General features: G+C 51.5%; 4 protein-coding genes, 1 long non-coding RNA gene and 1 pseudogene across 7 annotated transcripts in view; 4 read left to right on the top strand and 2 right to left on the bottom strand.

Moving 5' to 3' along the window:
* Nucleotides 1-9,273: 9,273 nt before the first annotated feature.
* FAM3B (FAM3 metabolism regulating signaling molecule B) lies at nt 9,274-43,962 on the top strand. The gene is made up of 8 exons (XM_040621892.1): nt 9,274-9,539; nt 15,919-16,062; nt 24,514-24,637; nt 34,215-34,273; nt 35,223-35,273; nt 36,286-36,373; nt 37,498-37,630; nt 43,840-43,962. Exons 1-8 carry the CDS (start codon nt 9,521-9,523, stop codon nt 43,927-43,929), a joined length of 708 nt encoding a protein of 235 aa, XP_040477826.1. The 5' UTR covers nt 9,274-9,520; the 3' UTR covers nt 43,930-43,962.
* Nucleotides 40,264-41,507, top strand: LOC121100436 (annotated as a pseudogene).
* A 5,263-nt stretch (nt 43,963-49,225) lies between the features above and the next one.
* LOC103680726 (interferon-induced GTP-binding protein Mx2) lies at nt 49,226-78,857 on the top strand. The gene is made up of 14 exons (XM_008710207.2): nt 49,226-49,347; nt 55,962-56,276; nt 56,822-57,014; nt 58,639-58,776; nt 60,907-61,061; nt 63,021-63,159; nt 66,869-67,067; nt 69,942-70,020; nt 71,992-72,114; nt 72,440-72,581; nt 73,420-73,578; nt 74,040-74,116; nt 75,356-75,610; nt 76,939-78,857. Exons 2-14 carry the CDS (start codon nt 56,028-56,030, stop codon nt 77,167-77,169), a joined length of 2,139 nt encoding a protein of 712 aa, XP_008708429.1. The 5' UTR covers nt 49,226-49,347; nt 55,962-56,027; the 3' UTR covers nt 77,170-78,857.
* A 345-nt stretch (nt 78,858-79,202) lies between these two features.
* On the bottom strand, nt 79,203-83,413 carry LOC103680725. Its single transcript, XR_573162.2, has 3 exons — nt 83,253-83,413; nt 82,404-82,649; nt 79,203-79,847 (listed from the first exon to the last, which is right to left on the bottom strand). It is a non-coding gene; the product is annotated as an uncharacterized LOC103680725 (long non-coding RNA).
* Nucleotides 83,414-87,425: 4,012 nt separating this feature from the next.
* Nucleotides 87,426-117,915, top strand: LOC103680723 (interferon-induced GTP-binding protein Mx1). Of its 2 annotated transcripts, XM_040621890.1 has the most exons (15): nt 87,426-87,506; nt 90,719-90,798; nt 91,899-92,015; nt 96,241-96,433; nt 97,504-97,641; nt 100,127-100,281; nt 100,957-101,095; nt 101,622-101,820; nt 103,100-103,178; nt 104,516-104,638; nt 104,978-105,119; nt 108,262-108,420; nt 110,726-110,802; nt 112,206-112,454; nt 117,241-117,915. In XM_040621890.1, exons 3-15 carry the CDS (start codon nt 91,917-91,919, stop codon nt 117,469-117,471), a joined length of 1,983 nt encoding a protein of 660 aa, XP_040477824.1. In that variant the 5' UTR covers nt 87,426-87,506; nt 90,719-90,798; nt 91,899-91,916; the 3' UTR covers nt 117,472-117,915. The 2 variants fall into 2 exon arrangements, with proteins under 2 accessions (XP_040477824.1, XP_040477825.1); XM_040621891.1 differs by lacking the exons at nt 87,426-87,506; nt 90,719-90,798 and adding an exon at nt 93,067-93,391.
* A 5,743-nt stretch (nt 117,916-123,658) lies between these two features.
* The window catches only part of TMPRSS2 (transmembrane serine protease 2), a 24,037-nt gene continuing 7,439 nt past the window's right edge, over nt 123,659-140,256 (bottom strand). Inside the window, exons 4-13 of one of the 2 annotated variants that reach the window (XM_040621677.1) lie at nt 139,980-140,099; nt 136,530-136,656; nt 135,302-135,412; nt 132,587-132,630; nt 130,726-130,897; nt 129,350-129,525; nt 128,214-128,309; nt 125,699-125,841; nt 125,183-125,335; nt 123,659-123,822 (exon numbers count right to left, since the gene is read on the bottom strand). In XM_040621677.1, the coding sequence (XP_040477611.1) occupies nt 123,811-123,822; nt 125,183-125,335; nt 125,699-125,841; nt 128,214-128,309; nt 129,350-129,525; nt 130,726-130,897; nt 132,587-132,630; nt 135,302-135,412; nt 136,530-136,656; nt 139,980-140,099 (1,154 nt within the window). In that variant the 3' untranslated portion in view covers nt 123,659-123,810. Of the gene's footprint in view, nt 123,823-124,609; nt 125,336-125,698; nt 125,842-128,213; nt 128,310-129,349; nt 129,526-130,725; nt 130,898-132,586; nt 132,631-135,301; nt 135,413-136,529; nt 136,657-139,979; nt 140,100-140,256 lie in introns of those variants that run through there. The other variant, XM_040621676.1, reaches the window with a different exon arrangement.

Here is a 140,256-nt window from a genome sequence, read left to right as displayed (position 1 = left end):
AGATGAACACTTCCTCCCCCAAGGTTGGAAGAGCTCAGAAGGGTCAGCCCTTCCACTGTCCTATGACCTTCCAAGGAGGCCTCCCAGGACATGGAGAGCCTTTACTTTCCTTGTCGTTGGTCAGCTGGCCAGGATTCTGAACAGCTTCACCCCCCAACTCAGCAGAGTCTCTGGCTGCCTCAGAGCCTTATAGGATAAAGTGCAGAGTGTACAAATAATGAAATGTCTCAGGGCCTGCTAGCTTCAGGCTGTCTGCGCCAGTACATTCCATATATTCATTTAATCTCAGCAGTTCTAAAGATGTTATAATACCGTTTAATTAGCACCCCCCAAAATGAACTACTTAGGTATAAATCTAACAAAATATGTACAAGATCTATATGAGAACTACAAAATGCTGTTGAACAAAATCAAAGAAAAACTAACGTGGGAGAGAGATTCCATGTTAATGGATGGGGAGACTCAATATGGTCAAGACATCAGTTCTTCCCAACTCTGTAGATTCAGTGCAATCCCAGTCAAAATCCCAGCAAGTTATTTTGTGGATATTGACAGACCGATTCTAAGGTTTACATGGAGAGGCAAAAGACCGAGAATAGCCAACACAGTATTGAAGGAGAATAAAGTTGCAAGACTAATATTACCCAACTTGAAGACTTAACTACAAAGTTACAGTGAGCCAGATAGCATGGTATTGGTGTCAGAAGAGAAAAATCGATCAATGGAACAGAAGAAAGAGCTCAGTAATAGACCCACATAAATATAGTTAACTGATCTTTGACAAAGGAGAAAGGCAGTACAATGAAACAAAGATAGTCTTTTCAACAAATGGTCTTGGAGAAATAGAACATCCACATGCAAAAAACGAATCTAGAAACAGGCCTTACACCTTTTACCAGATTAACTCAAAACTGACCCCAGGCATAAATGTAAAATGCAAAACTATAAAGCTCCTAGAAGATAACATAAGAGAAGACCTACATGACCTTGGGTGTGGTGATGACCTTTTAAATACAACATGAAAGGTATGGTCCTAAAAGAAATCATTGATAAGCTGGGCTTCATTTAAAGTTAAAAATGGCTGTTCTCCAAAAGAAAGTGTCAAGAGAATGAAAAGACAAGACATATTGATAAGGAACTGTTGCCCACAATAAACAAAGAACTCTTAAAACAACAATAAGAAAACAAACAACTAATTTTAAGATGGACCAAAGGCTTTTAACAGACACTTCACCAAAGAAGATATATAGATGTCAGATAAGTGGATGGAGAATTCAAGTTAGCAGCCAGGTCATTCTGCAGATCCAAGTAGACCGAACTTAGGAGTCATGACTGTAGAATATGGCCATTAGGAGTCCCCAGTTGTCCTGTCGCTGTGATTTCAGTGAGCAGATACACTCAAGGAGAACATCTGCTTGGACTCCCGTGGAATCCTTTGGAATCCTTGCTCGCTAACTGATGGCCTTTGTGACAGTCGATGCTTCACCTCACCATCCGTAAGACAGTTAATGGCTTCCCTTTAGGCTGTTGTGAGGGCAGAAAAAGATCTCTCAGTATGGCCTCCAGAACAGAGCATGTCCCATGCTGGGGACTCTGTGGCCATGAGCCATGACAGTGGAATCCCAAGTTCGTGTGTAAGGTGTAAATGCAAAGATCACTAAGAAATATCTGAGCAGGAGATGAGGGAGAGAAAACAGAGTATAAAATCCAGACATCAAAACAAGTACACATGGGCTTTCATATGACAAAGGGGCAATTCAGTCAATGCTGGGAAGTGATCCTTCCACAAATGGTGAGCCACTGGCTAGCCAGCTGAAGAAACTAAGTTTGGATCTCCATCAAAATCTTGTATTGAGGGATCAAAAGTTTTAAGTAAGAAATGAGAACCTAAGAGCTTGTGGGTGGCTCAGTCAGTTAAGCATCTGTCTTTGGCTCAGGTCATGATCCGGGATTGAGCCCCACGTTGGACACCCTGCTCAGTGGGGAGCCTTCTTCTCCCTCTCCCTCTGCCTGCCCCTCCCCTTGCTTGTGCATGCACACGTGCTCTCTCTCAGTGTCAAATAAATAAACAAAATCTTTAAAAGATAACTTAAAAAGAGAGAAATGAACCTTTAGAGAAGGGGAGTAAGGCCTTTCTAAGCAAGACAAAACTCAAGCTGCAAAAAGAAAAATCATAATTTTTTTAATTGCACAAGGGGAAAAAACCCATACTCAAAAACGGGAAAAATTTGTTATTACCTATGATAAAGGACTAATTAATACAGAATCGTAACAGCTGTCATATACAATTTAGAATTGCATAGCAATGTGTATAGTGTCCGTATAGTGTAAAGGGGGGGGCTTTATACCATATTTAGGTGTGTAAGAGTGTCGCCTCCATCCTCAGCTCCTTGTTATTTTGGTTGCTTTGCATTTGAGTATGTTTTAAGGGGAGACCCATTTTAAATGGCCCTGCTTTCCCAAGTAAATAAGTCAGGTGAAAATCAAGAGGAATAAACATTATCCTAGAAAGCCCTTAAGATGACACGACCATGCACAAGCGTTGCTAGAGCATGTCAGTGAGTGCAAGAGCCATCCAGGTGTGTTTTGGCAAACTTCTTTCAAAATTACAGATAATGAAATCTCAGCAGTTCCACTTCCAGGAATTTGTTCCATTTATTATTATTTTTTAAAGATTTTATTTATTTATTTGACAGAGAGAGAGAGAGACAGCTAGCAAGAGAGGTACCACAAGCAGGGGGAGCGGGAGAGGAAGAAGCAGGCTCCCAGCAGAGGAGCCCGATGTGGGACTCAATCCCAGAACACCAGGATCACGCCCTGAGCCAAAGGCAAACGCCAAATGACTGAGCCACCCAGGCGCCCCTATTTATTATTTTAAAGTAGGCTCTGTGCCCCGTGTGGGGCTTGAACTCACAACCCCGAGATCAAGAGTCATGTGCTCCACCGACTGAGCCAGCCAGGCACCCCAACACTGAGTATGTGTTGTTGTTGTTGTTTTAATTCATTTCACATAAGTGAAACGTTCTATGTGAAAGATACCTGTCACAGTGTTAGTCCTAACAAGAAGTGGAAAAGAATCAAATATCTGTAGTAAGGAGCTTGCTAGATAAATCATGGTCCATGAACACTGTCAGATCCTCTGCAGCTGTTGAAAGAATATGGAAGTGCTCTGTCTATGCAAGTGACAGACTCTCCAGGATACCTTGACAAGCAAGATGTGGGGCAGGGTGAGAGTATGGGCCAATTTGTTAAAGCATGCGTGTGTTGCAGGGGCTAGTCTCATTTGGTTGGGTATGTATGAAGAAATTCTGGAAAGACACCCAAGAAATCAGTAATTCTGGTTTTCTATTAGGTAAAGAGGATATGGGGATAAGAAGGTGATTATTGCAATATACCTTTTAGTAAACTTTTTTAAAAATTGGACTATATAAATGTATTATCTAGTCAACAAATTATTTCTTACGGCTACTACAAATTAAAAAGAAAAAGACTAACAACTTAAGAGAAAAATGGGCAATTTATATGACTAGACTATAGTTCCTGAAAAAGAAATACGCAGAAACCACAAATGGCCTTTAAACCAATGAAAATACGCCCAAGCAATCACTTTAACGAAAGAAGCAGTTAGAATAATACTAAGACTTTCCCCCCAGCCACAGATAAGCATAGATCAAGCTGTTGGATGACATGATGCGTTAGGAATTGTATGGACACATAAGCGTTCTCCTGTGCTGCTGGCGGCTGTGCGAACCGCTGTAATTTCTGTGGAAATACCTATTAAATCCAGAGTTCGCAAACCCTCTGACTCAGTAATTCACTTCCAGGTGTTTATTTTAAATCCATCTCAATATTTATGTCAAGGTGGATGCACGAAGGTATTCATTGCAGCATTTTTAGTGCAAAAGATGACAACCAAAAATTCCCTCTACGCCTATCTTAAAAATATGTTCATCCAACAGTAAAAGCCTGGGTGTGTTTAGTAGAGATTCAACAATTCTATGCGATACCGTTAGTGCTCACCACAGCTAGTTACCATCTGTCACCAAGCAAGTTATTACAGTATTAAACTGTACCTTTCATCCCTGTGACTTACCTATTTTACAAGTAGAAATTTGTGCCTCTTCGTCCCCTTCACCTAATTCCCCCATCCCTCCACCCCCAAGCCCCTCTGGCAACCACCAGTTTGTTCTCTGTATTTATGAGTCCGTTTCTGTTTTTGTTCATTTTGTTTTTTAGATTCCATGTAGATGTGAAATCATATGGGATTTGGTTTTCTCTAACTTCACAGAGCATAAATACTTTCTAAGTCCATCTGTGTTGTCACAGATGTCGAGATCTCAATCTTCGTTATAGCTGAGTGTATTCTATTGTACACACTTACACCACATCTTCTTTATCCATTCCTCTACCCATCAACGCTTAGGTTGCTTCCGTATCTCGTAGTGCGTATTTACTTAAAAAACGTTTAAAGTAATGTGGCTTTGTAGTATGCTCAGTCAAATGCAGCAGTGTTTTTGCTTTTATGTGTTTCCTTCTAGCCTTCTTATTTGCATAAATGTCCACTTTTTCCCTGCTTTTTCACTTAACATGCATTTCATGTATGTTTCCCATGTATATTATAAGCAATATATAATCTTTTTAAAAAGATTTATTTATTTATTTATTTTAGAGGGAGAGAGAGTGTGTGTGCATGAGCGAACACAAGTGCAAGGGCAGAGGGAGAGAGAGAATCCTCAAGCAGGCTCCCTGCTCAGCTTGATCCCGGGACCCTGAGATCGTGACCTGAGCTGAAATCAAGAGTCGGACACTCAACAAACTGAGCCACCCAGGTGCCCCAGTAATGTATCATCTTGATAACAATCATTTTAAGTTCCTGAGTAGAGGTTCAAGTGTTTGAACAGTAATCCATTTAAGTAGTTATTCTGCCTTTTATTAACCTCATGGATGGCTTTACATTTTTCACTATTAATATACATAACATTTCCTCTTTAGAAAAAAAAATATTCCCTAGTATAGATCAGAAGTGGAAATTATGTCTTTTTTTTTTTTTAAGATTTTATTTATTTATTTGACAGAGATAGAGACAGCCAGCGAGAGAGGGAACACAAGCAGGGGGAGTGGGAGAGGAAGAAGCAGGCTCATAGCTGAAGAGCCTGATGTGGGACTCGATCCCATAACGCCGGGATCACGCCCTGAGCCGAAGGCAGGCACTTAACCGCTGTGCCACCCAGGTGCCCCATGTCTTTTTTTTTTTAAGATTTTATTTATTTATTTGTTTGAGAGAGAGGGAGAGAGGGAGAGGGAGTAGGGAGAGGGGCAAAGAGAGAGGGAGAAGCAGACTCCCCGCTGAGCAGGGAGCCCAATCCCGGCTCCATCCCTATCCCAGGACTCAGGGATCATGACTGAGCCAAAGGCAGCCGCTTAACTGACTGAGCCACCCAGCTGCCCTGTCTTTTTTTATTTTTAAATAATGGGAGCTGCTAGGGGGAATTTGAGTAGCCATGTTTGTTATAAACCTGCTGAGAATGGGAAATGGGGTTGGGATGCAGGCGATGAGAACAAAATCAAAACAAACCCTAACTTAACCAAGGAAGTAAAAACTTTATACACTGAAAACTATAAAACATTGCTGAAAGAAATTAAGAAAGTGACCAATAAATGAAAAGACATCTGATGTTTGTGGATTGTGAGGTTTAATATTGTTAAGCTATCAATACCACCGAAAGCAATCTACAGATTCAACGCAAACCCTATCAAAATCTCAATGATGTTTTATTGGACAAATAGAAAAATCCAACCTAGGGGCACCTGGGTGGCTCAGTCGGTTAAGCATCTGCCTTCAGTTCAAGTCATGATCTCAGGGTCCTGGGATCGAGCCCCATGTCAGGCTCCCTGCTGAGCAGGGAGTCTGCTTCTCTCTCACCCCCTGCCCCTCCCCCCACTCATTTTCTCTCTCTCTCTCAAATAAATAGAATCTTTTAAAAAAAGAATAGAAAAGAAAAATCCAACCTAAAATTCCTGTGGAATCCAAAGGGACTCTGAACACCAAACTAATCTTGAAAAAATTGGAAGGCTCAAATTTCCTGATTTTGAAACTTCTCATAAAGCTACAGTGATCAAGTGGTACTGGCATAAAGACAGATTCTGTATATATCCATGAAATATACCAGAGAGTGCAAAAAGAAACCCTTGCATAGATGGTCAAATGATCTTTAACATGGGTGCCGAGACCATTCAATGGGGAACAGGTGGTCTCTTCAACATATGGTGTTGGGAAAACTGGACATTCACATCAAAAGAAGGTAGTTAGGTTCTTCCCTAACACCATCTACAAAAACTAACTCAAAACGGGTCAAGGACCTTAATGTAGGTCCTAAAAACTGTAAAACTAACAGGAAACGGGAGGAAAACCTCATAACACTGGATTTGGTAATGATTTCTTAGATATGATACCAAAAGCACAAGCAACAACAACAACAAAAATAGATAAATCATACCATATCAAATTAAAAACTGTGCATCGTAGGACACAATAACAGAGTGAAAAAACAACGTATGGAATCAGGGAATATATTTGCAAATGATATGTCTGATAAGGGATTAATATCCAGAATATTTAAAGAGCCCAAACAAAGCAACAACAATGAAACCGGACTATGAAATGTGCAAAGAACTGGAACAGACATTTCTCCAGAGATGATATACAGATGCCCGACAAGCACAGGTAATTCTCAACATCATTAAGCATTAGAGAAATGCAAATCAGACCACAGTGAGGTACCCACTGGGACGGCCACTACTTAAAAATTTAAAGAGCAAAACAAAACGTGTTGGTGAGGATGTGGAGAAACTGGGATACTTGTACACTGTTATTAGGAATATAAAATGGGGCAGCCACTGTGGGGAACTGCATGGTGTTTCCTTAAAAACTTCAAAATAGAATGCCCATATGATCCAGCCATCTCATTTCTGGGTATGCACCCAAAATAATTGAAAACAGGGTCTTGAAGAGATGTACATCCATGTTCATAGTAGCATTATTCACACTAGTCAAGAGGTGGAAATAACCCAAGTGTTCATCAACAAATAAATGGATAAACAAAATGTGGAATAAACATATGATGGAATATTATACAGCCTTTAAAAAGAATGAAATCTGTCATATGCTACAACATGGATACACCCTGGAGACGTGATACTCAGTGAAATAAGCTAATGATAAAAAGACAAATAGTGTATGTTCCACTTCAGTGAAGGTTCTTTCTTTTCCTTTCTTTCTTTCTCTCTCCCTTCCTTCCTTCCTTCCTTCCTTCCTTCCTTCCTTCCTTCCTTCCTTTCTTTCTTTCTTTCTCTCTCTCTCTCTCTTTCTCTCTCTCTCTTTCTTTCTTTCTTTCTTTCTCTCTCTCTCTCTCTTTCTTTCTCTTTCTTTCTTTCTTTCTTTCTTTCTTTCTTTCTTTCTTTCTAGGTATATTTATTTGAGAGACAGTGAGCAGGAGAGAGCATGAGCAGGGGCAGAGGGAGAAGAAGCAGACTCCTTGCTGAGCAGGGAGCCAAATGTGGGGCTCTTCCCAGCACCCTGGGATCATGACCTGAGCCGAAATCAAGAGTCGGACACTCAAGCAACTGAGCCACTCAGGCGCCCCTTGGGAGAAGCTTCTAAAGTATCTAAAGTCATAGAAACAAAGTAGGATGGTGGTTTCCAAGAGCTGGGGCTGGGGGAAGGGGAGTTGCTATTAATGAGGACAGAGTTTCAGTTTTGTAAGACAAAAGGTCTTAAGTTCCGTTGCACAACAATGTGAATATACTTAACACTACTGAACTGTGGACTTAAATGTAATTTTTTTAAATGTAAATTTTTAAATTTGGACAAGATAGTAAATTTTATGTTATGCATTTTTTTTTTTTACCACAATCGAAAAGAAAATGAAAACAGAACAGGACATAAAAGCCCACTCTCGAAAATCAGGTGAGCTAGACAAAGGTGAGACTCTTGGTCAATGAAACCAAGATCCACTTCAATGCACTGATGTACTTGCTTAGCGTAACTGTGAGGAACAGCTGGAGAGTGGCTTCGGAGGGCTGCTGTAGAGCAAGGGGGCGTCCAGACTGAAGTGTGCCCTGCTCAGGCTATGGGTACAGTTCTCAAGTCCTGGGAACTGTGGAGACCCTGTCTTCTGATCTCCCTGATTCAGAGACAGTCGGGGGAGGAGTGACCTGGAAGAGTAAAGCCGAACTGTCCACAGGGCATGTGTCCCCAGGCTCCCTGGATGGGGCCACACAGGAGCTCCTTAGGAGGCAAAGACGATGGTGGAGGAGGGTCATGGTAAAGCTCCTTCTGACAACCCACAGGATGATGGGTACCGTGGGACTAGGGGAGGGGACTCCGTGTTACATTGTTGAGGCTTCTGGGCTTTTCAGGAGAGGAGAAACAGGAACAGAGCAGAACTGTGGAGCCCGCTGTTCTGGGAGTGGGAGTGGGTCTTCTGTAGAACCCTGCCAACCTGGAACACTATTTCTACAAAGGTGACCAACTGCCCTTGGAGCCTTAACTTGCCCTTGGCAGCCTGAGGTGGCTATGACTACTTTGTATTCCAAAGAGCTATAAAAACCTGATGGATGTGTGGGATTAAGTCTACAGAGAGCAGCTGGGGCGTCTTCCGGGAAGCTTTCTTCAAACACCTGCCAGACTCCCACCCTAGCAGCCCTGGCCTCCGTGTGAACAAAAGGACCTGCAGACCTGTGACCCTGACCATAGGATTGGGGGCACTGTCCTTGCCCCTTTTCCCCAAATCAAGCCCCGAAATAAAGGAGGAAACAAGAGGTCAGGACCTTGCTGGGCTGTGCAAAGCACAGCTGGCAGCAGGACTGTCCTGAAGGAAGCAAGGAGCCCTATGACCTTGGCCCAGGGGCATTGACCTCCAACTTGGAGCTTGCTAGGACTCCGCTTTGATGTTTAAAAGGCTCAGGGCATGCTTATCTTTGTAGCCATTTTTCCTCTTATGAGACATTAAATTGGCTGAAGCTGCAAACTGTTAAGGGACACAGTGTCCCTGGTGCCTGGGTGGCTCAGTCAGTTGTAAGCATCTGCCTTCTGCTCAGGTCATGATCCCAGGGTCCTGGGATTCCTGCTAAGCGGGGAGCTTTCTCTCTCTCTGCCGCTCCCCCTGCTTGTGCTCTCTCTCTCAAATAAATCTTTAAAAAAAGGGGGAGGGGGCTACACGGTGTAGTGCTCATTACTCTTGGCCCCCTGTTGGCGGGGCGGAAGGAGCATCCCTCCTGGGCTGCAGGCCCAGAGCTCGTGGGCGCCGCCCCGCGCACCTGCCTGGCCCACACCTGACAGAGTTGAAGGCACCTGCCCGGCCAGCACCCGCCGGGGCCGCAGCGGCCCGCACTTCCCGTCAGGCCCCGTCTGCCCGCCCTTTGCGCTCCTTCCCCGCCGCGGCCCCTTCGAGGGTGCGTCTCTGTCGCCGCCCGACCCCTGCGAGGCTCGCTCGGGTAGCCCGAGAGCTGCACCTGGAAGATGCGCCCGGGGACTGCGGGTGAGTGCGACTCTCACTGCAGGAGGAGGGATAGGGGACTCGGGAGGGGGAGAGCCACCCCCTCGCCCTTCCTGGGAGCCCCCCCCGCGCCCCGCGAGCCCGAGGGCGGGGCGGGTGCTGGGGCCGGGTCTTCCCATAGCCCTGCGATCAGAAATGCGGAAAGCAGCTCGGGCAGGGGCCAATTCGCTGGGTCTGCCAAGCAGGTAGTCCTACACCATCTCCCGGCTCCGTGAGTCTGATGCTTTGCCTGGAAAGTAGGTTCCAGGTGAGCGCAGGCAGCGCTGGACCCGACGAGCTCTGGGAGGAGGGGGCCTCCGTCCGGGGCGGGCGAGGGGGGGCGGGGGTAGGACATGAGCCTGCTGGGATGGCCCTGACCTCCTGCGCTGTCAGCTGTCCGCAAAGGGCTGCGAGCTGCGGAGTGCATGCGCTTGTGGGCTCCACCTGGGGCTGCTCTGGCAGAAGTCAGGGGTCACTAACCACAGGTCCAACTGACCAGCCCAGGAAGTTATGAAAAGTGAGGGACAGTGAGGCAGCCTTTTTAAGTCGGGGGGGGGGGTTGTGAGTGGATGGGAGGTGGGGACGGATTAATGTGGAATGCCCCATTGATGCTGACTATAAAATTTCTGCTAGCGTCTCTTTATAAGGCTGTTTTTATGTTTTCCAAATATCAAATTACTTGAGACTGCAGAAGGCTTGGAAAAAAATAGGAAAAAGGGAAGAAGAAACAAAAGTGATCCCACCAGTCATGTCTGCCTTCCTGATGCCTGCCTCGCTTTATAGGGTGCTCTGGGGTTCCGGGTTAACCTCCCCACCTTTGTTCTTCCTGATTGGGTTTGCTGTTCCCTCCCTATAATCTGAGAAATCTGGATCCTTCCTGGAGCAAGGCAGTATACCTTGCGCAAAAATGGGAAGTACAGAAATGGAAAGTTCTCTAGGCTCCTTTAGTGGCCCCTCCCCCTCCCTGGAGGGCTGCTTGGCTGCCCAGCGGCCCTGGGGATCGTAGACTAAACCATTCTCTTTTGTTGGGGCACACCATTCCAGCTGTGTGGTCACACTCCAGAAAGTTCTCAACACCAACTTTGCAGCTTCATTCCCAACGTTTGGAAAGACAGATTTTAAGATTTTTCTTTATTGTGTGAAATAGTCATGTTCTCTACAAAACTGTTTATGAACAGCAGTGTTTTTGGTAACTTGTGTGGATTATAGGGTAAATGGGTGGAAATATATCTCTCTTTTTTGGGGAGAAAACATCTCCCTTGGGGCACTACTTTCATGATAGCTATTTTGGAAGATTTTTTCCCCCATGTTTCTATATTCTTCTAACATTTTGCTGGTTACTTGGTGGAAAATGCTGCATATTCTTAGACTGCTTTCCCCTACCGACACCTATCTCACACTTGGCCCTTGTGAGTGGTTCATGGCCCATGTGGTCCTTTTGCATAAAACTTTGACATAACGTCAGATCTGTATTTATGAGGACGTGTGTGGTTAAGAGAGAGTCACCTGCAGAAGCTCAGAACCATGTTACTTTGGATTTTGCGAGCTTGGGATTTGGCAGTATTCTCGGAAGCAACATTTTCCTGGATACTTCAGTCAAGCCCTGGGTCTGTCCCAGGTAGAAAGTTCACAGGCGGGACATTCGGATGGAATGGATGATGTAAGTTAAGCTGCCACCACGCTTCACCTGGTAGCGGTCGTCCTAACTCCTCCAAGGTGCTGGTGTGTGACACTTCCGAGGCAGGTTACCTTCCCAGCCTACTGTGAGGTTCGGGTGTGACATCTCCCAGTCTTTCTGCCAAAAAGCCTCGGTCAACAGGACAGTGACAACAGTGGACACTGAGGCCGGCAGAACCTGCAGCCATAAAGCAGCCGAGTCCCAAGGAGGATGGGTAGGGCTCAGCCCCCCTCAGCCCTCTCTCACTCCCCCCTCCCCAAGACAAGAGGGACAGGTGTGGCCTCCTCCAGGGCGAGGGGATTTTGGTTCATGCTGGCAGGACTGCTAGTGACAAACAGCTTCCTCCTCCTACTTCCTTTTGAAGGAGATCCCACCAAACAAAGCATGTTCGTAGGGGTTCAGAGTTGCCTTCTTCAGGGTCCCTGGGTTGGAGGGGTAGGTGGTACCCTGAGAGCCGCTTACCTGTAGCCTGGTAGTGCATGTTGGTTTTAGGACTGCTGTCTTCTCTAGCATAAGTGAAGGGTCTGGGACCAACCTGACCCCAAGAATCTGAGGGTGGGGATGAGGGTAGGACACACACACCACGGCACACAAGACGAGTGGGGTCCCTGAAGAGGGATTTCACTGCCTCCCCAGCTGTGCTTGGAGCTGGCCTTTGCTCCAACCCTCACATGTGACACCTGCTGGTCGGAAGCACGTAGGAGGACACGTCCGTCAGCTGCCACTGGTGGCTTTATTCCTTTACAAGAAAAGGCCAGATCCTGGTTACAGGATCTGTCCTTCTGGATCACAGAAGTTTCCTGAACTCAGTATATTTCTTCCCCATCCTTACCTCCCCTTGGAAGCTGCTGGACCCCCTCCCACTCAGGCCAGCGAGCCGTCTTAGCTGAGGTCTGGCTCCCACCTTTCCCAAATGAGTCCTCACCTGTGCCCCGCTGGGGCGCGGGCTTCTTCTCTGCCGCCCAGGGTCTGAGCCTATTGGGGCAAACTGCTTCTTGCACCACCTGGTGCGCACTGATGCAGGTATCCAGCCCCAAGCCTGGCTGGGCCCCAGCTTGTCTGGGTGTTGTCCAGGCTCCCAGGCCTGCTGTCCCCTGGCGGCCAGGTATTTTGGTGACTGTAAGGCCTGTACATTGGCTGTTGGACTAGTTCACCACTGGCGTGGGCCACCAAACTCTCGTGGTGGACTGGTCCCAGTCTGTGCTGCCTGATCTGCCCTCTCGCCTGGAGGTGGTTCTGGCTCTAGGTCTTGGCTTCTCTCCGCCAACCCCAGGGACCAGCTGCCCCCAGCCAGAACGTCACTGGCTCACCCCTCCCCTGAAACATGGATACTTTATAGCCTTCCCGGGAGCGCTGGAAAGTGTCCAGGGTTGGGAGCTTACTGCCACAGTTTAGAGTTGTGCCTCCAAGCGCTTGGGCTGTTCAGTCAGTCCTCATCGTCCTCCCTGTCACTTCCGTTCATATGTCCTTGTTCAGCTGGGGACAGAATCATGTCTCCCTTCTGTGTAGCTGCCCCTTACACCTGTGGGAGGTAGCATTGTGTTCTGTTTCAGTGTCCTCCAAGCTAAACAGCACCTCTGCTCAAAGACCTCACACGAGACGTGGTGACTAGAAGGTCCCGTGAAGAGTCTCTGGTTTGCCAACTGTCTTCTTTAAATATGACACTTGGACAAAATAGTCAGCTGTGATCTGACACACACAGGACACAGTGGACTACTGTTGCCTTTGAACCTGACACTTCATGCTGACTCCGTTTCCAGCAGTCATTCCACACTTGGTGTGCATCCAACAGAATTTTCTGGAACCTCTGTGACCCATGTTCTGTCTTGGTGTGTGGGCACAGCCCTGGAGGGGGAAGAGCCTCGGTGTGCAATGCCAACAAGGCATGTGAAGGGCTGATGTGAGGGTGCATGGCAGGCTGCACTGAGGTAGGGAGAGCTGTGGAGGGAGAACAAGAAGGCCGGAGGTCATGGAGGAGAGCGCCGCATAGGCAGAGGGACAGACTCACACAAACGTACGTGGCAGGACAGGGCCAAGGCTCTGGTAGATTGGTGTGACCCAGCACAGAGCAAACAGGAGTTAACAGGAACAGAGTCAGCCACGCCTGTGGCTCTCAGTTTGTTTCCTGTGGCTGGTTTTCTCAGTTTTGAGGTGTCTTTTCAGCCTTGCAAACTGCAGTGGCCACCCTGTTCCACCCCTGCATAACCTAATAACTTTAGGGACCAGATGGTTTCGAAAACAGAAGAACATCATGGATGTGGAAGCGCACACTTGAAAAAGACCAACTTGTTGCAGTGAAACCCACGAGTCCCACCTCATTCCATCAGTGCCACCCCCTGAGCTCACGAGCCGCCACCAGGCACCAGCGCACAGGCCCAAGGACACATGCCCTGAGGACCGTCCACAGATCCAGAGCACAGGCCCAGCGAGGAAGCTTCTGGGTGGAAGACTGGGAGGGCCCCAGCCTGGGAGTCCTGGGCCTCTGCCCTTGGGGTCACAGTGCATCACCGTGCTCCCACATCCGTGTGTTCACTACCGGGAAGGCACCCTGCCTCAAGCTTCTAGAGTCCAGAGTTCTTGGGTCTTATTATGTCATTGGTTACACAGTCGGCTCAGGCTCCCCTTCATCTTCTCCTGGAGGTCCCAGGCAGGGCCGAAAGTGCGGGCCCTCCGATCACATGGCCAGCCCCTCCCTTAAAGCTACCTATGGACCTGAGGACACTCCACCACCCCCAACACCTCATGAGCATAGACTCCGATGTGGTCGAAAGGAGTCCCTTATGAATAACAGCAGACACTCCTAACATATAGGAGATACCAAGGGTTTTAGGCTCTCCATGCCAGGAATTGGAACAAAGCTAAGACACAGTCTTTATTACATCCCCTCTGATAAGTCCACATGGTGTCTGGGGCAAAGGGGGGTGTGGAGTTTTTACTCACTGCCAGCGAGAGGGAAGAGTGATGCTGATGGTGGCCTGGAGAGGGGGAGGCAGGAGAGATGAAGAAAAGTCTATGGAGGTGAGATTTATGGTGTTAGTAAACCCAACAGGACTGGCCAATGGATTCTGTCAGGGCTGGGAGGGGAAGTATGAGATAAAGGAAGAATCCCGGGTATCTGGCACCTGACCCCATCCATCCACTGAGATGGGCCAGATGTGGGTCAGGAGCAGATCTGGGGAGAATGAAGGGTTTTCCTCTGGGACATCTCAGGGTGCTGACAGCAGGTTGGCAATTGGGCACCCCTGTCGGGACCTCAGAGGATTGTCTGGGCGGGCTAATCCTGGGATCTGGAGGAGAGGCCCAGGCTGTGCCCTGGGAGGGAAAGCCAGCAGAGAAGGTCAGGACGTGCCCACAAAGTGGGAGCCCCGTCAGGCGTGTGGGTGTCATCCAGGGAGGACATGCACAGGGGTGCCTGTCATCCGGGGGCGGGGCGCTGGCAGCATGGAGGACTTGGAGGCCTTGACCAGCACAGCTGCACTGAGCCATGGGGTGGGAGGGGAGGCCTGGAGGCTGTGGGAGGGGATGGTTATTTCCAGGTGCTCAGCCCAAGTGGGTACAGGAGTGAGGCAGCCACAGGACATTGTGCGGTCAGGTGGGAGATCCCTCTCCTCCCCTCCCTTCTCTTTCCTCCCTCTCCTTTCTCCTCTCCTCCTCCCTCCTATCTTTCCTTTTCTTAGTTCTTAGGACTGGACCTATTAACACATTTAAATGGTGACAGAGAAGTTCCTGCATTGTGGCACTTTTGGTGATCCTGAACAGAGTCCCGATCTTTGAGATATTTAGGGGGTAAAATCAGAAAGGGCTGGTGGCAGGTTGTCTGTGAAGGGACTCCCTGTCCCGCTGTCCCCTAGGCCTCCTGTGACCTAGGAATGGGTAATGGCTTTTCCTTAAAAATTGGAAGGAAGATGCCAGAGCCAATCAACCAGAAAGATTACTTCCGGGGATTTTCTGCTTCTGCAAAACTTGGGTTTCCCTGCAAGCTGGTCTGTGATGATAATGACAGGTTTGGTGGCTTTTCCCAGGGTCACAGGGCCCCTTTGCATGTTCACAGGGCGACAGGTGCTATTCTCAGCATAAACAAAACAGTCCCTGCCCTCTAGACTGCAGTCTGCTTCTGAAAGCCTCCTCACAAAGAAATGAGCCACTTTGGTCTTTTTAGGCCTTTGTCAGGCATGTTGGGTCATGAGGCCACTCATGAATCACTGATGTTAGCATCTGAGCAAGCTCTAAAACTCAGACCAACAGCAAATATAAAAACTTGGCATAGGGGCGCCTAGGTAGCGCAGTCGTTAAGTGGCTGCCTTCGGCTCAGGGTGTGATCCCGGCGATCTGGGATCGAGCCCCACATCAGGCTCTTCTGCGTGGAGCCTGCTTCTTCCTCTCCCACTCCCCCTGCTTGTGTTCCCTCTCTCGCTGGCTATCTCTCTCTCTGTCAAATAAATAAATAAAATCTTTAAAAAAAAAACTTGGCATAGAAAACATTCATCTCCTGTTTCTATTATCTGCACTGTAGCCTCAGATGCTTAGTCTTAGCAACGTCAACTAAGTCATCGTGGCTTCATTACAGCAGCTGTGGGCCTTTACCCACCTGCCACTTCCCCAGGACGAACTTCTCAGAGTGCCCTGCAGACGCTGATGTGGGAAGTGGGGTTAGGATGGCGCCTGTACCCTGGGCATCCACAGTGGTGACTTGTCTGTCCCCAGGCACTTTGAAGACCGCGTTCTTCTTCTTCGCCTCCATATGCGCCTGGTATTCCGGGTACCTGCTCGCAGAGCTCATTCCAGAGGTATCCCTGACCAGTGCTGTTTACAGCATCCGGAGCATCTCCGAGAAGCCCCTCCTCAAGGGTGAGTACCACAGCTCAGTGCGCTGGGGAGGGCCGGGTCTGGCCTCAGCTCTGCCTCCGCTGGCCATTTTTTGTTGATGATGATGTTGATGATGGTGGTGGTGATCACGAAAGTGAGGGGGGGGGGACCGGGGGGGGGCAATACCTGCCCCTTCAGTTCCCACACCTTTCCAAGGTAGATACCCCTGCTCATCCCCGTGTGAGACCCCAAGGCAAATTATGATGTTAGGAAAGCAAAGAAACTTCATTTCCAAGGTGTGTTAAATAAAAATATGCATTTGGAATACAACTTAGTTTGGGAATGAAGTGAAATCACAAAATCTTCATCAGACTCTCCATTGGAAAACAGGGGGGACACTCAAGGAGTAATCTGTACCCTTTTTGGAAGTCTTGTTATAAATAGGCATGCTGGCATATTTTTAATCCAGAAATAAATTCTAGAAAATTCGTTTGCACGAATATAGAGAACTGAGTGACGATTTTAAAAATTTGTAAAAGCTGGGGGAGGAGGGCGCCTGGCTGGCTCGGTCGGTAGAGCATGTGACTCTTGATCTTGGGGTTGAAAGTTCGAGCCCCACGTTGGGTATAGAGATGACTTACAGAGAAAATCTTTAAAAAAATTAAACACTTAAAAAATTTACAAAAGTGATTCCTTTTCAGATTAATTACCTTTTATGACCCCCCAAAACCCGACAATTTCTAGGAATCAACTCTGACTGACTTTTTATTTTTCAATTTTTTTAAAAGAATTTATTTATTTATCTGGAGAGAGAGCTTGAGCGGGGGGAGGGGCAGAGGGAAAGAGAGAATCTCAAGCAGACTCAGCACTGAGCATGGAGCCTGACGTGGGGCTTGATCTCACGATCCTGAGACCTTGAACTGAGCCAAAACCGAGTGGGGCGCTGAACCAACTGTTCTACCAAGGGTCCCGTTGGTGTTTAATTTTTAATAAAGTTTCCGCAGTGCATATGCTTGCCTTCGGGTGGACGGGGAGGAGGCCCAGTGCTGAGGCAGAGCTCTGCATGTGAGGGTGTGGGGGACACCCTCAAGGCTTTCTCATTTTCCCTGTTGTCACATGAAATGCAAAGTCTGCCCGGGACATGGGTTTGCTTCTAGGACCTGCCTCTGGTGCCAGTCCTTTCAGACGGGCTCATTTCCCCCTTCTGAAGCACTATTGATTATTGGAAACCCACAAAACGCAGGAGTGGGGTGGAGGGGTTGCTGCAGCTGGCATGAGGGCTGTGTCCTGGCTCCCGCTGGCTTGGGCCCCACGTTGGAGGGATACAGGGTGTCCTGGGCGTCTGGTAGGCTCCGAGTTTGGGGGTTGAGCCCGGTGACTGACGGGCAGGCCGGTGGTCATGTGGATGAGAGGGTGGAAGGGACTGCGTTGGCCTTGGGGCCCGGCGGGCTTTGTGGCACGGCTCACTCTGTGACATTATCAGGCCCCCAAGGGGTGGTCTCAGCGCAAGCACAGGTGCCCTTTGGTTTGGCCTGATGCTGCCTCAGCAAGTGCCTGGGCCCCTCTGCACGCCTGCATTCCTCCGTGCTCGTGGGGTACCCAGGGAGGTGGTGATCCTGGCTTTGGACCGTGTTTAAGGATGAGCGTAGCTCCTGCCATCAACATGGGAACCTGTTACTCTTGGCTCAGTGGAGTGACTCTGACACCCTCCCGGGAGTGTTTGTTCTAAACATCCTCAGTGACCCCTCATGTCTGGTCCGATCTGAAGCAAAGGAAGGAGCATGTTGACGTGTGAGATCAGTGCTGGGCATGGAGAGAAAGGGTCTGAGAAACCAGAGGCACATACCGAGCCCCTCCTCCTGTGGCCGAGGCCGCCTGCACCGAGCTCACCAGCACTCGGCCCTGTCGCACCCCCCTCCCGCCATCTTGGGCTTTCACTCTAATCCATGGGTTGCTTTTCCACTTCATAAACTATTCTCTTATATGTTTTTTTTTTTTTAAGATTTTATTTATTTATTTATTTGTCAGAGAGAGAGAGAGCACAAGCGGGGGAGCGGCAGGCAGAGGGAGAAGCGGACTCTCCGCTGAGCAGCGACTTGATACCAGAACTCTGGGATCATGACCTGAGCCGAAGGCAGACGCCTAACCAACTGAGCCACCCAGGGGTCGCTACACTATTCCCTTAAAATGACCCAACTCCCTGTGAAGCTTTGAGGCCCTGCAATCCTGGCTTTGGGTTTTCTGAAGTTAATTCTTACCCCGTGAGTCCATGCTCCCCTGGGTTCATACCATTCTCGTGTTGCATGCTGCCCCCCCCCCACCATGCTGATGAAATCATAAATCTGAGCTCATCCCAAGTCCTCCCGAATTTCACTGGTTTTCTAGACCTGGCCCCTCTCTTCCTTCTCTGGACACTTAGCTGTTGTTGGGAGTCCATGCTCCCACCACTCTGGGTGGCCCTATTCCTCATACTGAATGAGAGGACTTCACATCAGTCTGGCTCCTTTGTGAAAGAGGCTTGCTCACCCAGAAGGACAGAGCACCCCATGGCTCCCTCTCTCCCCGTAGGCCTCAGTGTCCCTCCACCCTTCCTCCCCACCAGCATGCTCTAAGGCTGCTCTGGTTTTATTTTCTCCTGCCCCTTCTCCCCATTTTCCACACCAATCCCCCCAACCCGTCTGAGGTGTTTAATGACATCCTTCTGTTTGAATACCTCATCGCAGAACCAGCTGTCCTATTTTGCGGACATATAGTTTGGTGCCAAAAGGTGCTAACCTCTCAGCTGGGGGCCAGTGACCATTTCAGGGCAGGCTGCAGCTGTGAACACCAGACCTTTGTCCCCGTGCCCCACTCCCTCTTCTGTAGATCTGCCATTTGTGCCTTGCCCATTTTCTGTGGGGTGGTTCTGTTCTTCTCGTTGATTTCCAAGGAGTTTTTTATATACGTCTGAAGCCGTCAATGCCTGTTCCCCACATGGCACACATCACAGTCGGCGATGATCTGTCCTAGCGTACTTTCTGTCTCTTGCACTCACCATCTGAGAGCTACTCTATTCACTGCTGTCCCTGTAGAGCTGAGGATGGCATGTGGTGTTGAGCAAGTGCTGTGTCGATTAGTGTCTGTGTAATGAGAATTTGTGCGTTCGTGGACAGGTGCATCTGGTTGGAAGCCACATACGCCCCCACACACAGCTTGCAACCCCAGGCCTCAAAGGTGGGTTTCAGGAGAGAGTAAGTAGAAGGAGAATCCTGTTGAAATTTTCTCCCGTGTACTTCAGATGTGAGGTCATCGAATCATTTTCTTAGACACTCTGGTGAGACGGAACCAAGCTAACCAAATCAGCCTTGCTGAGCCACCTTCCTAGATTCTTAGCCAAGATGGAATTAGCTGACAACCGCTAAATGGCTGCTGTCGCAAGAAAAACCCGGAAAAACTTCTTTAAATTCTAATTCTGCCACTAACAAGGTGTCATTGCCTTCGAGATCCCTCCTCTGTCATGGAAGGGCCATTGCCAGTGTCGCTATGGCTGAGGCTCTTTCTGGTTCCAGTATGAACCGTCCCTGGCAGGGCGCTGCGTCCTCTGGAGAACCACAGTAGCTGGTAGGGCCTTAGCGATCTCACCTGGCTCCCATTTCCACGCCCCCACAGCAAGGGCACAGAAGAAGCAATGCCACTGTCTCTGGGGAGATATGGGGACAGAGGTCCAGGGAAGGTGATACGGCGCCACCCCCACACAGTCTCTCCGTGGGGCTCAGCATCCTTCCACGTCCGCACCCCCGAGCCGGGCGAAGTGGCACGCTGATAATCTGTCCCACTTCGCCGCCCTCAGGGCACCCACAGAATCATCACTGACTGTCGGAGAGACTCTTCAAGTGCCTTCCGGGCTCTTATATCTGTGAACTGGACTTTAATCTCATCTAGAACAATAAGGCGAGTTGACATGGCTAAAATGTGGCCAAACGCTCGGCCCGGTAGCACCCTTCTTATTTGCCTGGCATGTGCAGCAGGACCACATTTCTGGAATCACCTTCCTCATTTAAAGGGGTGAGTGTAGTCATGGTTCCCAAATCAGGAAGTATTTCAGAAAGACAGATTCCTGGACCTCGGTCCAGGAAATTAAAAATCTATGGGTTCAATGTGGAGCCTAAGAACCTATATTTGTTTGTTTTAATGAATGTAAGGATAAGAAATAAGGTAAGACTTCCCTCAGCAAGAGAATGATTTCTGAGACTGAAATTCACAGCAGGATGCCCGCCGTGTTGGACGTTGAGGATCAGGGCACCGGGTCTTACTTAAACCAACAGGCAGGCTTTTCAGGAGACAGGGAAGCAGGCTGCTGACCTGCAGGCCCGCGCTTCCTCCTGGCAGGGCATCAGCTCCCCCGTATTCACGTGGGCTCTACCATTCAATCTTTGGGGAAGGAATTTCAGAAAAAGCGCCGAGGACCTTGATGTAGCACGGTATCTGGTACTTAACACGTATTTTGGGAACAAATATCTATGAATTAGGGAGTGAATCTGGTGGGGAACGTGGTGGGGAAGAGGTGGGGTTTGGAAAGAGTTCTGTCTTCTGAGAAGATGTGTCTACACCTCCACACCCCAACCCCGAATAAAGAATATGATCATCTTTCTTTGTTCCCATAATGACATTTTGTGCTTCCAGGGAATGGGTAGAAGTTAAGTAAGCCTTTTTGAAATGCCACACAGACTACCCAGCCGTTCCCAGGTGCTGTGAGAAAATACCGCCTCCATGTCATCCCTGGTCACTAGAGCCACATTGTCCTTAGAGAATCGGATGAAAATCAAGTGCCTCCAGGGGCGCCTGGGTGGCACAGTTGTTAAGCATCTGCCTTTGGCTCAGCGCGTGATCCCGGCATTATGGGATCGAGCCCCACATCAGGCTCCTCCGCTGGGAGCCCACTTCTTCCTCTCCCACTCCCCCTGCTTGTGATCCCTCTCTCGCTGGCTGTCTCTCTCTGTCAAATAAATAAATAAAATCTTTAAAAAAAAAAATCAAGTGCCTCCCTTGTGGAAAATGCACCTGTGCATACCCACATGAACGGCACCCGCATTTTGCCGGGGCCTCTGAGTGGCAGGGCCGCAGGTTTAGAAGACCTGCCCTTGGCTCTACTGGCGAGTCATGGGGTCCTGCTTCCAGCCCACCCCAGCGCCCAGGGATGCTGGCTGCCATGTGGACAGCAAGGCCCTTGCCTGGTCATGCTGCTGACCCCACGGGATGAGGAGGTGAGGGGAGATCATCCATATGGGCCTCCCTGGGCCTCACCCCAGGGATGGCCACACTGGGAAACTCCAGCATCAGGCCTTCGGGTGGATGTCTGGAGGTAAGAAGGTGGGAGGGATGGGCAGGCCGAGTCTTGTCCAGTACTGTGCTTGCTCTGCTGGGCTGGTCACCTTGTTCCTGTCCCTGAGACCCAGCCGGTGGAGCAGAGGGGCCACCAGCAGGAGGGAGAATAGGAAATAACTCAGGCTGGGACCCAGCCCACACTGCCCCACTACTCCCTTTGTTTCCTCCCAACCTGCTTCACCCAGGTCCCTCTCCCACGTAGAGTCCTCGCTCCTGGCTTTAAAACAAAACAAAATACCTTTTCCTGTTACCCTCGCCACTTTGTATTAATCTGCAGTCGTCTGTCTCTAAATTACCATATCATGTGGGGGTCAGGAGGTACAGTGCGCCCTCACGGCCTTATCTCTTAAGATCCATTGGGTACATGGCGGGCCATCCGCCTCTGCCAGTCAACGCGTCACCCCTGTCAGCATGCCCAGCACATTCAGGACAGACGTAGGTCCTTTTCATCATTAGGTTGAGAGGATCGTGTAGCCAGTGCAGCCCTACAGTCTGTGATGATGGCAAAAGGACCTGCCAACAATGTCCTCCTCCGAGAGCGGAGGGTGGGTTCCGGGACTCGTGTTCCATTTGTGCGGGAAACAACAGGGTCCATGCAGAAGAGAGCAAGTCTGTGTGCTTGTTAAAGGGACAGTGTTACCTACACTAAGGCAATGAAGGTGGCAGGTAGAATAAATGTGGATCCATCCCACTCTAGGAGTATTCACTCTGGGGGCACCTCGGTGACTCAGTCAGTTAAGCGACTGACTCTTGATTTCAGCTCAGGTCATGACCTCAGGGTCCTGGGAGTGAGCCCCGCATCAGGCTCAGAGACTGCTTCTCTTCCTCTTCCTCTGCTCCTCCCCTTGTTTGCACACACATGCTCCCCCCCTCTCTCAAATAATGAGTCAATTAAAAAAAAAAGTATTCACTGTAGATTAGCTGTATACACAGGATACCTGCAAGTCAGGAAGCAGGGCATATCTACTTTTTTTTTTTAATTTTATTTGAGAGAGAGAACATGTGCACAAGTAGGGAGAGCTGCAGGTAGAGGCAGAGGGAGAAGCAGGCTCCCCCCCCCCCAAGCAGGGAGCCCAATGCCGGGCTCGATCCCAGGACCCCGGGAGCATGACCTCAGCCAAAGGCAGACGCCCAACCAACTGAGCCACCCAGGCACCCCAGGACATATCTACTTTTAAACAGTATGTTACATTTTCAAATATTATGCTCGACGTGTTTTTAGGTAAATTACCTCTACATTTAAAGTAATGGGTATTATTATTAAGTCTTTTTTAAAAAGAGATGAAATAAATATATTATAGGGCTCCAAATCCAGAGACACTGAGAATATGCTGTGTATGTAGCACTTTTTCATGTTCATGGTTGGACCCCTCGCTTTAAATTTAGGTATCTGGAGATTGAGAAAAAACATACTGAATATATTACTTGAAAATTTATGTAAGTAACATACTGCTTAAATATGTTTAATCTATGTTTGCCAACTTTGCAGATGCCCTCTGTATGCATAGAAAAGTCTGGAAGAAAATATGCCAAAAAGTAAAACAGTTAAGATTCTTTAGAGTGAAAATATGTAGGATTTTTTCCTTTTTTTGCTTTTCTATTACTTCTAATTTTCTTCTGCAGAAATTAAATAAAGAAAAGGAAAATCCCATGGGCCTTTCTTGTTTAAAAAAATAGACTAATAGGAAGAAAAATTGGTAAAGGTGGACCAGAGCTGCAGCCATAGGGGTTCAGAAAGCCTCACCGTCCCTCACAGCTTTTGCATGGGGCTCAAGCTGGGGACAGGGTTCAGAGTCTCTGACATCGGGAGATTGCTCTTCCTTTGGGGGGCAGATGTCCACTTAGTCGGTCAACAAACACTGGGGCAGCTGCGTGTACCACACACCACCTTGGGGCTGGGAGTAGAGTGGAGAGGAAGCAGCTACCATCCCTGCCTTCTTGGGGCAAGGGAACCATAGGATAGTAGAGAGCTGAGTGCCAAGAAAAAGAAAACGGCAGCACGGGAGGTCAGCCTTGGGGGCGGGGCAGGTGAGGAGGAAAGGGGTGAGGTGAAGGGTGTGAAGGGGTGCATGCTCCCGGAGAGCTCTGTGTGCTCCCAGAGAGCTCTGTGTTCCGTACCCCTACCTGGGGCCCCGAAGCTGGGTGCACACTGGCTTCCCCGAGCTCACCTAGAAGCTCTGCCCCATCCTGCTCAGCGGGGCGGCACGCTGGGCCTTCACGGTGCTTGTACGCACCCCGGCTCCCCCCAGCAGGGCCTTCCAGGCCTCACCACTCGGCCAGCTGTATGTCACAGCCGTGTGTCCTACAGCAGAGAAGTGCAGCTCACGTCTCCATCAGACTGGACAGGCGAGAACACTGCCTGAGTTTTCGCACGGGGGACTTGGGATTTAAACCTGAACTGAGCCCCCATGGCGGGTTGTGTGGACAGCGACAGACAGCCGCCCTAGCTTGAGGTGAGCAAGGACGCGCACGTGGTGGCGACGGCCACAAAGCACCCAGCAGACAGAGGGGGAGCCTCGGGCAGGTCCCCAGTCCTCCCCGGTTGCTGAGCCCTGTAGTGGAGGGATGCTGGGGAGACCTCTCCCTGGTCTGCCGGCACTGACCGCATAGCACCCCCACAGAAAAGCCCAGTGCGTCAGGCTCAAGTGAGAGGAAAGGGGTCAGCCATGGCCAGAGTGGGGGTCTGGGGTGTGTGTGTGTGTTTCAAGGTGTATAAATGCAGAAGCCGGATAGATGTTCCACACATGGCTGTTTCTTTGTTCGCCAGCAGTCTCAGACCCAAGGGAGCTTTCTTTAATTGTGATACAAAACGCACATTGCATCCCGAGAACGACAGGGAGGTGACCAGCCCTGGGCAGGGGCTCCTACCCCTTCTGAAGTGGTGATGGCCACTCCACATCCCCTCCCTTTTGCATATTTGTTATTGTAAGACAAATGCAGATGAAATCAACTGTATCTGTAGGGGAATTTCTGACCTTGCTGCCGAGAAGTTGGTGACCCCTTCTCTGCTCCATGAGGGACTTGCCAGTGTGAAGTCCCGGGATAGAAGGCCTGTCGTTCACGGTCGGGCCACGGCTCATCTGATAAATCCTCTCATGATGCTAACTCTTATCCTCTTGTTTGCTGCAGCCCCAGCCCCTAAAAGGCAGAAATGTGACCACTGGACCCCGTGCCCCTTGAACACCTATGCCTACCGCTTGCTCAGCGGGGGTGGCAAGGACAAGTATGCCAAAATCTGCTTTGAAGATGAGCTGTAAGTACCCATAATAAAAGCGTAGCTGTCCCGCTCGGTTCTTTCCCTTCTCTGGGGTTGGCCAGGCACCAGTCTGCCCTCGGGAGGGAAAGGCAGGGCCCTGACTCCGGGCACAGGCTGGGAGCCTCAGGTAGGACTGAGCGTGCCCCTCCACCTTCCCTGGGGGAGGACAAGCTGCCTCCCGTGACTGGGTGTGTCCCTGTGTGGAACTTTCCTTTGACTGCAGGTGGAACAAGTATTTTGTGCTTTTCTTTGAACATGTGGCATGGCCCTTCCAAGTCACGGAAACACCAAAATTCAGCAGACTCAGTTTTGCTTCCATTTTATTTTATGAGCCTCACCGTCAGGGATTAGAGCAGGTGCGGTTCCTCTTGGCAGCCCACACCTCCTTGTTCCAGGTCTGTGTGACTGCCTGACCCACGATAGCCTAAATAAATCCCGGCTCCTGGAACTGCCCTGGCCTAGTGTTTGCGTCTGCTTGGGCGGCCGTGCCAAAGCGCCGCAGACCGGATACTCAAACAACAGACGTTTATTCTCTCAGTCTGGAGGCTGGCTGCCCAAGGTCAAGATTGGGTGGGGTTGGTTCCCTCTGAGGGCCGTGAGGGAGAGTCTGTCCCAGGCCCTCTCCTGCGCTTGTAAAGGGCTGTCTTCTCCCTGTGTGCTCACATGGTCTTCCCTCTGTGCGTGTCTGTGTTCTAATTCCCCCTTTAAAAAGGACACCAGTCATAAGGATTAGAGCCGACCCTAAGGACCTCATTTTCACTTAGTCACCTCTTTAAAGGCCTTGCCTCCAAATAAGGTCACGTTCTGGGGAACTAGGGGTTAGGACTTCACATACGGATTTTGAGAGACCATAGTTCAATCCGTACCACCTGGCCTGAGGATGCTTAGGCCATATAGTAATTACTACAAAGGAGAGAGAGTGTGGGCTGTTCCCAACACTGGACACTGGGAGGAAGTCTTTCCCCAAACTGGGTGCACCTTCCTTTCTTGTTGTCGGCTGGGTCACTGCGGTAGCCCTCGGCCCTTGCTGCCTGTCCCTCTCTGCCACTGTTAGTTCGTTTGTCCCTGTGCTTACCTTGTCCTCCCAAGGAGCGTGCGGCAGGCACATGGGGGCATGAGCCGCGTTGGGCTCAGCTTCCCCTCCTTGCATGGTCCCAACACAACCCCAGTCCGTATTGGGGGCTGAATGGAAACCACACTCCTCTCTGCAGGTCCATTGCTTACCAAAGGCCTACTTCACTCAGCCAGGGAGTTTATCGATAGACTTTCCTCCACACGAACCCCTGGGTGGGGCACTCAGTGGGCCAGGAATGACAAGAAGCATGGCTCTGGTGCAGCAGGAGCTTACATCACAGTTCGGGGTTCTCCACCTCAGCCCCACTGATGTTGTGCACTGGCGACTCTGTGTCGTGGGGGCATGCTGGACAATGTGGGTGTAGCCGTGTCCCAGGCGTCCTCCCGCTGGATACCATGGGCCACCCCGTCCAGCTGTGACAACCACACATGTCTCTGGACACTGCCACGTATCTCCTGGGTAGCCAAATCACTCCCTTCGCCACCAAGAACTGTAACACTTGGAGAAAACAAACAGATTTTCCAGACATCTGTGGTGAATGCTATAGGTAATTTTGTGTGGGGCCATGGAGTTTCAGAGGTGAGTGTACCATTGAATGGGATTGTCAGTGAGGTCCGTGGATGAGATGAGGTGGGGATTTGGCTTGAAAACTGAGTAGGATCCCAAGGCAAAAAAGCGGGGAGACCTGGGAGCAGGTGGGGACAGTGGGATGGGGGTGCTCATTGAGAATCACGTCACCAGAAAGGGAGTTGCTCTAAGTCAGACCCCAGAGCCCAGGGTTTCCACTGCTCCACGGTGCCCAAAGCCTTCCCCTGACCATGTCAGAGCAACAGCTTCATGCTTACCTAGTGCAGACTAACACACATATACGTCAGCTTTGTGTGACTTCCTGCGAGGTATACCATTTGTCATCCCCACAATACAGACAAGCAAATGGATTCACAGACAGATTCAGGAACTCGCCCCTCTTCACACAGCTAGTTAGTGGCAGAGCCAGGATTCCGCCCTGGCATCCATGTATGTGCTGGGTAGACCGACTTGAATCAGGTTGTCCAATGGAACAGCTAACTGTAGGAATATGTGGGACCCAAGTGTAGCTTGCCTGCTTTCAAACAGTATTGCAGGATGGTTTTCAGAGTACAGTGTGGTATAAAGCAGGATAGACTCAAGTAAAAGCAGGTTAAAAGGAACAGAGGAGTGAACATGAGCAGAGACCCAAGGAGAGTCACTCGCTTGGCTTAGCATTGTGTTTTGTTGTAATCGACTCACGGAACAAGAAATGATGGGTTGTGGTGACCTCATCATCTTATAAAAAAAAAGATATGTTTATGTAGCAAGACAAGAAGTTTTCGGCCACTTGTTTCCTTTGTACAATCAGCCCACCCTGGGGACAGCCATCTCTGACTCTCTTTCCTTCCTTCCCCATCTCCATGTACCAGGCTTATGCTCACACTTCTTGGTTTTCCCGTGTTAGGCATTACCTGTGGACCGGTCACTTGGTAGGTGAGCAGTCTTCCACCATTGACACTCCTGTCTTCTTCCTCACCATGGTCCTGATTCAGTTATCGTACTAACTATGCCTTCCCCCACAACTAACCACCACAATACATAAAGCTCCTTAAAAATAACAGGGGGTTACAGCTCAAAAGAACCACAAGGCTAAACCCAATTTTATTTTATTTTATTTTTTTTTTTTTTTTTAAAGATTTTATTTATTTATTCGACAGAGATAGAGACAGCCAGCGAGAGAGGGAACACAAGCAGGGGGAGTGGGAGAGGAAGAAGCAGGCTCATAGCGGAGGAGCCTGATGTGGGGCTCGATCCCAGAACGCCGGGATCACGCCCTGAGCCGAAGGCAGACGCTTAACCGCTGTGCCACCCAGGCGCCCCTAAACCCAATTTTAAAAAGAGTCTCTAGGATACTCAAGACACAAGGGAGAAATTGTAGTCTTTGACACCTACAACCACAGCAAATAACAAACACAGCTCACTCCTAGCCAGGTAAACATAAAGATTCAATGTGAAGTTTTATTTACCTCTGTTCCTTTTAACTGGCATACCATGTTTGGCTTTCAACAAAAATAACAAGGCATATTAAAGGCAAACAGCATAGTTTGAAGAGATAGGGCAAACATTAGAACTTAACTCAAATATGGCAGAGATTTTGCAATTAGCAGACCAGGAATTTGAAACAATAATGATTAATATGCCTAGAAAAGGTGGGCAGAATACAAGAACAGATGAGTAATGCAAGCAGAGAGATGAAAACCCTCAGAAAGAATCAAAAGGAAATAGTGGAAATTGAAAAGACTAACAGAAATGGAGAACACCTTTCATGGGCTCATCAGTAGACCAGATACAACCAAGGGAAGGATCAGTGAGCTTGAGGATATGTCAATAGAAATTCCCAAACCAGAAGAGGAAGAAAAGGGGAAAAAAGACAAAAAACAAAACAAAAAAACAGAACAGAATATCCAAGAAAAGTGAGACAATATTTGAAGTAGTGTTGCTGAAATTTTTCCAAAATTATTGACAGACACCAAACCACAGATCCAGGGAGCTTAATGCTACTAAGTAAGATAAATACCCCAAAATCTACACCTAAGTATGTTATGATCAGAGGATCAAAGGCAAGGAGAAAATCTTTAAGAAGCCAGAGGCAAACAAACCAAAAAACAAAACAAACAAACAAACAAAAAAACCCCACCTTACCTCTAAAGGAGGAAGGATAAGAATTGCAATGGGCTTTTCTCCGGAAACCATACAAACAAGAAGAAAATGGGATGAAATATTTACAGTATTGAAAGCAAAGGGTTGTACCTGTTACATTCCCATCAGTGTATGAGAATTGATCCACCATCATACTCACCAACACTTGTATGGTCAGTCTTTATAATCTTGGGCATCCTAATAGGGGTGCAGTGGTATCTGACTGAGGTTTTAATTTGCATTTTTCTAATAACTAATGATGGTACACCTCTTTTTATGTGTTTATTTGCTATCTGTATCTCCTACTTGATAAAGTACCTATTTAAATCTGTGGTCCACTTTTCATTTGGTTGTTTTCTTACTACTGACTTTGCGATTTCTTTATATATGCTGCATAACATCCTTCATCAAATACATGATTTGCAAATATTTTCTACCAGTTTGTGGCTTGTCTTTTTCTTCCCTTAACTGTGTTTATCAAAGAGCAGAAATTCCTAGTTTTAACACAGTCCAGTTTACCAGTTTTTTGTTTTAGGATCATATTTTTTGTGTCATATCTAGATCTTTTTTGTCCAGCCCAAGGTCACAGAAATTTTCTTCTATGTTTTCTTCCAGAAATTTGAAATAGTTTTAGATTTTTCATTTCATATACTGTGAGATACCCATTTGGGGTTAATTTTTGTATATGGTGTGAAATATGGATTGAAGTCATTTTTTAATATGGATATCCAATTGTTCTAGCACCATTTATTCAAAATACTGTCTTACTCTAGTGAATTTTCTTTGCACCATTGGCAAAAATCCAGTGACCATACATGTGTGTATCTAATTCTGGATTCTCTGTTCTCTTCCATTTATCTGTCTTTTCACTATCTACAATGTCTTGATAAATGTAGCTCCATATGAATTTTAGAGTCAGCTTATAAATTTCAACACAAAAACCTGTTGGCTTTTGATTGGGATTGCACTGGAACTGTAGATCAATTTGGGGAAAATTGACATCTTAGCGATATGGAATCTTTTACTCAACAAACACAGTTAGCTCTCCATTTACTTAAATTTTCTCTAACTTGATTCAGAGATGTTTTTATGGTATTCAGTGTACACATCTTACATCTCTTTTTCTGTATTTATCTCTAAGTATTTAATTTTTGATGCTGTAGTGTATTTTTTAAAATTTTAATTTTAAATTAATTAATTTTAATTTTAATTTCCACCTGTTCATTGCTAGTATATAGAAATAGAATTGATTTTTTATAATGACCTTATATCCCACAGCCTTGCTAAACTCACTTATTTGTTCTAGTAGTTTTATTTTCTACATAGATGATAATGTCAGCTAACTGCCCCCCATCCCCAATAAAAGGCAGTTTTACCACTTTCTAATCTGCATGCTTTTGATTTCTTTTTCTTGCCTGATTGCACTGGATGGAACCTCCGTTACAATGCTGAATGGAGTGATGAGAGTAGACATCATTGCCTTTTTCCTTGTCTTGGAGAGAAAGCATTCCATCATTCATCACTAAATATGTTAACTAGGGATTTTCCATAGAAGCCCTTTATCAGGTTGAAGAAATTCCTTCTATTTCAAGGTTTCTGAGAGTTTTTAATCAATGATGGATATTGGATTTTGTCAGATTTTTTTCTGCATCTCTTGAGGTGATTATATGGTTTGTCTTTTTTAGTCTGCTAATATGGTGAATTACATTTTTGAATGTTAAACCAACCTTGCATTTTTGAGATAGATTCCATTTGCTTGTGATATATTATCCTTTTTATGTATTATTGAATCCAATTTGCTAAAATTTTGTCAAGAATTTTTGTATCCATGTTCATGAGGGATATTGGTCTGTGGTTTTCTTGTTATTTTTTTCTCTGGTTTCAGTATCAGGGTGGAATGTGTTGGTGAGTATTCTCTTCAGTACTCTGGGAGAGTTTGTAAAGAATTGGTATTATTTATTTAAGGCTTTGGTGCAATTCCCCAGTGAAGTCTTCTGGCCTAAATTTTTCTTTGTTAGAAGATTTTTAACTACGAATTCCACTTTCTTTTATAAATACAGAGCTACTCAAGTTATCTGTTTCTTCTTGAGTGAGCCACATTATTTTGGGGTGCATAAAGGCAATTTTCCTTTATGCTACACACAGTACTCTGAGTGCATTTGTACTCTGGTCATCAAATGTGTGGTAGTTTTTCCCCACATCAAGCAATTATCTGCAACACCAGCTGTGGGGGGGGGGCGGTAAATCTACATTTTAATTCAATTCTGATATATCTACTTGAAGATGGCCTCAGACCCCACTGGTTAAGGGCTTAGTCTCACAAGACATTCCCCCCACCACCCCAACTTCAGATGCCAATCACAAGTCCCAGATTGTCACTATACTTCTGATGGACTGCTTATAAATCAGAGTTCCCATGCCCCCCTCCTTGGGTTTGGTTTTTTGCTAGAATGGCTCACAGAACTCAGAGCAACACATTTACCAGTTTGTTATCAAAAGAATATGGTAAGGGATACAGATATATACATAACTATACTCACATGTAAGTGTACTCATATATATATATATAACACATACCATGAATATATTAATTATACATACACAATTTGCTTATTTTTGATGTAAAAACGAACACTGGAAGGATAAATCAGAAACTAAAATAAATTAATGGAGATGGGAACAGGGGATGAGAAGAACAAAGTGGAATGTATACAGAAGATTTCTTTGGGTATGACTTTATTCTGTACACATAATGGTAATTTTTGAATCATGTGAATGTATTGCATATTCAAAAATGAAATAAAATGCAAAGAAAAACAAAGGAACTCTAGAATTGACAACAAGCTGAAAGAAGTCCACCCATACATCAAATGTGTAATTTAATCCCATGATCGTTGACGTGCATGTGCATATATTTCAGTTAGGTATTGTTTTGGGGATTACACAACTACCCTCAACTTCCGTTATCTCCTAGAGGGACTTATAAGACTCAGTAATGCTAATATTTACAGATAAAGTTTATTACAGCAAAAGATACAGTACAAGAGCTTCTGTATGGTCTGCTGGTGGTGAATTGTCTCCGTTTACGTTTCTCTGAAATACCTTTATTTCATCGTCATTGCTGAAAGATATTTTTCCAGGTTGTGTTTCAGCCCATTCAGATACTGTTCCATTGTCTCTGGCGTCCATTGTTTCTCTTGAGAGTCAGCCAACCACTGAATTGCTGGTAGGATGAAAGTATAACTGCCTTTTTCCCCCTTTCCAATTCTCTTTAAGATTTTTCCCTTGTCTTTGGTTTTCAGCACTTGTACCCTGCTGTGTCTGTTTATTGCTTTATCTTCTTTGGGGTTCATTGTGCTTCTTAAATACGTACAAATCAAAGTCCTTCATCACATTGAACAGATTCTCTGCCATTGCATCTTCTGCCCCATTTACCGTCTCCTGATCATCTGAGACCCCTAACAAATAAATGTCAGATCTTATCATTATATTCTCTATAGCTTTCAGTCTGTTTTGCATTTTCCATTGTATCTTTCTGTCTTTCATTGTAGACAGCTGTTTTCCTCTGAGCTGTCGCTCAGTTCACCAGATCTGTGCCAGATCTGCTGCAAAACCCCTCCGTTACCTACCGACTGTGGTGGTTACATTAATTTAGATTTACAGCTTCATTTTCTACTTCTCCTAGTCTTCATTTTTTGGGTAGTTTCTAGTTTGAAATGTTTAGTTTTTATTTATTGCTTTCATTAGCATAGTAAGTATAGTTATTTTGAAATCTTTTGGATAATCTATTTGGAGCCCTTATGAGTCTGTCACTCTTATCTATTATTTTCTGCTGGTTTCACTGACACTTGTTTGTGTTGGCATCTCTCCTTAGGTGCCAGGTGACATTTGATAGTGTGATAGACCATGCATTTGAGAAATTGTGGGGTTTTGTAAAAGATTTTATTTACTTGCGGGAGACATAGAGCACGAGCAGGGGTAGCGGCAGAGGGAGAAGCAGACTCCCCACTGAGCAGGGAGCCTGACGCGGGGCTCCATCCCAGGACCCTGGAATCCTGACCTGAGCCAAAGGCAGATGCTTAACCAACGAGCCACCCAGGTGCATTTTTTTAAATTGAAGTATTAGATGGTATCTTCTTTTTCTGAGGATTTTTGCTTGCTTATACCATGGACTTGGAATCATTAACAGAATAGAATGATCTGAATAAATGTTAAGAACTGAGATTTTGGGGGACCCACCCAGTTGACTTAAAATTTGGCTGCGGTTTTTCAAGATATGATCTATTTCTGGTTCATTCTTATTTTTAAGATTCAACCATTTTTGACCCCAACCCAAATAAGATTGGAGGATTTAACATGGCCTTCCCTTTGGTGGGTATTGGCTTCCAACTTTTGCTCCCTCGCCTCACCTCTTGTGCTTGTTAAAAGTGCTACTCATCTTCTTTGACACTTTTTCTGGAATTAGCAAATGCTCCTGAGGCAAAGTCGCTTTACTTGCTGGGCTCACCCACTTGAAACTTAGTGTTCCCCCACATCCTGGCTTCAGAGCTCTTTATTTCCTTCTCCAGTATAGTGAAGTAGATACTCTTTAAATCCCATTTTTAGATTTTTCTCTATGAGAGGTTAGGTTCAGATTTCCCCAAAATTCCATTATTATAAATGGAAGGTTCTTATTTTCTTTCGAGATATTATAGAATATTCTCTAAAATTGTCAAAAAGCTACTCTTCCAAAAAGGACTTAGACTAGAAAGCCCCCAGGGGAGTTTAGATAAACTTGTCAGGAGCAGAATATTACAGTGCTGTATTCACTATTCCCAAGCATGGGAAAAGGAGGAAAACTTTCAAATTCTTTTTGTGATGCTAGCATATCGCTGACTCTGAAACTTGACAGAACGGGGACACCTGGGTGGCTCAGTAGCTTAAGCGTCTGCCTTTGACTCAGGTCATGATCCTGGCATCCTGGGATTGAGCCCCACATCAGGCTCCCTGTTCAGTGGGGAGTCTGTTTTTCCCTCTGCCCTTCCCCCCTACTCGTGATCTCTCTCTCTTCTTCTCTCTCTCTCAAATAAGTAAATAAAATCTTAAAAAAAAAAAAACTTGGAAGAGGGTGCACACACACACACACACACAATTCTAGGATCTTCAGTAATAAATACCATCTCCAGGAAAGTCAGTCTCCTTACTGGTTTTAGGGCACAATTCATTTGAAGTTGGCATTTCCCATTCTTCAATTTTAAAGTGAAAATTAAGTGAAGTAGTAGAAAGTATTTATTTGAGGAGGTAAGCTGGGTTACATTTTGTGGCTGCATAAAAGGGTGGCCAAGAGTCTAGCAAAGCCTCCGTCAGTACAAGGAAAGAGGGTGTATACGTGGGTAGCGGACTCGGGTCACCAGCTGATCCACCTCTTACGACTTCCTGTCTGTAAGATGGAAAAATGAGTGCTCAGGAGGTGGTTGAGGGTTCAGTGAGAAAGTGTGTGTAAAAAGCCTGTGCTCAGCAAATCCTAATTTTCCTCTCCCTGGCCATTTGTCTGGATTGTAGGATTAAGGGTAATTTCCAGGTTCCCTGAGGGACTGATCGTATAGAACCTTGGGGGTGGGTGTGTGTGGAGCGGGGATCGGGGTGACTTTCAAGGGAGCTGAGCTAAGTTCCGTGCGTATCTTCGAGGAAATGGTAAGCACCAGTGGTTGGGGCAGTGGTTCTGCGAAGAGAAGAGCTTATGGAACAGGGAGCCCTACTCATTGCTTAGTAAGAAAGGGGTTCTTTGACTGACTCTTATTTACATTTCAGGCTCATGGGAGAAAAGACTAGAAATGTTGGAAGAGGAATAAATATTGCCATTGTCAATTGTGAGTTATTGAATGTTTTCTTTCAAACTTCTCTAAAAGTTCCACGATTGGATTTTCAAAGATATCTTGGGCGTTTGATGATTTTTGCAAATGATCTAGTCTAGGCTTATATTTTAATGTATTTTAAAATTATTTGATTATTTTATAATATCTCACTTTACAGATTATTTGTGGTCCCTGAAAAAAAAAAAAAAAAGGTCAGGGGACTCCTGGCTGTCTCAGAGGCACATGCAACTCTTGATCTTAGGGTTGTGAGTTCGAGCCCTACATTGGGTGTACAGATTACTAAAAACAAATAAACTTTAAAAACAAAAAAAGTCAAATATAAATAGGCTTTTAAAAAAAACAAAAAAGTACCAGCAAAAGGCAGGGTTCAAATCAGATGAGCAGGCTGTGGGGGCACAGACCATCCTGGGGTCGCTCTCGGATTCCTGGTGACCCTGCAGAGGGCGACACCAGCAGCCAGGTCCCACCTCTGTGAGAAAAGGCCACTATGCCTCAGGGAGAGCAAAGCTTGGGCTCCTCTTAGACCTGGCGAAGACATCCTGTCACAGTTGCCACTGGGGACCCATGACCATGAGACCTGTCAGAGGTTTGGGGAAAGGGTTCTGTGCGCCACGCCTCAGAGCACGCGTAGCGCGCTGTCCCCTGACCGCGGGGCTGTGGGAACCAGAGACAGGACGCACCCACTCCGAGAATCCCGTTGGAAAACCTAAAGTATGAAGCAGAGGGGGCCGAGGTGGGCACGCCGGTATTCCTGTGGGAGACACAGGGGCAGCAGGAAAGAGCAGAGGGTCCAACTAGCTGGAAGCCGGCGGGAGGGAAGTTCTGAGCAGCTGACCAGCGGGCTTCCCCGACAGAGGAGCACGCTCTTTTGAGCACCAGGGTGCCACAGATGTACCCTGGGTCCAGTGAACCTTCCTTCAAAATCCATTTCTTTTATTTTCAGATATGACTGGGAAAGTGATAGCAACACGGCATTTTGATATGTTCGAAGGTGGTAAGAAAACTCTTCTCCTATGAAAATAAATTAGAAGCATGAAGATAAAAAGACACATAAAAAAGTGTCAAATATTATTTTGTCTACTAAAAAAGTTGCCAGAAGCTCATAGGAGTATTCTAGAACAGTCTTACACAAGCCCTCCTTGTCTCTAATTGAGTTCGTGTGATCAAGTTTGAAGGCGTTATCTAGAGAATGTCTTCTCTGGTCACACTTGTCCTGGACCTTTTCTCTTTGTTCCTTCATCAGATAATGAGAAAGAGAAAACATTTTTTAAATCAAATATACGTAAAATAATGTGATCAGCATCCAGCCCTGAACATCATCATTGTTCCCGTCCCGTTCACGGTGCCCCCTGCGCTCAGCGCACACGTCCCTGGACGCACGGAGCATGTCCTCCTTCCGTGGTCTCTCCAGTCTGGGCGCTGGGCTTGCACGCACAGGTCAGTCAGGATATAGCAGCTCCTTTTATTTTTATGGAACAGTGAGAATTATTAAGAACAGGGCTTTATAAGATAACAGAATAATACATGTCTGGACGTGCTTGACGGGAACTGAGCATTTTTAGTCTGTAATAAAGGTAAGCATCGCTATAAATGCCCCAGTGGGACATAACGGGGGTTGAGGTTAGCCTCCCTTTTGTTGCCGTGAGCCACAGGCACGTCTCTTAGCAAAGACTTGGCGTGCTCAGTCCGCTCTGCGTGTCTGATTTCTCGCCCCCATTCCACACGTTAGTGTCCTGGGACCACTCTGCTGTGGTCATTGCAGAGAATGCCCCGCCTGTGCTGGCCACATTGTCGCTGGCCTCGAGTTAGGTTCACAGAATCGTCATGATCTGCTCGTGCCCCTCACCTCTGCGGGCCCCACCGTGGAGCCCAGCGGCCGTTCGCTACTGGAGATGAACTCCAGAAATCAGAGGATTGAGAGCGGACACAGCAGCTAAGCGCAGAGGAGGCAGCATCCAGGGCAAGTGAACAAGAAGACCCTAACACCGATTTGCCTTGACCCACAGATAACTCTGGACCGATGACGAAGTTTATTCAGAGCGCACCTCCAAAGTCCCTGCTCTTCATGGTGACCCAAGATGACGGCGCGAGCAGGTGAGCGTGGACGGATTTGTCACCGCGGGGGGACAGGGGGAAGCCAGCTGGGGGGAGCGCCAGGCCTGTCAGGGCCTTAAGGACCATCCTCTAGGGAAGAATGCAAATCCAAGGAGCAAGATGCTCTCTTAAGGAGAAGAAACAGGAGCCCAGGACAAAGCAGACTGTGTTTCTAAAAACCCTAGTAGCCAGCGGAGTGCATAGGTCCTAGCAGCTAAGAACTTTCTCAGGTAGCAAGACAGCCGCCACTGACCATAATCAGGACAGAGAAGCTAAACCCAGCGTGGGACTTACAGAAATAGGAGAGGAAACTGAGAAAAATTCTCTGTATGAATAGCAATCGAATGAAAAGGACACACACACACACACACACACACACACACACACACACAACTTCCTGTAGGGAGAAGTTGATCTCACTCCTGTGCTGCTTGAAAGTTTGCTCTTCTGAGTAAACACGTGTGTGTTCGTGGCCAAACTTCCAAGAACCTCAGAGTGCTTCTGTGCCCTTACGTTTTAAGGTGGCTCCTGACCATAGCATTCCCCAAATTTATTTGGCCTCAGATCCTATTTTTAATAGCACATCTTACCAGACGAAGTTATTTGATACACACTTGGAAAAATTCTGATTTAACTCAGGAAAATCTGAGCTCCTTGTTTTTTCTTTTCCTTTCTGCCCTCCTTCCTTTCCTTACTCTATATTGCCCGCTTTTACAATGGTAGCATTGTTCTAGATTTTTGTTTTCTTTTTTGATACTGACCTTTCTGAAAATGAAGGGGACCATTTCAGCGTGTCATCTTCAAGCAACTTCTGTCTGTCTTCTTTGTGGTCAGTGAACAGGAGGGGCAGTAAAGCCCAAAAATTATGTTGGCTGAATGTGAGGATGTCATTGGATCCCAAGACACAGGGCTTTTGAGAATTGAGAATTAGAACTGTGCCCAGACCTGAGGCTTAGAGTCCCTGATGTCATCAGGTGTTTAACTAGGAATTTGACAGCCTCCCGCTGTCACCCCAGGAGGACGTGGTTGCTTTAGAAGCCTCTTTCCTAGGACCGCCGTGGGTGTGACACACCGGAGCCCCCGCCTACCTGCGACATTCACACGCCCTCCCCCTCTCCCCCCAGGCTGAAGGAGGACGCCAAGAAGGTCATAGAAGCACTTGGAAGTAAACAAATCAGGAACATTCGGTTCAGATCCAGCTGGGTATTTCTTACAGCAAAAGGCTTCGAACTTCCGGCAGAAATTCAGAGAGAAAATGTGAGTGCTTTTTAAACGTGGCTTCCCACAAGGGGTTAGTGTAGGACGCCCTGTGATTTGAAAGGTTGTGTGTCGGTGATGACTCCCTGCCTCCAAGACATTCCTGCGTGAAGTGCGCACCACCCAGGGCCCCGCGGAGCCAGCTGCTCGGGTTTGAGCCCTCACTTCTCTCATGGTAATGTGCCTGGGATTCTGCATTCCTGAGTCCCGGGCGGATCACAGTAGGTGCCTGTTACGTCATTATAAGGAAACTAGTCCATCACAAGGGGCTTGTAGACCTTGCCCATTACATCAGGAAAAGTCACTCGACTGAAGTTCACATTTCCCAAATCTCTAAAAGTAGAAGATTCTTAATGGGCTCTTGGTGCTGCCTTTCCATCGTGGGGCAGCCAACACAGGCTGTGGCAAGCCTCTCGGTACCTTGCCTCTGTTCAGAGACTGGTAACAGTGCTGGGTAACGGGGCTCACCCGGCCTGTGCGTGCAGCCGCCAGACACACACCAGATTAACACAGCCCGCGCTGTTGCCGCAGCTTGGTGCATGATCCATTACAAGTCCCCCCGTCCTGTCCTCTTCATGGAAGAATGGTAAAGAGCAAGAGACGAATTAACTTGGTCGCCTGTGAAATTCCAGCTGAGCATTGGCAAATATCGGAGTCACAGGCTGGCCCCTCTGGGGCGGAGACACGGCTCTTTAGGGGACAGGACAGCTCCCAGAGAGGAAAGATCAGCAGCACAGCCATGGAGAGAAGTCACCCACTCTTCCCAGGAGAAGGGCTTCCTCTCCAGGAGCCAGAAACTCAAAGGACGCAGAGACTGGATGTCTCCAGTCCATGCAAGAGGCTGCTTCGGACTTCAGGCTGGGACACCTGGTCCAGGTCCCCTCCTGGTGCCGTGTGGTGTGGTTATGGGTCTGGGAAGGGAGACAGACAGAAACAGACAGCAGCTGGGCCTTATTGGCAGGACCACCCTTGCTGGGGAAGGGGGCTGGGGGAGGTGGGACGTCAGTGTGGCCACACAAGCAGGTAACCCGCAACCAGCTCCCAGGGGAGGCCTCATGGCTTCTCTGATGCCCCCCCCCCCCACTGCAGCACCCTGGAGGCTCAGAAATGAGGGTTATTTTAGCATGCATCTGAAAAAACCCATTTCCCCTTGTAACTCTCATGTGCTTTTGCGGATAGGAAGCCAGTCATGCGGAACATGTTTGGAGCATTTACCCAGTGCCCTAGCATAGACTTCTCAGTACTAATGATTCCGTCTGGACACCCAGTGTACAGTTGAGGTCTCAGGGACTTGTCCTAACGAGAGGCATTCCCCGGGCTCTGCGTGGTGGCACTGTCCGGGCCGCACGGTGTAGTGTGGTAAGCCAGGCACAGCTGGGGAGGGGGCTGGACGTCCACTGTCAGATTTGCCAGGGGCCACGTGTGATCCCACGCAAACCACTTGACCCCTGTGGGCCTCAGTCTGCTGCTCTGGGCAATGACATGAAAGCTAGATAGCTCCAGGGCCCAGCGCTCTGATGTAGAGGTGCACCCCCCCACCCAGGGCCTTCATCAGGCTGACTCCGCGTAGTAATGCGGCATCACCTCTCCTCCACCCTTGTACGATCAGTAGCAGTCTGGCCTCTGAAGGATCTCCGGCTTTATCCATTCAGCGCTGTGGTCTCGGAAAGTTACTCAACCTCTCTGTGCCTCAGAATCCTCTCTCGCAAGGAAGGAATAAAGACCATACCTATCACAGAGGGTCCCTGAAGATGAAATGAGAGTAGCACGCAGGGCCCAGCAGGGAACTGAGCAGGGTTCTGGAATCCAGAGCAACTTCCTGAAGCTTCGCCTACCCCTTCCCAACAGTCCACACCCAGCTTGCCATTCCCAGCCCGAGAGTCTCCTTAAAACACACTGATGCTGGCCGTACACAGGCCACCTGAGCCAACATCGCAGGGTGGGTCCTGGCTGGTGATTCTGCCGCACAGGAAGGGTTGGACCCAGTGCCCTGAGGGAGGTCCCAATGCCCTGTGCACATCTCAGCTTCCCCCAGGATCACCTTCCGGCCTGCCCCTTCTCCAGCTGTGTTACCCTGTGCCCTCATCCCCCGTCCCCTCCCCCAGCTCCCTCAGCGTCCCCCCATCTGCCCCAGGTCAGGGACCCAGCCAGAGTGCAAGCCGGGCCCTGTACAAGTGCTGCCCTCATCCCACCGTGCCCTCTGGTGCCCTAGTGTGTCCACGGTATCAAAAAAGCCTGGAGTGAGGCTTGAATCCCTTTTTACTCAGTGTTAACATCTCAACAAACAGGTTCCCTATTAATGTTCAGCTAAGACATTTAAAATAAAACCTCGGTTGAATTGCAAAGTAGCCGTGGCCCTTGCTTCCCTATCTTCTTTATAAGAGAGAGTTTCTGGGAGGAGAGGAATCAAGGACAGAGTGGGTGTCCGAACACTGCCCTGAGTTTAGAGAACCAGTGTGTTTTGGAGCAGGGGCTCTGAGGGCATTTCAGGAAAATGCCTGTCTCGCCTACACCTGTGGGTTGAAGGCTGTCATCCCAGTTGCTACAAGAGCACAAGGACAAGACCTGAATGCAGGGAGCGGTTTCAGTGGAAGCTTTCAGTGGCTTGGGGGCACGAAAGGGGGTTTGCTCAGATGCTGGTGAGGCCTGAGCTGGAGGGGGCCAGCGCCTCAGGACGGTCTCACCCAGAGCTCGAGTCAAGTACTATGGGAGGAATCATTATGCCTTCCCATTCTGGGTATGCAGACTTGCTGTGTGGACTTCCCCAGGGGTGGTGTGCGGCCACGTGGGGCGGGCCTCCTGGGCCCCGGCTGGTCCCCAGCCACTATCACCTTCATCCCACTGCTGTTCCCAGAGCTGGCTTCCCAGGCACAGCCCACAGGTCATTCCCACGTTCAGAAGCCTTCACCAGCCCCACTCACCCACCAAACTGAATTGTAAGATGTAAGAGACTTGCTTTTTTCCACACTCCCCAGGGAGGGGTCCATACGGCGTTGCTCCGTGTTCCCCTCCTAACTTAAAGGGAGACGGTCACCATGTCCGGAGCCCCTGATGCCTGCAAGTGAAGGGGGGGGTGTCCTCGAGTCCTTGCAGCAGGAACCCACTTGGGTGGCACCAGCCTGGGCTTCCAAACGGAGCAATACATCTACAGAAGGAAAAGTGATGGTGTCTACATCATGAATCTGAAGAGAACCTGGGAGAAGCTTCGGTTGGCAGCTCGTGTCATTGCTGTCTTTGAAAACCCGGCTGATGTCAGCGCCCTGTCATCCAGGAATCCCGGCTAGCGCGCGGGGCCGAGTGTGCTATTCCTGGCCGCCTCCCTCCCGGAGCCCTCACTAACCAGGTCCAGGCAGCCTTCCGGGAGCCCAGACTCTGGTGGTTACCGATCCCAGGGCTGACCACCAGCCTGTCACAGAGACGTCTTACGTTCACCTGCCCACCCTCCCTCTGGGCAGCACAGACTCTCCCCTGCACTGCGTGGACATCGCCATCCCTTGCAACAACAACAGAGCTCACTCAGGGGGTCTGATGTGAGGGCTGCTGGCCCGGGATGTTCTGTGCGTGCATGGCACCATTTCCTGGGAGCACCCACGGGAGGTCGTGCCTGGTCTCTGCTTCCACAGAGATTGTGACGAGATTGCAGAGGTCGAGCAGGCCACTGCGGAAGAGGCCGTGACCAGGGAGGAATTTCACAGTGGACTGCTCCAGCTCCTGACTGAGTTCACTGCTGCTCAGCCTGAAGCCACAGACTCATGGAAGGCAAGCAGGTGCGCTCTGTGCCTCCCTCCTGAAGACGCGGCCGGCCACGGAAGACTGGTCTGCAGCTCCCACTGCTTGGGCCACTGAATGGGTAGGAGCAACCACTGAGTGGTCTTAAGCTGCTCTTCCACAAAGGCAAACAGAATGGAGATAAGGTTGATGGAAAATAAACAGTTTCTAAAAAAAATAATAAGTAAAAATAAAATGTAAGAGACTTTAAGACTGATTCCAGTTTTATAAAGGAGGAGGAATCTGAGATCCACAAACGAAGAAATAAAGGATAGAAGTCAGACACAGCGTAACCTAGGTTTGGACTTGGACACTGTCACCCTGAGTTTGCGACCCGAGGACTGTGATGTCATGTGCCTGAGCCTCCTTGTCTTCACGCTGAACTGTGGGTGGTCAGCCTGCCGTGCTTGGTGTACTCAGCACAGGGTCATCATTAGTATCACCTCCAGCATGGTCTCCATCTTGGTCCCTGGTGATCTGGAACCAGACCTAAGACCCTTGTCTTTGCAGCCGAGCCAGTCCCTCCTACTCTTATTTCCAAGCTGCATAGGCTCCACATGGTGGCGAAGCCACTCCCACTGCACTCTGCTCTCCTCCACACATCACAGAGCTTTCCCATGCGGGGCCTTTGGGGAATGAGTCATGTTTTCAACAAGTGTCACTGAGACAACTGGATATCCACATGCTGAAGAATAAATATGGACCCCTACCTCACGCCATATACAAAAATTCAGTCAAATTGGGGTCAAATAACTAGATATAAGAGCTAGAACTACTAAACTCGCAGAAGAAAACAGAGGCATGTCTTTGTGACCTTGGGTTAGACAGTGATTTCTTTGATATGACACCAAAAGCACAAACAACAGAAGAAAGCACAAATACCATCCAGAAAGTGAAAAGGTAACCCACAGAATGGGAGAAAATGTATGCAAATGAAGGACTTGTATCCAGAATATATAAAGAACTCTTACAACTCAATAATAAAAAGATAACCCAATTTTAACATGGGCAAAGGATCTGACTAGGCAGTTTTTCAAAGATATACAGATGGCCAATAAGCACATGAAAATATGCTTATCATTAGCCATTAGGAAAATGCAAATCAAAACCCCAGCGAGATACCACCTCACACTAACTAGGGCGGCTGTAATACACAAGACATAGTTAGAAGTGTGGACGAGGAAATGGAGAAATTAGAACCCTCATACACTGCTGGAGGAGATGTGATATACAGCTGCTTTGGGAAGCACTCTGGCAATTCCTCAAAAAGTTAGACATACAGTTACCAGATAACCCAGCAGTCCTACTCATAAATGTCTACCTGAGAGAATGAAAACGTATGTTCACCCAAACACTTGTACCTGAATGTGCATAGCAATATTATCCATAAGAGCCAAAAAATAGAAAACAACCCAAATGTCTGATTAATGGATTAAAAATGTATAATCAAATATGGTATCGCCATTGGCTGGATATTATGCAGCTACGTGAAGAGATGACATGCCGACCCACGCTACAGCACCGTGAACCTTCAAAATGGGCTAAGTGAAGAAAACCAAACACACAGAAAACACATATTGTATGATTCCGTTTATATGAAATTTCCAGAACAGGCAAAACCCCTGGAGACAGAAAGTAGATGAGTGGCTGCCTAGGGCTGTGGACAGTGGGGAGTGACTGCTGACGTGTGTGCTGCTTGTTCAGGTGGTGAGAATGTTCTAAAACTGTGGTGATGGTGGCATATCTTTGTGAAAACACTAAAAACCATTGAGTTGTGTACTTTAAATGGGTAAATGTTCTAGTATGTGGATTACATCTTCGTAAAGCTGTTATAGAAAAAGGAATGAAAACTAGAATTCCGCAGTCCATAGCAAGTAAGTCATCCTTCTTCTGTGCCAGGTTAAGATGCTCTGTTATCTGTGAAAGAATCAAAGGTACGAGGGACTAAAGCCCAACCAGTATGAACACACGTTTGCTGAGGAAGGGACTCTACAGTTTCCCTGAAAAACAATACAGCCCTGCGCCCAGAAAATTGAAAATTAAACATGTGAGCTCTGCCATCCAGTATGGCGGCTGCTAGCCAAATCTGCATTGACATTGACATTGACATTTATTTAATAAAGTAGATTTTAAAATTCAGTTCATCCGTCACAGTAGCCACATTTTAAGTACGCACGAATCCGACGTGGCTAGTGGCTACTGGACGGCATAGATGACAGAACATCGGCGTCATTGAAGAAAGTGCTAGAGCTTCATTAACACCTGGTTCAAATATTATTAAGAAACGCGCTGAGAAAAAAAATCAGGTGCCCAGAGTAAGTTAGAGCAAATCCCGTTCTAGGAAGCGATTCTCTTTCTATGACTTTGCTCATAACTGACACATTAGTTACTTGTTGAGTAGATTAGTGGATAAATAAAATTCTTTTCTTTTCTTCACACAGATCAACCACTCTGAGAGTGCAAGGAACAGGTACTCCGGCTGGCCTGCCGAGGTGCAGATAGAAGGCTGCATACCGAAGCAACCAAGCTAACGTCGCACGGCCTTAATAAACGTGTGATGTGTAGACCGTTGCGGTGTGGACTGGCCCAAGACTCTTAGCCAACAGTCACTATTTGATGACTATTTGAGGTTTGTCTTCAAGTGAGCAGCATTTGCTGGTTGTATCCAATCTTGGTACACAGACCGTTTATGCCGGAATTTCTCTAAGTGAAGGCATTCGTGAGCTGGAAGACTGGAATGGATGGGAATGGTGAGGGAAGGAAGGGATGCGGCCTGGAACGGAGAGGCTGGGGGAAGCAAACTCTGCTTGTCGGGGCGCGGAGCTGCCGTAGGATGGTACCTACGCGTGAGCCCTGTGTGGCCCAGGCAGCTCTGCAGAGACACAGCCTCTCTTGTGTTAGCACCAAGCACACCCTCCTTTCAGGCCGTCCTCTCCTAGGACACTGAGCACGGTAGGAGGGCTTGGCAACGCTGCCTCGGTCCACTCCCACTGAGCCCTGGGGGTCCGTGAACTTACTCATTCACCCCACAAATCTGGGCGCACCTGCCTTCTGGCACTGGCATCACGGTAGTGGAGGAGGCCCAGGCAGACGTGGGGGTGTCACACCATGGGGCAGGCTGGAGGAGCCCCAGCAGGTCCAGTAGGCTCTGCTCTTGGGAGGACAGCTAGTTACCCCACTTGCCAGGAGACACATCGTTAGATCCAAGTGTCCACGATACCCACGCTTGGTGAAGGATGTCTGACCACGCATCTGATTTGGGGTTCAGGAAGTCACGCCATGGCCAAGCGCCCATTCTGACACCCTTCCCGAGCCTGGCTCCGAAGTCAGGTTGGAGTCTTGCCTCCCAGAGCGTCTAGCGTTTCATGTGGAAGGTGGAGGAGCTGGGATGGGTGAACGCATTCAAGTATCTGTATCAGTAGGACTCCTATCAAACACCCAGCAGCCCCTGGCCCCTTGAGTTTCAGCACCCTCAAAGTGTCAAACCACCCCAGTCTTCGTGGCTGACAATGGTACCGATTTCTCCTCGTATCACATGTGAGTCGCAGGTTGGCCAGGGCTTGGCCGCCGGGTGCTGGGAGCCAGGCCAGAGGAGGGTCCCCGTAGGCATGGAAGCCAGAAGGAGCAGAAATCCCAGATGCCCCCAGAGCACCTGGCAGGACACATGTGAGCCCCACGTCCTTGCATCCTGTTGCCCGGAGGTATCGGGGTATCAGCCGTGCAGGGACAGGCAGGGGTGAGTAGTTGTGAGCGGGCATACACCGACCCTGCAGGCCAGGCAGGGCTCTGGCCCTGGGAAGAGCTGGCACCTGCCGGCCCGCTGCCTCGCTCAGTAGCCCCTCGGGGAGCCAGGGCCCCTCTCTGCAGAGGAGTCTGCAAACCCCTGGGTAGGACTGTGGTTCACGCCCCGTTATGGACTAAATTATGTCCCCGCAAAATTAGATCCTAACCCCTGGGACCTCGGAATGTGACTGTATTTGAAAATAGGGTCACTATGGGTGTAGCATGTTAGGAGGAGTAGGGTGGACTGTGAGCCAGGGTCACCGTGTCCTTATGCAAAGGGGGACATGGACACAGAGCATAGAGGCAGAGGTCCGGGGGATGCTTCCACAAGCCAGGAGGCCCCAAAGACACCAGCAAACCCCTAGAAGCCTGGGAAGAGGCTAGAACAGAGCCCCCTTGCGCCCGTGAAGGAAGCGCAGGCCGGCCAGCGCCTTGGACTTCTGGCCTCTGGAGTGAGGGGAGTCAGTGTCTGCTGTGTAAGCCGCCCGGTCTGCGGGGTCTGTATGGCCGCCCCAGGGATATGGGTACAGTTCCCTTTGGGTTCTGAACTCTGGCACCCACAGACATTTCTGTACTGAAGGAAGAAGGGAGCGTGTTTGTGCTCTGGCTGGAGTGACTCCATTTTCAGAGCCCCTTGGATCTTAGTTCACTGTCAGGGATGAAGCCTCAGGGCCTCCTGGCCAAGCACGTCCCAGAATCCTGTCCCGGGATGGGAGGCTCCTGCCCCTGCCCCCGCCACCGCCACAGCACTGGGACCCCTCGGCCTCTGCTGGCGCCTGCGGCGGCCCTCACAGGTACGTCCCCACCTGAGGCACAGACCCCTGGATCATCCGTGTCGTGTTTGCTGCCTCCAGGGGCCACTGAGCGTGGACGTGTCCCAGGCTCCCAGGCGCCAGCTCTGGGGACAGCCCCATGTCTGTTCTCACGGTGCCACCTGCCGACGCTCAGCTGCCAGGCTGATCGCCCGCCAAACACAGAGCTTCCTGAGAACGCCCTTCTCAGCCGCGACTTTGGCCATATTCCCTTCATCAGGCTTATGTCTTCTCCCCAAACTCTCATTTTATTCCATTAAATAGTGTGGCCGTCACCGGAATGGCTTCCAGAACATTAGCGCATTAGAGAATCAGGCCCGGGTCACTGCTGTGGGTTAGGCCCCACTGCCGCATTTTCGTTCGGCAGCTCTTGCTGAAGGGTCCTGAAGGCATCCGCTCCGCAGCCTGCAAGGGCGAGTTCCCGGCCGGGAGCAATACCAGCAGTGGGACAGCTGTGCTGCCACCCCGCAGAGCCCCGGGTCCCCCACCAGCCGCCTCGCTGTGTCCTCCCCTTACTGGGAGGCCCCTCTGGCCTCCTGTGCGGGGGGGCGGGGGTTCAGGGGTCCTGGGTTCTGGACCGACCAGGAGACATGGGGACGAGGCAGCTGGAGAGTGTAAGGGTGGTCAGTGGGGTGGTGGGCAGACCGGGGGCGGCGGGGGGGGGGGATGGCTGGAGCTCAGAGGACCCGTACATGCTGTAAGGCAGGTGCATGTCCTCCCGCACCTGTCCAGACCCTCTGAACGCACGTCACCGGGAGTGTGCTTGACGCGAACTGGGGACTCTGGGTGATGACGCGTCAGTGTAGGTTTGTGGACTGGGACAAAGGTACCACTCCGGTGGGGATGCCCATCGTGGGGGAGGCTGTGCGCGTGCGGGGGCTGCGGGAAATGGGAAATGTCTGTAACTTCCTCTCCATTTTGCTTTGAACCTACAACTGCTGTAAAAAATAGTTTAGTAAAAAAAAAAAAAAAGGAAAGGCTGCCAATGACACAGAGGTGGGCAACCAGCCCTGAGCATCCTAGTGGCCCAGCCCCCATCCCCAGGGCAGAGCAGGGGTGGGCCCTCCCCGGAGGAGGGCAGACCCTGCCCCTCCCTGTGGCAGGTTCAACAGCAGCAGCGGAGTCTAGAAGTAGCTGCCCCTTCCAGGGAGGACACCAGGGCCTCAAGCCTCTGCCTCCCTGAAGGGGGGAGCTTCCCTCCCACCCCCCACTCCCACCTTCCATTACCAAGATCCCTCGGACTTGGAACACCACAAAACTGAGAACGGAGCTTGTTCCTGATGGAGAACAGGTGTCGCCAGCTGGGATGCTCCAGCGCCTTAGAAGACTCTGTCCCACCCAGCTCACACACTGGCACTGGCCAGCCTGGGGCCGGTGCCCTGGGGACAGCACCATGCTTGAGGGCTGACAGGACGTCCCATGTGCCCAGCCCACCTGCTGTGGGCCCTCTGCTACTCCTTGCGCCCATCCTGGGATGAGGGCACCATTGTTACCCCCGCTGGAGAGATGGGGCCCCGAGAGTGAAAAGGTAGTGGGCTCTGACCTCACAGTGCGTCCTACTATGTGCCCCACTGAGACACACATCCCTCGAACCCCTGCCGGTCCTCGGGACTCCGCGGATCCCTCCGTCTCATTTATCTGAGTAGTTTGCATGGTCTCATTGGCACAGTTGAGAATGCCACCTTGGAAGGACAGGGCCATTGGAGGGTGGGTGCACGTTGGCTCCAGGGGCTGCGACCCTTTGAACACACTGGCTGCCATTCCACAGAGGCTTGGCAGGCCAGGTAGGGGTGCAGCCTTATCCCTTCACCCCCCTGGAGCTGAGCAGAGAGCAACATGACAGCTGGCCCTGCACTTTGATGAGCATGCCCCCCCCCCGGCCCGCTGGTGGGTGGTGACCCCGTCCCGGCAGCTCCCTCCTGGAGAGGCCACTGGGATGAGGGTCATGTTGGAGGGGATGCTCTCTGGATGGCAGATGGAGGCCCCCAGCTGCTCTTGCTGCCCCCACGTAAGATAGAGCCACTCTGTCCGGCTTTTCCAGGGCCTTCACTGAGCCTTTCCTGCAGCTGTAGACACGGCCCGGGACTATTCGAAAAGACATGGGTGGTGAAGCAGAAAAGCATCGTACTGCGAATGAGCTGCCCAGCTCCCTGCCTGCCGCTCTGGAGGAAAGGGCTCAGCGCACACATCTTGAAGACTATCTCCCCAAGACCTGCCAAGGCCAGGGTTCTAAAAACATTTTTTAAGCCTTTAAATTCTTTCTTTAAAGGAAAACCTGCCCACAGGGGCAGTAAGTAAAATGAATGAGCAAAGAAGTGCTTGGGATTTTTTTTTTCCATGAGTCATATACAATGTTAGTTTCGATTTTGGGGAGGATCAGCCTGAGGCCTGCTTCCTTTTTCTTGTGCAGCCCTGGCAGCCTGGGGGCACCTGGGGTTCCCCGATAGCTGTGCTCTGGTGATAGGCATAGCTGACTCTTCCACTGAGTCACAGAACAGGGGACCTGCAGGACTTCTGGGCACATGGCTGCACCTTTACAGGGGACATAACCGAGGACCAGAAGGTCAGCCGGTTCCGGGCTGAGCTCCCAGCTGGGAGGCCCTGCAGTCTGGCCTCTGCCCCCTTCCTATCCTGGAGGAGAGCTCTCCCAGGGCCGGGACCCACCAGGAGCGCGAGGGTGTGCACTCAACAAATGGGTTATTGAGGGAAGCTGCGGACTTCCCTCCTTTGGGTCTGCAGTGCTTGACATGGGGAGAGCATGACAATGGTCAGGTGTGGTTCAGGCATGCTGCAGCGGGACATCTCAGAGCGTTCGAATCACAGACCTGCGGGCATGGCGGTGTGGGAGCCACCCGTGAGGGGCTAAGTTAATCAGAATGAAACCGAGTAAGACGGTCACGTCCTCAGGCTCACTAGCCTCATTCCAGAGGCTCCGGAGCCACGTTGGCGCCCCTCTGTATTGGACAGAAAAGAACAGAACATTCCCATCATCGAGGAGTTTCCTCTAGGACCGTGCTGCTCTAAGTCACTGGATCTCCAAGTGTGGCCACCAGCCCCCCCTGAGAAGTCATCCTCTGCAATGCAGATTCTCGGGCCCCACCCGGGCCCCGGGCAGCAGCCCCCGTGTGTGCCCCAGCCCTCCAGGACAATCTGGCTGCAGCTGGAGGCTGAGGACCCCTGTGTCAGTCACGGGAGGAGGGAGGAGAGTGCTGCTGCTTCACTTTCATTTCCGTGGCCGGTTATTTGGTTTCATTTCTGTCAGTGCCGCTCAGGGGAAGTGAGTCCCACAGCATATAAGAGGGACGCGAAGAAGGATGGGATGAGTCTCCTGGTGCGCACTGCCAAGGCACAGAGGTAAGAGTGGCCCCAGGCAGCCGTGGGGGAGGGGATGCGTCACCGCGTCTCTCTGCAGCAGACGTGCCTTTTCAAAGGATTTCCTTGGAAACTGGCTTGTGCCAGAAGGCAGGAGACAGACAAGTTTCTGAAGCTGCTCCCTGTTAGAGTTGGGAAGCCCTGGGTTGGCACCGGTCCCCTGCACGCCCAGGGTGCATTCTAGAGGGGGTGGCTGGTCTGGAGCACAGGGCAGCCCCCCCATTCTGAAGCTGACCAAAAGCCCTGTGCCCAAAAAGGGGTGGCTTCTGGGACGCCTCGCTCAGCATCCGTGGTGCACACATGTCTGGGGGTGGGGTGGGAGCTTTGCGCCCCCGTGATCTTGTGAATTATAACAGGATACATCAACTGTCGTCACCTGCTGTATATTACATCATGGCCATGGTTAGTAATGTAGTCAATAACGCTGTATTGCATGTTTAAAATTTGTTTAGAAAGTAGATTTTAAAAGCCCTTATCAGAAGAAAAATGTAACCATGTATCAAGACAGATGTTGACTAGATTTATTGCACTGATCATTTTGCAATCCATACAAACAGCAGGAAAAAAAATATATATCTAAAATTTGATCTTCATCCTGTTCCTGGCTCCAAGCTCCTAAAACCGTTGGGATTTCCCAAACGGAGAGAGCATTGTCTTTTGTTATGTTAATAAGGTGACTTTGGAAAGCATCCTGGGGTAGGGCTGGCCAATGATTAGTGTTGGAACTTTCCTGCCCCCCTGACCTCCAGGGAGGGAAAGCAGCTGGAGGTTGAAGCAATCTCCACTGGCCTTTACTTCATCCATTGTGTCTGTGCGATGAAACCACCATAAAAACCCAGAAGGAGAGGGTCTGGAGGGCTTCCAGGCTGGTGAGCACAGGGGACTGTGGGGAGAGTGGACCCTGGAGGGCACGGGCACTCCACCCCCTTCCCCAGACCTCGCCCTGGGCATCTCTTCCGTCTGGCTGTTCCTGAGTTAGATTCTTTTTTTTTTTTTCTTTTTAAGATTTTATTTATTTATTTGACAGAAAAACAGCCAGCGAGAGAGGGAACACCAGCAGGGGGAGTGGGAGAGGAAGAAGCAGGCTCATAGCGGAGGAGCCTGATGTGGGGCTCTATCCCAGAATGCTGGGATCATGCCCTGAGCCGAAGGCAGAGGCTTAACCGCTGTGCCACCCAGGCGCCCCCCTGAGTTAGATTGTTTTATAATAAACCAGTAATCTAATGAGTTCTCTGAGATCCAGGAGCCGCTCAAGCAAATTATTCGAACCCCAGCCGGTGGTTGGGACCTCCGATCTGTAGCCAGCAGGTCAGAAGCAGGTGGCGGTGCGCACGGAGCGGTCTGCCAGGACCCAGCCCTTAGCCTGCGGCATCGGACGCTATGTTGGGGTAGATTGTGAAAGAACTGTTAATTGCCGGGTGGTGTGGAAGAAAACCCACACATTGGAACTGCTGTCAGACGTCGAGCCCCAAAGCCTGGTCTCTGGGCTTCAGGCGCCTTCCTGTTTGTGGCTTTGGTGGCACAGGGCCACCTCAGCAGCGCGCTCGAAGGATAGGGCACCTGCCAGGATTTGCCACTCCCTGCTGTAGCCCACAGGGTAGTATGGCGCCTTCGAAGTGTTACTTGGAGAGAGACACTGAGGCCAGGTCCTCCCAGCAGAGCGGCTTTTTCAGGGAACAGATTAGTATGAACCACGGAGTGTTTGTGTCTCACAGCCACCGACACAAAGTACCACGCGCTCAGTGCCTTAAACAGTGGAAGCTCGTCTTCTCGGAGCGCTGGAGGCGGGAGGTCTGAGATCCAGGTGTCAGCAGCGCTGGGTCCTTCCCCGACTGTGGAGGGGGGGTGCTTCCTCGCCTTTTCCAGCTTCTGGTCGTTGCCAGCAAACCTGGCATTATTTGGGGAACATCTCAGGGAGCTGTGGTGGTTCCCTGGGTCGTGCCAGCAGTAGGAAGAAGGAATCCCGGCCACAGGGTCACCCACGACACAGAAGAAATTCCAGCAGGTTTTCCAGGGTGGAGGTTGGGCTCCTCCCTGCTCACACAGAGCCCTGGGGTTCGGCCAAGGACGGAGGGGAAGTTTAGATGTGCATCTGTGAGTAATAACACCTCTTTTCTCTTTCCTGGAAACTGTGATGAAATCTCAGTGAACTGGATTTTTGTCATTGGAGTCTGCTTTCAGGAGAACACAATGTCTTGATTAGCATGAAAGGAAGCAAACTATCCCCACAGGTCTGTCTGCGTGGTCGTGCAGACTTGGCCCGATCGCTGCAATTTTAGAATAACCTTGAAGGCACAGCAAGATGCCAGGTCCAAGGAGGACAAATTATAAAGGGACTGAAGCGTTCTCCCCTCTGCAGGCGGAGCCTGTGTGGCTGTGGAGCTCCTCGCAGAACCAGCCCTGGGCAGGGGCAGGAGGCGAGGTGGGGGGAGCGGGGGGGGACAATGGGCGCAGGGCGCTGGGGGCCAGGCCCTCCCACCTACTGAGCCTCCCCTGGGGCATGGCAGAGAGAGAGAGAGAGAGAGAGAGAGAGAGGGAGGAAAGTCCAAACACAGTAGAATCAAAAGCAGGAGGAACAGATCCTGGGGGAGCAAGGGGCTGGTGTTCAAGATTGAGATCCCAAATCCATCAGCCCTCTGTGAAGTGCTTTCTTTTCTTTTTTTTTTAAGATTTATTTTATTTTATTTATTTCAGAGAGAGAGCATGAGTAGGGGGCAGAGGGCGGGGAGCAGGGGGCAGAGGGGGACACGGGGGGCGGGGAGGGGGAGATGGGGAGGGGGCAGGGGCCATTGGTGGGGTTGTGGGGGGAATGGGGGGTGGAGAGGCAGTAGGGGGAGGAAAGGGGCAGAGGGAGAAGTAGGCTCCTCACCCAGCAGGAAGCCTGCCACAGCGCTCAATCCCAGGACCCCCGGATTATGACCTGAGCCGAAGGCAGACGCTTAATCGAGCCCCCCAGGTGCCCCTGTGACATGTTTTCAAAATGTGAATAATTTCACTGTTCCCTCATTGTCAAAATAATCCACTGTTGGAATCCCGAGTCTGTTGCTTTCGAGGCAGGGATGGTACCCCAGCTGTTCAGCCTGTCTGAATTTTGCTTCCCATGTCCGATAAACACAGGATGCTGTAAATGAGATCATATGGCTCCCGGGACCGCAGGGCACACGAACAGCATCAGGGACCCTTTCCCGCCCAGCCCATCTGTCTGTCCATTTCTCCCACCACCCCCTCCCTACTCCTTCCTCACCTCTCCGGGCACACGTAGCCTCACCCTGCCTCGGTATCCCCCGGTCTGGGTTCAATCTCATAGTGGAGATTCCCAAACTTTCTATGTCTGGGGTGCCCTGAGTGTCTCCGTGATTCATTGGTGGTGCCCCCTTTTGGGGGAGCAAGAACTCCTGCCCCTTTAACGTCCTTGTAGCTGGACTAAGAATCATGTCTCCGTGAGACAGATCAATAGGAGAAAATCTAATTTAACAGCGTGTGTACAAGGAATCCACAGGCATGGACATTCCAGAAGGTCAGGCGACAGTGGGCACACATGGCATCCTGAACAAAGGAGAAGGGCGGGGGGTCGGGGACTTCGGAGGGAAGGGACGCACTTCACGGGGCGACAAGAGCAGCTGTTTGCTGATTAGATGGTTGCCCCAACATATAGATAAAACGTATCTCTGCTGAGCACCCTTATTCTGGAAAGACCCCAGTTTGGATTCTTCTGTGGAGTGCAGGGAGGGGCACAGTTTCTTCTGAGCCGCAGGGTCTCAGTTGCCTTCAGCCCAAGATAATCCACGAGCCAAAGTGGTGCATTCTTGGGGAGAAGGGGGAGTCTAACCCCTTCACCCCTGACCAATAGCCTATCCATCAATTGTTGCTGTGAGGTCCAAAAACTCAGCAACAGGAGGTTGTGTGGTGTCCAACAGGTGTCTCTGTGAACCCCTGAGAAATTTTAAATACACCACAAATCCCCCTGCAAGTTTGCTGAGGTTCCTCAGGGTGCCCTGACACACAGTTTGGGAACCATCGCCTGACGATTCTGGGTAATGCCTTTTCTTCACCTGCATGTCACTCAGAGGCTTACCTGTGATGTAGGTAGCCTCGTCGCAACTTCAGGGTGCCTTCAACAGGGGGGGCACTGTCTCCGTGAACCCAGCAGCAAGGCAGTCCTGATGGGATGAGGTCAGTTTCTCGGGTCCCTCTCCCCCGGCTGCTCTAGGACTGGGTGGACGGTGGACAGAGGCTGTGGGGGGCGGTGTGGGGACTGAGCTCAGGCTACCCTTCTGAGCTTGTGCTGTCTGTGGCCTGGGCTTTCTGACTCGTCCTCGGGTCCAGCCACACCCCTGCTCTGTCCCGTGCTGAGAAGGAGACAAGCAAAATCGTCCATCCAATGAGGATTCCCTGGAAGTGATCAAGGATGCAGGCAGAGGCCCAGGGACGATGCAAAACAACTCCCTCCCTTCCCCATCCACTGTCCCTCAGTCCAGAAGACACCTCCTTCAGGGGCAGGGGGCCCTCACCTCTGGTCTGCCTCCTTCTGTGCGCGGCCGCGGTCTTCCCTGCGTCCCACCCTTTACGTACCCTTGGGGCTCCTTCTTCCTCTGGTTGCTGGCTCAGCCCCTGTAAGCGGATTCCAGCCTGTTGCCCCTGCAGGGTCTAGTTGGGAGTGGGGCCCGGCAGGGTCCCTCTCTGGTGCTTTCAGTCCCGATGAGAGGGAAGGAAGGAAGGAAGGAAACCTTTTCTGGGGGCAGCCCCGGTGATCCCGGCGCAGGACCAGCCATCTTTCCCCTGCCCGTGCTTCTCCCCCGACACGCTCCTCCTGTCCCTCCTGTCTGCTCCTGTCCTGTGCGCCACCCTTTATGGTCCCCATCTTTTCAAAGACAGTTCTGTGCTCCTGACTTGATTGGATCCTGCTGCCCCATCCTGCCGCGTGCGAATCCCAAGAGCAGGTGTTTCTCCACGCTCACTTCCCGGGGCGCCTCTGTAGCACCTCCATGTCTGCGGCTGCGACCCCTCCTCCCAGGGTCCGTGAGCTCCCATCAGGAAAGGCAGAGAATGTGTGGACCCCTAAAGACCATCTCTCTCATGCACTGCTGTAAATTGCTTGTAAAACAGTTACCCGAAATTGGGTTCGCCTCTTGTTGGCGGTCGCGAGCCAAAGGGCATAACCAACCAAGCCCAGGAATAGGACAGGGAAGGTGGTACTTGGAACAACCAAAGAAGAACACCGGGTGTATTTCCCAAAGTTGGGCCTCCTCAAACCACAGAACCGGGAAAGGTTTATGCTAAGCGCGCGTGCACATTCATGACGGGGCTTGTGCAGTGGCAATCACAGCGTGGGCTTGGGGCAAAAGCCATCTTAAGTGACAGAGTCCAGGTCCCCAGTGATGGAAGCCACAGGGCCAGCCAGGGCGACACCATCAGTTCTCTGGGTCCAGTTGGTCTGGAATCTGCGAGCTCACAGGGTTTAGATCTTGCAATGATAACTCAAGAGCGTGTTGGCCCGGGGTGCCTGGGGGGCTCTGTAGTTGGAGCCTGAGACTCCTGGTCTCAGTGTTGTGAGTTCGAGCCCCACGCTGGGTGTAGAGATTACTTAAAAATAAAATATTAAAAAAAAATGTGTTAGGCCAATCTTTACTTTTGAACCAGGCCTGGGAGTTTCATCACTGATTGATTGTCCCTGATACCATCAGGCTATCTCCTGGTCCGATGGTGGCTGTTCGTTCTTACATTCTTTTCTTCCCCTAAAGTCCTTAACTACGGGGCTCTGTTCTTCTGCAATTTTGACATATCCCAGGAGGTTCTGCAAGAAATGTGCTTTGGGCAAGTAGTGCTGGTCAGGCACAGATCCCCGGATGGCCAGGTCCCACAATGACCCTTCTTATGTCAAGAAAGCTGTATCTCATCGTTCTTTTCCTGGGGACCCCTAATTCTGCTTGCAAAATCTTTTTTTTTTTTTTTGAAGATTTTATTTATTTATTTGACAGAAAGAAACACAGCCAATGAGAGAGGGAACACAAGCAGGAGGAGTGGGAGAGGAAGAAGCAGGCTCCCAGCAGAGCAGGGAGCCCAAAGCAGGGCTCGATCCCAGGACCCTGGGATCAGGCCCCGGGCCAAAGGCAGACGCTTAACGACTGAGCCACCCAGGCACCCCCTTTGCTTGCAAAATCTTAAAACAAGAATAAGGCCTGATAAGACTCTGGGGATGGGAGCCAAGGAGCATGGCAAGGCCCATGACCCTACGACTCCCCATGATTCTCTTGCAAGCCTCCTTGCCGCCAAGGAGGAAGGGTGCACAGACTGATTGTGTCCTTTGCTCTTTGACAAAAGGGAGCCCTTGACTCACCGGGAGAGCAAACTCCTCCAGCTCGGCGCTCTGAGAAGTAATTTATTGTGTGTTTCTATCATGGAGGTTAATGTAACTAACACAATTTCCTTATTTAAGGAGATTAAATAAGCCAGCAGATTTGTTCTCGAGGTCTCCCCCAGGTCTGCATGCAGGGGTGAATGGTGTGGGGTTGGGCAAGGAGGGACTGGCAAAGGTCCGGCCTGGGAGGGGACTGCCCAGGGACAGTGGGCCACTCTGCCATCCTGTGTCTTTGCAGAGCTTGTTAAGAAGACGAAGTGCTGAGCATCGGAGAGCACTGCCACCAGTTCTGACTCAGTGACTAATGTCGAAGCCACAAGGGTCTTGGCCATACCAGAAGCGGAAAATGTTTCTTCCTCAACAGCAACCAAAAAAAGAACTGAATTTCTTCCAGCAACAGCCACCGCCATCTGGTGAGGGAGCAGGACACATGATGTATCCCCCAAACCATCAGGTCAGAGGGCTGGATACCGTTTCCCTCACCAAGGAGTTCTTCTCGCTGGCACTGAACCCTCAGCAGCCAGAAGGAAGCAGGGGCCAACAGAGGGCAAAGGTAAGTCATGCAGAGGGATTTCAGGAAGGGTGCGTTCCAGCTGCTGGCCAGAGGTGAGCTCCCCAATCAAGGCCATAAACCCACAAGTCTGGTCCAATCCCACCAGCAAAGCCGGTGCCCCATGGTTTCCCAGGCACCTCCAGCAAGCCCCTGGGACGCACCCAATCTTGGGGGCAGCAAGCCTGGGACTTCTCTTCCACGTGCTGGGGTCTCCCTCCCTCCCGGGGGAGATTTCCTGCAGCTGCTATGGTCACTGCCGCCATTGGTAACCCACCCCACTCCCCATACCACCCCTCCTCGGTGCCCAGGGCCTGGCTCCTTTCCTCCCTCTGGCCGGGAACTCCTACCCCTGCGTGCTTTCTCCCTGCTCAGTGAGGCGCCTCCCCAGCCACCTAGCCCCACATCAGCAGAAGCAAAGCCTCTGAAGGAAGAGAGCGTGAGGACCTCCCTGAGGCCCTCCCACCTCCTGTCTGCGCCCCAACATCAGTGGCGTCACACGTTCTGCCCCAAATTCCCGATGATGATGGGAATCCTGCCTCTTCCAGGGCCTCGAGCTCAGCCTGGCTAGCCAGTACGAGGAGAAGGTGCGCCCCTGCCTCGACCTCATCGACTCCCTGCGGGCGCTGGGCGTGGAGCAGGACCTGGCCCTGCCCGCCATCGCCGTCATTGGGGACCAGAGCTCGGGCAAGAGCTCGGTGCTGGAGGCTCTGTCAGGCGTCGCCCTCCCCAGAGGCAGCGGTAAGGACCCTGGCCCAGCTTCGCTGCACAACCAGCTGGGCTGCCCGTGGGCCGCAAAGCATCCCTGGGGGGCCAGGGCTTCAGAGGCAGGCCCTAGAAGGCTTAAGTCTGCCGTGTGTGGCCTGGGCTGGCAGGTGGCGGGGGGGAGGGTCCCCCACGGCCCTCAGGTTTCTGACCCCCTTTCACATCAGTAGCTCTCGTTGGGCCTGGGTCAGTTGAGGCCAGAGGACCTTGCATGTTTTTCTAGCAGTCTCTGTTAAGAGCGCAGAAACCTTTCTTTAATCACATTGAATTTCTAAGTCTCAGGGGACGTGTGGAAAATTTTCTCAATGTTTGGAAAAGTGATTAGCCAGGATCATAGTGTGATAAGACACACTGTTTTCCTTTAAAATATATATATTAAATGTGTGTAGAGTTAAGAGGCTGCTATACGTTTGTGATTGAATAAAATAAAGGAAAGGGGGAAGGGAAGAGACGGGGCGCCCTCCAGGCCAGGTTGGGGGAGGCTGCGTCTGGGTCCCTCCCCCTGCTCCCTGTCCTGCCAGTGCTGCCGTAGCCCAGACCCGACTGCACCCCAGGGGTTGGGGGCCACCCATACCGGCTCAGCTGGGCTGCCCCCAGGCACAGAGGAGGTTATGGGGACCCCAGAGGGCTGCCCAGGTCCTGCACAGCCCCCGCCAGCAGCTGCCACACCAGGCACCCCGGCCTGCACCCTATCCCGGCCCCTGGCAGCCCAGTCCTAGACTCCAGGGTGTCCTGTGAAGTCCCGGTCAGCCCTGCCGGGCACCTGGCGCAGGAGGGAGGAAGGGTCTGGAGCAGTCGCTTGTCTGCTCTGCCCTGGGCCCCGCGTTCTGGGGAGAGGTGCAGCATGGTGGAGGGTCTGGGTGCCAGTGGCATACTTGTGACTCTGGGCCTGTCCCCAGGCTGGGCGAGGAGATGATGCTGCCCTCATAGGGCCAGCAATAGAGAGGACACGTGTAGTGCTCGGGGCTTCGAAACAGGAGCGCCCAGCCCCAAGAAGCTCAGGGCAGTTCCAGGCTTTCTGAGCTCTGGCTGCGCAAACCGCACCGAAAGAATGCCCTTGAACCCCCTCCCTAGGATGTCCCGACTCTTGCCCTGCCTCTAGCTGCCTTCTCCCCACACCCTCCACCCCCAAGTGTGAGGGGCTGGGAGGGGGTGGGACAGATCTCACCGCTCCACACGTCCATCTGACCTCTGCCGTCTGCGGCCACCTGGACAAAGGCCAGTCCCACGGCCAAAGCCGGAGGTGGGACTCCAGCCCAGGTGTCCCGGGGAGCCCTCAGACACGCAGAGCCTCAGTTCGGGCTGGTGTGGCTTCCAGAGCAGCACGGCGGGGACAGTGGCCATGGTCGGCCTGGAGGCTCAGTGACCACAAAGCACAGGGCCCTGGGCGGGGGAAGCTGCCAAAGCCTCTGTCCTCGGACCTGTGCCCTTTTGTGCCTGCCCAGTCCGGGCCTTCATCGCTACCCAGTCCTGGAGAGGGACCGAAATTTCAGACAAGGACTCTGGGGACTCTGGGGCAGCTCCATAGAGGGGCGAGGGGAAAGGCACCTGCGAACCCTCCTTTTCAAGGGAACTTAGGATGTTTGGGGCGCTGTCTCAGGAATCGTGACCAGGTGCCCGCTGGTGTTGAAGCTGAAGAGGCAGCGGCACGAGTGCGCGTGGAGGGGGCGGCTCAGCTACCGCAAGACGGACCTCCCGCTCCAGGACCCCTCCCAGGTGGAGAAGGAGATCCTCAAAGGTAAGAGGCCCCGGGTTCCTGCCGGTGCGGCTCGGGGGGCCGCTCCCCTCCCCATCCTGGCTCCTTCTCTGCCTCCTGCTCGTCGGGCCTCTTCCTCCCAGGCTCTTCGTGTGCCTGTCCTCCTGCTCTCACACTGTCCCCTCCTCCGGGAAGTGCCCCTCGCAGGACCCCCTGCCGTCCCGGTCACCGCTGTCCTGAGCCCCTGCTCTGCAGATTATTAAAGCAGATTTGGGACGTGGGGGGCTCCATGTGACTGATAACAAACACAGCCTCTCTCTGTGACTTCCCGGGTGCAGCTCCCTGAGAACCTCGTGTCTGCAGGCCTCAAATGGATCAGCAGAGGGGTCTCTTCCAGAATGGAGAAGTCTCGCCCCCAGTTCTTGTGCTCACCCCTGATGACCACCCCAGCAGGCTGCTGGAGAGAGAAGGGTCCTCCAGCCCTGATGCTCCAGGACTCGCTTTCTGTTCCATGGTGGCTCCGTGGCTAATTCCAAGAGAAGGAGGAGGAGGAGGAAGGGAGGTGTTGAGGGGAGAGTCCACCCTTGGGGACAAGGCCAGGTGATAGGGGAGCATCGTCCTTATGTCTCCATGCTTCCCCTTGAGCCGGTGACCAGCGGCCTCTGTGTCCTTGTCCTTGGCATGTGTGTCCCACGATGTTTGCCGTCGGTACCTCCCCTCCCCCTCCCGCTCCCCCAGACCATCCAAGCTTCCTCTCCTTTTCGGATTCCCTAGGCCATCCGGCCCCTGGCCCCTCAGGGTGGCACCTGGTCTGCAGCAGCGACTCTGTCTGGGGGCTCGTTGGCCCTGCAGAGTCTCAGGGAGACACCCCAGACCTGCGCAGTCGGCATTCGGGCTTGAACCAGGCTCCACGATGGGTCCTCTGCGCTCAGAGTGCAAGACACCATGTGCCGAGCAGGGCCAGCTACGTGACTCGGGGGCTCAGCGCAAAGTCAGGCTCCCAGACTCCACCCCCCATTCAGAATGACTCAGAATTTCAAGACTGTGAAAGCAGATTAGTAAACCGGAGTAGGGGGGGCCTCCGAACATGGGGCTCCCTGTGACAGCTCGGGCCCCACGTGCACATAGGCATGAGACATCTTAGTTGGTCCGTGTTCTGGTTGTGACATGAACAGCCTGTGGGAGGACTGTTTTTTTCCAGCTCGCCTACAGGGGTGCTCCCAGGAAGGGGCGAGATCCCCTTGGCATGTGTGGTGGCCCCTGCCTGCCTGAGGGCATCTGGACATCACTGTGGGTGACAGGCAAGCCAGGAGAACGTGCAGCAGGGAGCTGGGCATGATGGTGGAAGTGGGTGTGTGGGGGGGTACTCTCTCAGCTCTGCCGCACGACCTCCGTCTGGCCGGGAGATTTGCTCTGTGGAGCTCTCGTGCCCACATCCCCATGCCTGTCCTCCCTCCCCACGCCAGTCTTAGCTTGCGGATGTGATGGGAGCTCCCGTCTGTGGCACGGAGGGGCTGTCTTTATTGACACTTGGTTTTCGTGACAACTGTGTGCACCTTCCGACTTCTGACCCAGAGCCTGTCAGTCCTTTGGCCACCCTCCAGGAGGACGGAAACCGTCCTGCCGCACCAGCAGAGCTCGAGTCCAGCTCAAAAAGAAACATTTCTTCTGTCTTTGAACCTGTCACTTGGGTGGGGGTACTTGGTGTTCTTGGGACAGGCCGGCGTGTCCCCCAGAGTGAGTCACGCGAAAGAGAGCAGGTGGTGGTCACTGTGTCATTATTGCTGGTCATACACTGTCACTTCCACCATGTCTGTCTTTAGACAGAAGTCCCTACGTCCAGCCCCGGCGCAGGGGTTCACCTTTTGGAGGGAAGAGTGTGGAAGAATTTGGGGAGGTATTTGAAGACACTACAACACTCACTAGAAAATGTTAAAAAAGCATAAAAAGAACAGAACCCATCGTAACCCCATTGTGAGCATGTGGTGTTTCCCTCCAGGCTTTCGGAAGGTCTGTGTGTTCAACAGAACCCTGAGTGGCCTCAGAGACCACTCATCAGGCCTCTGTGATGTGTTTCCTAAACACAGGGGCTCTCAGAGGCTCTTACAACTGCTTTTCCTTGGATGGGTCATTAATCTGGACTCTGGGTTTCCCCTCTCTCGTCCTCTACAGCCCAGAACACCATAGCTGGGAACGGACTTAGCATCAGCCATGAGCTCATCAGTCTGGAGATCACCTCCCCTGAGGTCCCGGATCTGACCCTCATTGACCTCCCCGGCATCACCAGGGTGCCTGTGGGAAACCAGCCCCAGGACATCGGATTGCAGGTGAGCTTTCCTGGAACTTGGGAATGGACCACGCTGAAGATAGGGGGACTTCTAGGTCTCTACGGGTAGCCCCAGGGGCTCTGGAGTGCCTCCCCTGCCCTCCCTCTGAGTGGTTGGGGAGGGGACTGGGGGAGCAGTGCCTAGGGCACAGGGCAGAGGCTGTCACTCCCCAGCACTCTCCAGTGGCTCCATGTCCGTCAGCATGAAAGCTTTCAATGTCTAATGTGCTCTGGCCCCACGAGCTCATGGGCCACATCTCTCCCTGGGCTCCATTCCTCACCTGTTCCAGCCACACCCGAGTCCTCAACAGTCCCCGAGCACACCAGCCTTGCATCTTCTCTCCCATCCCTCTCTCTGCCCAGATTTCCACACTCCCTTACTTCCTCCCGAGTTCTCCCAAATGCCACCTTGTCCGGGATTCCCTCCCTGATGCCCAGTACCCTGCACCTGGTCCTTCCACTTCTATTTACCGTCCTTGTTGAGCATCTGCGTTCCCTCCTGGGACGAAAACCCCCGAGGGACATCGCCTGTGTGTTCAGGGCTGAATCCCTAGATCCTGGAATGGACCTAGCACCTGGGGGTGCCCATAATGTTTGTTCCATGAACAGAAGGTAAAGAGCGTGTTTCCCATAGTGGTTCCTACCCCAAGCCTATTTTCCCCCCAGGGACATCCGCAATGTCTGAGACATATATGGTTCTCACAACTTGGGAAAGAGGGGTTGCTACCGGCATGCGGTGGGTAGAGACCAGAGAGGCAGCTAAATTTTCTGTAATGAGCCGGCTGGTGCCCGCAGCAAGGAGCTATCCATCCCGAACTGTCCGTGGTGCTGAGGTAGAGAACCCTGGATGGTCTGTTCACGTAGAGACGTCAGCAGAACAGGTGTTAGGCGTGGGCAGCAGAGGGGATGAAGGCCGACAAGAAGACGACTTTTAACTTCAGGACGATTCACATTTAACGTGAATTTATTCTCTAATGTTATTCTGGAACATGAGTTTACTCTATAAACTCGGTTGCAGAAGTTGATTATAACTTTACTCAGTGAAAGGTCCCCACGGCTAGGGTCTAACTGGGCCTCTTTGTATTTGTCATTTTCATTTGACCCCAGCACTTAACTGTTTATATGGTGCCAGCTTGTGCTTACGTAATGCGAATTTCCTATTTGTGGCTATGCAGTATTATCTTCGGTGTGCAACTTAAAATAATTTTATGGGGCATCATGAGCACAAAACTACATGTGAATTATACCAAAATGTTAAAAAAAAAAAAAAAAGTCCCTAGGTGTCAGGCTTTTCCACGTTGGTTTGTATTGTCCATGGGGAAACATATTTTTGACATTTGATATATAAGGCTTATGCTGCCCACATCTCTCTTCTGCTTACAGATTCTAAGAAATTTTATTGGCTTTCTCTAATTTGAATGAGCTAGACCCCTTCCAAGAACAAACTTCAGAAAAAGACATTAATAGTAGGCATGAACACGTGTAGAGATATTATTGACATCAGATACTCTCATAGCAGGCACTGAGCACCTGCCACTTGGGGCCCCATGGGGCATGGGGATGCTGAGCTGGCACGAGGGGTCACAAAGGTACCCCTGGGCTTCCAGGGCAAGTAGGACACATACGCAAACACTGTAAGAAAAGGCGGACTCTCAGAGGCATCTCAGGAGAGATTTGGAGAAGAAGGAGAGGCCTAGTCTGGCTACAGGAATCAGAGAGTCTGCGGGAAAGAAGAAATCCCAGTGGTGGGGTTTGAAGGGAAGGAGGAAAGCAGCAGAGAACCTAGTCAGGGTAGATGGGGCAGGCATGCCCGTGAAAGGGGATTGGCCACGTCAACGCCCGGAAGAGTGAGAACTGGGTCACGCTCTTGGAAACTGGCTTTTGGCAATCACACCTGTCTAGCTGTGCTGTTGGTTGACCAGAGACGTGCTCTTCCTTCATGAGATTTTTTTTGCGTCAGATCAAGGCACTCATCAAGAAGTACATTCAGAGGCAGCAGACCATCAACTTGGTGGTGGTCCCCTGCAACGTGGACATCGCCACCACGGAGGCACTGAGCATGGCTCAGGAAGTGGACCCCGAAGGAGACAGAACCATAGGTGAGAAGACAGAACCAAGCTTCCAGAGGACTGGGAGGAAGGGGGAGACTTCTTCTACGTTTAGATGGTCCCGGAAGGCAGCGCTCTTAGAGACCCGAGCTATTCCCCGCAGAAGCTCGGTGGGCTCAGGGCGCAGTCCCACGCTGCGCATGGCCATCTCCGCTCATGGTCAGGGTGAGGGGTGTGGCCAGAATCTGGAGGTTCTTCGTCCTCCTTCCTCTTGGCCCTCATTTGCATTCCCAAACCATTCTGGGCGCGGGGGGGACAAGAACTGCCTTATCTGCTCTCCCACAACGGTCTGGAAGGGAGAAAGCGACCGGTGCTTCCGCTGTGCCATTCCACAGGTAAAGTTCTTGGGACCTGCTGGCACATGGAGAGGACCTTCGATAAGGCCTCAGGGAACATTCTCCCAGGCTCCCGTTTCTTCCCAAATAAATGCCTGGTTTTCCAGGAAGGATAGAAATGGATATGAGGGCCATAGACCTCCAGCATAACGTTTCACTCTGTGTTAGATCATGCTTGTGCCCTGTTAGCTTTCGACTTCTGCAGGCATCGCAAACACACCGAGCCAGAGAGAACACTCCGGCTTTGGGTCCTGGGTCATTGTAGCTCCGTGCCCTTTGTCCCCTCTCGATCCTAGGTCAGGAAGGATGTCTCACAGATGGCCGCCGTAGGTAACATCCTCTGTCCATAGGGTCAGCTCTCTGGATACTAATATGTTTATAGAACGGGGGTGACCGGGAGCTAGTGGATGAGAACAGAGCTTCAGTTCTGTAAGATGAAGCGAATCCTGGGGTTTCACAACCATGAGGACCGGACACCGCTGAGCTGTCCACTTTAAAACGGCCAAGACGGTGACTTCTATGCGATGTAGATTTTGCCACAATTTTTAAAGATACGCGATTTTTAAAAACAGGATAACCGAAGACGGAGTGGTGGAGGAAGCACCCTGTTGTCACTGGCTGAGTTGTTCTCTTGCACACATGAGTTATGTGCACTTTGCCACAATTTTTAAAAAAGAGAACTGAATGCCTTTCTATAGAGTACTTGCAAAGGGGAGACTAGAACAAGGTTAATGACTAATAGAGTAGTGGTTTCCGTAGTACCAAGTTTCAGAAAGACCTGGGGGCCACTGTATTTGCAGGCTGTCCTCGAGGCCGGTCCCTTCATCCGCCCACTGCTAGACACACGGTGTCTACTCAGCCAGCCCCAGAGGGACTCCTGTCGCCACCATGGCACAGAGATGGCATCTGTTAACGTCGCCAATGCCCTCTGTGCTGACACACATCCAGTCACTTCTCTGTCCCCATCTGTCTCCACCTCAGACACAGTCCGACGGCGGACCACTCCCTCCTTCTGGAAATCTCTCCTTCCTTTGTGGTAACACAGCCTGCTGGCTTCAGGGTCGCCATCCGCGCTCCGTCTCCTTCACTGGCCACTGGAGGTCACATGCTTAGTCTTGTCTGGGTGTTTCTTCCATTCTCTGACCTCTAAATGTTGGAAACCCAAAACTTGGTTCTGAGATCTCCCTTCTATCCACGTGTGTTCTTTAGGTGAGCTTAGCCGTCCGTGGCTTTGAGTCTCTACGTGCTGGCAACTCCCGGATCTCAGTTTGTAACCCTAGCCTTTCCCTAGACTCGACACCTCCACTCAGATGTCTAATGAACGTCTCCAGTGTAATGTGACCCAAACACAGCTCCGGATACCCTGCTGCACCTCCACTCTTCCTTTTCCCATGGCTTCTCCGCCTCCCTCACAGCACCGCACCTGCCTGTCCAGTTCCAGAGCCAAATCTAAGAGTCACACGTGACTCCTCCTTCCCCTGCTTCCCTGTCTAACTCATCTGGAGTCCCGGCGACTCTGTCTCCAGACCTCTACCAAGTCTGCCCACTACCCTCCATCTCCACGCTCACCGCTAGACCAGACCACCACCGTCTCTTGCCTGGATGATTCCAACATCATTCTGGAGACTGGGTCTCCAGGCACTGACCTTGCCCACTGCAGCACACTCCCCACAGGCTTTAAGCGGGCAAATAAAGTCAGGCCCCTCCTCTGCTTCTAACCTAACGTTCCTACCTCAAGACACAAATCCTAGACCCCTTTCCTGGACAACAAAGCCTTCTGTGACCTGGTTCCCTATGCCTGTCTGAGCCTGGCTCCCATCGCTTCTGCCTTGCCCACTACTCTCCAGTGTAGCTGTCACCCCAGGGCCTGGAATGCTCTTCCTCCATCCTCGCAGGCCTGGCTCCTTCCTCTCATTTGGATCTCGGCCAAACGCTACCCTCCCAGAGGCCTTCTTTGTCCCCCCAAGCCAACAGCAGACCATCCACCCCTGCCTGCACATGACTGGATTTTCACTCTCTGCCTCGCACGTCTCAATATCAGATACTTTTTCTTTATTGCTCGTATAATACTAGACCAATTTATCTGGCTTCCACCCACTAGAAGGTGAGGGGCTAGTCACGAAATCAGGGACTTGGCAGTCTTGTTCACGGCCACTTTCTCAACACCTAAAGCAGTGGACTTAATAAGCAGGTTTAAATTCAATATGAATACGTAATGTACTCAGGAAGGAGTTAATTTAAGAAGAAGAAACACTGTTGACTGTGCCCTTCTCAGTGGCCCAGTAGTTGCTCGTGCGCTGGGGCTGTCGCTGGAGTCATGAGAATTTCCTACTCGAGCTCCTGGCTTCACACTGAGGCCCTGGGCGAGAAGGCCCTCTCTGCCCAGTGAGGGGGAGTTCTCATGGCAAACCTCACTCCTTCTTATCTTCCTACTTTCTCTCGGACTACAGTGATCTAGGCTTTCCTGAATGACCACTGGCTCCAGGGAGGGGCCTTCATGGCTGCTGCGGCCCCTCCCCAGGGAGGGTCCTCTCCTTTACTGGTGGAAGGTGCTGGGCGTGGGTTCAGAGACCTGTCAGCTCCCTTAGTGACACGAAGGTCTGTGCGCACACAAGCCTTTTAGTGAGTATAAAGGTACGCTCTTGATGACCGCCTTTGATAATAGGAAGGTAAAAACAGAGAGAAATTCAACTGCTTAGGTACCAGGAAAGTTTCAGGAAATGATAAGCCAGATGGCCAGACTTAACCACAAATTAAAACCAAGGACAAAGAGAGAAGTAGACATTAGGTTTCCGCCCTAAACAGACAAAAAAAAATGCAGTGGCTATTTGACACCCTAAGAACACGAGTAGAAATCAATACTCAGAATTCAAAGTGTTCCAGCCAATCTCAGTGGGGGTGGTGGGGGCAGCAGGGAGAGAGGGAGGCAGGGAGGATGCTGTCCAAGGAGGCTCCCACCCACAAGAAGAAGGCAGAGTGAGTCTGTGACAGGAAACACTAGAGGGGGACCCAGACCCTCCGTCCAGCAGGGAACGGGCCATTGCGGGGAGCACAGTGGAGCCTGTCCGTTCTGACGATGCACGCGGCCCTGGTGTCTGGAACCCAGCAGGGCCCGGACACGTTTGTTCAGTAAATTACACAAGGAAATGACTGAATTGAGCAAGTGGGAGAGCAAATAAAGATGTAGATAAGAGGGGTGGCGATGCAATGCATGAATGGGGTTCGGGCCCTGCACCACCCGAGCTCCGGAAGGCCTCACGGGTCGTCCTGAGATCCAAGGACGGATCCCAGAGCCTAACAGCATTCAAGTGTATGTGGGGAGGAGAACTGACTTTCTCCGCTGTCTTTGGCTACTCCTCTCCCAGGAGTCCTGACCAAACCAGATCTCGTGGACAAGGGCACCGAACCCGTGGTCGTGAGAGTGGCGCAGAACCTCACGTACCGTCTCCAGAAGGGCTTCATGATCGTGAGGTGCCGGGGCCAGGAGGAGGTCACCAACAAGATGACCCTGGCCGAGGCGACCATGAAAGAAACGACGTTCTTCCAGACACATCCGCATTTCAGGTGAGATGCTTGAGGACCGTCCCAGGACTACTCCCCTGCCTTCCGGAACTGGCCAAGATGGTGGCCAGGTGATAGCCATCCACGTAGACCATGTCTGTGTTCACCCCCGGTCTGGGGCGGGGCCCAGGTGTTTGTGTTTCTATCACGTTCCTGGTAGAGGCCAGTGTTACCGGCACAGGGACCATGCTGTGAACACCACCACTCAAGGTCCTTGGGGAAGCGAAGTCTTGGACAAGAAAGTGCATTGACGTGCTTTGTCGTCCTGCTTCCGCATGGAAATCCTTGAGTGCCCGTGTGCAGGGACTCACCCGTTGCATGAGAAACACTCAGAGCAGCGCTGGAAAAATGGTCTTGTGGGCTCCTTCCTGAATCCGTGTAAATAACAAACACTCTGCAGCCCGGTGTGTGGCCCTGGGCCAACTACTGAGCCTCTCTGTGCCTTTAAAATCGGTTGTTCACGGATTCATACATTAGTCTTTGTAAAGCCCTTAGAACCGTGCCTGCCACTTAGTAAGTACCATGCAGTTTGTTGTTTAATTTTAATTTTATTGGGGTAAGAACACCACACGAGATCAACCCTCTCAACGGATTTTTAACGCACAATACGATCCTGTTAACTACAGGCACAGTGTGGACCAGCCACCTCTAGAATTTACTCATCTTGTATAACTGAAACATTGCCCCTGTTGATCAGCAAGTCCCTGTTTCCCGTCCCCCGACCCCTGGCAACCACCACTCCACTCTCTGGTTCTATGAGTTTGGCCAGTGTAGACAGATCATGTAAGTGTCATCGGACAGTGTTTGTCCTTCTGGGACTGGCTTCTTTCACTCCGCGTAATGTCCTCAAGATTCTTCCATAGTGTAGCTGGTGTCAGAATGGCCTTTTTTAAAGCCGAGTCCTGTTCCTTTGTGTGACTTTTCTTTACCCATTCATCCACCATGGACACTTAGGTTGTTTCCACGTCTGTGAAGGGCGCCACAATACACATGGGAGGGCTAATATCTCTTTGTGACCTTGCCTTCAGTTCTTCGGGATAAATGCCCAGGAGTGGGATTGCTGGATCATATGGCGGCTCCGTATTTTAATTTTTTCAGGAACTTCTACGCTGCTTTCCATAGAGGTTGCGCCATTCTGCATTCCCACCAACAGCGCACGAGGGCTCATGTTTTCCCGCCTCTCTGCCGACACTTGTGGGGGTTTTGGATACCATTCATCCTGACGGATGTGAGGTGGTGTCTCATCGTACTTCTGACGTGCAGTCCCCTGATGACTGGTGGCGTTGAGCATTTTCTCATGTACCTGCAGGCCCTTTGTGTGTCTTCTCGGAAGAAATCTCTATTCAAATATTGGGCCCATTTTGAATTGGGTTTTGGGGGTTTCATTGTTGTTTGAATTGGGTTTCACTGGGGGTTTCTACAATGAAAAGTCATTGTTGAATTAAGGAGTTCTTTGTATGTTTTGAAATTGGCCCGTTATCAGCAATTCAGTTCACACATATCTTTTCCCGCTCCGCAGGTTGCTTTTCCCTTTGCTGGTTGTCTCCATTGCTCTGGAGAAGCTTTCTAGTTGATGGAATCCTATTTATCTGTTTTTGCTTTGGTTGCCTGTGCTTTTGGTGTCATATCCGTGAAATCCTTTCCAAGACCAATATCATGAAATTTTTCCTAATGTTTTCTTCTAGGAGTTCCCCCCCACCAAGATTTAATTAATTAATTAATTAATTGAGAGAGAGCACGAGAAGGGGGGGAAGCAGAGGGAAAGGGATAAGCACTGTCCCCGCTGAGCACAGGGCTTGATCCCACGACCCTGAGATCATGACCTGAGCCAAAATCAAGAGTCTGATGCTCAACTGACTGAGCCCCCCAGGCGCCTCTTACATTCAAGCCTTTAATCAGACTTCCGTATAATAGTGTAAGAGGGTCCAGTTGTGTTATTTTGCACGTGGTTGTCCGGTTTTCCCATCATGATTTGGTGACAGACTATTCTTTCCCCATCGTATATTCTTGACCCTCCGTCAAAGACCAGTTAACTGCACATGAGTGGGTTTATTTCTGGGCTCACTGTTCTGTTCCATTGGTCTATATGTCTGTGTTTATGCGAGCCCATATTGTTTTAATTACGGTAGCTTTGTAATATATACTTGAAATCAGGAACTATAATGCCTCCAGGTTTTTCTTCTTTATCAAGACTGATTTGGCTATTTGAAAATAATTATTTGTTACAAGAAATAAAATACTAGTTTGGGCAAGTCACTTATCCTCTAGTTAAGTTTGTTTCGTTTTCCTGTAGGTAAAAAGATGACTTACCTCATGAGGTTATTGAGATGATAAAAAGAGAAAATATATGTAACCTTTCTAGCACCCCACTTACTTGGGTTTGGGCTCACTCCATAATTAACAGTTGTCTTTCTAATGTGCTACTTGGCTTTCTGATGGCCTGTGTCACCCTAGGGAGCTGACACTTATAAAGCCCAGAATAGGAAAAATGATCATATAGGTTATTGACCTTAGAAATAAAACACTGAGTTCTTTTTTATTTTATGGAGAAGAAGGAGGAAATTGGGTTGTTTTGAACCCAGTCCTTTGGAGAAAGGCAAGCGTTCAGGGTGCTGACGTTTTTTCCTCAGCTGAGTTGCAGGGGTGGTCGATTACTTGTGGGAGAGACAGTGCACATCCTTTCCTGCAGGGGCCGGTAGTTGATGATTCTCTCCTGGTGAGGAGTCCTCTGCTGGGTCCGGAACAGACACTTCCTGGACCGTGGTATGGCGTGGGAGCTCCCTCTTCTGGCCTCCCGCCTCCATTTCAGCCAGGTTTCCTTGACCGAATTAATACCAGGGTCCTTCCTGAATGCCCGTGTGTTCTGTCTCGTCTCAGAGCTCTCCTGGAGGAAGGAAAGGCCACGGTGCCCTGTCTGGCAGAAAGACTGACCAACGAGCTCATCTTGCACATTAATGTGAGTCAACGGGTTGGGTTGTGAGTTGTAAAAATTACAGCCTACCCAAGTCCCTCCATCGTGAGAGGCTGAGACACCCACCGAGCTGCCCACACCAGCCAACAGACAAGCACATTCTGAAAACCAAATCACCCTGGTCAGAGGTTCGCAGCAGAGCTTCCAAAACTAAGCAACAACTGCGCAATGCTGAAGCAAATTGCCGCGTCCGTCAATTCGGGGGAAGCAACAAGGGAAGGAGGAGCACTAGAAGCCCGTTTAGAAGGGTGAAAGGAAGGGACACAGACTTAGCAAATGCATCATTTGCGAGAGGTTAACACTTTGTCGACCTTGAAAATGAAACAGTCAATTATTTTAAAAGGCTGTCAGACAAAAGCAATGAATTCTTCTGAGCCAGGAAACATACTCCAAGAACATTTGGTTGAAAGGGACCAGCGGTTCTCAAACTGCTCACAAGAGTCACCTGGAAAGCTTGTTTAAATTCAGATTCCTGAGTCCCAATCCAAGTTTCTCAGTCGGTAAATCTAGAGGCAATGAATTTGCACTTCTAATTTCCCAGGTGATCCAGGGAACATACTTCGAGGAGCCCTGATTCCAGGGGAAACCCCTTCATTTGCCAAAGAGGGTTTCAAAAGACGTACCCCCGTCTCATTGACAAAAACTTTGTTTTTGTGAAAAGACATTGCATTTTGATAACTATTTTTGATGATATATTTCTCAACATTTAAATATTTTACATTAAAACTTTCATTTTACATTTGTAACATTTTAAGTTAATTTTTAAAATTCGTAACAATTATGATCATGATAATTTGAAACATCAGGAAAAAATTGAATACATTTCTGACTATAGAGTCAAACCGCCTGAAACAAAACAAAACAAAAAAAGCACCTGTAAGACTCTATTACTTCCGGTGCCATCACCTTCAACGGCATCTCACCGGCTTTGGAATGCTGTTCCACAAAGTGCCTCTAACGCCCCAGGTACTCCTCCTGCCCCCCAGCTGGCTGCAGTGACCTCATTCACCAAGTAGACACTGGGGCCGCTGGCCCCTCAGGCTTCTCTGTCGCCTGTGCACGCTGGGGAGGCAGGGAGCGGGATGTGCGCTGGGATGCCGCCACTTCCTCGCTTGGTGACAGTATCAGGCAGTTTGCCTCTCTGAGCCTTAGGTCCCTCTCTTGTAAATCAAAGAGGCAATAAAGCCACATGCTTTGTACTGCAGTGGGGGCTTAGCTGAGATGTGGAGGGTGCAGAACGGTGCTTGGCCCAAAGACAGCCCTCGTGGTGCCTCTCTATGTCCTTCCTTCCCCTCTCCCTTAGCATCGGCACTGTTGATCGGTCAGGACTATACCCAGCCTGACACGGATATTCAGCACCGTTTATCAGTTTCTAACACCCAAATGATCACCAACACAACATTTTACTAAAGAAAGCTTCCATTATATGCAAGTGTACTTGTTCTCTAAAAATTTTTAAAAAGATTTTTATTTATTTTAGAGAGAGCTAGAGAGAGAGCATGCAGGGGGGAGGGGCAGAGGGAGACGGAGAGAGAGAATTCCAAGTAGATTCCCCTCCGAGCGCAGAGCCGGACCTGGGGCTCGATCTCACAACCCTGAGATCACAACTCGAGCCAAAACCAAGAGTTGGCCACCCAGGTGCCATTACTTGTTCTCTAAATACAGAGCACCTAGCCAAACCCAAACCTGGCCACCTCTGGATTCCTCCCCCCTCCAATGACATAACAAAACGGCAAATTTCTACACTGGATCATTCAGGCTGTAAGCACTGCCATCGCTGGCAAAACGATCCTCGGGCTCTTTAACAGGTGTCCGTGTTAACAAGCCCCACACAGTAACAGAAGCTCCGGATCCCCTTGAAAGCTTTCACGTGGGATTCTGCCCATGTAGCTAAGACACCTGTCCGCCAACGTCATCAAGCTGCAGAGTTTCATTGTTGGCTATTACTTTGTGCAGAAATCACTCCCGTTGTTAGAAAAGCAGATAAGGGAGAGCCACCAGAGGGCGACGGAGGAGCTGCGCCAGTGTGGAGAGGACATACCCAGCGATGAAGCCGATAGACTGTTCTTCCTGATCGAGGTGAGGATGACCGGGGACTCCACGTGACACTCAGGCACAGAAACCGGTTTCTGTGTCACCGGATCCCTGCAGATGGCCACACCCTCCGTGATGGCCCAGCAGCTCTTCAGATAGCCCCCCATGCATCCCTGCCTGTGGCGCGCCCAGAGCCCTGTTTTGCGGGGAGCTGCCTGCCATTTGTCTCGCCTGGGAGATGGGGAGGTTGGGTGGCTGCCCGGATTTCTTGCAGCCCCCCCTCGCTCAACACCACACATTGCTGCCCCAGGCAGTTCCCGGCTCTTTAATGTGATCACAGCACAGATTGACGACTTTATCTTATTTTCAGAAAATTAAGGTGTTTAATCAGGACATTGGAAAGTTAATAGAAGGAGAAGAAGTCGTAAAGGAGAAAGAGACCCGCCTATATAACAAAATCAGGCAGGAGTTTGAAAAATGGGTACTCGTACTCACAGCCAATACCCAAAAAGGTAAGTCCTGGGACAAGGCTCCCCTTAAACACAGGGTCATATTTACCAAGACCACGGGCTACTTCTGGCTCAGAAGAAGTGTGCAAACAGACGAACATGTCCCCACAAGACACCATGGGGCCCCTTAGCGATCGATAACTGCTTCCCAGCCATCGATGGGAGCATTGCCCTCACCAAAAGACAATTCCACCACCTCCAACTTTCTTCTTGCTTCTTTGTTTTGAGACTAGACCATTCTATTTACCTCATTTGCACTCTTCTCTTCACCCCTAGTGCAAGACCGCAGAGGTCAGTGGTTGGCTAAGAATCTCTTTGCTTTGCCTGGGGAAATTCCAACTTCCCTTCTGCCAGAGCCCAGATGCCTGGAGGGTGTGTGTGTGTGTGTGTGTGTGTGTGTGTGTGTGTGTGTTTTGTATCTTTGTTTTGGCACTTGATAAAAACAGCACTGTTCACGTCCATGGTAGGATTCCTCCAACTGTAGTCTGGATGTGTTCTTGGGAGATCTGCAAGTGCTATAATAATATTTAAGTTTCTGTTTTCGTGGAACTAATCCGGTACTTTGTACCAGTTACAAACACTAAATTTGTCTCTCAGGGTGTTGACTCTCTCAATGGAAACACGCTTTCGCAGGATAACAATTCTGTTTCTTAAAAGTCAGTTTTCCTTTAACTGGCATGATCAGACCATAAATTTTTTTTCCTTATGACAAGAACTCCCTTTAGAAATACTGCCTTAGGGTACAGTGTGGGTGAGCAAGACTTCAATAAAAAATGTTTCTATTTTTAAAATGTCTGTGGAATTACTAGAGTTCACCATGGTGGTCTGTTTTATACTGCAGTTAAAAATATTATTCACAAAGAAGTCTCAATATATGAAAAGCAGTATCGTGGCAAAGAGCTGCTTGGATTTGTCAACTACAAGACGTTCGAGACCATCGTGCACCAGTACCTGGAACAGCTGGTAGACCCCGCGCTCGCTGTGCTCCTGAAGGCTGTTGGTGAGGAGCTCTCATGGGTGCCTTTCACGTGCTCAGCCCGGTATCTTATCTCCCATAGGGCTCAATGCCTCGGAGGGAGGGATCGGGATGCACTTGTCAAACCAAGCAGGAAGCTCTTCTTTGACCATTTTGGGGGGAAGACAAGAGCACCCGGGAGCATTGTCTGGTTATCCCTCCCCCTCCACGCAGCCATGTGAGGATGGTCACATGCTAGTCCTGGAGAGAACACACACTCCATGAAAGGACAGGAAATTGACAGGACCTAGCCAGGGGGTGGTGGGGGGGGTGGATTTTGTGTCTCCGTGGGACAATGTACTGTCCGCCCCTTCTCTCTTGGTCTGTAGAGCTGGGGAGCGCAACGTTGGAATGGGGTCCACGTAATAGGATTTATCTTCCCTGTGTCTCTAACTCATTTTATTCCTGCTTGCAATTTATTGATGCTTTGTTCTTCCTTCTGTCAGAAATTGTCTGGGAAACGTTCGCCAACACAGCCAAGAAACATTTTAGTGAATTTTCCAACCTTAATCAAACAGCCCAGGTAAGCACCCGCAGTCCTCGTGCTAGTCACCTGTACTGCTGGCTCTTTTATCTGGGTCTACCCTTTGAAAGAAGTCGGATATTTACTGTCCTTTGGAAATTCAAGGCCAGGGTTCTAACTGCGGGCTGGCTGGGCTGGCGGCTGCTGGTCTGCACTCCCTGGGAAAGCGGGAATAAAGCGTTCGGCCGAGTCACCGTGTCTGCAGGCACGGCAGGCTGTAGGCTCGGTGGTGATGCTCTCAGCGTACCTGGTGACTGACCGCTTCTTTGAATCTCTTTCTACTACAAAGGACACAATTGTCCACTAGTCCTACTCCAAAATCTTTCTAAGTTGGACTTCAAAATATTGCCGCAGCTGTGTGTTTCCACTGAGACAGCTCTGACTCCCCTCTCAGTGATGAGAAGCAGGGGTGTTCCAGCCCCTTCCCCCGTCCCCGGGCTCTCGATAAATACCCGCTCTGCCCAGGCCTGGGCCGGTGGGTCTGAACCTCATTCCACAACTCAGGTGAGCAGGAAAGAGAATTTCTGCCATTTTCCCATCACAACTGGATGTCTCCTTTTACATCTTTGGCCAGTTGTCAAAAACTCAATCCGACTTCTGACCTCTCCACTTCTCCCAGGGGCTGCATCTGAGGCCTTGGGTCCCTCCCCAGGGGATGGGGGCAGACCTGGTCCTGGACCACCATTTCTCCAGGCCAGCAGCCCGTCCTTCCCAGGCCTCAGCGGTGGGCCCCCTGATCCCCCCGCCCAATGCTCCTGACCCCCAGAAGGGGCTCTTCTCCACCATGTCATCCCTTCCCTTCCCAGAATGCCTCTGACTGCTGGGGCGACGCAGGAGTCACGGGATTTCTAGGAAACACAGATGTCAAGCTGTTTTCCCACTGTGTTCATTCATGGATTCAAGCCAATTAGAGAGACCAGAGGGATGGATGTGGAAGTATAGACTAGACCGCCGTCGAGGACGCAGGCAGATGGTGACGTGGGAGCGAAGGGAGGTCGAGGCAGAGAGGAGGACCCACGGCGGAGGAGTGGGTGGGACCCTGCAGGGCTAGAGAGACAGGATGGATGAGGATAGCAGTGGGGGTGCAGGGAGGCTCCTCGGAGCCTCCATGTAAAATCGCAGGCCTTCTTGGACCTGAAATTTGTTTCATACCATCTCAACATAATAGTTCTGCCCACGGTGTTTAACACAACGAGGGGAGCCAAGAAGTCACGTGTTTGCTCTTTCTTATCCAACCAGAACAAGATCGAAGGCATAAAAACGAAACAAGCAGAAACAGCAGAAAATCTGATCCGACTTCAGTTCAGAATGGAGCAGCTCGTTTACTGTCAAGATGAGATTTACAGAGAGGTTCTGAACCAAGTCCGGAAAGAGTTTTTTAACCCCGTGGGGACGTCCTTGAAGGATCCTGAGTTAAAACTGTCTTTCTCCAAAGATCAGTCTTCGATGTCGTCCATCACTGAGATTGGGACGCACCTGAATGCCTATTTCTGGGTGAGCACGTAGGTCGGTGGTGGGGTGTTTGCCCTGGAGACCCCGGGCGTTCTGCTGCTGGGTGACGGAGGGAGGGGCCACTACCGGGTGTGAAGCCCCTGTGCAGTGATAAATGCTCACATATTGTCTCATTTATAGTTTTACAGTAACCCTGTCTAGGAACTTATCATTAATTTGGGAATTTGGGGATCAGGTTTTTAATGTGACAAAGCATGTACTCAAAACCGCAAAGTTCTTTATATTTTATGCTACGCATGCATTACAAAATTGCTGTTATCAGATTACAGCAAAATACAACAAGCACTAACTTTACTAGTGAGCATTTAGTTTTCCTTGAGTTCAGAAGGCACTCAGGTCTGGAAGTGCTTCAAACTCACCAGCTCCACAAAATAGGAATGAAAATTCCTTTTCCTGGATTCTGTGACCCGATTGCCTCCAGAATTTCCAAATCTCCGTCCACGGACAGAAATGTGAGGTGCATAGAAAGGAAGATAGCTTTTAACCTGCAAAGAAGCCCAACTCCTGAAGCCTTTTCTTCTTTCTTTCTTTCTTTCTTTCTTTCTTTCTTTCTTTCTTTCTTTCTTTTTCTTTCTTTCTTCTTTCCTTCTTTCTTTTTCTTTCTTTCTCTTTCTTTCCTTCCTTCCTTCTAAAGATTTATTTATTTATTTTAGAGAGAGAGAGAGCAAGAGCAGAGGGAGGAACAGAGGGAGAGGGGGAGACAGAGAAAGAGAGAGAGAGAAGCAGAGTCCCCGCTGAGCATGGAGCTCGGTGCAGAGCTCGATCTCACAACCCTGAGATCATGACCTGAGCTGAAATCAATAGACACTTAACCGACTGAGCCATCCAGGTACCCCTCCTGAATCAGAATAGAAAGTAGTTACCCAGATGTGAGATCCAGCTGCCAGGCAAACCTGTTCTTACCTGTGCAGACAGGGAATGAGGTAGCACTAAAGCAGGTCCCAATCTGCTCCCAGAAGGGGCCAGGGGATCACAGGGCCCGGAGGTCTCTCTGGAGAGGTGGAGTGGGGGGTTGGGGGTGCAGGAGGAGAGGGACAGAGCTCCCAGGAAGGCTGGGATCTCCAGAAGTCCGCTATGGGTTTGCTAGCCTGCCAGGGGGTTCTTAGTGCCCGAGGGAATACCTGCCTGGTGGTGGAACTCGGGCAGCCCAGATAGAACTTTCCCGTGGCTTAATGCTGACCACTGCAGTGGGGTGGACGGGACCACCAAGGCCTATCGAGGCCATTACCCATGGATCCAAGAACTCCCAGGCTTTGCTGCAACCACAGGCCAAGACCCCTCCAACTGACCCTTCTTAACCCCTCTTCCAGGAAACCAGCAAGCGTCTCGCCAACCAGATCCCATTCATAATTCAGTATTTCGTACTCCAAGAGAACGGCAGTTGCTTGCAGAAAGCCATGATGCAGATATTACAGGACAGAGAGCACTACTCCTGGCTGCTTCAAGAACAGAGTGACACCTCCACCAAGAGGCGATTCCTCAAGGAGAAGATTTACCGGCTGACTCAGGCTCGGCACGCTCTCTATAACTTCTGCAATTAAAGGGGGCAGGTCCGCGGAGGGGCAACAACGCTTTTGGGTTTTTTCTTCCGTGCATTCACTCTAAGGGGATGCAAGAAGGGGCTTCTCATTTGGAACAAGGCTTTTCTGTCGCCGCCTGTGTCCACCTTCGCTGTACTGCCCTTGCGCTCAGCACCAGAGCTTGTATCTGAAGTCCACACACACCCGGGGCTGGCACCTCCACCAGGAAGCCTTCCCTGATCTCCCCAAAGAGGTGGCTCTCCAGTCCCCGAGCCCCACAACCCCCAGTCACAGCATTCTCAAATACTGCTCTCGTTCTTGGTTAGATTGTAGACCCCAGAGCGGGGAGGTCAGGATCATATTCACCTTTTGTATTTCCAGAATCTTGAATGGCACCTGCTACACACTAGCCCCTTAATAAATGAGAGCTCACTGAACACACGAATGGGGACGACTATGGCGCTGTGGCTTAAATGCACACTTTGGTGGTTTGAGATGGTGTCCCTTGGCTGGTCACTCTCCGAGCAATTCAGCCAGGCCACCTGCTTCCCACTGTTGACTGTAGCCGTGTTTCCAGACCCCCAGGGGAACAAGCCTGAGCGATACCCACTTTAATGTGCACTGTTTCCCTGGCTGCGATGAGCTCCCGTTGCTATGTTAAGTCTTAAGAGAAGCTTAATAAGGAAAAACATTTTTTTTACAGTAGAGATCATCTGGCCATCTAGGCAAGCATTTATTTCTGGCTCCTGTTCTAGTCCATTGGTGTGCGTCTGTCTTTGGGCCAGTACCACACCGTTTTGGTAACGGGAGCTGTAGTAAGTTCTGAAATCAGGAAGTGTGAGTTCTTAGCTTCGTTCTTCGTTTTCAGGGTTATTTTGCCTATTTCAGGGTACCTGGAGAGTCCACGTGAATCGTTGGGTGGGTTTTTGTCTCTCTACAAAAAAATGTCACTGGGATTTGGACAGGGGTGGCATTGACTCCAGAGGTCACTTTGGATAGTATTTGCATCTTAACAATATTAAATCTTGCAATCCATGAACACTGGATGTCTTCCCATTTATTTGTCTTCTTTAATGGTCTACAGCTTTCGGTGGGCACGTCTTTCACTTCCTGGATTAAGTTAATCCCTAAGTAGTTTATTCTTTTCGATGCTGTTGTCAGTGGGACTGTTTTTCTTCATTTCTTTTTCAGGTTGTTCTTTGTTAAGGTAGGGAAATGCGGCGTTGACTTTGTGTCTTGGTCCTCCTGAATTTGTTCATTAGTCTTCCCTCCTAACAGGTTTTCATTTTTTTGCTGAATATTTGTGGTTTTCCACATATAAAGTCACACAATCTGTGAATAGAGATAATTGTACTTCTTCCTTTGCAATTTGGCTGACTTTCAGGTCATCTTTCTGGATTCCTCTTCTGATACCTTCTTGAACAGAAATGACAAAGGCAGGTTGTCCCTGGTTTTAAAGAACCCTCACAATATTGAAGCTAACAGATATGAAAAGAGCATATGAAAGAGAAAATATTGGTTTTACTTTTGGTGTCCTTCACTTTTCTTTTTTCTTTTGTAATTTGGACTTTCCCCTCGTTTGATGAGGTGGGCCACACACACACAGAGTAGCAGTGCTGAGAAGACCCGCTGGCCCTGTTCCCGTGTTTGTTGTCTTCTTAACCTTTAAATTATAATTGCTGTTGTGAAAATAAAGTCTGGGGAAAATAGTCTGATATTTAATATTTGTTCCATTAATTGCATATTCAAAGCTTCCCCATTTCACACATATGTGCACGCGTGCACACACACACACACACACACACACACACAGCCTCGGCCAAAGCTGCTCATCTGCCACCTGGGGACCGACCCCCAGGCCGGGTGCCAGCACCCAGAGAACGCGCTCGGGCCTGATGTCCCCGCGTCCTGGGGCTGCCACGCAAAGTACCACACACGGGACAGCTTCACATAGAAGTCTGTTCTCTCCCTCTGGAGGCTAGAGGTCTGGAGCCAAGTCAGGGGCAGGGCTGGAGCCTTCTGGAGCGGATGGAGAAGGTGTCCAGGCCGCTACAGCCGACCTGGGCGCGGGGTCCTGGCGGCTGCGTCTGCCCCATCTCTGCCCGGTCTTCCATGGCCTTCCCTGTGCGTCTCAGGCCCACGTTGCCCTCCTTTCTCTTCTGTAGACACCAGTCGTCGGTTTGGGCCAGGACGACCTCATCTTGGGTTCTGTGACTTAACTACGCCTGCAGAGATGCCACTTGCAAATGAGGCCATGTTCCCAGGCTCTGGGGCGTAGCACTGGCACGTAGCTTTGGGGGTCCGCAGTGGGGCGCCCCGCACCTGGCATCCCAGCAGGTGCAGCGTGGGGCTGAGCGTGGGCCACGTTCCCACCAGAGTAAGCGGATGGCCGCCTCGGCACCCCCACATCTCCACAGCCGAACACAACCCGAGGCTGCTCCCCGCTCACAGCACCCACGGCCACAGCCGACTGGCAGGGTGCTGAGCCACACGGTCCCTGGGGAGCCACACAGTCCCTGGGGCCCCACCATCGCTGGGGCCTTGCAGCAACCCCCCAGACCCTCTGCAGGTGAGGAGAGAGGGTGTAGAGGATTTGCAGGGAGGTTTTCTGGGAGCAAGCTCAGCAACGGTGTAGCTCACTTCCTCCCACGTTCGAGGGCAGGTCTCAGGCCTCAAGCCACGCCTAACTGCAAGGCAGGCTGGGAAAGGAGGGGACAGAAGGAAAGGGAGACAGGATTTAGATGTTGCCACACCCATCCCTACATCCACCGGGAACACTCCTTGAACAAAACACGGGAGTAAAGAAACAGACGTGTTCCCCACTCTTCCTTATGCCCAGGTCACTCACTCATTCACACACATGTACACACAGGCACACACGCAGGCGCACGACGGTTTCCTCCTCCAGGGCTACTGTGGGGCTGGGGTTCATTGCTAACAAGGGCAGAAGGAAGACCCCCCCCAAATGGGAACGAGCAAAGCTATGCAGTCAGATCGTTGCAAGCAGGTCAGCCGCTATCACCGAGGTCTTGGCAGGGCCTCCCAGGCAGGGAGAGGAGTGGGAAGGCTTGAAGTGGGAAACAGGGAGGCTCCAGGTGTCCCCAGGTGCATCTGGATGGGGCTGTGGCCCGGGGAGGCCGTGGGCGGATAACTAGAAGCAGACATCCCACGTGACTGGTTAGGGGTCTATATTTGGCTTTCTCTGGTTGGTCTGAAATCAGGAATAGGGACAAAAAATTAGGGAATCTGTTAGTCGTTAAGCAAACCCTGGTCACTTGGGGCTAATGGTTATGGAGATTATTGTTTCACTTTCTGGATTGTTGGTAGAGAGCAGTCGGGCTTCCTACCGTCTGACTTAAGCGGGCTGGCTCCCCGGGCTGGTGACTGCAGAGAACAGGTTGGTTTCCTGGGCAGGTGGCCGCTGTGTGAGTACCTCGGGTCTCTCACAGCTTCCCTTACCCTGTAGGACCTTCCCTCCTCCTCTGCCCCTTGCCGGTGAGATCTGCTGCCCTTGCCGAAGAGGGGCCGCCAGGGCACGGAGCCACGCCCCCGTGTTTCCGCAACCCTGATACTGCTCAGGGGCGGCTGGGGCTCTCGTGGGGTGGCAGTGGGGAGGGAGGTGTGTTCCCTTCAATCAATGGTACAGTGATGAGACCGAAGGGTAGTCAGGAAAAGGTATCAACAAGGGGGATAAACAAATTTGGATTTCCCGTCTTGTTTCTACCCCGTGAGACCCTACGATGCCCCTCTTGCCAGCGCAGTGACATGACCTGTTGGTAATCTATCCCTACGTAACAAATAATCCCAAGTTTTGTCCCCGAAATGTCCTATCTCAGTTTCTTGGGATCAGGGATTCCCGAGCTCCATGGCAGGTGCCTCAGGCTCCGTGGGGGTGTGTCATGCAGCCGGGCCACTGCGGCCCAGGCACCTTAGCCGCAGGCTCAGTGGGGAAGGATCCACTGCTGTGATGGCCTGAAGAATGGCCCCCCCAAGTAGCCAGGCTCTAATCCGTGGTGCCTGTGAATGTGAGCAGAATTGTATACGATCTCTGCACATGAGAGACTCCATGCTGAGGCTCCATTTCACTCTCTAACTAATGAGCTTTGAACTGGGTCAGAATCCATAATTGTTGTAAAGCTGTTGCTCGTGAAATCCAACAGAACGACTGGCATTGGACCACAGAGCTGCTGATACGAACTTGCCGGAGGGCGAAGAGTTAGCGAATGCATTCCAGGAAGTTTCATGGCACCAAGAAAAGAATTGATTAGCTGGTAATCAAAAGTGGCTCAACTGGTTAGCACTGAATTCACAGGTTTCTTTTCTTCCTTATCTAAATCACGTGATTGCCTTCCTTGACTTTCTCATAACCCCCCCTGCTTTCCCTACCTGAGCGGGACACTTTTGGTTACTCTGGAAAATGTGCTCCCAGAATTGCAATTCTGAGACCCCAAATTAAGGCCCTTGCTTTCTCCAAGTTTTGCCCTTCTTCCTCAGCTGGCGGGTACTTTATTTTTTAAAAGATTTTTAGGGTGCCTGGGTGGCTCGGATAGTTAGGTGTCTGCCTTCAGCTCAGGTCATGATCTCCAGGTCCTGGGATCGAGCCCCAGGTCAGGCTCCTGGCTGGCTCGGCAGCTCAAGCGCCAGGGGCAGAGGAAGAGCGAGAGAGAATCTCAAGCAGACACCACACTAAGCGCGGAGCCCAACGTGGGGCTCGATCTCATGACTCTGAGATCACGACCTGAGCTGAAATCAAGAGTTGGACGCTCAACTGACTGAGACACCCGGGCGCCCCAGGCGGCAGCTACTTTAAATGGAGAAAAGGTCTCTATGGGTCTGAGGAAGCTAAAGACCTCGAGATGGGGAGATGACGCCGGATTTTCCACGTGGGCCCTAGATGCCATCACCGGTGTCCTCACGAGAGGGAGGGGAGCAAGAGCTGGCTACAGAGAAGTCAATGCAAAGAAGGAGCNGAAGATGCACCCGGCTGGCTTTGGAGAAGGAGGAAGGGGCCAGGAGCCAAGGCAAGCAAGGAAAGCAGCTCTCGAGGCTGGACGAGGCAAGGAGAAGCATTCTGTCCAGAGTTTCTAGAGGGAGCATGGCCCTGTCAACACCGTGACTTCAGCCCGTGGGAAACTGACCTTGGACTTCTGGCCTCAAAACTGTAAGAGAGTAAGTGTCTGTTGTTTAAGCCACTGAGTTGTGACAATTTGTTACAGCAGTGGTGGGAAACTGACCCAGCCTCCAAGCTCACTCACCTGTCTGTGGACAGGCCTCAGGCCCTTGGTGGCCGTGGCCAAAGACATCAGTTCTTTGCCACATCACATGCTGGTACGTTGCCACAACATGACAGTCCAAATGAAAGGTCTCCAGCATTATCAGGATCAGGATGGCATTTTGTAAGTAGAATTGATTGGATTTTTCTTAAAGCTGCTCAGGTGAGTGTGATGACAGGCAGTGTGGAAACGTCTCTTCAGCGCAGACGTCTGTTCCTATCATGGTACCTGGAACACGGCAGACGCTTTAGAAATGTTTTTTGGAGCAATGGGTGATGACTGGCCGGTGCTTGCAAAGCCAACACAGAGAACAGGATGGCTCGTGAAAACATGGAAAGGAGTCTCCATTTCTCACTAGCTGTGTGATTTGGGGCAAAGGACTCCACTTCTCTGAGCCTTCACTTTATATTTGACTGATTCTTGCTCTATCAGAGTTCATGCGTGTAAAGAAATTGGCCCAGTATCTGACAGGCTTAATATCGCATGAATGCTTCACAGCCAACGGATGGCATTTTTAATAGAGATATTGTGTGGGGGTCTCTCCACTTCCTACACTAAATATGGGCTGCCCAAGCAAGCACCCCACTTTCCATAGTCTGAAACACTGAGCCCAGTTGCAGGCAGAGGAGAAATGAAGCAGCCTGGGTTGGAATTTAAGATTTGGTGGAAAGAACAGATTGCACCCTTTGGGAAAGGTCCTGGGAAGCCGGGTCACAGGGCTACTGCCTCCCTTATCTGAAAAATAGGCTTTCACAAAGTGCCTGGAGAATCCCCTTAAAATGCAGATTGAATCAGTGGTTTGGGCGTGGCCCTAGACCCCGCAGTCCTTACAAGCTTCCAGGTGAAGCCACTGCTGCTGGCCCTCCTTTGAGAAGCACGAAGCTATGGCACGGGTCTGCGGAGAAGAAAACAAACTAGGGCAAGGGCACCATATTCCGGACTCGCGCTCCGGGCAGCACAGAAGGGACACTGCGCAGGGGCGCGCCGCTCTGCCCTTGGGCCCAGACGGCGTCAGACGTCCCGCGAGCGCCACCCCTTCTCCATCCCCGCCCCCACCCCCTTCCCGGCAAAACCGCGTCCAGAAAGCGCTGGACCTCCGAGACCAGCGCCGGCCAGTTTCCACCGGCGCCGCCTCTCTTCCTGCCAGTGCCGCTCCCTCCTCCGCCGGCCCCGCCCCGCCGGCCCCGCCCCGCCGCCGGCCCCACCCCCTCCCCGCCGGACGCCTTCCTGGCAGCGCTGGACCTCCGCGAGGAGCCCCGGCCAGAGGGCCTCCACCCGCGCCGCCCCTCTTCCTCCTCCCAGTGCCGCCCCTCCGCCTCCCCCTGCGCTCTTTCCTCCTGCTCCCGGCGCTGCCGCTCCTCCTCCGGCCTCGCAACCCCTCCCGCTCTCGAGACTTCCCTTTCTGCGATCCCAGAAGGAGAAAGGAAACTGAAACTGAAGCCCAGTTGTCTGGGAAACGCGAGATCGGGGAGGAGAGGCTTAGCGTAATTCCCCGGGGGTCACCTGAGGACCCTGTCTGTAGGATCAGAGCCTGTCCTTGGACCCACCATTCATTCATTCATTAGTTCATTCTAGAAACGTCTATTGAAGTACTATGTGCCGCAGCTCTGCTCCACCCCAGGGGCCTGGTGTTGCCCTGTGGACAGGCTGGTGGCAGAACGGGCGTTCACAGAGGTCAAGGCAGTGTGATGAGGCTACGTTCTGGGGACGGGGGATGAGAGCGAACCTGGGGCTCTCAGGAAGCAGGTCCACTAAGTCCGGGAAAGATGGCGGGAGGCTGTGAGCTGGGAAGAGGGCCAGCGTGCAGGGCTACGAGGAGGAGATCCCTGAGCCGGAGGGGCTGTGTGTAGTGAGCACGGTGTTACATTAAGCGGTGGGCGTGGGGCTTTGCCAGGTGAGGCTGGGCGAGGGCAGGCCTGGCACACCACACTAAGCAGTTAGGAATACCCCCACGCACTCCCGCTCCCGCTGTGGGGCACCCTCCAGCATTGACGCTGCCCGAAAGAGCACGGGTTTGGAGGTGGGGAGCGATGCTCGGAAGCTTCCCAGGCGTGGCTTTCCATGAACCCCAGCACAGCTGTCCTCAGCGGGTCAGGGCCAGGCCTGGCAGGTGAAGAGAGGGCTGGACAAGGACCAGCAAGACCTGGAATGCCCTGGGCACCTGTGACTGCGCTGGCAGCAGGGGGTAGGGTCGATGGGATTGTCTGCTCCCATGCTTCCCTGTGGATGCTGTTTTCGCCAGGTGCCTTTTAAATGACACAGGAAACCGAAAGCCGGCAGTACTGGCTGGAGTACTGGGAGCCCCAGGGGCTGAAGGGGCTGGGCACCTCAGTCCAGTTAAATTCTGCCCATGCTTACTGAACACCTACTGGCGGTGGGGGTTAGACACTGGAAGGATGCAGGCTTGCCTTTGTGGCCATGACAACTCCATCGAGGTGATCTCTGCATCCCCCACTATCCCTCCAGCTGCAAAAGCATCTGAGACTGAGCTAAGAGAGGGGTCTGAGTGGGGGCTGGAGGGAGCTCCCAAGGGCAGCTGCACAGACAGGGAGTAGCAGGGGGGGGGGGTGGGCTTGGCCGCGGAGGAGAATGCCTCTGGGAGCCTAGGAGGAAGGCGGGGCCACAGAGCCACAGAACCCTCGGCAGCAGGTAGGGATGTCTGAATAGGGGGTGGAGCCTGAAGGACCATTCTCAAAGACAAAGGCTTTGATGACTCTTCGGTAGAATATAGAGTAATCCGTGGGGTTTTTTTTTTTTCTTTTCTTTTTCTTTTTCTTTCTCTCTTTCTCTCTTTCTCTCTTTCTTTCTTTCTTTCTTTCTTCTTTTTTTTTTTTTTTTTTGAGAAGGAATCATCAGGAATTCAGGTGGAAGGTTGTGAGCTTCTGGAGGACAGAAGGGAAGCTTCTCCAGAGCCCAGGACTCAACCCCAAGATTGCATTCCTAACTCCCCTGCTTCCCGGCCACTTCCGAGCTAGGGGACCCTGCAGTGACCTGATTCCTGGGTCTCCGTCTCCTCACGTGTCAAGAAGGGAGTGAGAATCCCCCTCCTCTCACAGGATGGTTGGGAGGTGACCTGGTCTCACAGGCTGACACACACACTCACTTACTGAGCACATGGGAGTCATTCTTCTATTATTTCTGAATTATACCCCAGCACGCCCCCAGGCTCTTCAGGGAACTTCATATAATGAGCACATTAGAAACAGCGGGGCACCAAAATCTCAGAGCAGGAGTCCCTGGAGTCTCGAGGGGGAGGTTTGTGGAGTGTCTGGGCACCAAACGTAAGGAGGCGCCCACACCACTGAGAGCCAGGGGTGAGCGATGGCTTCGATTTGCACACCAGATGATCCCTAACTCCCCTAGTCCTGGCCCTGGCCTTGGCTGGTTCCACCCAGTTGTCGCTTTTGCCCGTGGCCCTTTCTGATTTCCTTCCTCAACTAGAGTGGTTGGGGAGAGCGTCCTGTGTTTGAAAAAGTACGGGCAGTCCTCGGAGCGATGTCTTGTCTCTCTGCACGCCTGCTCACGCTCTCCCGAGTATCTGTGCACTCTTTCCTCCAGCCTGCTCACGACCCATCAGGAAATGGCGTCTGACTAGGAAGTAACTGAGGCCCAGAGGGATGAGCAGCTGGACCAAAGTTCCTCGTTATTATGGGGAGGGCCTGTGTTCTCCCGCCAGGCCTTCTGGGCTGGGCCTGCCCGGCCCCCAGCACTGGGCCCTGCAGAGCAAGGGGACTTCAGCCGTATTGTGGGGCCTCCTCCCCTTCCATCCAGGCATTCCCTGACTCTGGGCTTGGAGCTGAGGCGGGTTCTAGGCCTTTGAGTGGAGTGGGGGTGACCCTTCCTGACACGGTCTTTGGGGAGCTTGTTGTCTGTGACTCTGAGCTGAGCTAAGGAGAATGGAGGTAGGGGCCAGCCTCTTCCAAAAGGAAATGGTCCTCCCCACTCCCAGAAGGCCACTCTCAGGCCTGTTTGTTCTCAGCCTCCACCTTCCAGCCATCTCCATCCTGGAGAAATCAGATGAGCGCACCTCCGGAGAGGACCTGAGGGGGTCAAGGAGGAAGATGATGCAGCTTCAGTGAAAATTAAGAAAGAGACGCTCACTGAAGTGGATACTGGGTGCCAGGTGGGGAGCCCTGCCACTGCTGTCAACGACAGGAATGGTCATCAAGCACAGACCCAGCGGGAGACGGCCCCACAGGTGAGAGCCATCAGTTAGCGCCCAACAGGGATCTGGGACCAGAGATCTGCCACACCTGCAACTTAGCCCACCAGAAACCGCCACCACCCAACACTTGCGTTTCTCCACCAGACTTCTGTTCAGAACAACTCCTCCCAGCCTCCATCATCTTCTCCATAAAACTGTTTGTTGGACTCGCCTGTGGTTTTGCCATAGCTTGCTTGTCCCGATTTACAATTTTTCTACGATTCCCAAATAAACCCAAAATAATTGTTTTTATTTTTAAGGATAACAACTGTCTGCATGGGGAGGGCAAGTTGGCTGGGGGAGCAGTGTAGGGGAAGGGGGGGCGGTTGTCCGTCATTAACATGGAATGCTTGAGAATCCCTGCGGGTGCTGGAATGACCCCGGGAACCGCTAGCAGGAATTTAAGACACCCAATTATCAGGGTACCTTTTCGGAAGGCCAGGCATTAAAGGACTGCCTGGGTTCAAGGCTACCTCCAGCGCAGCAGTTCCCAAACTGGCTTCCCGGGCGCCGCACCTGAGTTCTGATTCAGCAAGTCGTGGCCCTGCATTGCCCTTCCAGCTCCCAGGGATCCGAGTGCGCGGGCCCGGGATGGGCTTGAGCGCACCCCGAGCGCCGCGCAGAGGCTGCAGATGGGCCCCCCCCCGGGGGGCGCAGCGGCCGGGAGGCACCCGGCGGTCGAGGGGAGGCTGTGGGGGGTGGTGTGTTCGGTTTCGTTTCTGCGCCGCGCGGGGCCCCCCTCCCTCGCTTCACAGGGAGTTTCGTTTCTCGGCGGCGGCGGCGGCGGCGGCGGCGGGGGCGGGCGGGCAGTGAGGGGCGGCGCCTGGCGCTGCATAAACGCGAAAGGGCTGCCGGTGGCAGTCGCGGCTGCGCGGGGACAGGTGAGTGTCGCGCTCCTGGGTCCGGCACCGTCTGGATCCCGGTACCTTCCAGCGAGCTGGGGCGGGAGGCGATGGCTGCGGAGACCGGCTCCCCGGGGGGCACGGGGAACTGTAGAAGCTAGGCACGGTGATGATGGTGATGATGGTGATAATAGCGATGGCTGGCAGGGCTCCAGCACGCCCGATTCTGCTTCTGGTCAACAAGCTGCTAATGCTCCCTATGACTCATCAGAAACAGCCTCCCCACCCAATCCTGCGGGCTTTTCTGCTGGGGGAGGTGGGCAGGCGGAGGGGATGGCGGCCAAGGGGGTCTCCCAGGGAGCTAGTCAAGGGGTGCGCACTAAGAAAGTTTTACATCCACCGCTGCGGGGCCTTCAAGCCCACCTCAGAGGTGAACCATCGCTTGGATCCTTTTATATTTCCTGCTATTAACCCTAAAAACAGTGAGCTATTTTGTCAGCGAAAGTGGGTTTATTTGGGCATAGCCGGGATCTGCAATCGGGGACCCGCAAACTCTGGCCAAACCATAGACAAGTCCAACAAACAAAAGGACAGGAATGTTGTCTTCTGGATGGGGGTTGGGAGGGGCTGTTTGAACATAAGTCCGTTGGAGAAATGCAAGGGTTTCAGGGTGATGGCAGTTTCTTGTAGGCTGAGTTGCAGGAGTGGCCGATCTCTTGTAGGTGATGCTGTGTGCATCTTTCCTCGTTGGGGCCCCTAACTGATGATTCTCTTCCATTGGGGTCTGTAATGGACTGGCCTTGCTATGATTGAGGAGGAATGGTACAGGCCCCTTCTGGCCTCCCGTCTACTTTAGTGAGGTTTTAATTTTATTACTTTTCACACTGCTAAGGAGTGCATACCAGACAAGTCAGCAGTGGGAGTGCGTAGTCGACGGGGTCTGCACTAGCCTGCTGAATACCGGGAGGTTAGAGTGGAGGGTCCCCGCTAGAGGGCGTGCTGAGTAGCCGAGCTGCCTAGTAGGACCGAGCGGCAGGTGGGAGGACCAAGGCGTCTGGGGAGGTGCCCTGCCCAGCGTACCCCCACCCCAGGTCTGGAGGGCTGCCCAGGGTCTCCCTTCGCTGTGGCTTGTGCAGTGGGGTGGGATTGAGCGGGGGACATGCTAGTTTTGGGGGATGGAGGAAGATAAGACAGTTCTGGGAGCTGACAGAACCAGGCTCTGAGACCTGCACTCCCCACCACGGGGGACCGGAGAGCTGTGCCTGTGGGATTCTCGGAATTAGTTGGTCAAATTTTAAATCCGGTTTTTGTCAGAACTAGGGTCAAGTAGTGCTAACCCCCAGCCGTCAGTCCCAAACAGCTCCTAAAATGTCTAACTGTGTCGGTTTTCCACTTTGGAACAGAGCTGCTGGCCAGGATGGCCAGGAACTCCTGTCATGTGACCAGCCCCCCCTCCCCCCATTTCTTTCCTGGCTTCCCTCTCCCACCTCCGGTCACTGAGCTCAGCGTATTTAGGTAGACAACATCAGGTCGAATGGACAAGATGTTCTCCCTTTCCATCATAAAAATTTACATGTCAGCGGGTTTTGGGAAGGCAAAACACTCACAAGAGAAAAAGTAAATTTAAGTTCTTCGAGGATTGTTTTTAAAACTGGACTTAATTTTGTTGGGTAGGTTTTGGACTTTGAATCAGGCACTGGGCAGCCTGCCCTGGCAGGTGGCTCTGATTAGGGGTTGGGGGACCTCTATGAGGTCTGGGCTGAGGAGGCTTTCTCTCAGGGAGCAACCCACTGGGCACCCCTGGATGCCACCCCCACCCGCCACCGCAGAGATTGTCCAGTGACGCTGCCAGTGGATGGTGTCTGGGTCCGGAAGCTGCTGGCAAACTTCCACCCTCTGGAATCCAAAGTGCAGGGGTCAGCCGGACAGCTGCCTCCAATGGACAGTGGACACCGGAGTGTTCACAGACCCACCCTGGCTACGTTCTCCACTCCTGCCCCAAACCTTGGCAGTGAGAGATGAGGCCTCCCCGGCTGCTGGGGAGTTGAGGAAGATGAGCGTGGACAGAGGTGTGGGGGTGGTGTGCGTGCCTCAGAACTCCCTGCTTACAGTCTTGGCTGTAAGCAATAGGTATGGGTCAGACATTTATGAGCAGTTTGGGGCTGAGAGCTTGACTCCGTCAAGGCCAGAACGGGTGAATGCGTTCAGCTGGGTTTGACAGCTGCAGCGGGATGCTGAGTGTAATGGAAAGGTAAGAAACGGATTTTAATTCCTGAGATTGCCTGCTCCTGAGATCCAAACTGATCTTCAAAGATGATCTGTGAAAGGGGCCAACATTTAAGATGTACAGATAAGACTTTGTGTTCAAGGAATATCATTACATGAAACAGAGGAGGGGAATGTATTCACAAAATCCTCTGCTGACCGAATTCAAACCTGGGTCATGGGGGTGCAAGCCCTGGGGACCACCGATGCCACCTGACTGGGTTCATTAAGGCCAACTGAGGCAGCTCTGGTCTTCAACCTGGGGCCCCAGTCTGGGACCCCCTGAGCACACAAAGCATTTCCAGAGGCATGGTGGGGGAGGAAGGGGTAAGAAAATAAATTTCCAGATTGCCATATTCCATACTCTCTACAGTTGATTGCCTTTCAAAAACCTTTCTCCTACTTAGGGTAAAAGGAATGCATCCCTCTCTCCCTTTTGTTTTTTTAACCTGGCACTTCCAACTGCCCCAATATTTATTTAGTTATTAAGAATCATCTGTTTATTTGAGAGAGAGAGAGAGAGCACGAGCAGGGGAGGGGCAGAGGGAGAGAGAATCTCAAGCAGACCCCACGCACTGAGCAGGAGCCAGACACGGGGCTCGATCCCACGACCCTGAGATCATGACCCAAGCGGAAGCGAAGAGTTGATGCCCAACTGACTGAGCCATCCAGGCGCCCCTCAACTCCCCCAATATTAAAGGAAGACTGCATAGCTCTTGGGGGAGGGTCTTATGTAAAGAAACACAGAGAGCATCAGAAAAAAAATCATTGATTCAGGCAGTAAATTTACAGTAAGTTTCTCTACCTTTTCCATCTATCTTAGAACTAAAATATTTAAGGTTTACCAAAAGGATTTCGAGAACTGTGACCTTGCTTTAAAGCATGTCCCTTGCCCACCGTTCTCAGCAATGGGACCTTCCCTTGATGAGCACTCACATTGATTCCCTCATTTGTGGTCTAATTTGTAAATTTTGCCTGATTTCAAGGAGGTGTGAGAGAACAGCTCTGCATTTCTGTCCAACTAGTCAGCGTTACATCTTCAAGTTAAAAGGAGGGTGTATTGGAGGTAAGTAGGTGCTTTCTATTTTTCATAACATTTATTTCAAGTTATAGAAAAATTTTCACTTACTTTTACCCGAGATTATTAGATGTGTAAAATTTAATATTTAGAGACTTGTGGCCCCATTTTTAAAAATGAATTTCAAATATATATGTACGTATGTTTTGGATACAGACAAGTATGCTACCGTGGTTGATTAACTTCTTTAAAAACAACATGATTTGGTATCTATATTGTATCTGTATGAGCAGGTAGACGTTAGCCGAGCCTACTGTGGTAATCAGAATAGGTTCAGAATACACAAATACATAAATCAAACCAGCATGCTGTATGCCTCAGACTTGTGCAGTGATGGATGTCAATTATTTCTCAATAAAACTGGAAAAAAATAGAATAAAGTAAAGGACATTAAGATACACTTAGATGGGGGAAATGGAATAAAAATATGGAGTCAGGAGCAAAGGGAACAGAGTGAAAGACTTAAAGTTCAGGTATTTTTTTTTAGCTATAAGTTTGAGTATCAAATTTCCACAACATTCAGAATCTTGCAGCTACATCGGAATCACATATAGTAATTTTACTTTTGCGTGTGAATTTTATTTCATTTTATTTTTTTTAAAGATTTTATTTATTTATTTGAGAGGGAGAGCGAGCGCTTGCATGCAGCCCTCATGGAGAGGGGGGCAGAGAGAGGGAGAAGCAGGCTCCCTGCTGAGCAGGGAGCCCAGCGCTATCTTGGGACCCTGAAATCATTACCCGAGCTGAAGGCAGACGCTTAACCGACTGAGCCACCCAGGCGCCCCTACATGTGAATCTTAAAAAACGCATCTGTCATTTCATTCTTTGCCACTATGTAAATTTCTGGTGAAGAAATTTTAGATGTTCAACCTAAAATTGTAACAGGAAATACCTAGTTGGAAGGACTCTCTTGGGGTCTGGGAGCACATTCCTGAGGATGGCTGAGCTGGGAGGCAGGTCTGTCTCCATCCGTCATTTGGCTGTTTGTCAGTTTTGTGTGTCCCGCTGTGTCTCGTGGTGGGTGTGGTCCTGGGACTGAAGGTGCCCCTGCCCCTGAATTGTGTTAATCCTGATGTGCTTGATTTTAGGCTGCACCAATAAAGAAAATGGTTAAATCTAAAGGTAAAATCACTGACTCAGATCCTGGATCCAATCAGCTGTTACTAAATGGCCTTGCTGATGAGGAAGAGAAAAATCAGGACACAGTAAGTTGCTGCCTGAAAACCTCTGTTTGTGTGGACAGGAGCTGAGTCTGTGTGAGGGCTGCCCCTGCAGACCCTGATGCTGCCCCCACCCCCCGCCACCAACATGCTGCTTGCTTAGCTCTCCCGCCATGCTTGCCCATGGGATCCCTCACTTGTTCCGCTGGGGCCCATCTGGCCGCCCAGTGTGGTGTCGACGCCTTGCCTTGGGTGACACTGGTTGTTGGGGTGCGGTTTCAGCCTGGGAAGCCAGGAGAGACACTGAACACTGACGGGCTCCCTTAGGAGCTGGCCTGGGCTCCGGGCGCAAGGACCACTGTGCTGTCCCATGCCTACAGAATGGTTCCATCTCCAGCTGCAACCCCGAGGGGTCACTGTGACACTCCCTCACCTGGGTGCCTTTTTTTTTCCCAGAATCAAGACTTAGTTTTCGTGGGAACCACACTTGGCCTCTGGAGTCCGTCTGATCTGAAGTTTATTCCACTGCAGACACTTGCAGCTCATTGATCTCATTTATAGGACGGCTGTTCCTCCCTGGTTTCTAAGCCTGGCTTTCCATCTCCCAAGTGGGAGTGATAATAGTATTTACTTCGTGTGATTGTGAGAGACAGCCCCCTAGACTGCTGTCACGTGTCTTAAAGTCATGGATCATCACCCTCTTTCAAGTTGACCCCATCTTCAAAATCAATGCCAAACGATATTTGAAATTGAAGGACATAGAAAGATAAGAAGGTCCCTAGTATAACTGTGTGTCTTGCCAGACTGTAACCAGCAGCAAATGGGGCAGTTAGAACCCACCCCACCCACACCCACGTACTTGGCTGTAGCTTGGCCTTTTTCTAGAATGGGTGTGATTTATAATCCAGTAATTCCATTTCTAGGTGTAGACCTTGGTTCTCAAAGTGTGGTCCCCAGACCAGCCTCCTCAGCAAGGCCTGGAAAGTTTGAAATGCAACTGTGTTTGAAATGCATATGTCATCCCCACACATCCACCTCCCCCAGACCTAAAGACCTAGAACTCGAGGGGTGGGGCCTACCATCTGTGCTTTAACAGGCCCTCCAGGCGATCCTGTTTGTGGTCAAGTTTGAGAAGCAGTACGCAAACTCTTGCCCGTACCCGCTGAGAGCCATGTTCATAATGGTGGTGTTTATGATTGCAAAACCGAGAATCAACACAAGTGCCCGGGAATGGTGGACGCACATGTAGACAGCGGAATGCTCATGCGGCAGAATTCTGTGGAGGAGTGGGAACTGAGGCACTGAGATCTCAAATCAGTGGTGAAACCAAGAATCAAGTCATAGAAGAAATGGATGGTGTGGTCCCATTTACATAAAGTTCCAAATCAGGCAGCAGGAAGCCACGTATTGCTTAAAGACGGGTAGGTGGTATGGGGGCGCCTGGGTAGCGCAGTCGTTAAAGCGTCTGCCTTCGGCTCAGGGCGTGATCCCGGCGTACCGGGATCGAGTCCCACATCGGGCTCCTCCGCTATGAGCCTGCTTCTTCCTCTCCCACTCCCCCTGCTGTGTTCCCTCTCTCGCTGGCTGTCTCTCTGTTAAATAAATAAATAAAATCTTTAAAAAAAAAAAAAAAAAAGACGGGTAGGTGGTAAAACCGTAAAGAGGAACAAGAACATGGTTCTCACGAGCCTCAGGATGGAGGGACCCTGGGGGGAGAGGTAACAGCAGGAAGGTGATGCGGGAGGTTATATGGAGTGTCTTACATACCAGGATTATGTGTTTTCTTTTCTTTTTCTTTTTTTTTTTTGGATTATGTTTTCTTAATTCAGGTAGTTGGTTCATGCACTATCACTGTTATTCATGTTTGATAAACTCCTGTGAATGGGAGATACAAAGAAATGAAAACAAAAAACCCATGAGGAAGGTGAAGCTGGAGGCTAGCCGGTACAAATGTGTAGCCAGGCTCCTGGCATGACCACCCCGGGGCTCCCTGGGGAGCTGCGCTCCAGACCTTTCTGAAGTTTGTTATAGAGAAAAATGGCAGCAGGTGCTTGTTGAAAACATGGCCAGGAGGATTTTATTCAAGCCTATCACTGTAAGGGGGAGAGATTGAGGTCAGGGTAATATATGAGGAGGACATGTGGGGATTATATAGACAGCCAGAAGGGTGAGGGAGAGGAGGGAGAATTACTAAGAGCAGGTTAGCATCAAGGGGGCCAGGGGAAGGAACTTGATTAGCTCTCAACAGTGAGGGGATTCTGGATGAATAAAATATAAATAGCTTCTCACCACGATACAAAGGAACTATTAAAACTTAGGTATATTATAAAGCCCATTCTCATATTTTCTTCTCATCAGGTGGTTTGTTTTCTTGTCAAGTGTTGAGAGTTCTTTATATATTCTGGGCATAAGTCCTTTGACAAATATATGTTTTGCAAACATTTTCTCCCAAATGATGGCTTGTTCTTATTCTCTTAATGGTCTTTTTGAAAGATTGGTTGTTTTCAATTTTGATGAAGTCTAGTTTATCAATGGTTCTTTTATGAATTGTGCTTTGGGAGCCATATCTCAGAAAACATTGCCTAACCCACAGCCACAGAGATTTTTCTCCTGTTTTCTTCTTGAAGTTCTGTGGTTGTAGGTTTTGCATTTAGGTCTATGATCCATTGTGAGTTAATTTTTTTATATGGTGTGGGATATAGCTACAAGCTATTTTATGTGTGTACATGTATGTCCAGTTGTCCCAGCACCATTTGTTTAAAAGCTTATCTTTCCACAGCATTGCCCTTGCACTTTTGTCAAAAATCAGTTGGCCATACAGAATGTCAGTTTATTTCTGAAATACATATTCTGTTCTATCGATCTCTTTCTCCATTTTTACACCAGCATCACATTGTTTTGGTTACTGAAGCTTTTTAAATGAATATTGAAATCAGGTAATGTTAGCTCTCCAACTTTGTTCTTCTTTTTCAAAATCACTTTGACTATTCTAGGCATATTTAGACCATTTATATTTATTGTGTTTGTTAATATAACTAAGTTGAGCAGATCATTTTGCTACTAGTTTTCTGTTTGACTAATCTGTCCTTTATTTCCTCTTTTCTCTGTTCCTACCTTTTTTTGAAGTAATCAAATTATTTTTTTATGATTCTATTTATCTCCTTTGTTGGTTTTTTAAGTATGCCTATTTTAGGGCTTATATCATACATCTTTAACGAATCAAGTCTACCTTGAAGTGGTAGTATGTGACTTCATGTTTAAACAAGAACCTCACAACTGTATGCTTCCAAACCATATCCTTCCATTTCTCCCCTCCTGGCCTTCATGCTATTTTTCTTTTTTAGAAGTTTTAATTTATTTAGTTGAGAGAGACAGAGAGAGCACACTAGCAGTGGGGGGAGGGGCAGAGATAGACAGAGAAGCAGACTCCGTGCTGAGCAGGGAGCCTGACATGGTGCTCGATCCCAGGACTCTGGGATCATGACCTGAGCTGAAGACAGAACTGAGTGAGCCACCCAGGCTCCCTCCTTCGTGCAATTTTTGTCATGAATTTTAATTTGATTTATATCATAAACCCCAAACATATTGTTCTTATTATTTTTGTTTGGTCATATGTCTTTTAAAGATATGTACATTATTCTAAAAAAGTATAGTAACCATTTCTGGCTTAGATTTCTTTCTGTAGGTTTGGATTTCCATTCAGTATCATTTTCCTTCTGGCAGAAGGACTCTTTAATATTCCCTGTGGCTCTGATCTGCTGGTGATGAATTCGTTCACTTTTATGTCTAAAAAAGTCTTTGTTTGCCTTCATTTGTTAAAAAGATATTTTAGCTAGGTACAGAATTCTAGGTTGATGTATTTTTTCCCCCTAGTATATAAGAAAGGTTATTCCACTATCTTCTTCTTTGTATTGTTTCTGATGGGAAATCTGCTATGAATTTCATCTTTGCTCCTCAATGTGTAACATGTACTCTGGCTGCTTGAAACACTTTCTCTCCATCACTGGTTTTGAGCAATTTGATTAAAATGGGCCTTGATGTAGTTTATGTTTCTTATGTTTGGGTTCATTGAGCTTCTTGGCTTTTTGGGTTCATCGTTCAAGTTTGGGAAATTTTTATCTTTATTTCTTTAAATATTTCTTTCTGTTCCTTTCCCACTCTCTTTCGTGAGCTCTGTGAACCTATGGTATTAGGCTGACTGAAGTTGTCCATCTTTGATGAAACATGACCTGCAGACCATGACAGAATTCTTTGATTCCGCTTTCTTTAGGAGCCCAAGCTCAGCCTGTGTAGCCAGTACGAGGAGAAGGTGCGCCCCTGCATCGACCTCATCGACTCCCTGCGGGCGCTGGGCGTGGAGCAGGACCTGGCCCTGCCCGCCATCGCCGTCATCGGGGACCAGAGCTCGGGCAAGAGCTCGGTGCTGGAGGCTCTGTCGGGGGTCGCCCTCCCCAGAGGCAACGGTAAGGACTTGTGTTCTGTATTAGTCAGCTCAAGCAGCCGTAACAACATGCCTCAGACTGGGAGGCTGAAACAACAGAATCTTATTTCTCACAGTTCTGGAGGCTGGGAGTCCAAGACCTAGGTGTTGGCAGGGCTGGTTTCTTCCAAGGCCTTTCTCCTCGTGCAGGTGACCATCTTCTCATTGTGTCCTCACATGACTTTTACTCTGTGTGCACATGTCTGGGGTCTCTTGTCTTTTTTTGTATGGATGCCAGTCATATTGGTTTGGACTCCACTCTTAGGACCTTATTTAACCTTAATTACCCTTTTAAAGAAAGGCCCCATCGCCAATACAGTCGTATTGGGGGTTAGGGTTTCAACATATGAATATGGGGAGGATGTGATTCAGTCCATAGCCCCCTCGTGTTGAACATCTTTGTGGATTGCATGTAACCTGCACTTTGTGGCAGGCCTAAATGAATGTACTGGGGCCCCCGAAACCACGTGCATGTGGGGGTCTTTCCTGAGCCCCTTCTCTAGAAGCGACCCTCCAAGTGGGAGGTAAAGATTGGTGCTCTGGTCAGTGGTGCTGTTAGAGTGCCACGGCCAAGGGATCCACGAGGGCTCAAGGGAAGGGGACAGACCCGAGATGGGCCTTGAAATATAGGTCAGAGGTAGAGGAGGGTGGGATCTGGAAGTTTACAGCAGGGGGGTTGTGGTGAGGGGCCCTGGTGAGAGCAGTACGCATTCCTGATGGTAGTGGACGGTGTATCCTGGGGGATAATAGAGGACATTTGCCTGCGTTTGGCGGTTTCCCATGGTCGCATGCCACCCAAGTGGATGGCCAAACACTGAGATGCAGCAAGAAACCTAGAGGGGTGGCTTTCAAGCATTAGTGAGCCAACGATTACCGGGGCTGCGTACACAAGATGCCTATTTCTGAGGCCACCTTGGACATAATGCATCCACGTATCAGAGAACGAGACCGGAAAGTTTTAGCAGTCTACCCAGATGATTATGGAAAAGTTGAAGGCTACCCTCTAGGACCCTTAAGAACAGAGTATAGGACTGATGTGGATGTGGCCTCCAGGGATTGTTACGAGATGTCCTCTGGTGCTGAAGCTTAAGAAGCTCCTGAACGAGGACGAGTGGAGGGGCAAAGTCAGTTACCAGGACTTCGAGATGGAGATTTCAGACCCTTCGGAGGTGGAAGTGGAAATCAATAAAGGTGAGTGCCCCGTGTTCGTTCGTCATCACCTACTTGGACGTCTGGTCACCCGTGTGAAGTGGGAGGGGTCTGTCTGTCACTGTTTCTCCCCTTCCCTGGCTGGGCCCATGCTGCTCCCCTGGGAACCCTCCCTCCCGAGTCTGCATCAGGCCCCAGCTCCCTTGTCACTTCTCTTCTTTGACCCCCGTTAAGACCAGCACTTGGGACAAAATCTGACCTCAGCCAATTATTGCTTAGTTTGTGAGTAAGTATCTGAGAGTAATGTGAATTTTGAAAGTTAAACAAGGAGCGTCTGTCCCTCTCAAGGGCTTTTCCTCTCCACATATCCGATGGAGGAAGGATGGGGTGTGGGGCAGGGGAAGCCCTTTCCCTGTTCACCTGGTGAAAAGGCATTCTGGGCTATCCTCGAACCCTCTTTAGAAACTTTTCCTGGGCCTTTCCTCCACGAGTGAAACACATGTGTGTGCGTAATCCTAGCTTAGGCTGACGGATGGTGGGTCCCAGTGAATGCAAACCACACGGGTCATTCTGCCGAGTTGTAGCATCTGAAAGGAGAAATACCACTTGACGTCGGTCAGGACCCGTAGTGACCCCTTGGCTTGCTAGGACTGAGCGAGGTGAATACATAGCCTTCTCCATGTTGACTTGCCTTGCTTCCTAGTTTGTCACAATTGAGGTTCAATCATTTGAGGAGGGTACAAAAGTACGATAACCTCATATTCAGCAGCAGAAAAGAATGAGTTTGGCTTTTATTGAAGGTAGAGGCACTAAGTCGCATTTATAGACCGTTTGACCAAAGTTGAAGGATGTTTGATAGTCAGAATGTTACTGTGTGATTGTTGGGGTCAGGCTGGCTCCTGGGATAGAAAACTCAAAACCACCGTGTGTATCATTTGGCCCTTTCTGCGTAACTGATCGCAAAACCTAAGGGCTTCGATCTGTTTGTTTCTCGTGATTCCGTGGATCAGTGGGCAGGTCTTTCCCGCCCATCTGGCTTGGCTGGGGCCGGCAGTCTAGGGGGGCCTGGGTCACCTCCCCAAGCCCAGAGCTGGGATGACCAGGCCTTCTCTCCATGTGGTGGGCCTCCTCCTCTGGGAGGCCAGGCTGGGCTCTTTACACGAGGGGCGGGAGGTTCCCGGCAGCAAGGGAGGAGGGGCCCGCATGCTCAAGTTCTCAGTCTCTCCTGGGGTCCGTTCTGTGATGTCCTGTCAGCCAAAGGGGGTCACATGGGTGAGCCCAATGTCAAGGGGCCACTGTCTGGAGGGGAGAAGGTCGCCCTGTAGGGGAGTGTGCATACAGTGACAGAGGGAATCTAGAGGCCATTTGGGGACGCTGGATGCTAACACGGGTGGTTTAAGCGACCTGCCCGTTTTATTTGTCTCTCGCGTAGACATCTGGAGGCAGGCAGAACAGAGCTGGTTTGGGGGATCCAGTGTCAGGAACCAGACTCCCACGTTGTTTCTCCGTTGTGTGTGGCCATCACCTCCAAGGCTGCCTGCTGTAGTCGGAGAGCCCCCGTCCCAGCCAGAGGGACACCAGCACAGGGCTTCTCCTGCCTCTCCAGCAGACTTTCTGGAGGTTGCCTGTGCTTTTGTCACACTTACCCCATGGGCCAGACTTAATCTCACGGCCACATGTCCAGTAAATGGATTTGGGGGCACAGATAGCACATGATGGCATACACGCCATTGTTGTTGTCACTCCCGTCCCCAGCTCCTGACTGCTTTAAAACAGGCCAAAGGGGCATTCTAGGTGTAGAAAGGAGTCCAGTGGTATTAGCTAACAATTTGATGAAATACATTTATATCTTTTTTTTAAGATTTTATTTATTTACCTGAGAGAGAAAGAGAGAGAGAGAAAGAGCGTGAGCAGGGGGAGGGGCAGAGGGAGAAGCAGACTCCCCACTGAGCAGGGAGCCCAACCTGGGACGCAATCCCAGGACCCCAGGATCATGACCCGAGCTGAAGGCAGACGCGTACCAACGGAGCCACCCGGGTACCCCCAAAATATATTTATATCTTGAAATTTTCATCATTAAGGAGAAAGGAGCAAAATGAAATCCCATATTGGAATACCAATGCTCATCAGTTCTTCACCAAGAGAAATTCCCCTCCATGAGTTCCCAGATCGTGTTTCAAGAGTTCCCAGGTGTTTTTATTTGCTTTAATTTTACTTTGTTGTTAATTTCCTAGTGGCATCAATGGGAAGATGTAGGTGTGACAGTGGGAAGAACTCAGGTCTGCCCAGCTCTGGGCTGGTGTGGGGGGTGATCTTGAGAGATGTTTTCACTAGATGTTTTCTCTCTGGAGACAGTTCCGGCCTGGCCAGGAAAATACTGAGTTCTCCTTTGAGGTTCCTTTTAGCTCCAGAAAAGGGAGTCTGCTCCAGATAGCCCTCATGCCTGACTCACGCAGGGAGGATTTGCTGTGGGGACATGCTTCCACTCCAAGCTCTATTGAGTTTTTCTCATTTCCCCCTTCCCTAGCCCAGGATGCCATTGCCGGGGAAGGGCAGGGGATCAGTCATGAGCTAATCACCCTGGAGGTCAGCTCCCCTCATGTCCCGGATCTGACCCTGATTGACCTCCCTGGCATCACCAGGGTGGCTGTGGGCAATCAGCCGGCCGACATCGGACGCCAGGTAAGGTCTCGGTCCGGGCGGTGGAGCGGTGCCCCAGACAGCAGCGGGCTCAGGGCTGCGTTGGGAGAGTGGACATCGGGAGGTGTGAGGGGGGTTGGGAGAGCGCGGTGGGCTCCGTGGGCTCCATCTGACTTGGTGGGAGTCAGATGGAGGCGTTCTGGGGAGCGTGAGGCAAACAGGCAAAACCGTAAATCGATTTTACGTGTGTGGGATTGACATGGTGACCCATTTTTGGTTATTAGTTACATTTTGTGGCAAATCTAGGCCGGTGTGTATTAGGAAGGGGTTTTATGTGGGGAGGGGAAGTATGAGAAACAAGTATAATGACATTTTCGTCCTGGCGAATGTTACCCAAAGGATTACAGGTTCAGGGCACGGTTGAGCACTCCTTGGCATCTTGTTTTTCCCCGTGGTTATCAGCTGCTGAGTCTTAGGAGACAGTTCATGAGCTGAGATCGGGCGGTTTCCCATCCCCCACCCTCCACCCCCTGACCGCCAGGGCTCCGTTCCTGCCACGGAGAACTCAGTTTCTCGTAACTCTGGCGTGGGCAATGCCACCAGGCTCGTGCTGCGGGCACATTTCTGTGGGGGAGCTGCCCCTGGGACTCTGAGGTCCCGCAGCAAGTTCAGGGTCAGGACCTGTCCCGGCTCTCATACGCTCTCATTTTCCTGCAGAGCAAGCAACTCATCAGGAAGTACATCTTTAAGCAGGAGACCATCAACTTGGTGGTGGTCCCCTGCAATGTGGACATCGCCACCACAGAGGCGCTGAGCATGGCTCAGGAGGTGGACCCCGATGGAGACAGGACCATAGGTGAGAGGGGGGGAGAACCTAACAACCATAGGTGGTAACCTGCACTTTGCAGTGGGCTCAGCAAATGAGGCCGGGGTCTTGGCCGGACCTGTGCTTCTCCAAGCGTGGGCCACGCCCCACCCGCTCCAGAAAGAACTGGAGGGTGTTTAGCAATGCAAGACCCTCGACCAATCTCCAGGGCAGGGCCTGAGAACATGCATTCTAAGATTTGCCTCGGGAAGGGGGTTCTGCTGCACGGGGAAGTTTGTGAACCAGCACAACAGAGCATGAATGCTTCCACTGGGCAGCAAGAACATTGAAAGGCCATTACATGTCACTGTGTCTCTGGCATGAGGGCCAAGACCTGGGTCCAGCAAACCCCCACAGCCACTCACGGGAGCATGTGGTCTTTGCGGAGCCCGAGCTGTGGTTCTGTCCCCGGCCAGGGGCTCTGCCCACACGGGGGTCCTGCGGGGCCTGCTGTGTGCCCTCCAGCAGGCTGAGAGGGAGCGGTGAGTGGTCTCTCATCAAAGGCTCTGGCTTGCAGGGATCTTGACGAAGCCTGACCTGGTGGACAGAGGTACTGAGAGCAAGGTGGTGGACGTGGCCCAGAACTTGGTCTGTCACCTGAAGAAGGGCTACATGATCGTCAAGTGCCGGGGCCAGCAGGACATCCAGAACCAGGTGACCCTGGCCGAGGCTCTGCAGAAAGAGAGAGTCTTCTTTGAGGACCACCCACATTTCAGGTACCCTGGCCGCGTTTTCGCAAGGGTGGACTGAAACCTGGGGCCTTGGTTTTTCCTGGGGGAAAGGGTTGCTGTCCAAAAGCAGACGTTCGGAGTGTATGTATGAGTGTGTTTGCACCTTGACAATGACCGTGGGGTTTGCCTGGAAGACTAAAAGAGGAATTGACAAAGTATAGCAAAAAATACCTCTAAAAGATCAGATAAGGAGGGAATTTGCTACAGTCATTTCTCTGGTATGGTACTGCTACCAGAATAAAAACATAAATACCTCAGAATGGAAGAAAAACATCAGAAAGCCCAGAAATTGACCCCGACCCATATATCTGATATGTGATGAATGTGGCCTTTCAACTCACGGGCCCCATCAGTTTGGTTATCAATCAGCGGCACGGGGGGAAATTGTCGATTTTATGTGCAGTTTACCACAATTTAAAAAATTGACAGATGTGGAGACTGGCGCCTACCTATGAGCGTACTCTCACAAATAGCCATGTACACCCATGGTTCCTGCTGCCCTTTATCCAAGAAAGTCCTTTAAAATATAAAGAATCCTGCCATAACTCAGCAAACACAGATTGGGGTAGAGCGAGAATAGGCCTTCCTTCCTCCAAGCAGCTCGTGGTTTAAGTTCTCGTCTTGGGGAAGGGGTGCCCCCGACATCGGTGTATTTTTGTGAAGCTCTGTATCGCGTAGACTTGCACGTGTATTACGCACAGAAGGGGGTGTGTGTTATGAAAACACATTTGTAGGTTGACCACGTGTATTTTTATAAAGACCAGTTTTATAGTCGGGTATCGTGAGATACACTTAATGTATCAGCTGGAAGGGATCACCTGTACCAATTTTTTTTTAAGTAGGCTCCACGGCCAGCATGGAGCCCAACGTGGGGCTTGAACTCACAACCTGGAGATCAAGACCTGAGCTGACAGCAAGAGTCGGATGCTCAACCGGCGGAGCCACCCGGGTGCCCCTGCACCATTTTTTAAATTAAGCTTTTAATTTTAATTCCAGTTAGTTAACATATAATGTTAATGCGTTTGAGGTGTAAGATATAGTGATTCAACACTTCTGTACAACTCTGTACCGTTTTCAGAGTATCCGAAATAGCGACAATTCCGTCATTACTCCGTGCGAGCCTGTTCTAAACGTCTGTTGCGTACCAGTGACACGACATCCCGTCCAACTGGAAGTCACTTGACTTCCCGCCGCAGAAGCTGACTTGCATTTTCTGGCCGCACCGAGGTGGACATATGCGTTGTCTTCTCCTCTCTGTCTGCAGGGTTCTCCTGGAGGAAGGAAGGGCCACAGTCCCCTGCCTGGCGGACAAGCTGACCTCTGAACTCATCTCGCACATCTGTGTAAGCACGTGCAGAGCTGTCCGTTTTCTAAATAGAACCCCCCAAACCCAAAGCTCCACCATGTGGGCTGACTGACCCACTAACGGATCTCCTGGGGATTGCGCGAAGGTGCAGGCTTGGGTTCCGTGGGTGTCGAGGGCTGCTTGGGATCCTCCATTTCCAGCAAGTTCCCAGATGGTGTGGACGCTGCTCGTCAGAGGACCACACGTTGGGTGGGAGCTGATCGACGATATCCACTTGACCTAATTAAAAATTAAAATCTTACAGGCACTGCGCCAACTTTTCCTTTCTCCTTACGAGCCGCTGTCATACGGTGTTGGTCATTGTAACGATCACGTGTTTCATGGCTTGGATCTCTCTGTGGTTCTTTTCCAAATTTGTCTAGACAGAATCTCTTGCGGTTTCCCATCTGTGATCCCTAAAAACGATTTCTTTGCACACATCTCTGTTGTATTTTGTGCTTGATAATTCCAGTGTCCGAAGCCTTGGTGCACTGGGTTCCGCTGGCCATCCCCCACGATGACCTGGGTTAGGGTTTTGACTTGGGGCCTGTCTGTTTTGGAACTGGATCTGTGGGTATTCATGGAAGCCCAGGTTCAAAAATCAGTCTCTCCAGGGAGAGGCAGGTTTTGCTTCTGCCAGCCCCTCAGAAGGGCGTCCTGCCTGAACCACTTTAGATTCTCAGCTTGAGGTTTTGGGGGACCCCTCAGGGAGTGCAAATTCGGGCAGCAGACCTGCTTAAGGGCTGGCTTGTGGTTACAGACTTTCTGTCGAGATTTTATGTTTTTCCACTCAGCTCCGGGTTCAGGCATCCCATGCAGTCCCCAGGAATGGGGAGGGAAGGCAGGGTTGTTCCTAGCTTACTCACATAGAGCGTGGCTCTTTGCGGTCCGAGCTTTATATAGAAAGAAGGTGCTGGCTCATTAGATTCCCTGCCTCGAGCAAGCCCGCCCAGATTTATTCTTTGCCCCAGCCAAGTCAGTGGTTGACTCTCAGATCGTTCCCACTGCCACTTTTTCAAAGCCCACCAGACGAGTGGCTCTTTCTAATCTGCCTGCAGAGTGGATGTAATGTGATCACAGAAGGAATCGCTCCAGCGTTGCTCTGATGGGGGCAGGCAGCTCGCGCAGTGGTCACCTCAGCGCGTCCCCGAGGCTGTCCCCTGGGGAGTGGGGATGCAGGGAGGTCTGGGGGGCACTGGCACCTGCTAACATGCCCCCCTCCATCTTCTCTCGAGAGGAAGCCAGGCAGTCAGGCACACCTTACAGAAGGACGCCTGGCAGCTCCTTCTCCTTCCCTGTCTGTACTCACGTCTGTGCATTTTCTCCTGTCCTTAGAAAACTCTGCCCCTGTTAGAAAATCAGATAAAGGAAAACCATGAGAAGATAACGGAGGAGTTACAAAAGTACGGCTCAGATGTGCCTGAAGACGAGCACGAAAAAATGTTTTTTCTGATAGACGTGAGTATTGCCCATCACGTCAAGTCAGGGAATCACACGTCTTTGTCCAAAAAGGGATCTTGTGCCTCACGCACCTTCTTGCTCCCCAAAAGCTGACCCAGGCGCGGTCTGCCCGCTCGGCATCAAAGAGGGCCCGGGGCGGGGGAACATGGGCAGGGACTGACAGGTGTCACGCATGCTCCCCACAACCCCGAGGCAGTCGGGGCAGGTGCAGGGGTCTGTCACCCCTGCACGGTGACAAGGAGTGACTCGCCCGCCCTCAGCCTCCCTGCGACCTCCAAACGTCCTCACTTGTGTTTGGCATATCTCCACTTATACTTATGTTCTCCTTCTTGACAGAAAATTAATGCCTTTAACCATGACATCAACTCCTTAATCGAAGGGGAAGAATCTGTGGGAGAGGACGAGAGTCGGCTGTTTACCAAAATCCGAACCGAGTTCCACAAATGGAGCGCTGTGATTGAGAAGAGTTTCCAAAAAGGTGAGTTCGAGGCGCCGCCGTCGACCTGGTGAGTGGGCTGGAGTGGGGGGCCGCCGGGGAGCAGGGTGTGGCTGGTCACGATGCCAGTGCAGGGGTGTGGAATGTGGAAGCCACGTGTGCTCTGGCCCACTCGCTGAACTCGGGCCAGCAGGTGTCAGCTGCAGATTTCAGAGGACACCTGGAGAGGACATGCCGGGGATTGGCCCGGGCCACCCAGGCGTCAGCCAGAATCAGCCCTCCCTTCACAGTAGCGGGTCAACATGGCACCTGCCACGTGCTCTCTGTGGCCTGGGGGGGGGATGAGGCTGCCTGTGTCTTGGTCAGGTGGCCACGGCCTTGAAGCCTGTGTGGTGTATCTCAGCGATTTTGTAGCTGTGGCAGCGACGCAGAGGAAATGAAACACAGCTAGGAACCACCTTGCAGCGCCAAATTCTCAAGAGTCCGAGAAAGGTAGGAAGTGTGACCTGAGGTTTATTTTTTGGTATTTCAGGAAGCTTAAAGTACATCCTGTACCGACCAGTGATAAAGCTGCAGTGGCTGAGGGACATTTTAAGGAACTTTGCATTTTTTCAGGCAGCTTGGTGGGTTCTTCTTTCAGCTGACCTGACGTTCCATGGACCACTGTCCTTGGCTTTGAGTCATGAACGTAGGAGGATAAGTCATGCATTTTTTACATAATTCAAAGGCCACACCTCCCAGTCCTGTTTGTCCCTTGGCCGAGGCATGGAGGGCAGGACGAGATAAATAACAGCGTTCCTTGTTGGAAAAATGGGGCGGTCCTTTGCCCCGTGCGCACAGCTCGCGTGCTGCCTACCGGAGCTAAACCCACAGCCGGTTGTTGAACACCTGCTGTGTGGTGTGTTCTCCCGTCAGGGAAGGACCACTGTCCCTTTCAGGGAGGACAACAGGCCTGACCTCCAGCAACCCCCTCATGCGTTGCTCAGCAAGCCTGTGACAGCACACAGCCCATGAGAAAATAGCTCCTTTTTTTAAGATGCCGGATTCCTCCCAACAAATGATCGGTTGCAAATCACTGGGCACCCACATGCAAGAAAATGAATTTGGACCCCTAATCACCCCTTACACAAAGACAAACTCAAAATGGATCAGAAACCAAAATGTGAGCCCTAAGGACTCTAAAACTTTCAGAAGAAAATGTAGATTCGAATCTTCACGACCTTGCATCAGGCAGAGGTTTTTAGGCAGGACCCTACAGCACGGACGACCAACAGAATAACAGAAGAGGTGGGCTTCATCGAGGTTAAAAACCCGTGTGTGTCAAAGGGCACCACCCGCCACAGGACAGGAGAAAATATTTGCAAATCACACATCGGATGAGGGCCCAGAACCCAGACTATACAAAGAACTCGTAGGATTCAACAACAAAAAGACGAATCCAAATTAAAGATGGACAAAGGATTAGAATTTCTCCAAAAGAAGACACACAAATGGCTCATGGGCGCAGGAATAGATGTCCCCCGTCAGTAGCCATCGGGCAACGCAAATGAATCCACAGGGGAGCCCAGCTCACACCCCTGGGACGGCCAGCACGTGCTCACGTACCCATTACTGGTCAGCTAGGATTCTCATCCCAAGGACCAGGGGCCTTAAGCCACAAACCTATTTTCCTACAACTTTGGAGGCTGGAAGTCCGAGATCAAGGTGCCAGCACGTTTGGATTCTCCCGACGCCGCTCTCCTTGGCTTGTGGATGCCCCCTTCCCCCTGTGTCTTCCCGTAGACTTTCCTGTGTGGATCTGTGTCCTGCTTCCTTCCTATAAGGACACCAGTCAGGTTGGATCTGATCACCTCTGGAAAGGTCGTACCTCCAAACGCAAGCACGTTTCTGGGGTGCTAGGGATTAGGGCTTCAAATGTATCAATTGCGGGGAGCTGCAACTCAGCCTTTAACAGCAGGCAGTGGACGATGATTCAGCCTTGGGAGGGCGTGAGCACTGAGCATGCCCCCACATCCATGAACCTTGAAGCATCATGCTGAGTGAAGGAAGTGGGACACAAACAGCCACAGGAGCTGTGATTCCCTTGATACGAAATGTCCAGAACAGGCAAATCCCTAGAGACAGAAAGTAGACGAGTGCTTTCCAGGGGCCGCAGGGGGTGGGGAATGGAGAGTGTGTGCTCATGGGCACAGGGTTCCTTGGGCTGATAGGAGGGTTTGAGAATTAGCTGGTTGCACAGTGTTGTTCGTATCGGGAGATGGTTGCACGATGTCGTTACTATACTAAAAATCACTGAACTTACACTTTACTAGGGTGAATGTAACCGTGTGTGAATTATATCTCAATTTAAAAAAAAAATGCCTATGAGTAAATATCTCCCGACCAAAAGAGGAGACCCAGACCACGGTTCATGGTTAGTTCTTCGAAAAGATCCGTCTGAACGTCCCCCAGCAGAGACACGCTCCACAGTCCGGTTTGTTGAGAATAAAAAGAATTCTGAAAGTATAAAGAAAAAACAAAGTATTTCATGTAGCGAACAGTGATCTTATGTACCTGGTGACTCTGTTACCTTGTCTGATTTATGAATGTATTCTGCTCCTGCTACTGTGGATACATGGATACATGATGTGACGACGATTCTGGATGGTGATATAGTTTCTTTGGTAAACATCTATAGAAGTTCTTCCCCAAGAGGAAATTCCTGCCTCCCCTTCCTTCCTCCTGGCTTGTGCAGTTCACGGCCGTCTGGCCCCACACCCTGGCTGCACACTAGCCATCTGGAGAGGACTTACGGAAAATGGTCCTGAGATCTGTTTTTTTATTGCAGTCCCTGGATTTCTTTTCAATTGGCAAATCAGGTTTGATTTTTTTTTCCCTTACCTCTCTGTGTTTTCAGAAAGTCCAGGATGGTATTGTGTTTAAAAAGATCCACGAGGTTATTTTTTTTTTAAAGATTTTATTTATTTATTCGACAGAGATAGAGACAGCCAACGAGAGAGGGAACACAAGCAGGGGGAGTGGGAGAGGAAGAAGCAGGCTCATAGCAGAAGAGCCTGATGTGGGGCTCGATCCCAGATCGCCAGGATCACGCCCTGAGCCGAAGGCATACGCTTAACCGCTGTGCCACCCAGGTGCCCCCCACGAGGTTATTTTTGTAAAATAACTCAGAACTCTTCTTTTCTAGGTTACAAAGCTATATATAAACAAATCGAGAAATTTGAAAATCGGTATCGCGGCAGAGAGCTGCCAGGGTTTGTCAATTACAAGACGTTCGAGATTATCATAAAACAGCAAATCAAAGAGTTAGAAGAGCCCGCTGTCGACATGCTGCACACGGTTACTGGTGAGTTTGTGCTTTTGCTTTTAGGCCAGGGAAAGGCTTGAACCCAAACCAGTGCTGAACTCCATAGCTCTCCTCCTGGGGGGGTTGCCACCATCCAAGAACCCAGTTAATTCTCTGATTCTCTGGACACCAACTGGGTGTTCAACATTTCGATTAAGTTCTGACACTGAGTCAGCACCCATCTTCCAGCTTAAGGGTTCGACCCCCCAACGACTGCCCCCCACTTTAGACCGTGCTTCGGATGGACAGGCTAGAAATTGGAGTTGCCACAGCCCCCTCCTCAGGGTCTATAATTTGCTAGAACAGCTCACAGAACTCAGGAACACACTTTACTTATCTCTACTGGTATATTTGGAAGGATGTACTTACCTTTGCCAGTTTACTCTAAAGGATGTGAATGAAAGAGAGACATAGGGGAGGTGTGGGAGGGTCCCGAGGGCAGGCGCTTTTGTCTTGTGGAGTTTGGCGGGAGGGGGCTCCATCCTCTTGGCATGTGGGTGTGTTCACCAACCTGGAAGCTCTCCGAACCCTATCATTTAGGGCATTTAAAGGAGGCGTAATCAGTTTTCACGAAGACATAACCAATTATGAGCTCCGTCTCCAGCCCCTCTCTCCTCCCCAGAGGTGGCGAGGTGAGACAGTGCGTTGGAGATGAGGCTGAAAGTTCCAGGCGTCTCATCCAGGCTTTATCTTGCTGGTGACCGGCCCCTATCCTGAAGCTGTCCAGGGCCCACCAAGGATCCCCTCGTTAGGACAAGAGATGCTGCTGTCACCCAGGAGATTCTGAGGGATTTAGGAGCTCCGTGTCAGGAACCGGGAGCACGGACGAGATACGTATTTCTTACCGTCCACACCTCCAGGTGGCTCCACAGCTGTGATTCCTTGACAGACCAAAATACTCCATTTATCTGAAACCTGTAAGGATGAAGGTCGACAGCTAAATAGCTTCACTGTGTGAGCGTGCTGAGCGTTCTGGAGCGCTGTGTGAATCTAGGTGGCCTGACTGTGTCACGGCAGGTGGGAGGGGGTCAGCAGCCTCGGAGGAGAGCCGCAGCCCTCTGCTCCCTTCTCCCGTAACTGCCATGCCCTCTGGTTTCCAGGACGCTCACGGAATCTCCATTCTTTGTCCCCACGATGGCTGACACCATATTGTCACTCCCGCCTCAACTGTCTCCTTTCAGCAAGAAGTAATAATCCTTCATGGACCCATGAACCCGTAGAGTTTGGGGACAGTCCCAGGACAGCACCTTAAGAGATGTATTTCTAATACATCTTTATTCAAATACAGTTTTACCGTTAGTCTTAATAATTCTGTATCAAAATTGGTCATCGTGTCGTGGTGAGCCGTTTTGCACTCTTACTTTACTCCCAAAGAAAATTTGTAGTGCTTAGAGCCTTATAGTCATAGAAAAAAACTTTAAAACCCATGTGTATAGATACTTACCTACTTCTGTTTCAGAAAGATGTGATATGGAGTCAATAAAAGACTTTCAGGGCACCTGGGTGGCTCCGTCGGTTGAGCGTCCGACTCTTGGTCCTGGCTCAGATCTTGATCTCAGGGTCATGAGTTCGAGTCCAGTGTTGAGCCCCACGCTGGGTGTGGAGCCTACTTGAGAAAAAAAATTTCAAGCATTAAGATGCTGCCCATCATGTTAGGATAAGATTCTGTGAGGAAGTCAGATAGAAATAGGAGGAGTTTCAAAAATAAAAAGAAATAATGTAAATTTTCTGATTGAATAAGGACATGTTCATATTTTGTTTTCAAATGGATATCCTGGACATTTAGGGCCCATCGATACATTTGAGCGTGCTGTGTCTTACTATAAGATATTAATGTATTTATAACCTACCAGAGATTACATTCTTTGCAACTATTTCTGCTTAGGATGAAAAAAATTTTTTTAAAGATTTCATTTACCTGAGAGAGAGAGAGAGCACGGGCGGGAGAGGCAGAGGGAGAGAGAATCTCAAGCAGACTCCCTGCTGAGCACGGAGCCCCGACCCCGGGCTCGATCTCACAACCCTGAGGTCATGACCTGAGCCAAAACCAAGAGTCAGAGGCTGAACCGACTGCCACCCAGACGCCCCAGGATGAAAATTTTAAAAGTCAAAGAAATATGCCAGGAGATGATTAGACTTTAAAATTCTTACAGAAAGCTCTTCAGCAAAAAAGGCACGCCTCTGTCCCTGAGTGGGAAGAAGGGGCTGGAGGGAGGGGAGGAAACTTCATTTCTGGACATTTCATCCTCTTTTTTTTTTTTTTTTTGCAACCTACGATTATGAATGAATCTTGTTTTTTCCTCAGATATGGTCCAGGCTGCCTTCACAGATATTTCCAAAGCAAATTTTGATGAATTTTTCAACCTCTACAGAACTACCAAGGTAAAACTGACCACATGTTATTTAAAAAAAAAAATGTCAGCCTGATGCTGAAAAACAGATTTCTTGGATTAAGACTATCTCGACTTTCCTGGGTATTTGGAGAAGCAAACAGTCAAGCTCATTAATTAACTTTACTAATGGTATCACCAGCGATGTCTGGTTAGAAGCAGTAAGGCAGACTGAGCGAGTGAGATGGAACATAGAAATAAAATCCTCAAAACCACGAGAACGAAGGAGACCCGTAGTTCGTGTGGAACATTGTCACCTCTGAGGAAAATGGCCCTAACCTTGAAACTCATTGAGGAAGCCACGTGGGCAAATGGCATCTTCCAAGAGTGAAGAGTCAGGAGGAAGTAAGATCCCCCACTTCACGCAGTTGAGAGCCTCGTCTGCTCTAGAAACAGGGGCTCCCCCGAGGCTCAGCTCAGGTCCCTGGTACAGAGCGTGGCCTGGCCAGCTTTCGTGGTAGTCATTAATGCTCCCGGTCCGGAGGCTGGAGGTCCCAGATCAAGGTGCTCAGATCCCGTCTGATGAGGGCCCAATTCCTAGCTTGTGGTGGCTGCTTTCTCTTTGTATCCTCACGAGACAGAGAGAGACAGAGAGAGGGAGGGAGAGAGGGAGAGAGTCAAGGAGAAAGAAAGCAGTCGGGTGTCTCTTCTTACAAGGGCATTGACCCCATCGGTAAGGGCTTCACTGTCATGGCCTGACCCCCTAAAGGCCAGCCCCCCCAATGCCATCACACTGGGCATTAAGCTTTCAACATATGAATTTGGGGGGACACACGTATTGCTCCCCTAACACCCAGCACCGCTGGGAAGACTGGCTTGGCCTTGCGCAGGCTGGGGAGCTGGGGGTGGGCTACGTACGCTGCCTGGGGCTCTGGAATGAGCACGGAAGTAAACGTTTGGGGTGCACCTAGCACTTGCGTCACCCTCGGTGGCCCCGAGTGTGAGCTCTGGGGAGCCCAGATATTTTCTGTGAGAGATCTACTCCCTGGCCTGGTGGCAGCTGGTTTCTCCAAACTGTAGGGACGTGAAGTGTATGGAATGGAAGGAATTTAAGTTTGACTCCACTTTTACCCCCATGAGCTCTCTGGTGGGGCGTACACTCCTGATGAGATGGGAAAGCCCCCCAGAGAGAGCGAGAGAAGCTGAGACATGGGGCCGCACGCAGAGCCCGTGCGGGTTCCCAGGCTCGGGGGGGCTCCCGGGAGGTTCCGAGCCCCGGCCAGGGTGGGAGCCCCATCCTGGACAAGCCGGCGTGGGGTGCAGAACGGTGCCCCACGGCAGGGTGCTGTCTTGGTTCAGGGGAGCCAGTTAGCCGTGGGCCCCGCCGAGGACCTCCTTCCTCGAGCCCGTGGTTGGTTTCTGAGCGAGCTTCGCTGTGCCTCTGTGTCGCCGTAGTCCAAAATTGAAGACATTAAATTTGAGCTAGAAAAAGAAGCTGAGAAGTCCATCCGCCTTCACTTCCAAATGGAGCAGATCGTCTACTGCCAGGACCAGGTGTACCAGCGCGCACTGCAAAGGGTCCGGGAGAAGGAGTCGGACGAGGAGAAGAAGAGCAAGAAAAAAGACAGCATGATCGCCGAAGAAATTTCTTCAGTAAACATCTCCTTGTCTGAAATCTTCGAGCATTTGCTGGCTTACCGTCAGGTGAGTCTGCAGCCGTCTCCAAAAGGGGGTTTTCATTTCGTGTCCTTTGGCCTCCCGGTCTCTGTGTGGTGACCCCCAGGCCTCTCTGTGAGCCTCAGAGAGGCAAGCAGGGGCTGTGGCTCAGAGCCACTCACTTCTGGTGTAGACAGGCTGTGTGGCCCTGGACAAGTTACTTGACCTCTCTGAGCCTCCGCTTTCTTCTCTATAAAGCGGGATCTCCTCACAGTTCTTGTGACTCTTCAGTGAGATGAGTGTGGGTAGGGCCCTTAGCTCAGCGTCAGGACGTGACGGCCACGCGCCCAGTAGAAGCCGCTCACAGAGACACATGCTTCGATGGCTACTGTCCGTTTCAAATGGTCTGAAAATCAGTCTTGTTCACGCTGGGGAAGGATGCACACCTCAGAGCCATTGAGATAGGTCAGAATCTGGGCAGGCAAAGCAAATAATCATTTCTGGTTTACCAGATATCCCCATCAGGTCACTCTTTGGATCCTTGAAGGCTTTTCTCTAACTTGACCGTGCACACAGCTCTCCTGGGATCTGGCTGTAATACAGATGTGGATTGCAGGTCTGAGGTGGGGCCAGGATTCTGCATCTCTAATGGGATCCCAAGGGTTGCCCGCATGACTGGACAGAGACCACGCTTGAAGGAGCAGCCCCTACACCGAGGGTCAGACTCCATTGCCCACAGACCCTGGGACATGTGCCCATGTGAGTCAGGCCTGTGAAGGGCGAGTCAGGAGGCGCGTGTGCACCTTGGCTTCTCCCACAGTCAGGCCTACCACCGGTCTGGCCATGTGCCTCACAGAGGCGTGGAGAAGAGGTAATGCACACACACCTAGAATCCCGAGAGGAGAAGGAGTTGATGCTGAAAGGGGTCCCCACCCACCCCCCATCCTGAGCCAGCCCTTCTCCCCAGAAGAGGTCCTTCTCTGGTTTCTTGACATCCTCTAAGGGAAATCTTCCTTCTTCCTCAGAAAAATCTCTGTTTGGCACTTAAAGCCTTCAACTGATTGGATGAGGCCCACCCTCATGATTTTAGATAATCTCCCTTACCCAGAGTCAGCTGACTGGAGATGTTAACCACAGCTACAAAATACCTCCACAGCAATACCCAAGTTAGTGTTTGATTGAATCACTGAGCGCTTTAGCTGGGCCACGCTGGTCTACGAAAGTATCACACCTGGGTGAGGGTACGCTCAATTACATTGGTAAATTCTCCCCACAGATGGCCTGTTTCCTCCCACACTTGGCAGTTTGGTCTCCACTGAATTGTTGGCTTTTTGAGATTACGACGGGTGGAACATGAGATCTTGTTGTATTTTCTCTATTACAATGAGGTGGGACATGGTTTCACAGCATAAGAGTTATTTCTGTTTCCTGTTCGGGAAACTGTCCCTCCAGCGGAAATTCTCTGTAGGGCGGGGTCTCAGATCCTGGTGATTCGTGGTGCAGACACTCCGGAGTTTGTCATGTGCCTTGTGACTTTCTTTATGGCGGTTTTAGACCATGCTGGAGCTTTCTGGATTTATGGATTGGACTTAATAGTTGTTTTCTTGTGGGGGCTTCTGTGCTTTTTGTCTTACAATGTCTCCACTAACACCATTGGACTTTGTCTCTGAGATTTATAAACAAAAGTCTACAATATTTTCATCAGTATCGTATTATTTTGATGTTTATATTTACACCTGTGAGCCATTTGGAATTACTTGATGTCAAGAATGAGGCTTGCTCTTGGGGCGCCTGGGGGGCGCAGTCGTGAAGCGTCTGCCTTCGGCTCAGGGCGTGATTCCAGGGTCCTGGAATCGAGCCCCACATCGGGCTCCCTGCTCCACTGGGAGTCAGCTTCTCCCTCTCCCACTCCCCCTGCTGGTGTTCCCTCTCTCGCTGCCTCTCTCTCTGTCAAATAAATAAATAAAATCTTAAAAAAAAAAAAAAAAAAAGAACGAGGCTTGCTCTAGATGGCTGGTGGTTGTCTAGAACCGTCACTGAAGTCCCCGTCCCGGGCCTACTGCTGCGGAACTCGGCCATGATCCATCACCCTCCTCCTCTGTGTCCTGGGGTCTTTTTCCAGATCCTGAATTCTCTGCTGCTGCTTTGCTTTTTATATGTCAGTAGCGACATGATTACATTAGCAGCTTTTTAGACGAGACTTAAATGTTTAGTGCGGCTGGTATCCTGCCCAATGCTGCCCATCTCTTCCTTCTTCTCTTCTATAGTGCAGTAAAATACACGTCACGTAACATTGACCATCTTAACCATCTCTTCGTGTCCAGGTCAGCGGCGTTAAGCACTCTCCCAGTGTCATGCAGCCGTCCCCACCGTCCACCGCCAGGACTGTCCCGCCCCAGTCCCCATGAAACACTGAGTCCCCATCCCCTCCCGACACCCCTGGAGCCCCCACTCTACCTTCTAATTCTGTGGATTTTCGTATTCTAGGTAGCTTGTGTAAGTAGACTCGTGCAATCTCTGCCTTTTCATGTCTGGCTTATTTTACTTAGCATAATGTCCTCAAGGTTCATCTTTTTTTTTTTTAAGAGTTTATTAATTTATTTGGCACAGAGAGAGAGAGCGCACAAGCAGGAGGAGCAGCAGGCAGAGGGAGAGGGAGAAGCAGATTCCCCACTGAGCAGGGAGCCTGACTCGGGATTTGATCCCAGGACCCTGGGATCGTGACCTGAGCCAAAGGCAGACGCTTCACCGGCTGAGCCACCCGGGGGCCCCTCAAGGTTCATCTTTGCTGTCATGTGTGCCAGACCGCCCTTCATTGTAGATTGATGGTCCATCGTATGGACGGACCGCATTTTGTTTACCCGCTCCTCTGTGCGTGTACCTTTCACTTGTGTGCCGCTTTGGGCCACTCCGGGTGATGCTGTGAACGTGGGCAGAGCGCTATTTGTGCTCCCACCTCTCTTTAGGCAGAAATTTTCTGCCCATTCTTGTTTGTTCCAGTTTCAGTGTGAATTGTAGAATTAGCTTATCCCATTCCTGATGAGAAAAGGGAGCTGTTGGCATCCTTATTGGGATTATATTCATTTATCCGTCTGCCAGGGAGAGTTGTATCTTTATGACGTGGGATTTTTCTGTCCAGGAACGTAAGGGTCTCTCCATTTGAAGATCTCCTTCTGGGGGAGCCTCAGAAGTGTTTCAGTGTTCTCTCTGCATAGACTGTGCACACTCGGAAGTTTATCCGTACGTCTTGCTAGCAGTCTTTTCTCCCATTTTGTCTTGTTTGTTGTTAGGTATGGTTTCTGCAGCCCATTCTTGTGCATTTTCCCAGTGAACACTCACAGTGCTGCAAATAGCCATGGCTTGACATCCCCCTTCCCTTTCCAGTTTTACCCCCGAACCTTCCTCCTCTGGTCCTTTTAGTGCAACTGGAAACAACAGGGGAGCCAACGGGCAGCCTCGTCTTGTCTGACTTTAACGAGAATGCTACTTTTCTCCATTAAGTATGATCCTCCCTGGCTAAACTCAAGGTTTCAGTGGGACCGTGATTGTTCTTAAGGTTCTAGGGGAAAATCTGTCTCCTCGCTTCTTGTAGCTTCTGGAGGCCGCCCGTGGTCCTCAGTGCTCGGCCCCTCCTCCGTCTTCAAAGCCAGGGATGCTGCATCGGGGACCTCCTTTGGGACCTCACCCCCTCCGAATCCGCCGGCTGCCTCCCTCCTTTGCACTGGGTCCTCCAGATAATGCAGGATACCCTCCCTAGTTTAACATCAGCTGACGATCTTAATTCCCCCTGCATCCTCAACTCCCTTTGCAGCGTGAGGGCATGTGCTGTTCCGTGGTCAGGATGTGGACATCCCTGCGGCCGTCCCTCTCCCTGGTGCGCTCATTGTGAAACTGGGAAGGTGTCCCTAGGTCAGTGAGTGGCACAATGGCCCTGTGGGCCCCAGGGAGGGTCAAGGCAGAGGGCCAGGGCAGCTGGCTGTCAGCACTCAGAAATTTCTTCTGTTACTGAAGCGATCATTTCCGGCAAACACGGCCCATATGTGGGATCCCCTGCTGGTTTCTCGTCCCCTTCCCTCCATCTCCTGTGGTGGCAGGCCACGTCCCTCGCTAGCTGTCATCCTGGAGCATGGAACAGTGTCCCAGCTCTGGCACACCGCCTCTCGGGCAGCCTTCACCAAGCGCTTATCTCACACCTGGCTTCTTTTTCAGCTTTTCTCTTTCAGCTTGCTTAATCTTTTTAACCATCCCATGAGGCCAGGTGCTCATAGTCTCCCTATTTTCTGGGGGACGGCATGGAGGCACAGAGACGTGGCAGAGCTTACTGAGGGACTGGGATGAATGAGCCTCCTGAGAGATCAGCCTGTCTCGGGAAAGATGCTTCCACTAACAGCTGGGGCCTGGGGAGGGAGGAGGAGGGTTGAAACTGACGTTGGACACGCAGAGATGGCAGAGGGCGCCCTTCTGTGGCTTTGATAGCCCAGCCTCTTTTCTACCGAACAATTTTAGTGTGGATAAAAAAAAAGTCATAAAATCTTTTCAGCAGAGTTGCTAATCAGTTGAAGATGGAGTTTTTGTACGCAGTCTGTCCATTTATCCTTCTCAAGCCCATTTTACCCTCGCCGATCAGAAGGAACGCGAGTGGTCAGGGGTCCCCGGCTGGGTGGCGGAGTCAGGGCTGGGGCGCTCCCTGCACCGGGGTTCCTCGCTGCTTCCAGCCCAGAGGACGCTGCTGGGTTGGAGATCCAGGTGGGGGCGTGCACCTGCCTGGCCTCTCCTGACGCTCGCAGGCTGCAGTCAGCCCCTCAACCCTCCGTGACCTCTTCTTCCCTGCCAGGAGGCCACCAACCGCATCTCCAGCCACATCCCCCTAATCATCCAGTACTTCATCCTGCAAGTGTTCGGCCAGAAGCTGCAGAAGGGCATGCTGCAGCTGCTGCAGGACAAGGACACCTACAACTGGCTTCTCAAGGAACGCAGCGACACCAGCGACAAGAGGAAGTTCCTGAAGGAGCGGCTGGCGCGGCTGACCCAGGCCCGGCGCCGCCTGGCCAAGTTCCCCGGTTAAGGCCGGCTCCCTGTGGGCCCCCGTCTCCAGGGCACATCTGCAGGAGCAGGACCCACACTCTCCCCTCCTCCACCCCCCGAACCCATGTCACAGATCCTCCAGAAGTTAGCGGCCAGTGTTTCCAGTCATTATCCGTGCTTGTCCCTGAGCGGTCAGGGAGCTAGTGAGAGAACGGAGGTCAGGATGAACAACAGGATTTGGACTGGAGGGCCGCCACTGCCGCCTTCCCAGTTAGGAAAAATGGTTTCCCACCCTTGGGATTGTTCCTCCCAAGCCCTCTGTCTCCTACCGGGGACCAGTGCATGTGAAGCATCGCAGACGGCTTCGTTCCTGCTTTGTGCAACGTGCTTTCGTGCCGCTGATGTTTTGGGAGCATTAGTGCTACGTGTGTGGGCGCTCTTAGAAGCTGTGTTTCACTGATTTGTAATAAACTCGTTTCTACCAGCCGGGACTCTGATGCCGTATGTTCTGGGGGAGAAGCCTGAAAATGACAGCAGGTGGGACCCCAGTGGGGCAGACGGTGGGGCACTCACAATGCCCTCCGCGGCCGAGCAAAGGACAGGGCTGTGCACACGACGCCGGAGGGGGGTGGGGGGAGACGAGCACTAAAGGTAAAGATACGGGATACAAATGGAACAGGAGGAGTGGGCGAAGGGGGTCCAAGGCCCAGGCTCCCAGTTATAAGATAAACACGTTGACAAAACTGTATTGTGCATTTGAGAGTCGCTAAGACAGTAGCTCTTAAAAGTTCTGATCACAAGAAGAGCTGTAAGTATGTGAGGTGGTGGGTGTTGATTAGCTAGACGCTGTGACGATTAGTTCACAAACAGACAAAAAGAAACGAGCAAACAGCATCAGTGGTTTATCACGTGCCCTGGCCGGGCGTCCAGCTTTCCCGTCGCCAGTGGCCAGCTCGGCGCTGAAACGTACAAATCCGTCACGGGGGCGCCTGGCGGGGTTTTGCAGGCAGATCTGGGAGGCGAAGAAGGCGGGGTATTGACATTGAATTGCCCTGGGGGAGCCTGGCAGAGTTCCGACTGTTCTCCTTGGTCTGGCCAGAGCTGGGGAACGTGCAGACACCCAGCCGCAGGAACCCCGAATGATGGGCTGTGGCCGGGGGGGGGGGTTTGGGGGCGCAAAGGGATCTGCTTCCATGTCTTGTAAGGGGGGGTCGAGCTGCCTACAGGAGAGCCGTCCGAAGGAGGGCTGGGAACGAATGTTCTCTGGGGAGACATCCTACACAACCAGTGTGGGTGGTGGGAGCACTTTGTAGCAGGTGTGCAGAAAGGGAGTAGCTGCCCCAGGACTTGTGCATTCTTCAGGCCAAACCAGATGACCGCCTCTCCCAACCAGCCCCGTCTCCCAGGTCCCTTCTGACACTGGGGATGCTACGATCCCCCACACTTTGGCACAATCTGAGAATTTGCTTACAAGAGGATGCCGGGAGAACGATGGGCATCCAACCAGTTCCAATCAGCTCCCAGCGTGGGATGGCACCTCATGCCTTTCATGCCAATTACACCCCTAAGGGCTGATCACTCGCAGGGGCTGGTTTCCCTGGGGTGTTATTACCAATTATTACCAATGCACACAGACTTTTGCAAGAGTGAAGGCAGGTGGGTGGTGCAGGAGCTCCTACGGCAAGTGGTACGAGGCATGTGCCCCTTTAGCACATAGATGCAGGCCAGCTTTTTGGTGGGGCCCAGCCCGGCAGGCCTGCGTAACATCTCCAGCACCAGGCATCCCTGCCCCCCACAGGAAGATTCTGCTGGGACCAGAGGCAGCCGGGAGATGTCAGTGTTGCTCAGCGGTCTTTTGCTGTGGTTAAAATTTTCCCGGAGATTGAAAGAGAAGGTGGAGGAAGAAAGCTGAGAGTACTGCTCTGGGGAATGGAATTTCCCCAGGGAGCACACCTGCTGTGGACTCACGAGGTGCTTGCAATCACTTTCATTTTGGCCCCAAACAACAGGTGTCTAGGGATCCCCCAGGCTTGCCCTGACCAGCCATCAACAAGGGAGAAGTGTACTGTCCCTTCTCCCATGTACTGTTGCCATTCCCAGGGAGAGAGAGCTCTGGAGTCCACTTGGTGTGACTTCTTTGCTCAGAGGACGGCCAGGCCTCCCTGTTCTCCCATCTACCATCCCTACCCCCTACCCATGAGGGACGCTGCGGGGATCAGAGCCTGCCTCTCCAGATTCTTCCGCCCACTCTAGAGCAGTAATAGGAAGGTCCATCTCTCTGTGAAGAATATGCTAGAATATCTACGATGTCCTCTCATGAACCCTCACTTTGGGTAAGTCTGGTCTGGGTCTCAGCTGACCCCACAGGATGGGGCTGAGTTTGGAGCAGAGCAAGGAGAGGGGCCAGATGGAACCGAGCTGACTGAGATAGGAAGTCTTGGTTTTCCAGGACACATGCTGTAGGCGCTGAATAAATGTTGTGAGAGAGAGTGGGCCTAGGACACATTGGGCATTCATTCAGAGAACTTTCTGGATCCATGACTGTCTTCTGAGAAGCTTCAGATCCCTTTCTTTTATTACTGTCTTTCTCGAGCAAAAGCAAAGACAAAAGCAACCAGCAGCCGGAAACCCCCCAGATGCTGGGTTTTGTTTCGGAGGGAAGGACTCCAGGCGGCAAAGCCTCCACCAGGGAGCGGCGAAGGCGGCAAAGGCACGCAGACCTCGGCTTTCCCTCTGTCAGAGCTATTCTTTTCCTCCCGGGGAAGAAAGATCTAAGTGGTCTGCGGGATTTCAGTTGGTTGGAAGCTCAGTCTCTGTCGTCACAGCGAGCTTCTAGCAAACACCATTTATGGGGTTCGTTCGTGAAAAACGGGGCAGCTGGGACATTAGTGAATTTTTAGATGTCACTTCACTCTGGCACTTTTCTTAAAACACAGGGTTTACTGGGAGAAGGAGTTCTGCCGTGCGTCGCATCATACATCACCCTCCCTGAGCCCAGAGCAGCAGAGGGCTGGGGCCCTGGGGTGGCCGTGGGGTGTGGCTCCAACCAGGGGCGTGTGCAGCTCCAGGCAAAGCCAGGCTCAGGGTGAGGCCTGGGTTGAAATCAGAGCTGGATCAGGTAAGTCCTAGGAGAACAGACAGAAAGGGCTGGGAACCGGCCTGGAGCCTGGGTTCAAGGCAGGACTGTCCCCCATTAACAGCTCAGCAGAAGGCACAACGAGGCGGCTACAGGTTTCAAGGCTGGGAACTTATCCGCAGAGCCACGTGCAAGAGGCAGCGTAATGACCAGCACAAATTAGTCACTTTTATCAATACTGGTGTTTTCACTTTCCTCTAATTAGTATTTTGGGTTTATTTATATTAAGTAAACTAACTTACATCGTTTATAAAGGTTTTATTTATTTGAGACAGAGACAGAGAGCAAGAGAGAGAGAGCACGAGTGGGGGAAGGGGACAGAAGGAGAAGCAGATTCTGGCACCTAGATCATGACCTGAGCCAAAGGCAGATGCCCAACCGACTGAGCCACTCAGGTGCCTCTATAAAGATTTTGATACAAAATATCAGTATCTCCCTGGCTTCAGCATTCTGGCTTCTTCTAAGTGAAATCAGCCTCATCCACAAGTAAAACCACTCACAAGGCGACTCCAGCATGGAAAATATAACTGAGAAGATTGTCAGCTGCCTTGCCCACGTGGACATTCTAGGACCTGTGATCCGTTATTCGCGGATCCTTTATTTGCGAATCCACCTACTTGCTAAAATTTATCTGCAATTTCAAACTCAACACTCACGGTGCTTTGGTGGACGTGTGCATACTGGCAAAAAACGTGAGTTGCCCCATGTGCACGTGCCCAGCTGAGGACAGACAAGGTGAAACCCGCCTTCTTGTTTCGGCTCTCGCTATAAATGGGTCCCTTCGTGGTCTAGTTAGTGCCACATTCCCAGCATTTAGTATTGTCGCCGGTGATCTCGCTGTTTAAAATGGCCCCAAGTGTAGTGGGGGTGCTGTCCGAAGCACGAGGCGGTACTGGGCTTCACAGGGAAAGCACATGTGGGGCTAAGCTCCTACAGGGGTGACGGTGCCGTCAGCCTGAGTTCAGGGGTAACGCATCCACAACGTATATCCCCTGAGGGGTCCTTACACACAAACACCCACAAAACAAGGTCATGAACTGATTGGCTGACAAAGACCGGGGGCTCATAGGCACCCGACCCTGGCCCTGTTTGTCCCCTAGAAGCAATGATTCGCTATTCACTAATTCAGTGTTCATGCTGGTTTTATGGAACGTAATTACCATGAATGAGACTCAGCTGGATTTAGGCGTTCTGCCTGACAAAAAGGCATGCTTGACCCTTTTATTACAACTTTTCCCATAATTTTAACACATCTTGATATAATGAAGACAATCACCTGTCATGTACGTAGGACCCATGGGATTTGCAGAATGCAAAGGATCCGAATGGATTTGTCCTCAGGCAGGGAAAAAATTCATGCAGTCTTTCTGTCTTGCTCTCGGTCCCCAACTCCTCGGGGCTGGCATTCCTGAGAGCTGAAGAGTAGCTCTATCCCTGAGAACCGACAGGGACTTCGGGAAGACTGCGTCAGGGGACAAGATGCCGAATGCATTTTTGGACAGGCTGGGCCTGAGGATGTGTGGGGTAGTGGGCAGAGAAGTCTGGTAGAGAGCTGGGTCTCAGGGTCTGAGTCTGGGGGACGCGGGAGCCACGGGTGATGCCCATGCAGGAGTCACCGTGGGTCACCTCCCACAGGCCAGCCCTGGGGGCCGACGGGACCAACTGTGAGACCCCACCTGCCCGTGCCCCCTGCCTCCCCTCGGCCCTCGGCCCAGCCCCCTCGCCCGCCCCTGCCTCCGTCATGCAGCAGCCATCCAGCGTCACTGGCCCAAAAGGAGATGCAGATCTCCAAAGACTCAATAAACATTTGGAAAAAAAAGTATAATTTATTTGTACAATATTTCACAATTGAATTTTACAGTTTAAAAAAGATACAAAAGAAGAGACAAAGGAAGACAAACAGTGGTCACAGAACAAGAAGCTAAGGAAGGAACACATCCTCGCCAGGACAATGCTTTTTAACTCTGGCTTGGGGAGCAGGCGCCCGCGGTGCCGGGGGTATGGACGGCCCGCAGGGATGCTGCCTCCAGGAGCACGCGAGTCCCGGGAAGGGGACCCCACCCCCTGCCGCAGAATCGTTCGTTTCCCGCTGGGAAACCGGTGCGCGTAGAGGCAGAGGCTCGGGAAAGCGGTCCTCACAGCAAGAGCACGGATACTCCACAGGCGGCAGTTGGGACCACGGCACTTCCCTCCAGGGCAAGGCTGAAGGGCCGGAAGGGGCCTGGGGGAGGCCAAATCACCCTTGTCTTCTTTGTTGCGAGCCCAGGCTGCACGTCAGCACACTGGCATACGGAATACTTTGCAGAGCAGTTCAGGTCGGCCACTGTTTGCACTTGGCAAGGACAATAGTTCCAAAGAGGCAGGTGCAGCCACTACTTGGAGACAGGGGCCAAGACTCGGTGAGCACTGAGGTAGTAGTAAGTAGAAACCGGACACGGAAACAGTGTGTCTTCAATCACACATCCCTGATTTCCCTGGGGTGACCTCAATTTCCACGTGATTCGCAGGCCCCAAGAGGGTGAGCACGGCACCCCACGATCTCCAAGGAAGAGGGTGGGGAGTGAGGCTGGGTCTCCCTCAGGCGCCCCACCTGACATGCGGCGGCCGCCAGCCCAGCCCTGCGCAGGGGGGACGTGTTCGCAATGGCTTTCCTTGTCCCGAGGGCTCGGTCTACACTCTCGCCCACGCAAGCAGGAGAAAAGGTTCTTGTCTTCCGCCATGAAGGGCTGGTCCCTTTGTTTCCAGCCACCACCCAGGGCTGCTAGTGCAAGATGGCACTAAGAAATGATCAGCAAAGACCCTTGTGGGCAGACTGACCGGGGTAGTCCTCCCCGGCAGCGACCCCAGCAGCTTGCCCCTGACGGTCCCACCCAGCTTTCTCCCTTTCTATACTCCAGCCATCCAGCAGCGGAGAAGTCCCCGGCCCCAGGAGCACTAGAAGTGGGCCCCGCAGTCGGCTCGGGAGGAAGATCCCCACGGGGCAGCCTCCAACCCATTGCTCCACGTTGGCCCTGGGCGCCCGCACCCAGCTGGGCCTGGTCACCCCTTTCAGACGAGGGGTCAGGGAGCAAAGGCCTGTGGCCTGCACAGAACTGTGGAGAGTGCCAAAGACAGACAAATTCACTATTTAATAACAATGAAAGGACCTTCGAATCATTTCTAAAAATACATTATGCTCAGGGAAGGAAGAATGAGCCCCTTGATTTTCTCGCAGAGCAGTGCCAAGGACAAAGGCCACATGGGTTAGCTGTTTGCCTGTAAAAAGGAAAAAAGAAATGTTATTTTCTTCAGCGATAAAAAGGTAGCAAGTTGTTTTCTTCTCCTAGACTGACTTCTAACCAAATGAGCGAGCTGAGTGGGACCAAGGGGTATCTCTGCTACTGCATGGAGGTCAAGGAGTTGGGCGGGCACCCCTCTGGTTTGATATAGGAAATTTTCAACTTTCCATGTTTGTGGGCCCTGCTCCTGGGTTCCCAGGGAAGCTATACCCTAATTTTTACCATGGTCAGAATGATTGAAGCAAACTTCAAAGCACGGGCTCTATTTCTGCCCCAAACCCATATTATACTTGGCTTTATGAGCAAGTAACCTAAAAGAAACAGCTCAGACTCAAGGTAAGAGTGAAGACCTCCCCACACCTCCAAAGCCTGTAGCCTTGCACACACTGAAAGCATAAGGTAAAGTCTGTAACTTTACGGGATGTCCTTCACCGTGGTGATTTGTCATCCTTGAAGCAACACAAGCCATGTAAAACCCTGGAGGACACATTCCTTCCCCAGAGCACTCTCTCTATCCCTGGCAGCCGTCCTCCCTTGGGCTCGAATAAACCCCCCCCCCACTTCTTTTTTAAAAAAATCCTAAAAGGTTTGTTCATTTTGCATGGACAGGATCTGCCCTTCCCCCTCCTCCAGGGCCCCTTTGGAAGCAGAAGACAACAGAACCTTCTCTTCCACCAGTGACCTGGCCCTGGAAGGGGTGAAATCTGGGGAAAGCGCCACACCCTGAGTCCCCAGGTGGAGAGAGATGTGTTTCCAGCCCAGGATCCAGGCAGTGCCTGAGGAAAGGACTCCGCTAAGTAGAGATGGCCAGGCGGGGAATCCAAGAACGCAGGATTGCAGGGAACCCCTGGGACCTTACACCTTCACCACCTTTCCTTGCACCAGAGAACTCCAGCTGCTCCCCCCACCCTGGGGCCCGGGCATCTGGCCGATCTACCTCGCTCTGCTCTCTGCCCATCACCGGAATTTCATTGGATGAGTTTGGGGGCGGGGTTGAGCAGAGCCGGCTGAGCCAGACCTAAGCATGGTCAGCAGAGCACAGGGAAGCCGTGGACAGCCGGCTCTGGACTCAGGAAGGCTCTGCCCCCGGTTTCTGTACCCGAGCTACCCTGGGCAGCAGGCCGCGAAGGCCGGTCGGCAGTGCGGGGGGACGTGGAGGACGGGGTTGGGGGGGGTGGAGGCGATGCCGACTGCAAACCAGGGCCCGGGAGACAGAGTTTGTGCGGTGCTGGGGGGGGTTAGCCGTCCGCCTCCTGCAGGGAGCCCACACCGCGCAGACATCTGGGCGTGGACACCAGGCTCGGAGCGCTCGGTGAGGAGGGGGACAGGAAAGTTACCCTCATCTGTCGGTAAATCCAGTCCGTAAACACGGTCATGTTTCCGTACACTCCTGGTCTGTTGGCTTTGGCACAGCCGGATCCCCAGCTCGTGTCCCCAATCAGCCACCAGATGCGGCTCTTCAAAGTGACCAGGGGCCCTCCGCTGTCACCCTGGGGGACGCAGCAAGAGCAGAAGTTCAGACCACAACCCGCACACACCACCGGCCACGCACAGCGTGGGGTCGGGGTGGGCGTCCCCGTGGGAGTCACGAGTGGGTGTGCGGGCTTCGTGTCTCCCTGGCGAGGGACAGGGGCTATGCCGGTGGGGAGTTTTCGTCTGTACCAGGCAGGAGTTACTCAACCAATTGCTGACCATATTTTAAATAGTTCAGAAACTTACTTCTGTCCCATTGACAAGCTGACAAAATGAAACCCCTGGGGCCGAAGCAGCTCGCGCTTCCCCCGAGTTAGCATCATGCCCCCACGGCCACGGCCACGGCCACGGCCACGGCCACGGCCACCCCTTGCAGTCACCTGGCAGGAGTCGACGCTCCCCTGCAGGTAGCCTGCGCAGACCATGGCCGGCGTGACCAGGTTGTTGTAGACGTACTTGCTGTTGCAGTGCTGGGGCTCAATGAGGGGCACCATGGCCGCATTCAGCTCGTCCGAGGTCTTCCCTGCGACAGAGGACGACAGGGAGCTGCCGTGGGGCCCCCCTCCCCTCCCAGGGGTGTGCCTCTGCGACAGGAGGGACAGCCCCTCCCCACCCTCCCTGCTCCTCCCAAGCCTTGTCTCGGATGCTGGGTCATCCTTACGATGGGTGCTGTGTGCTCAGTGCTGCTGAGTTCAGGGAGGCCTCCCTGCTCCCGCCGTCCAAGTTCTAGAATCTCCTCTCCCACCACCCAGGGACTTGGTTTGGCCCTCCACATACACCCCCAGCTCTCGGCTCCCCTGCACATTAAAACTTCTTTCAACTAGTGTGGACCCTTGTCTCTACCGCTTCCCTCCCATCTTGCCGCCTCCACATGGGTGTCCTCTAGGCACCACGGGCTTCAGGGACCAAAATGGAGCCTCTCACTGCTCTCCTCTACCCCAAATCCTCACCACCCCGTACTCCCGCGCTCGGAAAGTTGCACCACCACCCACCCTGGGCTCAGATCACAAAGCAAGAAGCTGTCCTCCCTGGATCCCTCCCTCTCCCCGCTGCTGACCATCTGCAAGGTGGCTCCACCCCAAACATGCCTGGTGTCCCCACCTGCAGGCCACCACCCCCAGCTGAGCCGCCAACTTGTCAGGGAGGGTCTGAGCGATGACTCCCCACACTTGGGGTCAGCCCCCTCCTGTCAGCATCCTTTCTGTGACTCCCCAAAGGGCCACCAGATCATGTCATTCTCCTTTTTTAAAAAATAAGATTTATTTGAGAGAGAGCAAGAAGAGGGGCAGAGGGAGAGAGTCCTCAAGCAGACTCCTCTCTGACCGTGGAGCCCAAAGCTGGGCCCGATCTCACGACCCTGGTATCATGACCTAAGTTGAAATCAGGACTCAGGGCACCTGGGTGGCTCAATCGTGAAGCGTCTGCCTTGGCTCAGGTCATGATCCTGGGGTCCTGGGATCGAGCCCCGCACTGGGCTCCCTGCTCTGCAGGAAGCTTGCTTCTCCCTCTCCCACTTCTCCTGCTTGGGTTCCCTCCCTTGCTGTCTCTCTGTCAAATAAATAAATAATCTAAAAAAAAAAAAAAGATCTCTTACCTTTATTTAAAAAAAAAAAAAAGAAAAAGAAATCACAACTGAGACGCTTCACCGACTGAGCCACCCAGCTGCCCCTGTCATTCTCCTTACAACCTCCCGATGGCTCCCTATCTCACAGAATAAAAGCCGGTGTCCTCCCCAGAGCCGATGAGGCCCTGCACGGCCTACACACTCACCCCTGGCTCACTGTGCCCCAGCCACACTGCCCCATCTGTTCCTTAAACAGCCTGGTCATTCAGATCTCAACTCAAATGTTGCCTCTTCCAAGAAGCCTTCCCCGATCACCTCTTCAAAGCAGCCAGACCCCTGCTGTCACAACCTCCTGCTGTTCAAAAGCACCTAGTTCCATTACTTATTTCCTGTCTGTCTGACCACATTCTGTCCCCCAACATCCATGAGGAAACGTGGAGATTATTTGTCTTAAAATGTGGAGATTGTCTTATTTTGTTCGGTGCTGCATTCCCAGCCCACAGGAGGTACCCCACAAATCTGTGTTCATTTTCCCATGTCTCGGCCGCTGTGAAGCCGTGTACACACCCAGAGGCTCAGCTGCGGTAAGTGTGTTCACACTGGACGCCTGGAGGCACAGCTCGGCCGCCGCCTCCCCGACGCGCCTGCACATCACCCCGCCTGCTACTTCCCACCTCGCTTTGAAGGATGTGTGTACGTGTGCCCTGAACACCTTTGAGAAGGCTGAAAACCACACACAAGATGCTTCTGTGTACCACTGAGCACCTCCAACACTTCATAAACACGAAACAGCGAGGACTCCTTGATCTGAAGTGTGTTCTCGGAGATGCAAGCAAATTCTAGGGCAGCCAGCTAAGCAGGCCTGCGCCTGGACAGTGTAGGTCCTCCTGCCCCTCTGGGGAGTCGGGGCACAGGCACACGGCTCTGGCAGCCTGCCGCTGGCCGTCACAGGGCACACAGGCCCATCCTCACCAAGCCCGCTGTCACTCAGCCATCCAAGGGCACGGCAGGCTTCAGGGCAACCCGTTAGCAACACGGGGGTGCAAACGCTGGGCGTGTAGACCTCTCATAGTTACGTGGCCTTTATCGTTCAGAAAAGCAGTTTCCACACTCTGTTTCACTGGACTTAATCAGAATACTGTGCTAAGTAGGGCAGGTATGATCTGTTCCCATTTAGCAGGTGGAGAAACTGAGGCACAGAGACGGGGTGAATTGTCCAAAGTCATCTAGCCATGTGGTAGTAGAACCAGGATTAAACCTCGGACCGCCCAGATCCAAACCCCATGCTGAGTCCCGGGGAACCCGCAGAGCTGCGTGCCCGGGAGCCTCACCTTTCTCGTGGGTGGCCCCCCACCCGGAAATCCAGCAGGACTGATCTGGCTCTAGCATCAGGCCTGGGTTGGGCAGACACACTGGCTTCACTTTGTCTGTTCCAGGAAGAGAAAGCACAGTGAGCGGGTCTGGTCTAACAGAGGGCTTTCCGCGACAGTCTTCACCCGGACCTTCCCCATCCGTACGCGGCTGGGCCTGGTACCAGCGCCACTGCTCAAGGAAAATTCCAGATTCTGACGTGTGCTGGCGCTCCCACTTTCCGTCCCTGCGGGCCCCTTCCTCTTACAGGCAGGGTGCTCCCTTCTCTGCAAGTTGTGCTGCTTGGAAGTGGGATTATGAGCCAGCTCTGCTTGTAAACACTCACAATTATGGGCGTTTCCAGCCTGCACCTCGAAGGGCCCAGCTGGACACCACCCCCACCGACCGGCTCCTTCTGGGTCTCAACTGTGTCCCAACTTGAATCCAAACACCTCGAGGGGAGAGACAAGCTCTGCTTCGTCTGTACCCATGTGGGATGGAACATTCCGGAGGGACGCTTGGATGGACTAAAACGTGGTGCCGACTTCAAAGCTAAGGCAAACCACGTGTGTTTTTATTGTTGTAAATTGTTAAGTATCTTATCTTCAGGATCCGTGTGAAAAAGTAAAGTACTGACAAACGTTGAGACCAGTTCTCAACTAGAGGCGATGTCGCCCCCGGGGGAAGTTTCGCAGCGACGGGACACACTGTTGTCACAACTCAAAGGCGCTATGGCTGGCATCTGGGGGTGGATGGACGCCAGGGCTCTTGGTCCGTGTCCTACCATGAGCAGGAGGGCCCCACACCAAGAGCAGCCAACCCCAAATGTCAGGAGTGCTGTGGCTGGAAACCCCTCCTGGACTTTCGAGTGTTGACGAAATCATCGCTCTGCACCGTGCAGGACGAGCGAGCTGTTGACAGCTTCCCCCGGGAGCCACAGGCACGTTCTTGGCTGAGCAGGGAGCCCTGTGAGCCAGCCCCCCGCACCCCACCCTCGCTCTGCGCAAACCCCTCCCTCCGGTTAACACGGCCCAGGGTTCGTTCCAATCCACCTCTGTCCTTAAAATGTGGTCCAAGTCGTGCGTGCGCTCTGAGCCCCACAGACACGGGTACGTACCGTTGAAAGTCAGAGGTGTTTGCAACTTCATAAGAGCGATGTCATTGTTCTTGGTCTTGGAATCGTAATTGGGATGGGAAATCACTTTTCCCACTCGGTATCCCTGTCCGTAGAACATGAAAGATTGTCTCAGGATTCCTGCGAAGGCCGTCCAATACCGGGGGCTGTTTAGGGGTCTGGAAGACAGAACCAAACACCACTCAGCGTTTCAGAAGCGCCAACGTCAAACACTCATTTGGTGACATCCAAAAGTCTCAAGCCGGAGCCAAGCATCCCAGAGGGGACACGACCCTCCAGAAGCTACAGGGCGAGGCTGGCAAGGTCTCAGGCTCTCCTCCCTCTGCACCACACCTCGGGCCCCACCCCCGCTCCCCCCCACCTCCCCATGCGGCCCCTCCCTCCTGTGCTCTGGCACCAGCCTGCAAACCCTCCAGGTTCGAAGAACACTTTCTCTTGGGCCTGATGCCTCCCCGAGGTTTCAAACCCCATGTCTGGCAGGACTGGGTCTTACCTACTTTACGTGGTAGGGCACCTTCTGGCACACATTAGGTGCTTAATAAATGTGTACAGATGCCTAGACTCTAGGGCTAACAGCCATCCAGCCATTAGCTTTATCTAGGTGTTTCCCTTTTCGGAGAATCCCAGATCCCAGGGAGCCATCAGAAGGAGGAAGGAGGTGGAAGGAAGTAAGGAAAAACACATCGCTCCTTCCACCCTCCCCACAGCCCCTCGGAGGAGCAGGCTCGCTTGTCCTACAGGTGTGCAGAGGGGACACTGTGGTCAGACACCTTGCATGAACAGCCTGAGGCCACACAGCGGGGCCAGGACCCAAGCCAGGCACAAGTTCACTCTAAATCAGAAAGACAGCTCTGCTGAGTCAAGTTTCCTCCAAAATAGGGATGTGACCCAAAAAAACACTGTGTTTAAGGAAAAAGGCAAGGGGACAGTATCTTCCACAAAAGCCAACACTATAAACGACGGCTACCCTCCCCGCTTCCTACCCGCCTGCGTGGGCAACACCGTGGCCAAGGCTGCCTAACTGTGGGTCCCAGGGAAGCTCCAGGCTGAGCAACGTGAGGTCCCCAGGTGTGCCGTCTTCAGGACGAGCAACCAGGGGAGACCAGGCCTCCCACAAGGACAGGGCTCCCGAGAACTCAGCTAGGATGCAGGCTGGCCGGGGTCCTGCTCACAGCAGCACCCGCTCGCATACTGCAGCCCGCCCAGAGCCTTGCACGCAGGGAATGCCCGCATGCACCTGCTGACGGGGTGGGGGATGGGCTCGGCTTCCGCTGCGCTGATCTCACCTGACCCTCCAGCAGCACCACAGAGCGGGTGCTGAGCCCCACGGCCCAAGACCCCCGCCCCCATGGACTTACTCCTCCACACAGTGGGCGGCTGTCACGATCCACTCGGGGGTGATAACAGAACCTCCGCAGACATGGGTGCCCTGGACGTGCAGGCTGACCTGCCAGGGCCAGTCCCCTTCAGAGGCGCTGCTCCCGCCCACGATCCGGCTCTGGCGGCTCATCTTCGCTGTGACTCCGCACTCTGAAAGCGACAAGCACAGTGCCCGTGAGCATGAGCGGGGGCCACCCCGATGTCCCCCGCGGCGTGCGCCCGGCCGACTCCGCCTAAAGTCTCCTGCCGGGCTGGTGGGCCCCTGGAGCTATGTCTCATTCCCATTCGTTTAGGGTCTGAATTGGAGAGAATGTGTCCTGGTCTCTTTCTGGTTAAGGAGATGAGAGGAGTACACTTCTGCCCCACCAGTGTCTCCTGCGTACCCAGGTGGGGGGTCCTGGATAACAAAGGGCCCAGGCCTGCCTGAGTCATGGGGAGACCCCAAGACTCCTGAACAAAGCAAAGGAGGGCGGGAAGGAGGGAGGAGGGAGGAGGAGGAGGAAAGGGGAGAAAGAAGGAGAGGGAGGGAGGAGGGGGAGAGAAGACTGAGGAAAGAGGGAAGAGGGAGAAGGAGGAAGAAGGAGAGGAAGGGAGGAGGGAGTAAAGGAAAGAAGAGGAAGAAAGAAGAGGAAGGTGGGAGAGGAAGAAGAAGGAGGGGGATGGAGGGGGAGAGGGCAGAAGTGAAGGAAGGAAAAGGGAGAAAGGAAAGGAGGGAGAGGGAAGAGGGAGAGGAATAGGAAGGAGGGAGAGGGAAGAGGGAGAGGGAGAAGGAAGGAGGAAAGAGGACGGAGGAGGAGGGAGTGAAGGAGGGAAGAGGGAGGGGAAGGAGGAGAGAGGAGGAAGAGGGAGAAGGAAGGAGGGGGAGAGAGGAAGGAGGGGGAGGAGGGAGAGGGAGTGTGAACCCGCAACCTGGCCTGGCCTGGTGCCACTTGTGCCAGGTTCTTTGTCAGAAAGGGAGATGAGGCTTCCTCACCGGTGAGGAAAGAGCCTAGTTATAGGACAGACGCACCTAGTGGCAGGGGGCAGGTGGTGCAGGGGGCCTCAGAGGCACGGGGAGAAGTTCAGGGTGGACCAGAACCAAACGTGAAAGGCAGGCTGGAAGGGGGTGCTGAAGCCTCAGGGGCTTCCCTGGACAGATCTCCAAGCGCCTCCAGTACCCGGTCCTGTCCCTATCCCCGCCAGCGTAAAGGAGCCGGGGTTCCACGAGTGTCCAACCAGTGCACCTGCAAACTGCTCAAGTGTGTGGGTCTCAGGCCGCACGAGGTGGACGGCAAGGGCTGGCGAGTGGGGCGGGTACCACGCTCTCTTGGGGCCTAAAGAAGCTGGAGCTGAGCCTGGCTGGGAAGTGGCGGCCGACACCGCTGGGTCACGTAGCCCACCCAGGAGCGGCTGTTAGATTCACCTCTTCACACTGAAAAGCTGAGCTTTGGGACCAGCGTCCTGTTGGAAAACAGGACTGGGCCACCCCAGAGAGGGGAGCACAGGGACAGTGCCTTCCACACTGATAAAAGTTTGGAAGCTGTAAGTAATCCCAACATGGAGATGGGAAGAGCCACGGCCTCCAGATCCACGTGGGGATGGCAGGAGAGTGGCCCGGTCAATTTCCCGAGATTGACCGTCCCCACGGGACGGCTGTTCCCAGACCAAGGCTGAAGCATCTCCAGCACACCGCAATTCAAGAAAGCTGTTCCTTGCGGGGATCTGGGGTGCAGACAGGGTGCAAGTCCTCTGGACACTTCCCAACCCATCACCCTACCTCCCCAGACACAGGGAAGGCATTTCTGAGGGTAAGCGGGTTCTTGATTGGCGGAGGGGGGGAGGTAAGCAAGAATCACTTACCGATACAGCGTAAAGAAACCACCGTTTTCGAAGAACAGACGTCACTGCAGAAGAACAGGGGACGTTCTGGTCACTATGATAAGCAAGAGATGCTTGACTCTCAAAATACTTAGAATTAACATTTTCTTCCAATATTCTCACTCCCCTGCCTCCCCAGGCGTGGAAGGGCCCACGATTGAAGACTCAGATAAGTACAGTACATCTACACGGGGGACACTGGCCAAGAGCAGACACCGAGTCAAAGCCCGGGTTTCAAGTCGCGGCCGCGTGCCCTTGGGCTAGTTCACCTCCCCGCGCCCCAGTGTCTCCCACCTGTAGAATGGGACACTAAGGGTACCACGTCAGAGGGGTTGTCACGGTAGGCACCTAATAACATGAGCTATTATTTGTATTCCCGGAACTTAAAATCACCCTCTGATTTGTCCGGAAGCCATCTGGAAATTTCCGGGTTCCTATGACTGCTTTACAACGTACTGCACAGAAAGTGAGACAACCAACCATGTGCTCGGGAGCCGAAGAAAAGTTACTGGTATGGGTGGTGTTTAAGGTTACAGTTAAAAGGCAAATAACCAGTGCATTCTGTCTCAGCGGGAATCTTCCCCTAATACACCGGACGGAGAGAAGCAGCCCTAACACGCAGGCATCGCGACTGGCCGTGTGTTCCCCTGAACGCCAGCGATTTCAGGGTCCGCAAGGAGCCAGACCGCCAACTGTGTCCAAGCCGCACAGTGACCACCAGCCCCCTTTGCTGGCCACCAGGAGTGATGGCGCCTATTTGCCAATCCTGCCGTAGCCTGGCTTCATGGCAGTCCCCTTCCAGAAAAACAGCGTTAAGATACCAATCACAAAATCACCTCGCTTCCTAACAGCATCCAATCCAGAGCAAAGCCCTGCTTCCTTGAACCTCCCGAAAATGATCCAACACAAGCCCAAGTCCTGTGTACCCTCACACTGAGAGGCCCCATGGTTCCACAGACATGCGTGTCCGGGTGGTCTTCGGCTGTGGGGCACAAGAAAAGACACGTTCCCATTAAAAGAAGATGTTTTCTAGGAATCACAAAGCCGACTGTCCTCTGTGTGGAGGTGCGGTGCACAGCAACCAGCGCGTGGGCACGCGGAGACTGCTCAGGGAGCCCCACTAGGAGCCTGCAACTCGGGTACCAGAGCAAAAAGAAAGGAGCCTTCCATCGCCCCCCTACATGTATGGGACACCCCATGCCGGGCAACGACCTCCTCATTTTCCTTCCAAACCCAGCAGCCACCTTGTGAGTCCCCGGGGCTCTCGCGGAGAGGGGACAGCCTTCCGTCCCTGCTCAGCCCTGCGGCTGCCTGTTAGCAGGAAGACCAGAAACACCCAGCACTTACAAAGAGCCCAGGCAGCAGCTGTGTTTGGCTTCCTGGGCAGGCAGGACACAGCCCCGCTGTTCTGCTGCGTGCACCTGGTGAGCACGGCCCTCCTCCTGGGCTCACCCTGTCACATTCCTGGGGACAGCCAGGCTGGGCAGCTTGGGCGGAAGTCAGCCCCCTAGCCTCCGAGGTCAGCAGCCACCAGGAATGCAAGCTGCAGCCCGCCTCCCACTCAAAGGAAAGGAGGGGCAGCATGCTTACTTCACCCTGCCGTCCAGGGCAGCTCCTGGCACCTGGCCGACAGGGAGGAGATGGCTTGGCTAGCCACCTGGGGATGAGTGATAGGAACCTGGGAGCTGACCAAGGCTCATGCACAAAGGACACTGTGTGACTTTTATATTAGAGAATATGCAGGTAATAATGATGATCCTAGGGAAACTGCAAATGCTTTACACGTATGCAAAACAGAACAAGTAGCTTAAGCCCACCCTTTGCTCCACCCTCCTACCCGGGTAAGCCATCAATCATGTGATCTGTTGATAAGGTTCATTTCCATCCACTGGCCACACTATGACCTGCCCAGGGCCACCAGTTGGCTTCACATCGGCTAAACTGAACTAGTCACCCTCTCCCAGGCCCCCAGAATGTGGCCGACCCCTGGCACAGCAATCATCTGACAAGGTGGCTTAGGGCTGGGGCACCAGCCGACCCTGCTGCTTGGGACTGCGGGGATCCCTGGCAAGCAGGACCTCTGGGCTGAAACTGGCAAAGTCTAGGGCAAAGCAGGATTAGTTGGTCACCTGGCTGGGACCCTAAGGCTTTCTCTGGGATTTCTGGAGACACACTGTGACACGTAGCATGGACATCTCTAATGGCCAGGGAGTAAAGAAAAGCAGTTAAGGGGGCGCCTGGGTGGCTCAGTCGGTTAAGCGTCTGCCTTTGGTTCAGGTCATGATCCCAGGGTCCTGGGACTGAGCCCTACATCGGGCTCCCTGCTCAACGGGGACTCTGTTTCTCCCTCTGCCTCTGTCCCCCACTGATTCCCACTATGCTCGCTCTCTCTCGCTCATTCAAATAAACAAAATCTTAAAAAAGCAAAGCAAAGCAGTAAGGAGGACTCTCCATTTTACAATGTTATCCAGTGCCATCAAGGGCACAAACAAAATGGCAAATAACCCTTAACTGCTTCCTGAGAATGAACCCTGAGCAAGCAGCCCAGCTTAGAGTCCCATCTCCTCCCAATGAGAAACTCGGCCATGCACCCGCAATTACGGCCCAGAGCAATCAGCCTTGGCGCTCTGATCCTCCGTGCTGTCTCCTACTCGCTCCTGTTACAGACTTTCTTAAAGCAGAAAGGAAATCACGTACCTGTGGTATAATTTCTTATAGAGGTCCATATTGCCAGCGGTTACATTCAGCTTCATAAAGCTGGTGGCCCCGCTGTCATCCACAATTCCGTGGCTAGAATAAAAACTATTCCTAAAAGAGGCACGAAATGTTAAATAAGACAAGGGCTTCATCATAAGCAACGGCAAACCCCGTGTCATATCATCATACGACTCTTGTATGGTGCTCGGATTAAGAGGAACACCTTAGCATTTGCAAAACAAAAGCATTGAGTTCTAACCAAGTGACACTGTGTTCACCCATCTTTCCCCCCAATAACCCAGATGTGTCAGGTAAAAGCTTTCTGTTCGTTTTTTTCTAGTCTGGTTTGGGTCAAGATAAAGAAACCATGAGACTAGGGATGTGTGAGTACATGTAACTTAAGAAAATGTACAGATGTTCAAACAGCCCCAGCTATAGAATCCCATCAGACCGTGATGGGGGCCTCACTATGTTATTCGACTGCAACTCGGGGATGGTATTTTGAAATATTTCACTAGCTAAGATGCCAAATTTCTTATCAAGTAGTAATTAATTTTGAAAACTGACATATGGCGACCCCCCCCCCAGTATTACACAGAAGACTTACGGGGATACCCCAAGGAAGAGGTGGGGACAATAAGATCACACAGCCTATCCCTGTGGGGTCAGATGGCCGCCATGTGCTCCAAGGAGCCCCTGGCTGGGAACCCTGGGAGGGGCCCTCCTGCCCCACCCACCCTCCCTGTGCCCCATGCAGGACTGAATTCTCTTCCACATACATCTGTCACTTCTCTCCCATTCAAAGGCTTCAGTGCCTCTCCCAAGCATGCACACGGTGAAGGTCAAGGATGGTCTGTTCCCTCTGACCTCCCCCAGCGACAACCCAGCCCCACCCAGGGTGGCTGGGGAGGTGAGGCTTCAACTCTGCCTAGAGGCTCCTGGAGAAAAGAGCCACCAAGGCCCTCAGCTAGCACCTTGGACCTTGGTGACCACTGCGCAGGACATCCCCGGGTAAAGGGGAGTGGATGGAGGCCCCGGAGGCGGCAGGATTGGTGGCAATGAGTTGATCTCCAGATGCAGGGGAGGCAGGGGGATGCGGTGGGCACCTGCTGGTTTCCCCGACCAGCTCTGGGCAGGAGACAACTGTCCCCAGCACTGGTGTGCTGGCACGTCCAGGGAGGGGTGGACAGGACCCTTCCTGGGTTTCTGGGGCGGGGGCCACACTCACCCGTAGCCCATGTCCTGGCACGCGGCCCTCCCGTAGCTGTCATTCCAGTCGTCCTGACACACAGGGTGCCAGGACTTCCTCTGGGCCGAGTACACCTGGAGGATGAAGTTCGGGCCGTAGAGGCGAACTGCAGCAGGGGAGAGGTCTGTGAGTTCCGGGAGGCTGTCCACACACACCCGCGCCCCCCAGCCCTCCACACGAAGGCTCCGAGGTGGCCGCACTGGGTCCCCTGTTCCCGAGGCACTGACCACCCCCCGGGGGGTGTCCCTGGTCTATCCCTTCCTGGCCCTCAAGTGCTCTTTACCCCCCAGGACTGACAGCAGGTGGTCAGCTAAGGACGCGCACGCGTATATTCAGCAAGCAGCATTATTCCCAACAGCCCGAAGGTGGGAGAACCTAAGCGGCCGGCAGCAGGTGAACGGATAGAGTGCTGCCACGGGCTACCGTCCAGCCTTGAAAGGGGCCAAGCGCCGGCCCACACTACAGCCCACGGGAGCCACGAAGACATTCTGCTGAGTCAGGCAGCTGGACACACGCCTGCACACCGCCCGCCCGTGTCTATGAGCCGCCCCGAGTAGGGACTCCACAGCAACAGAGGGTAGGCGAGTGGTTGCCTGGAGCCCGGGGTGGGGCTGGGGCAGAAGGAGGGACAAGCGGGGGACCGCTCAGGGTTCCCTTAGCAGGTGATGATGAAAGTATTCCAGAACTGATGTGGGGATGGCCACACTTATGTGGATGTGTAAAAACCACCAAATCGTATATTCTAAAGGATGAATTTTATGGTATGTGAATTATACCTTGATAAAGCTAATGTTTTTTTTAAATAAATGAATAAGGTAAAGGGTTTTTAAAAAATGATCTTTAAGGGGCGCCTGGGTGGCACAGCCGTTAAGCGTCTGCCTTCGGCTCAGGGCGTGATCCTGGCGTTCTGGGATCGAGCCCCACATCAGGCTCCTCCGCTATGAGCCTGCCTCTTCCTCTCCCACTCCCCCTGCTTGTGTTCCCTCTCTTGCTGGCTGCCTCTATCTCTGTCGAATAAATAAATAAAATCTTTTAAAAAAAATGATCTTTAAGCAATCACTTTGAACAACACATTGATTCCTCTTGCCCAACCCCCCGGATCCTAGCAGAGCACCCCAAGATGTTCAGGTCCCCTGGTGCATGGCCCTACCTCTAAATCCAGCCACGCTTTGCCCGAACGATGTCAGCTCTTTTGTTTAGAGAAATGAAACATTATAGACATAGTTTCAGCCTCTCTCTATTCCAGTACCTTCTCCCACAATCCAGAATCTTGAGAATTTTCCTTGTGTGGGAGGCTGCATAGAGAGGGGCATAGCCACAGAGCAGGACCCCATGTGGCTGGAGGACCGACCGGTGTCACACACTCACATAAACAACCTTGAGAACAGTGTGCCATGAAAGAGGGCATGCTGCTACATGCTGTGTTCCACACGACGTCTCTTATACAAAGTTGAGAAGCATGTGACACTGTGCTCTGAGATTTGGGGGGAATACATGGGATGTAAAATATAAAATGAGGACCTGGTTATCACAGATCTCATTCTCGACCGCCATCTGTGGCCACAGCTCACTGGTCCTCCGGGCTCACTCCCTGGGAAGTGAGCAGGCGTGGTCTGATTATTTCCCGATGTTTCCGGGACCAGTGATGCCACGCACCATGTGCGAGCTAGCCAGGTGCTACGAGAGTGGACAGACACACTGTGCACCATCCAGAAACGGAGCACGGAGTGCCACCGTGGGAAACCAGAAACGGTCCCCAGGATGTGTCACCAAGGCCGGCGAGGTCAGCTGGGCAGTGACCACTGAGCAATGAGGACAGCAGGAAATACGCACACACATATTTGCTTTTTCACTTAAAAACTCTCCGGAAGGAGAAGCAAGAAACGCGTTATTTGTTGCCCCTGAGAAAGAATCGTGATTGGCCGGTGAATGGGCACACGTGTGTGCGTGCGTGTGAGCACAGTGGGGGAGACCAAGTTGTCCCTGTGTATCCTTGGTACCGCCTGATTCTGCTCTCCCTGACGATATTAATTCAAAGTATTTAAATAAATACAACCTGAACATTAACAAAAGAGGGAGGCAGAGTCTGCAGGCAACATAACAAGTTTGTCTTGCTGGAGTTTCTCCTTGCACACGTGCGTGCACACATACAAAAACACCAAAAGCCATCACACATGATAGCTTAACCGAGCTCTATGAGCCTCAGTGCCCCTACTTAAGAAAACGGTGACAACTACATCATCACCGACACACAGGCAAGGTGCCGTGTTGGAAGTTTAAGGCAGGAGCGGGTCAGTGCCAAGGGCAGACACTCCCCGGGACACGGGCACAGCTCATGGGACAGAAAGGCATCCACCGCGGACACAGGCGACCCCAGGGGCTGCGCAGAGCCAGGGCCAGGGCCCAGCCTTCCTCCCTGGGGAGTCCCACCGGCCACAGCCAGCAGCGTGCCCCACACAGGTGCCGAGACTGGGGGGGGGGGGGCGTGCAGGGCAGCACGCAGGATGGCGCAGGACAAGAAAGGGGACCCGCACCCTCCACCGGCCACAACCTTTCCTGTGTGTAAATGAAACCCTGAGGAGTTAGGAGAAACTTGAGGGGAACAGAGGAAAGCTGCTCGTGATATTCCTGGGAATCCCTCTGATGCTACAATTTTGAATTGTTTGTCTGAAAACAAGAGGTTCTTGGGTAAGCATGTCAGAGCGCGCAGAGGAAGCAGGACACGGGGCTCAGGGCCACGGCCCCACGTGTCATCGGGCTGGCTGGCTAACACATTCTGCGGGCGGACAGACTAAAAGCTCGTCAGGAGAAATGAGCCAGCTCCATGCCGGGGCAGAGATCCGTTACGCGCGGCTGACGATGCTCGGCTTCTCCACCTCCACCCACCCGCACGACACGGAGGCGGCTGGGAAACAGCCACGTGCTGTCCCCCGGCCGGTGCCAGACAGGGTCAGGGTCCCGCCGGGGTGGCTGTGGGTGGATATGGGCACCACGCCTGCACAGGCACCATTTTCCAGGACAGCCACTTCACCACCCTTGAAATCACTCCTTACAATTAACGGAAAGAAAGAAAAAGCCAAAGCCAGTGGCCTGCTCTGTGACAAGAGATACACGTCATCTTAAAGGCGAGTTGGCTTTGAAAATACAGAGCGCACTCCTCTCTCTCCGAGTGGAGCACACCGTCAGAGTGGCCCTAGCCCCGCCGTCTCCCTCCCACCGCTGTGTGATGCTGGGCCGGGAGCGCACCCTCTCTGAGCCTGGCTCCCCATCTGGGCTTAGACCAAAGGTGCAGCCTCCAGGTTGCGGTTCAGTGACCTACTGGGTGGCCGTGTCAGACACAGGGCTGGCCATCATGCCTGATAAGGGCCGCAGTCTGGGCACCTGGGCAGAGCGGCTGCCTCTGCACGTGCACACACGGCCTCGACTTACCACATCGGTTCTCGTCCTCACCGCTGGGGCAGTGCAGGACCCCGTCGCACCACTGAGAGGGGCTGATGCAGGTTCCCGAGGAGCCGCACTCTATCCCGGACACCGAGCATTTGCTCTCCACTGGCAGAGAGACAGGAGGGAGACCCAGTCAGCCTGGGAGGCCACGAAAACCCCACACACCCACCATGAGTTCCGGCGTCCACTCTCTGGACCCCAAGCAACAGGAGAAGCAGCTTTCCCCCCTTTATTCTACTAAGGAGCAGGTGTGTCCCTGCCA

This window comes from Ursus maritimus, unplaced genomic scaffold (assembly GCF_017311325.1).
Source record: "Ursus maritimus isolate PB19 unplaced genomic scaffold, ASM1731132v1 scaffold_4, whole genome shotgun sequence".
Taxonomy (NCBI): domain Eukaryota; kingdom Metazoa; phylum Chordata; class Mammalia; order Carnivora; family Ursidae; genus Ursus; species Ursus maritimus.
Note: the sequence above shows the minus strand (reverse complement) of the source record. Positions and strands in the feature narration are given on the sequence as shown.

Bases quoted from the DNA above. Each gene is read 5' to 3' on its own strand.
- LOC103680723 (XM_040621890.1), top strand. From the start codon at position 91,917: ATGGTTAAATCTAAAGGTAAAATCACTGACTCAGATCCTGGATCCAAT. The intron at 101,096-101,621 runs GTGAGAGGGGGG...TCTGGCTTGCAG, and splicing joins CGATGGAGACAGGACCATAG to GGATCTTGACGAAGCCTGAC. The intron at 105,120-108,261 runs GTGAGTTCGAGG...CTTCTTTTCTAG, and splicing joins TGAGAAGAGTTTCCAAAAAG to GTTACAAAGCTATATATAAA.
- LOC103680726 (XM_008710207.2), top strand. From the start codon at position 56,028: ATGTCGAAGCCACAAGGGTCTTGGCCATACCAGAAGCGGAAAATGTTT. The intron at 56,277-56,821 runs GTAAGTCATGCA...TGCCTCTTCCAG, and splicing joins GGGGCCAACAGAGGGCAAAG to GGCCTCGAGCTCAGCCTGGC. The intron at 61,062-63,020 runs GTGAGCTTTCCT...TTTTTGCGTCAG, and splicing joins CCCAGGACATCGGATTGCAG to ATCAAGGCACTCATCAAGAA.
- FAM3B (XM_040621892.1), top strand. The intron at 35,274-36,285 runs GTAAGAAAACTC...CTTGACCCACAG, and splicing joins TTTTGATATGTTCGAAGGTG to ATAACTCTGGACCGATGACG. The intron at 37,631-43,839 runs GTGAGTGCTTTT...TTCTTCACACAG, and splicing joins CAGAAATTCAGAGAGAAAAT to ATCAACCACTCTGAGAGTGC.